The sequence below is a fragment of the Zea mays genome, chromosome 7 (assembly GCF_902167145.1).
Source record: "Zea mays cultivar B73 chromosome 7, Zm-B73-REFERENCE-NAM-5.0, whole genome shotgun sequence".
Classification (NCBI taxonomy): Eukaryota; Viridiplantae; Streptophyta; class Magnoliopsida; order Poales; family Poaceae; genus Zea; species Zea mays.
Genome location: NC_050102.1, coordinates 42,892,022 through 43,036,200, shown reverse-complemented (window position 1 = coordinate 43,036,200; position 144,179 = coordinate 42,892,022). Strand labels below are relative to the sequence as shown.

Sequence of the window (144,179 nt, the reverse complement as noted above, 5' to 3'; positions counted from 1 at the left end):
TACACGTTAGGCGTTCCTTAAATTGTGCTTCACAAATGAGTGTATGCTTGTGTTTATGACTTGAATAGATGTTTTCGAGTAAACTAATAAGTTCCTAAAGCAATTATGTGTAAGGTGTTTATAGTGACACTTTATCCCGAAAGGTGTTAAGTCTGTGCATAAATAAGAGATAAGTGTACTTGTGTAGTGTGGATTGATTTTGAGTACATATGTCGCAAGAAATGGATTAGTGCGCATATAGGAGATGAATGTGTGTGATGAAATGGTGACATGCCTTCGTATTCATCATGTCGTCTGTTTGGTGACTTAGCCGAGAGTCGTGAAGAAATGTCGCTTACCTAGGTGTTAATATTGTCCCTCTGCAACTCTGTATAATTGCCATGTGAAGTATGATTGGATTAGTCTATGTTTGCGATGTGTGGTGTGGTGGTGGTATGAAAAAGGGGTTGGGAATCGACCGGCCAAATGACAAGTTCGGTTAGAGTTGTTTTGTTACTTAGGGGTGTGTGGTGAAGTGATGGCATGACTACGTAGCCGTCACGTCACCTATTGTGTGACTATGTTTAAGTGTGTCTTGATCTAAGTTAGAGTAAGTCAAGTCTCTAAAATGCGGAAATTCTTGAATTGTATAGAAGCTGAATTTTAGTAATTGCTGTTTTGGGCTGCACGCGCTGTTTTTGTTGTGTTATATGTTTTATGAACTAAATTGTGTTTTCTGTAGATATGTGCTATAGAAACGTTGTAGATAACCTTATTATCTTACTTGTGTTAAAATTTGGCAGCCATAAGTCTGATCGTTTAGGAGTTATGCTGTTCACAAATTCAGTAACTGAATCTGTCCAAATTATGTACAGATTTCAGAAACTGTATTGTTTGCTCCATTTAATGTTGCAATCAGTTCATGGTCATTATAAGAAAGTTGTAGATGATTTTCTTATCTTGCTTGTGTTAAAATTTCATAACCATAGGCCTGACAGTTTAAGAGTTATGAATTTTACAAACTGGTTTCTGTATTCTGTCCACTGACAGAACAGATTTCGAAAACTGAATTGTTTGATTCAGTTCAACATAGAATCAATTCTTGGTGGTTATAAAAGTTATGTATTGATTTTGCCAAGCTTTTCAAAAAGTCTTGGATCACTATTTTTGGTGGTCTGAAGATTAAGTTATGGATGCTTAAAGTGTGAAGACTGAATCTGTCCAGTTTTGGACAGCACAGTCTTCATAGTGTATTTTACCCTTAATACATGTTAAACTAGTCAGTGATGTTTATAAATAAATTGTAGAACATTTAATTATCTTTCCAGAAAGTCTAAAATCACTTTGTTTGGATGTCTTAATCTTTAGTTGTGAATTTTTGAAGTTGCGAGCCTGAATCTATCCAAATCTGGACAGAGCTGCTGTGATTGCACTTTTTGACTTTGCTAAGTGATGAATCAGGTTGAGGTGAAAATACCAAAGTTGTAGTTCACTTTTTAAGCTTTCTAGAAAGTCCTAGTTTGCTATGTTTGGATTAATATTTGAAGAGTTATGACTGAAACAAACACCTGCTGTGCTGCTGTCCTGAATTTGTTATGTTTGGTGGATGCTCTACTCTGTTGTGTTTGACTCGAGTCGACTGTTTTCCTCGTTTGATGATTGGTTGAACCCGCAGTACTGATAATATAACTAATACAATTGGGCCTAATTATATAAGTAACAAGTATACATCTCGCTAAGTTAGTGAACCTAATTAGTGCGGGTCTAATAAGTGTTTGCCTAGTGAATAATTTTAAAGCCCAATTAAGTATCTAGTTCCTTTTCAACTAAGTCTATTTATATATAAGTCATAGCGAACTTGTGTACTTAACTAATTTAATGTTAGGTAACTAATGGATGATTAACGTCAACGTTGTAAATACTTGTGCTCATGCTTGTGTGGTCATGTTTGTATTGGTTAAGTAAAGTAAGCGTCGTCATCTTTCCAGTGGTAGTAGCTACGTATGCCCGAGGACATGTAGATAAGTAAAGCTAACATGTGGTTGTCTGCGGTGTCTTCCACTTTAATGTTTAGTTCGCCACTGTGTCTTTGTATAACTTGTGCTATTTTTGTGCTACTTTCATTATATTCATACATATGCATCTTGCACCTCATATAGGACCGAGAGATGATGATCGAGCCAGTGATGTGGTGCCAACCACAAGATGTCGTGGTGGACGACCTGAAGGATGGACATAACCAGTGGATGCTCGCCAAGCGAGTACCCCCAACAAACACTATATAAGTGTTAAATTAAAGGCAAGCCCCGGTTTTATGCATAACCGTTTATATATGCTATTTTACTACACTTAATGTTTGTAGGCTTGTACTGTGCACTTAAGTGTAGGAGTTGCTTGAAACCCTAGTTGCATGAACTCAGGTTTCCTTTGAGATGGATACTAGTATGCTAGGTCGAGTAGCTGCTTTGCTAATTAGGGATCTCGGTAGAAGACGAGTGATTTTTCTAGCACTCGCGCGAGGTCAGGAATTGGTTGTACCCACTTTCATATCATATGGATGATTGGTCTGTGGACACGGATCCATGGGGATGCGTGGTCTACGAAATGAAATTGGAATAAGGATTAACGTGCGGATACCTGTGTCAAGCGTTTGAACGTACTAAACACATGCCGAGAAATATGGTAAATCGGTAAGCCTAGTACCTGAGTGAACCTGCCCGCAGACTTTACCCCTCACGCGACCTGAGACGTGGTCTCCCATTCCGGTTATGGTGGGTACAAGTGTGGTCACTGCACGACGATAGTCGGGGTCAGTGAGGCATTGTACGCCAAGGCGGTGAGCCCTGATCTGTTGCCAGGGAATCGATGGGGACGGTTGATGTGTGTGGGGACGGAGTGCCCCTACATGTCGTGTGTTTAGGTTTACCTTGCAAGGTTTAAAAACTCGATTCGAATCGTCTGCTTCTCACAGCTAATGAGACTGCTTGATCCATTGTACTGCATTGAGTAATAAGTGGAAATGAGATTACTGGAAAAAGATGTTGATTGATAAAATGTTTGATACCATGTATGAATAGCTAGGTACACATCTAGTTTAAAAGGATCATACTAAAACTTGAAAAGCTAAAACTTGATTTTAGACTCAGCTAGTGCTTTTGGCAAACCAAACCCCTCAGCCAAACAGCTGCATGTCTAGAGGTAGAGGAGTAGACTCCTCACACCGGGTAAGTCTAGCTGAGTATTAGTATACTCAGCCTTGCTTGTGGCATAATTTTTGCAGGTACATCCTTGATTACTTGGCCTCCATCCCTGCCACCGGGATAGACGGTCAAGTGGGTTATTGCTTCCGCAGGAGAGGACCAGGAGGAGTAGCGTGGCCAGGCTTCGCCATGTTACTCGGTTTTCTCCGTTAGTTATTTCCGCTGCATTAAAATTTATGGTTATTATTTCTGAAACTCCGATAATGTAATCACTAATGATACTTATTAAATTTGTGGTATTATGGTTTTATTGTATTTCTCTGTTCATCACCTTCATGTGAGCTAGTGGTATTTGATCCTGGTAAGTGGCTTTATCGGACTAGATCCGAGGGGCTGACGGGTTATTCTGATTTAAGTGTGTCGCTGCCTCTTAAGGCGGGACTTGGACACTTAAGCTGGAATAATTCGGGCGGTTCCGCCACATGGTAAGCCCGGTCACTTTATAGCAAAATATTTCTAGTGACAGGGGCGACGACAAGAAGGGGAGAAAGAAGGAGAAGAAGTATTACAAGAAGAAGGGCGGTGATGCCCATGTTTGCCGGGAGTGGGACTCCGATGAGAGCTCCACCTACTCCTCCTCCAACGAGGACGCCACAAACATCGTCGTCAACAAAGGTCTCCTCTTCCCCAACGTCGGCCACAAGTGCCTCATGGCAAGGGACGACAAGAAGAAGGTAAAATCCAGAGCCTCCACTAAATACGCGACATCTAGTGATGAGGAGAACTCTAGTGATGATGAGGATAATTTACTTGCCCTTTTTGCCAACCTCAACATGCAACAAAAAGAAAAACTAAATGAATTGATAGGTGCTATTCATGAGAAGGATGAACTCTTGGATAGCCAAGAGGACTTCCTTATTAAAGAAAACAAGAAGCATGTTAAGGTCAAAAATGCTTATGCTCAGGAAGTTGAAAAATGTGAAAAATTAACTAGTGAGCTAAGTACTTGCCATGATATTGTCTCAAACCTTAGAAATGAAAATGCAAAATTAATTGCTAAGGTTGAGAAGTTAGGTGTTTGTGATGATTCAATTGTTAGTCTTAGAAATGATAATGCTAGTTTGATTACTAAGATTGACAAGTTGAATGCATCACTCTCTAGCCTTAAAATTGAGAATGAAAAATTAATTGCTAAGGCTAAAGGGTTAAATGTTTGCAATGTTTCTGTTTCCAATCTTAGAAATGAAAATGCTACATTACACGCTAAGATTGATGAATTAAATGTTTGCAAACCCTCTACATCTACCATTGAGCATGTTACTATTTGTACTAGATGTAGAGACATTAATGTTGATGCCATTCATGATCACCGAGCTTTAATTAAACAACAAAATGATCACATAGCTCAACTTAGTGCTAAAATTAATGAGCATGACTTAGAAAATGAAAAATTAAATTTGCTAGAAGCATGCTCTATAGTGGGAGACGCCCCGGGATTAAGGATGGCATTGGCTTCCAAAAGGGAGACAATGTCAAGCTTAATGCCCCTAAATTAGGAGAATTCACTCTAGGAAGTCTCACTCTGGCTCTCATCATGTTTTTATGTATAAGAGTGAGGCATCTAGTTCTAGGCAATCCACTCATGCTAAATTGCCTAAGAAGAAAACTCCTATTGCATCAAATGAACCTAATATTTCATTTAAGACTTTTGATGCATCTTATGTGCTCACTAACAAATCAGGCAAAGTAGTTGCCAAATATGTTGGGGGCAAACACAAGGGGTCAAAGACTTGTGTTTGGGTACCCAAGGTGCTTGTTTCTAATGTAAAAGGACCCAAGACCGTTTGGGTACCTAAGAATAAGGCCTAAATTTGTTTTGTAGGTTTATGCATCCGGGGGCTCAAGTTGGATAATTGACAGCGGGTGCACAAACCACATGACACGGGAGAAAAAGATGTTCTCCTCCTATGAGAAAACCCATGATCCCCAAAGAGCTATCACATTCGGGGATGAAAATCAAGGTTTGGTCAAAGGACTTGGTAAAATTGCTATATCTCCTGACCATTCTATTTCCAATGCTTTTCTTATAGATTCTTTAGACTATAACTTGCTTTCTGTTTCTCAATTATGCAAAATGGGCTACAATTGTCCTTTTACGGATATAGGTGTTACTGTCTTTAGAAGATGTGATGATTCAGAAGCATTTAAGGGAGTGTTAGAGGGTCAGCTATACTTAGTTGATTTTAATAGAGCTGAACTCGACACTTGCTTAATTGCTAAGACTAACATGGGTTGGCTCTGGCATCGCCGACTAGCCCATGTTGGGATGAAGAATCTTCATAAGCTTCTAAAGGGAGAGCACATTTTGGGACTAACAAATGTTCATTTTGAGAAAGACAGGGTTTGTAGTGCATGTCAAGCAGGGAAGCAAGTTGGTGTTCATCATCCACACAAGAACATCATGACGACTGACAGGCCACTTGAGCTACTCCACATGGACCTATTCGGCCCGATTGCTTACATAAGCATCGGCAGGAGTAAGTACTGTCTAGTTATTGTAGATGATTATTCTTGCTTCACTTGGGTGTTATTTTTGCAGGATAAATCTCAAACCCAAGATACCTTAAAGAGATTCTTGAGATGGGCTCAAAATGAGTTCGGCTTAAGGATCAAAAAGATTAGAAGCGACAACGGGTCGGAGTTCAAGAACTCACAAATAGAAGGCTTTCTTGAGGAGGAGGGCATCAAGCATGAGTTCTCTTCTCCCTACACGCCACAACAAAATGGTGTAGTGGAGAGGAAGAATAGAACTCTACTTGACATGGCAAGGACCATGCTTGATGAGTACAAGACTTCGGACTGGTTTTGGGCAGAAGCAATCAACACCGCTTGCTACGCCATCAACCGTCTCTACCTTCACCAAATCCTCAAGAAGACATCATACGAACTCCTCACCGGTGAAAATCCCAATGTTTCATATTTTAGAGTCTTTGGTAGCAAATGTTTTATTCTTGTTAAAAGAGGTAGAAAATCTAAATTTGCTTCTAAGGCTATAGAAGGCTTTTTACTTGGTTATGATTCAAACACAAGGGCATATAGAGTCTTTAACAAGTCCACTGGACTAGTTGAAGTTTCTTCTGACATTGTGTTTGATGAGACTAATGGCTCTCAAGTAGAGCAAGTTGATCTTGATGAGCTAGATGATGAAGAGGCTCTGTGCGTCGCGCTAAGGAACATGTCCATTAGGGATGTGTGTCCTAAGGAATTCGAAGAGCCTCCACAAGCACAAGATCAACCATCTTCCTCCATGCAAGCATCTCCACCAACTCAAGATGGGGATCAAGCTCAAGATGATGAAAATGAAGATCAAGACGAGCCACCTCAAGAGGAGGACAATGATCAAGGGGGAGATGACAATGATCAAGACAAGGAAGATGATGAGGATCCAAGACCACCACATCCAAGAGTCCACCAAGCAATACAACGAGATCACCCCGTGAACTCCATCCTCGGCGATATTCATAAGGGGGTAACCACTCGATCTCGTGTTGCTCATTTTTGTGAACATTACTCCTTTGTGTCTTCTATTGAGCCATACAGGATGGAAGACGCATTAAGGGATTCGGATTGGGTGTTGGCGATGCAAGAGGAACTCAACAATTTCACGAGGAATGAGGTATGGCATCTTGTTCCACGTCCTAATCAAAATGTTGTAGGAACCAAGTGGGTCTTCCGCAACAAGCAAGATGAGCATGGTGTGGTGACAAGGAACAAAGCCTGACTTGTGGCCAAGGGATATTCACAAGTCGAAGGTTTGGACTTCGGTGAAACCTATGCACCCGTAGCTAGGCTTGAGTCAATACGCATGTTACTTGCCTATGCTACTTACCATGGCTTTAAGCTTTACCAAATGGATGTGAAAAGTGCCTTCCTCAATGGACCAATCAAGGAGGAGGTCTATATTGAGCAACCTCCTGGCTTTGAAGATAGTGAGTACCCTAACCATGTCTATAAACTCTCTAAGGCGCTTTATGGGCTCAAGCAAGCCCCAAGAGCATGGTATGAATGCCTAAGAGATTTTCTTATCGCTGATGGCTTCAAAGTCGGAAAAGCCGATCCTACTCTCTTTACTAAAACTATTGCAAATGATTTGTTTGTATGCCAAATTTATGTTGATGATATCATATTTGGGTCTACTAACAAATCTACTTGTGAAGAGTTTAGTAGGATTATGGTTCAAAAATTCGAGATGTCTATGATGGGGGAGTTGAAGTATTTCCTAGGATTTCAAGTCAAGCAACTCCAAGAGGGCACCTTCATCAGCCAAACGAAGTACATTCAATACATACTCATCAAGTTTGGGATGAAGGATGCCAAGCCCATCAAGACACCCATGGGAACAAATGGGCATCTCGACCTCGACATGGGAGGTAAATCCGTAGATCAAAAGGTATACCGGACGATGATAGGATCTTTACTCTATTTATGTGCATATCGACCGGATATTATGCTTTCCATATGCATGTGTGCAAGATTCCAAGCCGATCCTAAGGAAGTTCACCTTAGGGCCGTGAAACGAATCTTGAGATATTTAGTTTATACTCCTAAGTTTGGCCTTTGGTACCCCAAGGGATCCACTTTTGATTTGATAGCATATTCAGATGCTGATTGGGCAGGGTGTAAGATTGATAGGAAGAGCACATCAGGGACTTGCCAGTTCTTGGGAAGATCCCTGGTGTCTTGGGCTTCAAAAAAACAAAATTATGTAGCTCTTCCTACCGCCGAAGTCGAATACATTGCCGCAGGCCATTGTTGCGCGCAATTGCTTTGGATGAGGCAAACCCTTAGGGACTATGGTTACAAATTAACCAAAGTCCCTCTGTTGGAACTTGCTCTTAGTTGCAAGGGGATCCAACGGGGGTGAACAGTGACGTCAACAGGGTTCTCGCGCAAGATGGCAAAAGCTCTGTTAATCTAGCCTCTCACAGGCACTGTGCGGGGGTATTTATAGGTATCTGAGTGCCTAGCGTCCTGGACTAAGGACGCATGTGCCCTCAGACACCTAGGTTATCCCCAGAATATTCCCATAAAGCAGGGTTACAGACTGTAATTACAGGGATACCTTTACAAATTAGGCCCGTAACACGCAGCGGCCATGCAGGGCCCGTTACAATGGGCCAGATCACACGTGGGCCTCCATGCTGGACGAGGCCGCACGGTGGGATGACCTCGTCACAGGTCTTCGTCCGATGTCGTATGGGGCGAAGGGTGTCCCTGCTCGTTGTCTTGTCTCCGTTGGACCAACGACCACGGCGAAGGCCTCGAGCGAAGGGTGGCGTCTTCGCCTTCGCCCCAACATTTGCCCTCCGAGGGACCAGTTCGACTAAGTCATCTGGTGCCGAAGACGTCGCTAGATGGCGGAGACGCTGCCCTCGCTCGAAGTGGTTCCGCGGGGGTTTTTGACATGACCGTTGATTGACACCGTACTGTTGGACTGCGGGTTTCCCGAAGCGCCGCGCCCTGTGTATAAAAGGGGGCGGGGGCGGCGCGTTTTGAACTTCACTTTCCGCGCTCCGTGAAAACCCTAGCCGTCTTTTCCACCGTCTTGCTGCTCGTCTGCCCTCCTTGCTCTTGTTCGCCGGAGATCTGGCTCGAGTGAAGCAGACCACCTGCCGCCGCCGACGGTACGTAGCGATGCCGACCTCTTCTTCTTCCGCTGTCGCTACGCCGTCGGCCGACGCGTCATCTGAGGAAACGCTGAGTACTTTGGCGGCGGAGGAGTTGCGCGCCGGTGACACGGTGGATTTTGGTGTGTCGCGGATGTCGTCGGCCCGCGTGCAAGATATGCAGCGGCTGGGTTACTTTGGCGGTGGAGTCGCTCGTGTCCCGGGGACGGAGGAAGTCCCCGAGCCGGAAGGCGAGTTGGTTGTGTTCGAGGCGTTCTTCACCGCCGGTCTCCGCCTGCCTGCGCACCGATTTGTTGGAGAAGTCCTGCGCAGATTTAACGTTCATATCCATCAGCTGACTCCGAATGCCGTGGTGGCTCTGTCGAAGTATGTCTGGGCGACGACTTCATACGGTGGACAGCCATCAGTCGAAGTCTTCGTGAAGTATTATTGCCTGCACTGGCAGAAGAGGATGATTGGAGATGAAGTTGCCCAGTTTGGGTCCTGTACATTTACGCCGAAGACCGGCAAGACCACGATGGAGGTAGTTGAGTTAGTTCCTTGCGCCCGCAACAAGTGGGGCAATTGGCACGAGTTTTGGTTCTACGTTGCGAAGGGTACCGTCGAAGACCATCCGGGGCTCCCCGTGTCCGAGATGTGCTCGCATTTTTACTCAGCATACCGCCTTTTGAAGTGGCAGAGGAGGATGCGGACGAAGGGGCCCTTCGGTGCGCCGCCGGCCTGAGCAGTGGGCGCGATTTGGTTGAGGAGTTTGTGGCGTACGGGGTATGGCCTTTGGCGCATGGCTGGGCGTTGGGCGAAGTGTGCCCTCGCCAGATGCCTTCCCATGGTGGGAAGCTGGTGCGAAGTCCTGTCTTCGCGCTGGATCTGCAGAGCCGCGATCCAGCCGCCTTTGTGCGTGAGGCGGAGGATGGGGCGGTGCGGGTCGTTGGTCGGTACGTGCCGAGGACAGAGGGCCAGCGTAGCTGGGATATCCGCGGGTCGAATGACCGTTTGAACAGGGTTTTTGAATTGAATCGACTGCCATATGGCGGTTATCCCGGCCAAGACGATGTGGATCGTCGCGGGAAGAAACCGGTGGTAAAGTCTGGAGACGACCCCGCGCCGGCGGCCGCCCCGTCCTCTAAGAAGAGGAAACTAGGTACTGCTATGGGAGGACTTGGGGTTTCCGATGGCTTTGCTACATAATTGATGAGGACATGCGCGGCCCCGGGAGGAAGGATGTCTTCGCCCGAGCTCCGGGAGTCTTCGGCGCGAATGCTGAGGGTTACCGGGGGTTGGTGGCCTAGGAATGTTCCTATCCCCCGCGCGGCCGGCGAAGACTTTTTTACATCTCGCATGGTTCGTGAATGGAAAGTGTTTTCTTACGGGCGGAATATTGCTGCTGTTGTGTCAGCAGTGATGGACAAGGATCGCCAAGGAGTTGCACAGAAGCGCCAGGCGGTTGTAAGGCTTCATGAAGCCAGGCCGAAGAGGCAACGGGGGGCTGCGAAGGCTGCTGCCCCCGGTGGAAGCCAGCCGCCGCTGGCGGCGAAGTCGGCCGTCCCTGCATCCAGCAGGGCGCCGGAGGCTGCGGCTGCCGCCGGTGGTTCCAAGTCTGCGAAGGCTGCACCGGCGTCCGGCAGGGTGTCGGAGGCCACGAAGGCGGCCCGAGGGTTGCCGCCACCGGGCAAGCGCGTCGCCGACTTCGCCACCGACATTAGTGTGGAAGACTATCTTGTTGGTAAGCCGTTGGCTCGATTTTTTTTTGTAATTTGTTGATACGTCGCATGGTCGGACGAAGGCCAACTTGTCGTTGTTTCGCTTGCCGCGGCGACCACGGCGGCTGCCATAGTGCCAAAGGCGAAGGTCGGTGCTCTTAGTGCCGGCGGCGAGATGCCGGCACTCACTGCTGTGAGGGACGAGGCGGGTGCTGTGTCCCGCCGGCTGAAGGGGATGAAGGAGGCGCTAAGTCAGGTACGTTGAGCTAGACTTTGTTTTTTTTTTCTTTTTTTTAGCTTCGTTGGGGCTGTGGTCTTATGTGTGTTTTGCAGGCGGCTGACTTCGCAGACCGCGCGGCGTCGGGGGCCCTCACGGCAGTTGTGTCTGCCGAAGTCGAGAGACTTCGGACGCAACATGCTGACGCCGTCCGGGAGAAGTCGGCCGCCGACAGTAAGTGCCTCAAGCTGGCAGACAAGGTGGCCGCGCTGGAGGGGGAAAAGGCTGACCTCCGGCGCCAACTGGCGGAGGAGAGGAGGGAGGCCAATGAGGCCCTCGCCAAGGCGCAGGCTGCGCAGGCGGAGGCCAATTTGGCGCGGGTGGAGGGCAGTCTTGCTAGGGAGCGCGTCGAGTAGTTGGAGGGGCGGCTCAGCGCCCAGCAGAGCCGTGTGGAGAGGGCCGAGGCCGCGACACGCACGGAGGCAGAGCAGACACGCAAACAGCTTATGGATTCGTACCATGAGCTGGGCGTGCAGACCGCTGACTTCGAAGTGCCGGACTGAGAGCCCGGACTTCGCTGTCTGGAGTGGGTACAGGAGGAGCTGCAGGCGCTCCCCACCATCGTGGAGGGGTTCATGTCTTATGCCTCCCTGGTCACCTGCGAGGGGGCGATGAACGCACTCTCTCGCGAAGGGTGCCGGCACTATGAGGTCTTCGACCAAGCTGATGAGGATTTCGAGCGTGATATATACAAGGTTGAGGACCCTATAGTGAAGGAATCCGCCGGAGCCCTCTACGACCGGATGTGGGGCCCGCACGGTCGAGAGGTGGTCAGGGAGCGGGCCGAGACGGCGAGGGGTCAGGTAATATTTGGCTTTTTGTTTGGTGTTTGTTGGATGTGGGCTATGTATGGGTTTGCTGATTTTGTGTGCTGTGTCTCAGGCTGCGCGTGGCGAGAGGGTGGATGACTTTGGGGCCTTGAACAGCGCGCTGCCTGACCCGGAGTCGAACCCGGCGGAGGCTGTGTCCGAGGCCGCCCTGGAGCCGCCCCGGGAAACCGCCGAAGGCGCTCCTGATGCCCCCGCAGCCGCTGCGGCCGGCGGAGGCCCGCCCCTGGAGACCGCCGAAGGCGCTCCTGATGCCCCCGCAGCCGCTGCGCAGAGGGCTGAGGATCCTGTGACGGTGGCGGCGGAGGCGACAGCGGAGGCTCCCGCGACGGCTGGGTCTTCGCAGGTGGCGTAGTGGGTGTGGGTAGTTAGGGAATTTTGGATATGTTGCTAAATTTTGGTTGCTGCGCAGGTTCAAGATTTTGGGCCTGCGCACGCAACCGCCACTACTAATTTTTTGGCGGCTTCGACCGTGGATGATGGTAATAAATCGGATGGGTCTGCATCTAAGTTTTCTGATTTTGATGACTCTGGGAGCTCGGTTGAGTGGACTGAGGAGTCGTCGGATGAGGACTTGGACTACTTTGCGGCCTTGGATGTGGCAGCGGCGGAGGCTTCGCCGCACGCTGCGGATGCTGAAGCTGTGCCTGGTCCGAGTACAGGGCGTAGGCGACGAAGGGCGGTTGCGAAGCGTAGAGTGAGTGGGGCGGACGGCGGTCGGCTTCGTGTGAGTAGGGCTGGCCGGCAGGAACTGTTGACCTTGCCGGCCGCCGTGAGTGCAGGTGAGGGAGAATTGCGAAGTCTTTTTGCAGGTGAGGAGCTTAGGATAATGTTATTTAACTATAGGGAGATGGAAATTATTCCGAAGGTTGAGCCGATGTAGAGTGTGATGCCCTCGCTTGTACATGTGTAATGTCTTGTATGAGGAAGTTGTGTGCCCTCGCACATTCGGCTATGCTCGCGAAGGCGTTACGTACTTGGTCAGGTGTATTTGTTATGCTGGACTGGTGCGCATGTGGTCGGTCTTTGCGCGGGCAGTTTGGTGTAGTCGTTTTCGCTTTTGTTACGCTTCGTCCGGCTGCACCTTTGGGCAACTGTTGCACGGGTAGTCTTCGCGGAGGACTTCGATTTTTCGCACTTGTTATGCTAGTCTGGCTGCACCCTTAGGCGACTTCTGCACGGATAGTCTTCGCGGTAGACTTAAATTTTTCGCACTTGTTGTGCTAGTCCGGCTGCACCCTTAGGCGACTTCTGCACGGATAGTCTTCGCGGAGGACTTAAATTTTTCGCACTTGTTGTGCTAGTCCGGCTGCACCCTTAGGCGACTTCTGCACAGATAGTCTTCGCGGAGGACTTCGATTTTTCGCACTTGTTGTGCTAGTCCGGCTGCACCCTTAGGCGACTTCTGCACGGATAGTCTTCGCGGTAGACTTAAATTTTTTGCACTTTTGTGCTAGTCCGGTTGCACCCTTAGGCGACTTCTGCACGGATAGTCTCCGCGGTAGACTTAAATTTTTCACACTTGTTGTGCTAGTCTGGCTGCACCCTTAGGCGACTTCTGCATGGAGTTGTCGCACGCGAGGGTGGCTAGCGCTAGACCTCGCGGTGACTTTGTATTGGTCGAATGTCGAAGACCATCGTCGCGGTCTTTTTTCGACGCATGTTTTTGCGGGGGATTTTTCATTTGTATATTACACGACTCCGCCTCGTTAAAAACCTCACCCCCGGGAAGAAAAGAGTGCGGGCCAGAATAACATTGTTTTTGCGAATTACAAGGGCGAATCGGCCCTGATGAGTCAAACAAAAAATTTGCGGAGATTGTCGATGTTCCAGGAGTGCTCCAGGTCTTTGCCGTTTGGCGTTGCGAGTCTGTAAGCGCTGGGGGAGGCTTTCGTCTTGACAATGAAAGGGCCCTCCCACCTGGGCTCCAGCTTGCCCCTGGACTCTGTTCGAGCTGTTCGGACGAGTACGAGGTCCCCTTCGCTAAACTCTCTCGGGATGACTGCGTGGTCGCGCCATGCTTTTGTTTGGGCTTGGTATTTGTTCAGAGCCTGTAGAGCGAAGACTCGGTCTCCATCGATGAGATCCTTCGAAGTGGGCTCGTCCACGTCGGGGACGGCTGACGGAACTGTTCGCGGGGACCCATGTTTTATTTCTTGTGGGGTCATGGCCTCCGATCCATATAGAAGGCGAAAAGGGGTGAACCCGGTCGCCCTGCACTCAGTCGTGTTTAGCGCCCAGACCGCCTCAGGTAGCAAATCGGCCCACTTGCCCTTTTTTCGTCAAGGAGCATCTTTTTGACAGCTGTGAAAATTTTTCCATTGGCTCGCTCCACAACTCCGTTGGACTGCGGGTGATATACCGAGGCGAAGGCAAGTTTGGTGCCAATTGAGAAATAAAAAATCCTTGAAGTCTTGGCTGTCGAACTGCTTGCCGTTGTCGACTGTTAGTTCGGACGGTACTCCGAAGCGGCAAACAATGTTTTGTCAAAAGAATTTTTGTGCAGTCTTTGATGTTATTGTGGAAACGGCCCTCGCCTCGATCCATTTGGTAAAGTATTCGACAGCGACGAAGGCGAACTTAAGGTTCCCCTGAGCCGTGGGCAAGGGCCCGACGATGTCCAGGCCCCAGCGCTGGAGAGGCCATGTGTGGGCGATCAGCTTTGTAAATTGCGAAGGGCTGCCTGATCGAGGAGAAAACTTCTGGCAGGCTTCACAGGACCTTGTGACCCGATTTGCAGCGCAGATCATTGCGGGCCAGTAGAAACCTTGGCGGATCACCTTACCAGCTAGGGCCCTTGGCCCTGCGTGAGAGCCGCAGGTACCACTGTGGACTTCGCATAGGATCTGGACACCTTCGGTTTCGGTGACGCATTTAAGCATTGGCTGACTGACCCCCTTCTTGTAGAGTTGGCCCTCAATTAGTGCGAAGTCTCGGCTTCGATGTTTGAGGCGCTTGGCCTCGTTGATGTCGGTTGGGTGATAGTACCCCTGTAGGAACAGGGTTATTGGTGCCCGCCAGTCTTCGGTCATGATAAGGTTGACTATGCGGTGGCCCTCGCTGTCATTGGTTATTTGGAGCCCTTCGGGGCTCCGGACGGCTGGTGTGCCGATGACATGGTAGAACACGTCGGAAGGCAGGGACTCGCCTCTGGCGACAGCCTTGGCCAATGCGTCGGCCTCTTCATTCTTGGCCCGGTCCACATGCTGCAAGGTGAATCCCTTGAATTGTCTCTCGAGACTTCGGATGGCCGTGAGGTATTGCATGAGTGCGGGGTCCTTTGCTGCATAGTCTTTCTCGACCTGGCCGGCAACTACCTTGGAGTCTGTTCTGATGATGCAGGTGGTGACCCCAAGGGCCCTCAGCTTGCGGAGGCCGAGGATGACTGCTTCGTATTCTGCTATGTTATTTGTGCATCTGTCAGATTCCAGAGCGAAGCTGAGGCGTGCTGCATATCTGTGCTTGACCCCGGCTGGTGAGGTGATGACTGCAGCGGCGCCTGCCCCCGCATGGCACCATGCGCCGTCGCAGTGGATCGTCCAAACCTTCTCTGCGGACGGGTCCGGCTGCCTTATTGGCCCAGTCCAGTCGACGACGAAGTCTGCCATGACTTGTGACTTGATGGCTGTCCTGGGCTCGATGTGGTAGCCGGAGAGTTCGGCCGCCCACTTGGCAATCCTCACCGATGCCTCCGGGTTTCTGAACAATTCGCCGAGTCCCCTGTCTGAGGTGACTCGGACCTTGAATGCTTCAAAATAATGGCGCAATTTGCGCGAAGACATAACGACTGCGTAGGCAATCTTCTCTAGTTCTGTCATGTTACATTTGGACGGTGTCAGCACTTCATAGACGTAATAAACTGGGCACTGCCTGATTACGCCCTCAACTGTCTGCTCCTGCACCAGTGCCGCGCTGACCGCATGAGGCGAAGCCGCAACATAGAGCAACAGTGGTAGCGAAGAGTCGGGGCTTGTAAGGACTGCCAACTCCGACAGGTACTGTTTTAATGAGGCGAAGGCCGCTGCCTGCTCTGGTCCCCAAGCGAAGTCTTTTGCACCACGGAGAGTTTTGAGGAAAGGAAGACTTCGCTCAGCGGATCTGGAGATGAATTTGTTGAGGGTGGCCAATTTGCCCGTCAGGCGCTGGACGTCTCTGGCGGACTGTGGAGGCGACATGTTTATGATGGCCTGAATTTTAGTTGGGTTGGCCTCGATGCCGTGGTGTGATACCAGGTAGCCCAATATTTTGCCTTGGCGAACGCCGAAGACGCACTTTTCCGGGTTTAGGCGGAGACGTGCGTCTCGCATGTTTGTGAATGTCTCGGCGAGGTCAGCGAGATGGTCCTCCTTGCTCTTGCTGGCGACGACGATGTCGTCCACATATGTGAATATATGTCTGCCAACTTGCCCTTCGAGCACTGTCTTGGTGAGCCTGGAGAAGGTGGACCCGGCGTTCTTGAGTCCCTCCGGCATTCTGATGAAGCAATATGTGCCGAAGGGGTTATAAAGCTGGTGCTAGCCTTGTCTTCCTCCTTCATGTATATCTGGTGATAACCGGAGAAGCAGTCGAGGAGTGACATGACTTCGCATCCGGCCGCGCTATCGACTATTTTGTCGATCCGCGGCAACGGGAAGTTGTCCTTTGGGCAGGCCTTGTTGAGACTGGTGAAGTCGATGCACATTCGCCACTTCCTGCTCTTTTTCTGCACCATCACAACGTTGGAGAGCCACGTGGGGTAAGCCACCGGCTCGATGAATTTGGCTTCCAGGAGGCGGTGCACCTCTGCCTTAGCGGCCTCTGCCTTCTCGTCGGACATCTTGCGAAGCCGCTATTTTTTCGGTCTCACCGAAGGGTCAATTCCCAAGCTGTGCTCAATTATGGATCGGCTGACCCCGACCAGGTTGAGGGCTGACCAGGCGAAGACATCTTTGTTCTTGGACAGGCAGCAGAGGAGTTTCTCCTCTTCATGCGAAGTGAGGTCTTCGCTGATAGTGACTGTCTGCTTGGGTGTGGCCTGGTCGAGGGGGACAGTCTTGATCCCGTCGTTGCTCTGCAGCTGTGCCTTGTCGTGCTCCATGTCGGTTGGGCTGACGGACGCAGGGACCTCGCGCTGGGCCGTGAGGCAGTGCACGTTTCTTTGTCCGGGGACGAAGTCCCGCTCTATGTTGCACGCGGTCTGTTGATTGCCGTAGACCGCAATGGCGCCTAACGGACCTGGTATCTTCATGCACAGGTACAGTCCGTGAATAGCTGCCTCAAACTTGTTGATGGAGCCCCGGCCCATGATGGTGTTGTACGGATATACCATATCCACAATATCAAAGGTCGCTTGCTCACTTCGGGCATTGGGTGCTACACCGAAGGAGAGAGGCAGCTCTATTTTGCCGACTGGAAAAGTGCCCTTGCCGCCGAAGCCATACAACGGGTTGTCCGAAGGCTTGAGCAGGCTGTGGCTTATGCCCATGCGATCGAAGGCATGGAGGAAAATGATGTCTGCCTGACTGCCATTGTCGACTAGGACTTTGTGCAGATCCCAGCCTGCCACGCTGCAGTTGATAACCATGGCATCGATGTGGGGGCGCTGCGCAGGTCGACGTCTCGTGCGTCGAAGGTTAGCGGTACGTGGGACCACTTCGTCTGCACGACTGGGCCGGTGATGGCGACGTGGTTGATGCTGCGGTAGTGGTCCCGCTTCTACCGCTTTGTGTCGAAGTCGGTGCTGGACCCCCCAGTGATCATGTGAATGACTCCGCGATACGGCTGATCGGCGAAGTCTTCCTACTTTGGGGCGTGGGGATGTTTTGATGTTGCTGGTGTGGTGGTGGGGGTGGGGAGGTACGATTTGTACTTCATGATGGTGTTGGTAAGCGTGGTGCGGTGGATGCGGGGGCGTGGATATATGGTGGAGGGGGTTGCTGGTAAGTGTGCGCGACAACTCTGGGGTTGTTGGCTGGCTGCGCCCGTGCCATCCTGTCTTTGGTGGCCTTCGTTTCTGGGCAGTCTTTGGTTTGGTGGGCGCAGTCTTCGCCATGGAAGAGGCAGTAGAATCGGCGCGGCGGCTGCGCACGCCCCCGCCCCCTACCGCGAGTTCCATTTCCGCGGCCCTGGGGGGATATTCCTAGCGGCGAGGGGCGTCAGCAGCGGGGTGCTGGTTGGCGATGTTGTGCACTTGCTGTTGATTGCGGCCGTCTCGACCGGAGTCTTGCTGCGGAGTCCTCGTCCACGTGCAGCTGGACTGTGGAGCATCTTTGGGCTTCCTTTGAGACTCAACCTTGCGCTGGTGGAGCTCTTCGGATTTGGCGTATTTTTCAAACAGCTGATATAATTCCTGGAGGTTTCTTGGGCGGATCTCTGATGTAGTGGCTATAGAGGACGCCGGCGCGAAGGCCGCTGATGGCGTAGTGTATGGTGATCTGGTCGTCGACCGAGGGCAGCTGTGACTTGAGTGTTAGAAATTTGCGGTAATACTCCCGCAGAGTTTCCTTTTCCAGCTGCTTGCAGAGCGAGAGTTCGGCCAAGGCGTCGGTGTCCGGGCGGTACCCTTGGAAGTTGAGCAGGAACTTGTCGCGGAGGCTTCTCCAGGAATCAATGGACAGCGGAGGCAACCTGGTGAACCAGGTGAGAGCTGGGCCTTCGAGGGCGATGATGAAAGACTTGGCCATTGTGGCGTCGTCCCCTCCGGAAGATGCAACGGCGACCTGATAGCTCATTATGTATTGTGCTGGGTCAGTGCTGCCGTTGTACTTGGGATAGGTTCCTGCCCAGAAGTTGGCGGGCCAAGGCATCACTTGCAGATGTGGCGCCAGGGGACTTCGCTCGTCGAGGTAGTTGACCCCTTGGAATGGCGCGGCGTGCGGGAAGGTGTGGTCGCGCTGGGGGAAACGCGGGTCTTCCGGTTGTGCGCGTTGTTGCAGGGGTGGCCCATGCTGCAGGCCGAGGTGGCCTTCGCGCGCGTCTTCCAGTTGTGCGCGCTGCTGCAGGGGTGGTCCATGCTGCAGGCCGAGGTGGCCTTCGCGCTGCATCAGCGCAATCTCCCGCTCGAGGTCCTGGGCCTTCTGCTCTTCGTCGCGTATCATTTGCCGCACCTTGGCTAGTGCGGACACGCGCTGGCGCTTGGCCTCCAGTATCTCTTTCTGCCTCTGGAGATTGCGGTTCTTGAGGCGCAGGGCGCGCAACTGTAGCTGTTCTTCCGCTGAGACGCCGAGGACTTCACCGTCCTCGGTGAGGTCCGCGCCCTCCGGTGGGGCGAAGCCTGGGGGAGGCTGCGATTGTCCTTCAGGGCCGCAGGTGCGGAGAGTGTCGTCTTCGCAGGTGCGGAGAACGTCGTCTTCAGTGGCCTCTTGGTGGGTGGATTGGGTGAGGGCGAGGGCCTTGCCCTTTCTCGCGGCAAGTAGTGCTGCCTTTGCAGCCTCGTCAGCCTTCGAGTTAGCTTTCTTGGGTGCCATCGCGGGTGGTTTTTTTGTAGCACGAACGGTGGGCGCCAAATGTTGGAAATTGCTCTTAGTTGCAAGGGGATCCAACAGGGGTGAACAGTGACGTCAACAGGGTTCTCGCGCAAGATGGCAAAAGCTCTGTTAATCTAGCCTCTCACGGGCACTGTGCGGGGGTATTTATAGGTATCTGAGTGCCCAGCGTCCTGGGCTAAGGACGCATGTGCCCTCAGACACCTAGGTCATCCCCAGAATATTCCCATAAAGCAGGGTTACAGACTGTAATTATAGGGATGCCTTTACAAATTAGGCTCGTAACACGCAGCGGCCATGCAGGGCCCGTTACAATGGGCCAGATCACACGTGGGCCTCCATGCTAGACGAGGCCGCACGGTGGGATGACCTCGTCACAGGTCTTCGTCCGATGTCGTATGAGGCGAAGGGTGTCCCTGCCCGCTGTCTTGTCTCCGTTGGACCAACGACCACGGCGAAGGCCTCGAGCGAAGGGTGGCGTCTTCGCCTTCGCCCCAACACCCTCTCCTATGTGATAATGAGAGTGTGATCCGCATGGCGGATAATCCCGTTGAGCACAGCCGCACTAAGCACATAGCCATTCGGTGGCACTTTTTAAGGGATCACCAACAACGGGGGGATATCAAGATTGCTTCTATTAACACCAAAGAACAATTAGCCGATATCTTTACTAAGCCACTAGATGAGAAAACTTTTACCAAACTTAGGCATGAGCTAAACATTCTTGATTCTAGGAATTTTGATTGATATTTTGCACACATAGCTCATTTATGTACCTTTGATCATATCTCTTTCATATGCTATGACTAATGTGTTTTCAAGTGCATTTCATGCTAAGTCATAGATTGAAAGGGAAATGGAGTCTTCGGCGAAGACAAGGCTTCCACTCCACTCCATCATGTTATTTACCCTTCGCCGACACTCCGCATCGCTCTCCAATTTGGTATAATCTTCACTCATATATTATTTACCAAAGGGAGAGAAAGTAAAAGGGCTTATATTTTACTCACAAGTATCCATTTTGGCGATTCATGCCAAAGGGACAGAAAGTATTAGCCCAAAGCAAAAGGACCGCACCACCACCAATTTCAAAAATGTTCAAATTTGTATTAAAAGAAGGTTTTTCAATTGGTATATTATTTTTTATATAATTTCAAATTGGTATAACCCTTTGAAAACTAATATCTAAAACCCTATTGAACATTAAGAGGAGAATTTCATTGAGGGGGAGTTTTGTTTAGTCAAAGGAAAAGCATTTAAAATAGGGGGATAAAATTTCAAATCTTGAAAATGCTTCTCAAAATCTTATTCATTTACCTTTGACTATTTGAAAAAAGGCTTTGAAAAGAATTTCCAAAATATTTGCAAAAATAAAACAAGTGGTGCAAGCGTGGACCAAAATGTTAAAATAGAAGAAAGCATCCATGCATATCTTATGAAATGTATATTGCTTTAATTCCAAGTAACCTTTGCACTTACATTATGCAAACTAGTTCAATTCTGCACTTATATATTTGCTTTGGTTTGTGTTGGCATCAATCACCAAAAAGGGGGAGATTGAAAGGGAAATAGGCTTACACCTTTTCCTAAATGATTTTGGTGGTTAAATTGCCCAACACAAATAATTGGACTAACTAGTTTGCTCTAGATTATAAGTTCTACAGGTGCCAAAGGTTCAACACAAACCAACAAAAGTCCAAGAAAGGGTTCAAATAAAAAGAGCAAAAGACAACCGAAGGCTACCTTGGTCTGGCACACCGGACTGCCGGTGTGCCACTGGACAGTGTCCGGTGCGCCAGGGTGATCAACTCCAAACTTGCCACCTTCGGGTTTCTGGGATTGCCTCTCGCTATAATTCACCAGACTGTCCGGTGTGCCAGCGGAGTAATGGCTAACAGCGCCAACAGTCGTCTGCAAAAGGTGAACAGTGAGCTACAGTGCGTGGACTGCGCGCGCAGAAGTCAGAGCAGGCGCAGATGGCGCACCGGACAGTGAACACTGACTGTCCGGTGCACCACCGGACTTTCTGGTGGCCCCACAAGTCAGAGCTCCAACGGTCGAACCCTAACGGTTAGGTGACGTGGCTGGCGTACCGAACAGTGTCCGGTGGCGCACCGGACTGTCCAGTGCTGTAACACCCTAAAATCCTATTTTAGTATTTGAGAAAAATTTACTAAAGATTTACAATTTAAAAGCGTCTTTCTAATAAGCTTATCCATTGAAGTATTTTCCCAAACCTAACTAAAAGGTTAATATAAATTTTGCTATGGATTTGAACTATTTTCTTAACTAAATAATATGATGAGATATTTTACATAAATCATACTTCATTATAATTTTTGTAGCATGGACAAAGGATAAATATAAATAAACATATAATTTATACTTGCATGGTCATGCTGAGAGTTCTGTTTGGTACATCAAATATATGTTTGAAATTCAGAATCAAACTTAGGATTGAAATGGGAAATGAAAATATGAAATGAAAATAGAAAAAAGGGTGAATAAGGAACCAAACTGGGCCTCACTTCTCGGCCCACTCCCTCATTCCCTTTTCTCGTCGGCCCACCACGCCCTGCCTCTGGCTGCGGGACCCACATGGCGGTGGCTCCAACTAGAGTAAGCGCGCGCGCAGTATTGGCTTGTATCACCGACCGGTGGGGGCCCTGGCGTCGGCCACCTATCCTCACATGAGAGCACTGGATTTTAGCCTGTGTCATGGGGGCCCCACTGTCCAGAATCGTCATCTTCTACTTCCTCCCCAGACGCTGACCGAGCCGTGCGCATGGCGGACTCCTGTGATCGGCCGAGCGCCTGCCGACTGTCGAGCACCACAAATGCTAGAGTTATCACGTCTGTTAGGATTTGGCCGATCTCCTCGTGCGCTACACATTAGGGCCCACTGGTCAGATCTGGCTTCTCCGCCTTGTTCGCAAACGCGGACTAAAATATCAACAAACCGCGCTGGATCTTCGCTAGGGTTGCCGCGGCTTTGCTTCACCTGATCGGACTCTGCCATGGCGCTATAAGAACGTGAGCCCGCGACCATCTCGCCATCCTATCGGGGACTGGGCAAACACCCGCCATGGCTAGCCCGTGCTTCCGTCGTTCGTCGGGACTCGATGGGTGGCAGCCTGGTTCGCTGGGGTGGGCTGGTGGATGTTGGTGACGACATCAGGCGCAGTACCACGCAGAACGTGTCGGACTCCTCGCCGGAATACTTTCCATGTTGCCGAGCTGCATGGAATTGCTTGTTGGAGCGATGTTCCGCCATGGAGCTGCTCTTCGTCGTGGACGGGTGCCTGTACGCCGCAGCCTCAGTAAGAGTCTCCTCCCTATTGATTGAACTTCATCCCTGGATCATAATGCGCCTTTTGAATTTGAGTTTGAAACCTTGGGGCCGTGTTGGAGCCGCCGGTAATGACCTCCGCCATGGCTTGTTCTGACGCCGCCGTGTGCAGGGAGAGGAGCGCTGGTCGTAGGATCGTGATCCTGTGATCGGGACTGGGTACCGGTTCGTGGGGGAATCCTGGGCATTGAAGTTTGATCGAGCGGACAGAATGGGTAAGGGAGCTATTTATATCGTGGGCCGTAGGATTAAAATCCGAGGACTCGTAGTTCATACCGGTTCAGGGTAATTCGATCTAATCCAGGGCGTCCATCTCTGATCGCGCGGCCACCATTCACTCGTACCCCTTAGCCTCGGCATTTATTCTAAAGAGCCCCTGCACTTGTGTTAAAACAACCCGCAGTCCAGCTCGGGTAAGGCTGAGTCGAGGATATTTTGCGAGTTAAACCCCGACCTTCTCTGTAATATTGTGCCCAGTCCCGAACCCTTAAGAAATTCAGAATTAATAAAGAAAATAAGTTTTTAGTATAAAAATAAATTCATAAACTTGTTTAATTCATATTTAATTCATTCTAACTCTGAATTGACCCGTTCCAGTTTCTATAATTTTGTAATATTATTGTTTATCATTTAATACCACTATTTTGACATGAAGATCAAAATAAAATTTATATCCTATTTAATCTTGTACAAAACACAAAAAAAACCTTCAGAAATTCATAACTTAAAATCTATAACTCCAAAATTAATAATTCGTGTTCCTGTGATCTTATTTCAATATGTAGATTATTAATATATATTTTGCATATATGTTTGGTGTAATGTTAATTTTGCCTATACACTGCTTGTTTGTATTGCTACGACTAGCGTGAGGTTACCAGTCACCTGAAGATCATCCTGGTACCTGGAATCTCAAGTCCCAGGCAAGTTGTGCCCTTGATCACTTCTTTTACCCACTCCTGTTCTAATTAATCATAATGATCTGCATAGGTTAATTTTGATGGGACCTAATAGGTTACCCTAGTTTGTCTATCTTTATGCCTTGCTTACCACTGAACTTTTTGGGTAGTACTTGCTAGTGCTATATGTGGTTTTAGGCATTGAGATAAACATTATTCATGATTATACTTTTGTTATCAATTGTTATTTACTGTTCATGATAAGATCATTATGTTAATTGGAACATGGAGCGACCACCTGGGAAAACAGTGCTACCACAAGAGTTTAATGGGACGCCCTTGGCTAATTAATTAGGAAAGCTAGTGGAAGACTACCTTACCTGAAATGGGCAAGGGCAGTAGGGGAGTGGTCAGTGTGGGGAGGTCCTTGGTTGATTTTGCTGCGATGGCGGTCAGGCGAGGGATCCCTGCATTGGAGCTTCCTATAAACTGTAGCGGGTTTTCTGAAGCTAGTGGACTTTGTAAAGGCCTCGTAGTGTTACCCTGCCTCGCTTCCTTGGTAGAAGTGTATGGGGCCCGTACAACCCCGTGGCAAATGGGTGACATGACTTGTGGGTAAAGATGTACAACCTCTGTAGAGTGTAAAACTGGTATACTAGCCGTGCTCACGGTCATGAGCAGCTCGGACCCTCACATGATTAATTTATGGAACTAAATTCAATTTGTCATATGCATTGCATCGCAGGTGTTGTTGTTACTTTTGTTCTACTAGTTAATTGGGTTGGTATTTACTTATACTTAGTAATTGCTAATAAAATTTTGACCAACTTTAAAAGCAATGCTCAGCTTCAACCATCCTCTTTGGTAAGCCTTACACTTCACATGAGCTCCCACCTTTGGCGAGTTTATGCACATTATTCCCCACAACTTGTTGAGCTATGAACGTATGTGAGCTCACTCTTGCTGTCTCACACCCCCCACAGGTCAAGAATAGGTACCACAGGATGAGGCGCGTGGAGGATGTTGTGATGAGTTCGTGAGTGGTCTAGGCCGTCGTCTCCCAGTCAACTTTTGGTTCCTAGACCGTTGTCTCCTTATAATGTAATTATTTATTTATTTTGTACAATAACTTCTGTTATGTAGTAAAGATGTGACATTTGATCTTGTGCCATGATTCATCATATGTGTGAGACTTGGTCCCAGCACACCTGGTGATTATGTTCGCGCCTGGGTCTTGGTGCCCCGAAACCCGGGTGTGACAGAAGTGGTATCAGAGGAATGTTGATTGTAGGACGAAACCTAGATAGAACTGGACAACCATTGTCTACTTACCTTTGCTACTCTGATTCTTTCTAAACTTTTCTTAATCTTTTCTCATCTATTTCCGCTTTACTCTGATTACCCTTACCTTTTCCTTCTAAAGACAAATGTGGATTTCACACCTTGAAATCTCATGCCTAAAGTGACCTTTAGGAATAGGAGACCTAATCTTAGGAACAAAAACAAACTATTTTTATAGGAATCTATGTGTTTGAATATTTGTTCTTATGATACTTGTCTGATTTGGTTGAGTGTGATGAGTTGTGGAGCAATGTCCACAATTGCATCTGCATATACATCTAGGAAAAAATGCTTATAAAAATAACTAGACAAACTAAATTATCTCTCATTAAAGTATCTAGCCTAACAATATCCATCTCATCTTAAAAGATTCTATCCTACACTCATAAATCCATCTTATCTTAAAAGATACTCTATTATCTTAGTAGATTCGTCTTATCTTGAAAAGATCTTATGTCATCCTAATAGACCTGACTGGCCTCAAAGATTCTACCTTATCCTTATGGATTCATCTTGCCCTAATAAGCATATTTATCTCACACTAGTGTAACCACCATGATCTAATCCAAAGTAATTAGATATTGTCTAGTCTAATCTAGTGATACCGATCTAATCTAGATCCCATCTAATCTAATATGATCAAATCTAAAGTAAGTTATTTAACATATTAGTTAGTACTAGTGAAATAGATTAGACCTCCCTCCTATAAAAATGTTTTAAGCTAAATTGGTGCCCTAGATTAACTTGACCATATACAACTACCTAATCATATGCAACTACCCTACCCATCCGGTAGTTGCATAATCCCTCTGTGTTAACTTAATAGAGCTTCTAACCTACCTACACCATACACCCCATCCTATCTCAAAAGATTCTAACATACCCTAATAAGATATATCCTACCCTGGTAGAACTATCTAACTTTAACTAGTCCAATCTAGTTATATCCAACCTAATCTAGATTCTATCTAATCTAGTGTGATCTAATCTAATGTGGTCTACTAAAAAAGATTAGTGATAGTGGTAGAAGTGATTATACCATACCAGCCATGTATTAACTTAATTTCGCACGCTAGACCAACTCAACCATGGGAATAAGATCTAACCTAGCCAATAGAGTCATGATGGATTGCATAATTTGTCTATCCCCACCTAACATCAGACAAACTTTTGACCTACATCATATAGTCCATCTCACCCATAACTATTTCAACCATATGCCCCAACTCTGCTGATATACATTAACTCCGAAGCAATGAGACCAATACCGGAGAAGGAAAGGATCAACCTCGTCAAAAAAAGAGAGGAAGACGAACTCGTTCTTCAGATGCATTACCACCCAACAAGGATTCACCATAAACCTTCTTACTCCAGGCTATTCTTGCCCTAACCTACCTATACTTTATCCCACATAATAAGTGGCTAGGTAAAGAAGATACCCATGCATTCCTAATCAATTCCTTATAAAAAAATTATTATGAAAACATGCGTACTTAAAACCACTTGGAAAAAAAGCACTCGAAGCTAAACTACAACCAAAAAATATGGCTTTCTACATCCCTTTTCTTACAAATCTCGAGGATGAGATTTCTGTTAAGGGGGTAGGATTTGTAACACCCTAAAATCCTATTTTAGTATTTGAGAAAAATTTACTAAAGATTTACAATTTAAAAGCGTCTTTCTAATAAGCTTATCCATTGAAGTATTTTCCCAAAGCTAACTAAAAGGTTAATATAAATTTTGCTATGGATTTGAACTATTTTCTTAACTAAATAATATGATGAGATATTTTACATAAATCATACTTCATTATAATTTTTGTGGCATGGACAAAGGATAAATATAAATAAACATATAATTTATACTTGCATGGTCATGCTGAGAGTTCTGTTTGGTACATCAAATATATGTTTGAAATTCAGAATCAAACTTAGGATTGAAATGGGAAATGAAAATATGAAATAAAAATATAAAAAAGGGTGAATAAGGAACCAAACTGGGCCTCACTTCTCGGCCCACTCCCTCGTTCCCTTTTCTCGCCAGCCCACCACGTCCTGCCTCTAGCTGCGGGACCCACATGGCGGTGGCTCCAACTGGAGTAAGCGCACGTGCAGTATTGGCTTGTATCACCGACCGGTGGGGCCCTGGCGTCGGCCACCTATCCTCACATGAGAGCACTGGATTTTAGCCTGTGTCATGGGGGCCCCACTGTCCATAATCGTCATCTTCTACTTCCTCCCCCAGACGCTGACCGAGCCGTGCGCATGGCGGACTCCTATGATCGGTCGAGCGCCTGCCGACTGTCGAGCACCACAAATGCTAGAGTTATCACGTCGGTTAGGATTTGGCCGATCTCCTCGTGCGCTACACATCAGGGCCCACTGGTCAGATCTGGCTTCTCCGCCTTGTTCGCGAACGCGGACTAAAATATCAACAAACCGCGCTAGATCTTTGCCAGGGTTGCCGTGGCTTTGCTTCACCTGATCGGACTCTGCCATGGCGCTATAAGAACGTGAGCCCGCGACCATCTCGCCATCCTATCGGGGACTGGCCAAACACCCGCCATGGCTAGCCCGTGCTTCCGTCGTTCGTCGGGACTCGATGGGCGGCAGCGTGGTTCGCTGGGGTGGGCTGGTGGATGTTGGTGACGACATCAGGCGCAGTACCACGCAGAACGTGTCGGACTCCTCGCCAGAATACTTTCCATGTTGCCCAGCCGCATGGAATTGCTTATTGGAGCGATGTTCCGCCATGGAGCTGCTCTTCGTCATGGACGGGTGCCTGTACACCGCAGCCTCAGTAAGAGTCTCCTCCCTATTGATTGAACTTCATCCCTGGATCGTAATGCGCCTTTTGAATTTGAGTTTGAAGCCTTGGGGCCGTGTTGGAGCAGCCGGTAATGACCTCCGCCATGGCTTGTTCTGACGCCGCCGTGTGCAGGGTTAGGGAAGAGAGAGTTGAGGGTGATGTGGGAGAGGAGCGCTGGCCGTAGGATCGTGATCCTGTGATCGGGACTGGGTACCGGTTCGTGGGGGAATCCTGGGCATTGAAGTTTGATCGAGCGGACAGAATGGGTAAGGGAGCTATTTAGATCGTGGGACGTAGGATTAAAATCCAAGGACTCGTAGTTCGTACCGGTTCAGGGTAATTTGATCTAATCCAGGGCGTCCATCTCTGATCGCACGGCCACCATTCACTCGTACCCCTTAGCCTCGGCATTTATTCTAAAGAGCCCCTGCACTTGTGTTAAAACAACCTATAGTCCAGCTCGGGTAAGGCTGAGTCTGGGATATTTTGCGAGTTAAACCCCGACCTTCTCTGTAATATTGTGCCCAGTCCCGAACCCTTAAGAAATTCAGAATTAATAAAGAAAATAAGTTTTTAGTATAAAAATAAATTCATAAACTTGTTTAATTCATATTTAATTCATTCTAACTCCGAATTGACCCGTTCCAGTTTCTATAATTTTGTAATATTATTGTTTATCATTTAATACCACTGTTTTGACATGAAGATCAAAATAAAATTTATATCCTATTTAATCTTGTACAAAACACAAAAAAAACCTTCAGAAATTCATAACTTATCTATAACTCCAAAATTAATAATTCCTATTCCTGTGATCTTATTTCAATATGTAGATTATTAATATATATTTTGCATATATGTTTGGTGTAATGTTAATTTTGCCTATACACTGCTTGTTTGTATTGCTACGACTAGCGTGAGGTTACGAGTCACCTGAAGATCATCCTGGTACCTGGAATCTCAAGTCCTAGGCAAGTTGTGCCCTTGATCACTTCTTTTACCCACTCATGTTCTAATTAATCATAATGATCTGCATAGGTTAATTTTGATGGGACCTAATAGGTTACCCTAGTTTGTCTATCTTTATGCCTTGCTTACCACTGAACTTTTTGGGTAGTACTTGCTAGTGCTATATGTGGTTTTGGGCATTGAGATAAACATTATTCATGATTATACTTTTGTTATCAGTTGTTATTTACTGTTCATGATGAGATCATTATGTTAATTGGAACATGGAGCGACCACCCGGGAAAACAGTGCTACCACAAGGGTTTAATGGGACACCCTTGGCTGATTAATTAGGAAAGCTAGTGGAAGACTACCTTACCTGAAATGGGCAAGGGCAGTAGGGGAGTGGTCAGTGTGGGGAGGTCCTTGGTTGATTTTGCTGCGATGGCGGTCAGGCGAGGGATCCCTGCATTGGAGCTTCCTATAAACTGTAGCGGGTTTTCTGAAGCTAGTGAAACTTTGTAAAGGCCTTGTGGTGTTACCCTGCCTCGCTTCCTTGGTAGAGGTGTATGGGGCCCGTACAACCCCGTAGCAAATGGGTAACATGACTTGTGGGTAAAGATGCGCAACCTCTGCAGAGTGTAAAACTGGTATACTAGCCGTGCTCACGGTCATGAGCAGCTCACATGATTAATTTATGGAACTAAATTCAATTTGTCATATGCATTGCATCGCATGTGTTGTTGTTACTTTTGTTCTACTAGTTAATTGAGTTGGTATTTACTTATACTTAGTAATTGCTAATAATATTTTGACCAACTTTAAAAGCAATGCTCAGCTTCAACCATCCTCTTTGGTAAGCCTTACACTTCACATGAGCTCCCACCTTTGGCGAGTTCATGTACATTATTCCCCACAACTTGTTGAGCTATGAACGTATGTGAGCTCACTCTTGTTGTTTCACACCCCCCACAGGTCAAGAATAGGTACCACAGGATGAGGCGCATGGAGGATGCTGTGATGAGATCGTGAGTGGTCTAGGTCGTCGTCTCCCAGTCAACTTTGGGTTGCCGGACCGTTGTCTCCTTATAATGTAATTATTTATTTATTTTGTACAAGAATTTCTGTTATGTAGTAAAGATGTGACATTCGATCCTGTGCCATGATTCATCATATGTGTGAGACTTGGTCCCAGCACACCTGGTGATTATGTTCACGCCCGGGTCTTGGTGCCCCGAAACCCGGGTGTGACAGGTGCGCCCTTCGACAGCAGCCTTCCCCAATGGCCACTTTGGTGGTTGGGGCTATAAATACCCCCAACCACCAACACTTCAAGGCATCAAAGTTTTTTAGCCAACACATTCAATACAAGAGCTAGTGCATTCAATACAAGACAAATAGTGTGAATCAAAATCTCTCCAAGTCCCAATTCCACTCAAAGCAATAGTGACTAGAAGAGAGAGTTTTGCCGTGTTCTTTTGAGCTCTTGCGCTTGGATCGCTTTTCTTCTTCCCATTTCTTGTTTCCAAGATCATTGTAATCAAAGCAAGAGACACCAAGTTGTGGTGGTCCTTGTAGTGGACTAAGTGTCCCGTTTGATTGAAGAGAAAAGCTCACTCGGTCTAAGTGACCGTTTGAGAGAGGGAAAGGGTTGAAAGAGAACCTGTCTTTGTGACCACCTCAACGGGGAGTATGTTTGCAAAAACCGAACCTCGGTAAAACAAACCACCGTGTCATCCGCTCTTATTCGTTTGTGATTTGTTTTCGTCCTCTCTTTCGGACTCGATTATATTTCTAACGCTAACCCCGGCTTGTAGTTGTGCTTAAACTTTATAAATTTCAGATTTGCCTATTCACCCCCCCTCTAGGCGACTTTCAATATCATACACAGATGCTTTTAATTGAATATAAATTGTACACATGTATATATGTTTTTTTGTAAAATAAAAAATATAATCGTGTAGGGCCGGTCCAGTACTACGAGCCGAGACTACAGCCCAAGCACGACACGACGCTCGTGCTGGCCTGGCCCAGGCACTATTAAATGGGTCCTGCCTTGGGTTGGCCCATCAGACACAGCCCATTTGGCCATCTATACCTCCGCACGATAATGATGGTCCTCGCCTCAGTTGCCGCTACCTCGTTCACCATCCTGCATGCCTCCGCCTCTGTGCCACCCCATTCTCGGCAGAGGGCGTAGAAGCAGGAACATCCTCCCCGTATTCGTCCAACACTAGCCCGAAACTAACCCGCGCAGTGGCTATTGCACGTCCACGAGGATGTTTCACAGTATACGCGCACCATCGTTTTCGCCGTCGTCGGACGTCCCGTTCGTCTTCCCGACCTTCACCCTGTTCTTCCTCTCCAACCTACTGCCCCCACACACGGTCGCAGCCGTGAGCCGACCGATGCTCTTCGACGCGGGTACAGGGTGAGTCGGTCTTGCTCCTGGCCTTTCTTTATGCGTACCTCCGAGGAGGACACGGTGACGCCTGCGATGCTTAGGTTATATTATCGATGGGGAGTCCAGGTCTGAGATATTGGACAACCAAGGCACGTGGCATGACAGTAGTCGGCATATGCTATGGAGTTGGTGGTGGTGTGTGTCGCCTCGGCGGGTCCAGGGCTGGAAAGGCATTCACATTCTCTTGGCCTTCTCGGACCGACGCCTGGTTCGGGTGTCTCCCAGTTTGGAGCTGCTCCAGCTGGGCTTCTTTCTCCACTTGTGTGCTCTCTCCCTAAATGTATCTAGCGGTATACTACCTATGTCGCCTCTAAATGTCCAGGTCTTCGTCGTGTCCTTCTCCGGCAACGAACAGGCATGCCCGCCTCTTCCCTTGCCTTCCTGCTCTACGAAACCTTGTAAGTGGGGAGATGAGGGATGGGGGTCACTGATTTGCTGCCTATGGTACCCGTTCGATGGCTCGGCATCGCCTGTCTACATGGCATTTTCGTTACCACGGTATCGACTCGGTATGCTTCTACCGTTTCTATGTACCTGTCACTCATCCTTCTGTCGTTGCAAAAATTATTGTGTTGTTCCTCTATTGTTTTCGGTGTTAGTTTTTTTGTTGTGCTAAGGATTGAACATAATTTGGGTGTGTTAATACTTTATTTATTGTCTGCACATGATTTGTGTTCTTCTGATGATGGCTCATGGATCTTGCAAAAATATGTGTTAGGATTTATAGATCCATGCGGGCACTACCATAGGATGCTCGTCCCTTGTGTTCTTGGCTCTTGCATGCATTAGGTCGTTTTGAGACCATATTGGCGCAATAGACTCCATGGTGTTTGAGGTTGCTGAATTGGATGGAGTAGCAATGATTTGTCACACTAATAGTAAAAGGAAAGATTATTTGTTGGTTTTAAACGTTAGTAATTGCTACGAAGTCAAATAATTTGTATGGTGCACATCCAGTTTTTATTGATGCTGACTTTAGCAACCACCCCATATTTTGATCTATCTTTTTTATAAGTTTGAGTTCATGTGACTTATTTTAGAAACTTGAGCTCACAAAATTCCTCTTATTTGGTCTCTATATGGTGGAATTATGTCATTTTATAATTTTGGTTTTTTCAGTTAGTCGTTGTGAACTTTCTTCTAATCGCTCCCTTCATTGGTCGTATTGTAATAAGACATATTGGATGGAGTAAACAACATCATTTAGTAAGATAAAAGATATTATGCGGAGAGCGGAGACAATCAATAAAAAAAACTTGAGATCTTTTTGGTGGATGGTTTACGTGGGTATTGTTGTGAGCCGTCGCAACGCAAGGGCAACGAACTAGTAGTCCTTACTTTAATTCTTCCGTCTAGCAGAAAAGAACTAAACGGAGTTGAAACACATGGACTAAAGTTTAGTCCATATAACCAAACAGAGCCTTAGAGGGTGTTTGGTTTCTAATGACTAATTTTTAATCTCTTTCATTTTATTCTATTTTAGTCACTAAAATAAAAAATACAGAAATTATAATATAGTTTTTAGTTTCTATATTTAACAGTTTAGGGACTAAAATAAAATAAAATAAAATAAAATAGAGAGACTAAAAATTAATCCATATAAACCAAACACCCCTTAGCCATAAAAATTAGTAACCAAACAAGCCAGGAGTGAAAATAGGTCGGTTATACTCGTCGGGTACCAGATACGGATTAGTGCAAATGCCCGTTTTTTCGATACGGATTCAGACATTTTTATATTCGAGACGGATACAGGTAATACCCGGATACTGTAGCTTCGAATTCGGGTCAGATACAGAGCGATTACTACCCGGTAAATACATGGATATTCGGGTCGGATACGGATACCCGGAATTCGGGTACCCGTTTTTTCTTTTTCTGCATAATATAATTATAAAATCATAACTTTTACATATGAAACCGGATGAATATAAAATTTATATGAAAATTGTAGATCTAGATGATATCTATAACTTTGTAGTATATCATTTTTTGTTTAAACACATCTTTAGATCGACGCTACAATATTTTATGGATTTTATTGTATTTTGATGGTTTCTTCGACAAGAAATTAATAATACATAAATATCCTAAAAATGTGAAATTTTACGGAGGCACAACATATATCCATATATAACCATAAAAAATGTTTAGATCATAAGATCTATAAGATGTCCACGTTTCTTTCATTTCACTTTCACTTATTTGTATGAGTTACATGTGAAATCATTGTAAGCATCAAGCTTCAATGTAATCAATACTTTACTTTCATATGCGGACTTGACTTTTTTCGTATGAAATGTTTATTAGTTTTTGTAACTTATTCGTAATTTTTGAGTGAAACTAGAATATTTTATGAATTTTTAACTTATTTGTAACTTGTTCGTTTGTGCCGGATCGATGGGTCGGAACGATTTCTAACCGGATTATTTCTCTAATTTATATAAACTTTTATTAGCCATAATGATTCCGGGTGCAATCGGACACAAACTAACCAGACCTAAACCTAAGTTGCTTGGCGGAGGAATCGCGATTTCACCTATTTTTTTTTACTGTAACATCCTGCCGTCGGAGTCACTATCATCGGCTCCACCTCCTCCGAGGGAAGTACAGATCCCTTCACCGCTGCTCGAATAGATCGTCTGCAGTCGCGTGACTCGACTTTACCCCGCTGCTCCGCTTCCCTCTCTCGTGCTCGCCGCCCCACAGCTCGAAGACGACGAGGTGGCCTCAGCACACGCGCGCGCAACCATGGCAGGTGAGTTCACCGCCACTTCCTCCACCGCCTCCCACTTATTTAATCCGTGCTGCGACGCTGTTGACCTCTTTCGATTTGTCCGGCCGAATCGAATAGTAGGCGAACCGGAACCCATGGATCTAATCTATTCCTATAAGCCTCGGAAGGTTCGGGAGGGTACGAGCATGGGCTTCAGATACCACCGCTACTGAACAATGGGGGGCATACATATGGATGTTCCTGACCAGGGACGGAAGCAGGAAAAAATTTATGAGTGGCTGAACTAAAATGTTACAACGACATAATCTTACTAAACCGCCCACAATAGAAAAATATAATAGTTTAAAGTAGTCTTATATCGAAACATCGATGAACAATGAAAATCATAAAATACATAATGAGAAAAATAGGATTTAATTTTAGGGGATACTTTAGGGAGGCTAATGGGATCGGGAGCGGTAGGGGCTCGAGCCCCACCACTGCATCCGTCCCTGTTCCTGACCTAAGATGTTTGGGAAATTAGGGTAAGTGTTCGAAAGTGAAACTAAAATGTTCTTTTGGTATGATTAGAAGATACCTCACGTGTTGCTGCTGGACTTTCTTAAAAACAGAAATAGAGAATTGTTGCATATATGAATGAAATCTACATCTTACATCTTACATCCATGATCCATTATTATCAAAATTGAGCAAGGCATCGAACGAAAGAATCTGAAAAATAATAATAGAATTAGATCGAAATATAAGAGGATGGAACAACAAAACAAATAGCAATAGATGGGTCCCTTCTATATTTATTATATATTGAAAGGAGTAATTGTGGTTTGTAGAGATGACATGGATACCTTCTATTAAGAGGTCAAAAGTTAGTGGGATGACATAGCTATCAGTAAGAGATGATGTGGATAACTAGTGAGCGATGATGTGGATGGATTATGTTAAGATAGAACTAGTAGTGGGGGTTAGCTTTATAAAATAGATTTGACTAGCAGGAAAAAAACCCTTAGGGGGAATTTATTCATCATTTTTAGGCAATAATATTTATTTGCATATGTTTTAAACATCGCTCTAAAAATTGTAGTATTTAGCCTGAAACTTAAATTTAGTTTGGCTCCCAAACTCTTTCTTAGCATGTTCCTATGTACTCAACAACTTAAATTAGACGAGAACAAAAAAAAGTTTCTGAACTAGGCCGCATTCAGCCTGACCTAGTAACACATGCGTTCTACTTCTACCCTGACCTTAGGTCCGAAAACTTTGGCCGTGGGTGTGAATTTGCTGTGACATGTGGCTTGCAACCGTCGTCATATTTGTTATGGGCTCTTTGAATTAATCTTGACCTTTAGATGATCATAACATCTAATAGTGTTGGTTGAGTCATGGCTAGCCTTGTGAGAGGTGTAGTAATTGTTTGGACCCACCTTTCATTGGGTGGAAGGAATGGCTTATGGAAGAATAAATAATTTCTTTTAATATTGTGTAGGGAGTAGAGATTTGAATACCATGCCTGCGGCCTGCCTGTTCCACCCATAAAATAAATGCTTAAAGGAGAAGTCCAAATAGGCAAATCCTAGCTACAGAAAACTCAACTATATCATGTTCCGAAATTCCTTGTGTTTTCTTTGGTTATAGTGAAGGATAGGATGATATCCACTCCACCCTGTGCCCTTCAAAAGGGGAAAGAGAAGAATGAGGCTGGAGACCTTTTGTTGTCAGTCATTGAGAACAAGGAACATAAACATTGGTGTGCATTCATTATGTTGAGAGAAAATATTCTTTCATCCAATATTTGTATCAACATGTCAAAGAAAAGATTAAGCTAGCAGTTCATTAAGATACATTCAGGCTCTGAATTATTGATAAGTGTACTTAATGCGACTGAAGGTTTAACATATATGAATATGTTATGTTGCTTCTTGTTAACTGTTTGTTTCTGTGGACTGGGTACATGATCCTTGCTTCTGCCAATTAGTTATGCTGGTCTGTTTGACCTAACACCCAAGTTTACTGGTTGTGTTTGAAATTAAAAGGGGAGAAAGTTTGCAACAACCTCTTGAACATCCTTCATTGTTTGTAGTTTTGTTTAAATAAATTACTTCAGAATGACACCTCATTAGAAGACTAGTAACTGTTGATTTGCGATGCTCATTTCTAGCTATATGAGGTGGCTGGGAGCAACATTATCTATAATGTCACATTGTCACTAACTGCCAGAGCATTGTGGGACAAGGGGATCAAAATGAACCTGCTTCACTAAGAGGTGGATGTTTTTGAGCAGAAAATACAGCAGGAGGCCTCCCCGCTGTAAATAAGAGGTGGATGTAGAGAAAGCACAGAATATTTATGCTGGTGCATGTATGGTCCCAACTTGGTTTTGTCCCACATGAGGTCCCTTTTCTTTTTTGAACTTTTGATTAATTAGTCGATTTGTAAATTGAAATCAACACTTCAGCCTTCGTGTGGTGTTGGTTCTATAGGTTGTCAGTATATCTGCCTCTGCCCAAAGATGCTCATAATCATGATGCATATTCAAGTGAACCATTCCATCCTGGTTAAACCACACCCCATGAATCAAAAGCATGTTAGCTCACTTGTGCCTAACTATCCAAGTTCTTGTGCCCAAGTTGAGAAAAAAGATTTTTGAAAGAAAGGAACAGATTTTAGCGATTTGCATTTAGCTGATGAAAATTTATGCATTCATCCATGGTATTTGAGAACAAATGAAAACAAACTAATTATCTTGTACAATATCTTAAATTGACATTAGAGGGAGGTCTGATAGATTTGGCAATTTGTGCAGCATTATCAGCGAAGACCATACAAAATGCATTCTTGGCACAACACACACGGAATAGGCATGGTGCAAGATATCCCAGTGATTTTTGTTCTCTCAATACCCGCAGCATGCATTCCTTCCAGGAATGTAGATTGGCAGTGGCTGATTCTTCAGCCAAATGGTTAAATACCACATCGACGCTATGGACTAGCTTCAACAAACAAGCAGGCATTAGCTGCAATGGTGTGTTCTAGGCTCTCACTGATCAGGTTGATCACTAGTGTTACGTTAGAAATTGTTTTCACTTGTTCATTTTGAAGATTTTATTTCAGATAATATGTAACTATCAATGTCAGATCACAGCTTGGGTGCTTATTTTAGGTTTAGTATATTTAATATGCATGCATGTCCAAGTGTGAGATATTGCTTACAGTAACTTCATTGCAGCTGCTCAAGGTGGCACTGTTGTGTGTTCATCTGAGAAAGTTGAGTTTCTGAAGCTTCAAAATGGCAGGTATGTAGTTCCTTTGATAATCTAATTTATTTACAGTGATATAATCTCATTTTACTTTATAAATATAATATTAGAAAAATTAGGGTTGAATGTTGCATTTTAGATACCATGTAAGTGTTACTTAGTTGCTCAAGTGTTTTGACAAAGGTTCATTTTTTGTATTTTCTGCACAGTGGTATGGGATGGTTAGAGTGGACTTTATGACATTAGTTAAACTAGTAACAGGGAGGGGCTGGGGCTGCGAGTTCATATACTCCCCCAGTCCAATTTACAAGAGCAATTCCATCGCTTACTTGAGCCCTCAAAATCAAATTCGAGGGCCGAAGCCAAAAAAACGAACTCCAGCTGTCAGCAGGGCTTCTACTGTAGCTTTCAAATTTGAGGGCCCCTTCAAATTTGAAGGGAAGTGGTGAGAGCTTTCTCATTGAGTCACCAGGTCACATGTTCGAAATAGTATTTCCGCATTTGCGGGGGGAAGTTTTGTCTAGGTTTCTCCATTCCTCATATACCACTCATGTGGGAGCCTCCGACACTGGGTATACCCTTCAAATCTCCCCCTCGACCCTCATTCTTGAGGTTCTAGAGGTAGCCTCTACTTTACAGTTTCGGCAAATTATCTTTTCGGTTTCGTATAGAAGGGTGCTCGTCCAATGCCTTCTCATCATGCGGACACCCGAAGCTCCACCCTCCCAGTTGGCATGGTTGCCCGGCTCCCATCTCGGCGGCTCCACCTCCCTTGGCACGACTTTCTTGCCCCGAAGGATCCACCTCCCCCGTGTGGCTTTTTGCCCAACAGATCCGCCAACGTGTTGTCCTCTTCCCCCGATTCCTTCCCTGGCGTGGGCCAACAAGCTTGGAGTTGTGAATGTTGTCGACGATGATGGCGTGGAAACCCCTGAGGAGGAGCTGCAGCACCGCATGGCTGCCAACGTACCTTGCTCTGGTCGTGACCAGCATGGCCCTCCCCCCTAGTGCACCCGCATTCGCATTGGGCACCGTCTCTGCCTCCTCAACCAGAGCGCGACAAGGTTATTAAAACGATAAAACGTTGAAACGCTCATGGGTGAAGTTTTGTCTTTTAAACGTTTAAACAAAGTTTAAACGTAGTTTTAAACAACATAGGAAAAATACCAATACATCATAATTTCAGACAATAATATGAAGTTAAATACCAAAACAGATAGGTTAGTGGCTTACCAAAACTTCACCCATGAGCTGGATTGAACCCCAAAAGTAACTAATAGACTGGGCCCAAAAGTAGCTAATGGTCTAAAATGCATAAAACACTGCGTTTACAGTTTAGAACGCCAAAACGCTAAAACGTGGTTTCAACCTCTAATTAGAGTTTTGACGTTTAAACTTAGTTTTAATAACACTGGAGCGCGAGCCAAGAGAGGAGAGGAGGCCCTCTTACCCGTGTGCATGCGGATCTGTCTTGATCTAATTTTTTGGCAGCTTGTACTGGGTCTATTTTAGACCTCTATCTCCTTTTTCTTAATATATAAGATGCGCAGTTCTCCTGCGCGTTCGATAAAAAAAATCAAAAGTAGAGACCCTGATTTGAGGACTCCCACAAGAGTTGCTCTAAGGCATACCCTAATATGGAACAGCCGAACAACCTCCTAAATTATATTTTGATCATTTATTTATTTTATATCATATTGTTTATGATTGTAACGTTATGATTACTGGATAGTACATTTATTATAAATCTTTTTTCCCTCGAACGCTCAGGAGAACCGCGTCTCATTATATTAAGATAGGAAAAAAGGTCCAAAATAGACTAGCCCAGATACAACGATCCCCTTACGGGGGCCAAAAACAGGCATATTAAAAAGAATCCATCTATAGACTATGACCCCAGAACACTATCCTTATGAACACTACCCCAGAACATCAAAAGCACGAAGCATGTCGAGATCGATCTTCACTTCGTTCATGAGCATGTTGTCGTTGGGGACGTCCGCGTCCATCACGTCCTAGCGAGCTTGCAGTTTGCCGATATCTTCACCAATGGTCTTCCCTCCTTGATGTTCTTGGAGTTTTTTTTCTTGAAAAACGCAAGAGGACTGTGTTTCAGATATATATTAAGGAGAGAAACAAGGGTCTAAAGTGACCCAAAAAACAACGCACTCCTTATGGAGGCCAGTAACACCCGGACATGAAAGGAACCATAACACACACACACACACTCCCTACGGCAACCTATGCAGGGGGCAGCCAAAAAGGAGAGCCCATTGGCTCCAGCAATTTCCCAGCTTCTTCTTTCCTTATCTGCTTGCTCCAAAACCAGAGGAAGGCTCGGAGACCCTCCATCAAAGATGGCTCTATTGCGATGCTTCCAAATCATCCAGGATCCTAAAATAACGAGGGAGTCAAGACCTTTCCTGACCAGACCATTTACTGTCTCTGAAACCATCTCCCACCAGTCCATAAAGGAAACTGTATCTGTGTCACACCCGGGTTTTAGGGGTCCAAAGCCCGGGCGCGAACATAAACACCAGGTGTGCTGGGACCAAGTCTCACACATATGATGCATAGTGGCACAGGATCGAATGTCACATCTTTACTATATAACATGAGTTCTATACAAAATAATTAAATAATTACATCATATGAGGAAACGATCCAGCAACCCAAAGTTGACTGGGAGACGACGGCCTAGACCTCTCACGAACACACCATAGCATCCTCCATGCGCCTCATCTTGCGGTACCTGTTCTTGACCTGTGGGGGGGTGTGAGACAGCAAGAGTGAGCTCACATACGTTCATCGCTCAACAAGTTGTGGGGAATAATGTGCATGAACTCGCCAAAGGTGGGAGCTCACGTGAAGTGTAAGGCTTACCAAAGAGGATGGTTAAAGCTGAGCATTGCTTTTAAAGTTATTCAAAATTTTATTAGCAATTACTAAGTATAAGTAAATACCAAACCCAATTAAGTAGTAGAACAAAAGTAACAACATCACCTGCAATGCAATGCATATGACAAATTGAATTTAAGTTCCATAATTTAATCATCAGAGAGTCCTGAGCTGCTCATGACCGTGAGCTCGGCTAGTATACCAGTTTTACACTCTGCAGAGGTGGTACCCTTTACCCACAAGTCATGTTACCCATCTGCCAAGGGATTGCGACTTCCCATACACCTCTACCGAGGAGGCGAGGCAGGGTAACACTACGAGGCCTTTACAAAGTTCCACTAGCTTCAGAAAACCCGCTACAGTTTATATGAAGCTCCAATGCAGGAATCCCTTGCAGGACCGCCATCGCAGCAAAATCCTCCCAAGGGCCTCCCTACACTGACCACTCCCCTACTGCCCTTGCCCCTTTCGGGTAAGGTAGTCCTCCACTAGCTTTCCTAATTAATCAGCCAAGGGCGTCCATAAACCCTTGTAGTGGCACATGTTTCTCAAGTTAAGCTCTATGTTCCAATTAACATTAATGATCTTGACATGAACAGTAAATAACAACGGATAACAAAAGTATAATCATGAATAATGTGTATCTCAATGCCCAAAACCACATATAGCACTAGCAAGTACTACCCAAAAAGTTCAGTGGTAAACAAGGCATAAAGATAGACAAACTAGGGTAACCTATTAGGTCCCATCAAAATTAACCTATGCAGATCATTATGATTAATTAGAACATGAGTGGGTAAAAGAAGTGATCAAGGGCACAACTTGCCTGGGACTTGAGATTCCAGGTACCAACTGCTTTTCAGATGACACGTGTCCTCACTGCTAAACGTAGCAATACATACAAACATGTATAGGCAAAATTAACATCACACCAAACATAAGAATAATCTGTGTAATAATAATCTACGTGTTGCTACGAGATCGCGGGAACAAAACCACTAAATTCGGAGTTACAATTAAGGAGTTATGATTTTATGAAGTTTTAAGTGCGAGACATAAAGAAACTAAGTGTATAATTTTAATCATAGGTTTCATAATAAAATAAGGTTACTATATGAAGAACAATATTAATATGAAACTAATGCGACTGGAATTAATTAATTCGGAGCTAAAACAAAGAAGATAGGGATTTTACAAGATTAGTAGATTTATTTTATACTATATTCATTTATAGATTGATTTTACTGAGTTTATGATCCCCTGTTGATTAATATAGATCATGTGAGAAGAGTATTCTATAAGTAATTAACTCAACTTTAATTTTAATTATAACTTGACTAGAGAGCATATTTTAATCAAATTATAATTATGGACCGGTTATCTTTGATTTTAGAAGAGCTAGTCTAGTAGACATAGGATAAATAAATATCTAATTGTAAAATTATGTAATATGGTATAATTAATAATGTTACTGCATAGACAATTTTATTACGAGACTAACGCAATTTGAACGGGTTGAAACAGACTTAAAATGAGAAAGTTATATATTATACAAATTTGTTTGGATTTATTTGTCTATTGAAAACTATTTTCGAATTAACTTCTAGTTTACTGGCGACCTGAGGACCTTGGGCACAAATCTCTGGACAGACAGGGGTTAAACTGTTAAAAACAGGGCCCATATGTAATGTTCTTAGAACTATAGAGGACGGAGGGTTGGTTCCACAAAACACTAGGGACTCTTTAGCAAACTATCTTGCCCGAAGGGGTATGGCTACTCGTGAGCCGCCCGATCAGATTCTGAAGGTCCAGATCAGATCGCGCGAAGGGGTGAATCCGGACCTAACCTACACCATCGATTTCGTCATCCACGAACACGGTTTCTTGAAGCGAAAGGGTATTGCTGTTTCAATCTCAACCATCCATCTCGATCCAACGACAATGGCATGTTCTTCTTCCTTGCGCCGCCCAGACCAAGGACCGATCGCGCGCCGAACCGGCGGACGCAACCACGGCGCAGGCAATCGCAGGAAACTCGCCCGCGGTGCCAAGACCACAAGCATGCGCCCTACCCTGTCCCGCCGATAAATCCACGCAAAGCTGGAGTCAACGCTAATGCACAGAAGGGAAATCCTTACCGAAGGGTGCAGCGCGGAGGACCCCACCCATGGCACACCATGACGAAACGGCGGAGGAGCTCAGTTCAAGCAATTACCAAAACTCTGGAGATTCCGCCAATGCCGCGAACAGACGCCACAAGCACCGGAGATCATCCCAGGTTGCGTCCCGAAGGCTATGGGGCAGCAGGGCCCTTGTTCCGTGTCGGTGATCCCCTCCTTTCTTCTCTCTCAACGGGACATAACTTCTTCTCTCTCGATGCCCCGATCCCTCTCTCTCTCTTGCTCTCATGGCGATGTGAGGCAGACATCTCTCATCTCTGCTCACGGTGGCAAGCTTGCTTGGCGGACTCTTCCAGCTAGATGTAGATGGCAGTATGGGCGCAGGCCTGGATATATAAATACTCGATGCCGAGAGATTCACGGCTGAATTCTAGCTCCAGGTTGTTGCAACGCCCACGGCGAAGTTGTCGCGTTTGTTACGATCCTGACATGGTTGTTGCTAATCAAATTTGGTTGATGACTATTCTATTCTAACGGCGCGAGGGGAGGACGAGTGGTCCATGCGTCAGCCATCTCGACTCCATGATCGCGCATGAGGCTGTTCCGTGGCCTGCTGTTAGCGACTGAAACTTGCATGCTTATGTCATAGCATATGTCATGATGACCTCATTTGCGGCAAGAGAATAAAATAATAGTAAAAAGACTAGTTAGTGTGGGCGTGGGGAACATGGGCTGGCTCGTGCCTTGCTCCCGGCCCGACCAAGTAAGTGCTTCCTCTTTTTTTTCCTGTTTTTTTTTTCTATTTATATTTTGTTTCAAATTCAATTCTATGTTGAACTTTTAACTAAAGTACAAAAGGTAACACAAAAAAAACCCAGCATGAGATGCAATATATTTATATTATATATTTATTAATTAGTCTTATCTATTTAGGTAAGGGCTTTAAATATGTAGTGCACACACAGAACTTATTTTGAAAACATTGCTTTGATGTTATTTAACATTTCATATTTATTACTTATACTTATTTATTTTATAACAAAATAATGTTCGATCTTTATCAAGAATTACTTTATCTTAAATAAAAAGAGTGTTTCCATTTATCTAGTTCATGAAGGGAATAACTCATTCTAAAAAAAAAATGAAATCCTTTCTATTTTTTGTGTGGAGAGTTTCAAATTGGATCCTAGTTTTAAGGTTTTAGATTTAATTTACTAACATTTTAATATTACATATTTATTTGTTTATTTATTTCATTATTATTATTTTTCTTCTACCAATTTTTGGGCTTTACATATCCTACCCCCTTAACAGAAATCTCGTCCTCGAGATTTATAAGAAAAGGGATATAAGAAGAGTGGTTTGCAATTTAGCTTTCATTTTCTAATTATTTCAAAAATCAAAAGCCTCTTTTTTTCAGTAGTGAGTGATTAGGAGAGCATAGGTATCCAGCTACTTATTATGCGGGCTAAGAGATGGATCGGTTAGGGCAAGAATAGCCTGGGGTAAAAAAAGTTTATAGCGAGAAAGAATTTTTTGTTGGGTAGTAATGCCTCTAAAGATCAAGTTTGACTTCTCTTCTTTCTTGACGAGGTTGAGCTTGTCCTTCTCTGGTCTTGGTCTCATTGAGTGTATATCATCGTAGTTGGGGAATATGTTTAAGATAGATATGGATGAGATAGACTACATGATGTATGTCAAAAGTTTGTTTGATGTTAGGTGGGGATAGACAGATTATGCAATCCATCATGACTCTATTGGTTGGGTGTCAAGGGCCTTAGTGTCTAGAGTAGGAGGCCCTCGGCTACGCAGGTTGTAGCCTCGGTCCGTCTTCTCCGGTGAGGTTTTACCCCTCTTCCGAAGGCTTGGGAATTGGTAGGGAGGAGGAAGAAGATAGCTGTGTTATTTCTTAATATCCTGATCAGCGCCCAGTACAAGGCTTTAATAGCCTGCCGCATGCAACAAACCTCCTAATTTTGTGGATCCTCAACTAATTCTAGTGCCTATCTTATCCACTAGAATTCCCTCCTAATTTTGTGGATCCTCAACTAATTCTATTGCCTATCTTATCCACTAGAATTCCGGCCTTCCTGTTGCAGGGCCGGTGGGCGCGCTGCAGCCCTCTCGGCCGCACGCCTAACATCCCTGGTGCGCCTCCTGCGCGTATAGGAGAGACCCCACATGACATCTCTCCCCCCCTCGACTCGCAGCTCGTCCTCGAGCTGAAACGACGGGTGCCTGGCGATGAAGTCGTCCCAGTCTTCCCAAGTAGCAGCAGAAGCCGGCTGTCCCTTCCAGCGCACCAACACCTCCTTGATGCCTCGAGCTATGCGGGAACGCACCACTCGTTCGGGTTCGGGCACCACCGCCCCATGCAGCAACTCGGGCAGCTCCGGCGTCGAGGTAGGCGGCGCGCCCACCCATTTCTTCAAGAGTCCCACGTGAAACACATCATGAATCTTGGCCTGCGGCGGGAGGGCGAGGCGTACTGCAGCGTCGTTGATGATCTCGGTGACGCGGTAGGGCCCGAAGAAGCGAGGCTGCAGCTTCCCTTTCAGTGCCAGGGATAGGGAGGCCACCGGCCGGTTGCGAAGGCGCAGCAGAACCCAGTCCCCAACGGTATAGGACACCGCCCTGTGCTTGTTGTCGTAAAACTTCTTCTGCACAGCCTGAGCCTGCTCGAGGCGGAGGCGCACATCCTCCAGGAACGCCTCCCGCTCGGCCATCGTCTTGGCCACAGCGGCCACGCGGGTGTCACCCATCTCATAGGAGCGGATGGAGGGGGGATGCTGGCCGTACACCACATGGAACGGTGTGTCGCGGAGCGAAGACTGGTACGCCGTGTTGTACGTGTACTCCGCCCAGGGCAGCCACCTGAGCCACTCGCGCGGCCGGTCTCCTGTGAAGCAGCGGAGGTACATGGCGATGACCTTGTTGGCCGCCTCCGACTGACCATCAGACTGTGGGTGAAATGCCGATGTCATGTGAAGCTTGGCGCCCATGAGCCTCATCAGTTCTTGCCAGAACGTGGAGGTGAAAACAGCATCACGATCGGATACGATCGACTGAGGCACGCCATGGAGGCGTACAATGTCGGAGAAGAACACCTGTGCGACCGTCTCAGCTGAATACGGATGAGCCAGTGGAATGAAATGCGCGTACTTGCTGAAGCGATCCACCACCGTCAATATGACCGACTTGCCGCGCACACGCGGTAGAGCTTCCATGAAGTCGAGGCCGATGTCCGTCCACACGCCTGACGGGACCGGCAGGGGCAGCAGCAACCCAGCCGGCAGGAGATGCTCCGACTTGTTGCGCTGGCAAGTCGAGCATGCGCGGACGAACTCCTGCACCACGCGGCGCATGTCGGGAAAGTGGAAGTCTCGGCGAAGGCGATGGAGGGTGCGCTGCACGCCCTCGTGGCCGTCCTCATGGACAGCAGCCAGGATCTCCTGTAGGAGCGGTGACGCCGGCGGAACGAAGATACGGCTGTCGTAGGTGAGCAGCCCGTCGACAATGCCCCAGGGTGCGCCGCGCGATCCTGCTGACAACTCGTCCTTGAGGGCGACCACAGCCGGATGGCCGGCCTGTTCCAGCCGCAGCCTGGCAATGTAGTCGAAGCGAGGCGCCGATATGGCGAGCACCGCTCCATCCGGCGTGTCTCGACGTGACAGGGCGTCCGCCACCGCGTTCTGGGCGCCCGGCTTGTACTCGACACCGAAATCAAACCCCAGCAGCTTTCCCACCCAATGATGTTGAGGGATGGTAGCTAGCCGCTGGTCGAGGAGGAACTTCAAGCTATAGTGGTCGGTGCGGACGATGAACCGACGCCCCCATAGATACGGTCGCCAGTGACGGACAGCGTGGACAAGTCCGATGAGCTCCCGCTCGTATGCAGCGAGTGAGCGGTGCCTGGGCGCCACGGGCCGGCTGAAGAAAGCGATAGGGTGGCTGTCCTGGATCAGCACCGCCCCAAAGCCATGGGTCGACGCGTCGCACTCGACGATGAACGGCTTGGTGAAGTCCGGCAGCGCGAGGACCGGCGCCGATGTAACCGCTGCCTTTAGCGCTGCAAACGCTGCAGTTGCCTCCTCCGTCCAAGAGAAGCCTTCTTTCTTGAGGAGCGCCGTCAGGGGAGCCGCGATGACGCCGTAGTTGTGGACGAACTTGCGGTAGTACCCCGCAAGGCCCAAGAATCCCCTGACCGCCCGCGCCGAACGGGGCTGTGGCCAGCCCTGGACGGCCTCCACCTTGGCTGGATCCATGGCCACGCCGGACGCCGAGATGACATGGCCCAAGTATGCCACCGATGGCACGACAAATGCGCATTTGGACTGCTTGACGAAGAGTTGGTGCTGCTGCAGCACCGTCAGCACCGCACGAATGTGGCGCAGGTGGTCGGCCCATGAAGAACTGTATATCAGGATGTCGTCAAAAAATACTAGAACAAACCGACGGAGGAAGGGCCGGAGGACGTCGTTCATGAGGGCCTGGAACGTCGCCGGCGCGTTGCAAAGGCCGAACGGCATGACGAGGAACTCGTAGAGGCCGTCGTGGGTTCGAAAGGCCGTCTTGTGAATATCTGCCGTCTTCATGCGCACCTGATGGTACCCTGATCGCAGGTCCAATTTAGTGAAGAAACGGGCGCCGTTGAGCTCGTCCAGCAGCTCGTCGACGACGGGAATTGGAAAGGCGTCCTTGACGGTGAGCGCGTTCAGCGCCCTGTAGTCGACGCAGAACCTCCAGGAGCCGTCTTGCTTCTTGATGAGGATGACTGGCGACGAGAACGCCGAGTCGCTCCGGCGAACGATGCCTTGACCCATCATCTCGGCGCACTGCCGCTCCAGCTCGTCCTTGTGTGCCGCCGGGTATCGGTAGGGACGGACAGCCACCGGCGCTGCACCCGGCTTGAGGACGATGGCGTGGTCGCGACCACGCACCGGTGGTAGCCCCGTCGGAGCGGCGAAGACGTCGGTAAACGTACCGAGCAGCCCGTCGAGGAGGGAGTCGCTGGCCGCAGTCACTGCGAGGCGTGGAGCCCGGACGGTAGCCACGTCGGTCCAGCAGACCGCCCGGCCCTGTCGTGTGAACGACATGGTGCGCGCCGTGAAGTCCCACACCACCCGGCCCAGGGTGACGAGCCACTGCGTCCCCAGGACCAGATCATAGCCGGCGAGAGGCATGACGAAGAGATCGACGAGAAACTTCTCACCGGCGATGATGAGCGGCGCCTGCCGAATGACCCCGGGGCATAGGATGCGCTCCCCGTTGGCCACTGTGGCTGTCAGGCGCGGACGAGGCTGGACGATCAGACCCGAGCGGCGCGCGGCTTCCTCCCCAATGAAATTGTGGGTGGACCCCGTGTCCAGGAGAGCCACCAGCGTCGCGGCACCCAGGTCCACCTTGACTTGCATGGTGTCGCAGATGGGGACGCCTGCCACTGCCTGCAAAGAGAAAACCGGAGCTGCAGCATCTGGGTCTGCCCCGGCCGCGACAGCCGCCTCTTCGTCGTCGGAGATGGTGATGCCGTCGACGAAGAAGATGCGGCGACACACCCGGTTGTGACCCCGGGAATACTTCTCATTGCAATTATAGCAAAGCCCCAGACGACGTCGTTCCGCCTGCTCCTCGGTGGACAGCCGCTTGATTGGCTGGCCCTCGAGACGTGCTGGAGCCGCTCCGATGGGAGGGGCTGGGAAGACAGACCGCCCGACCTGGGACGGTGGCGGCGGCGGTCCTGGAGCAGGAAGGGTACGAGGCACGCCCCTGGTTGGTGCAGCCGCAGGTGTAGACAGCAGGCGCTCCTTCTCCATGACCTCCACCTCCCGCGCCAAACTCATGGCCACCGCGAGGGTTTGAGGGTTGTGGAGGCGGACTTGGTTGCTGATCGGCGGCAGCAGCCCCCCGGTGAAGAGTTGAACGCGCTGGGCCTCTTCCAACGGACCGGCGCGAGGCAGGAGCGCCTGAAAACGGTCTTGGTATTCCTCGACCGTGCCCGTGCGCCGACATTCAGCGAGCTCAAACAGCGGGGCTGATCGCAGCGGCGGCCCATAGCGGAGGTTGAGGAGCTCTTTGAAACGCCTCCACGTCGGAACGCCCTCGTCTCCCTGGACCTGCATGTACCAGAGTTGGGCGTTGTCCTCCAAATTGTAGGATGCCATCCACACCTTTTCCTCCTCCATGATCCGCTGTTGGTGGAAGAACGACTCGCATCGATTGATGAACACGAGCGGGTCGGATTTGCCATCGTAGCGGGGGAAATCCATCTTCTGGAATCGAGGAGGTCGATCGGTGTGGTGTTGCCCATCAGAGCCACCCACCGGCGCTGAGGCGTGTGAGGACGGCGCCTTGTTCTTCTTCATCGTGTCCATATCGGACTGCAGGGTGTTGATCTTGCCGGTGAGGCCTTCAATCAGTTTGGCCAGGTCGGCAATTGTTGGCTCGGCCATGGCGCTGGTTTGGGACGAGGCAGAGGTGGGGGATGAAGTAGGGCTGGCGGCTGTGGTGGGTGCGGCAGATGGAAAAGCAGCAGTGGATGCAGCGGATGAACTGGAAGAGTTGGATCGACGTGACCGTGATACCAGGTTGTCAAGGGCCTTAGTGTCTAGAGTAGGAGGCCCTCGGCTACGCAGGTTGTAGCCTCGGTCCGTCTTCTCCGGTGAGGTTTTACCCCTCTTCCGAAGGCTTGGGAATTGGTAGGGAGGAGGAAGAAGATAGCTGTGTTATTTCTTAATATCCTGATCAGCGCCCAGTACAAGGCTTTAATAGCCTGCCGCATGCAACAAACCTCCTAATTTTGTGGATCCTCAACTAATTCTAGTGCCTATCTTATCCACTAGAATTCCCTCCTAATTTTGTGGATCCTCAACTAATTCTATTGCCTATCTTATCCACTAGAATTCCGGCCTTCCTGTTGCAGGGCCGGTGGGCGCGCTGCAGCCCTCTCGGCCGCACGCCTAACATCCCTGGTGCGCCTCCTGCGCGTATAGGAGAGACCCCACATGACATTGGGTTGGTCTATCATTCTTTATTTAGTGTAGGGTGAACTAGGTTAAAACATGTGGATAGGATCCAATCTATTTCACAAGTATTAACTGCTCCATTAAGTAACTCACTTTATATTGGACCATATTAGATTAGATGGGATCTAGATTAGATTGGTATAACTAGGTTAGACTAGATAATATCTAATGACTTCGGATTAGATCATGGTTTTTATTCTAGAGTGGGATAACTATGCTAATTAGGGCAAGATGACTCCATAAAGATGAGGTAGAATCTTTTGAGGCCCGTTAGATCTGTTAGGATAAGATAGAATTTTTTTTGAGATAAGACAGATCTATTAAGATAAGAGAGAACCCATTAAAATAGGATGGATCTATTAAAATGGATACACTTTAATGGAGGATAATCTAGTTTTTTTATCTTATGAATTTTATTTATTTATATTTATGCCTATATGTATATGCAGATGTAATTGTGGACATTACTCCACAACTCATCACACTCAATCAAAGATCTGAATCAAACAAGTATCATAAGAACAAGCATTCAAGCATATAGATACTTTATATAAATAGTTTTGTTTTTGTTCCTAAGAGTAGATATCCTATTCCTAAAGGTCACTTTAGGCACAAGATTTCAAAGTGTGAAATCCACTTTTGTTTTTAGAAGGAAAAGGTAAGAATAATCAGAGTCAAGCGGAAATAGATGAGAAAAGATTAAGAAAAGTTTAGAAAGAATCAGAGTGGCAGAGGTAAGTAAGTATTGGTTATCCAGTTCTATCTAGGTTTCGTCCTACAGTCAACATTCCTCTGATACCACTTCTGTCACACCCGGGTTTTAGGGGTCCAAAGCCCGGGCGCGAACATAAACACCAGGTGTGCTGGGACCAAGTCTCACACATATGATGCATAGTGGCACAGGATCGAATGTCACATCTTTACTATATAACATGAGTTCTATACAAAATAATTAAATAATTACATCATATGAGGAAACGATCCAGCAACCCAAAGTTGACTGGGAGACGACGGCCTAGACCTCTCACGAACACACCATAGCATCCTCCATGCGCCTCATCTTGCGGTACCTGTTCTTGACCTGTGGGGGGGTGTGAGACAGCAAGAGTGAGCTCACATACGTTCATCGCTCAACAAGTTGTGGGGAATAATGTGCATGAACTCGCCAAAGGTGGGAGCTCACGTGAAGTGTAAGGCTTACCAAAGAGGATGGTTAAAGCTGAGCATTGCTTTTAAAGTTATTCAAAATTTTATTAGCAATTACTAAGTATAAGTAAATACCAAACCCAATTAAGTAGTAGAACAAAAGTAACAACATCACCTGCAATGCAATGCATATGACAAATTGAATTTAAGTTCCATAATTTAATCATCAGAGAGTCCTGAGCTGCTCATGACCGTGAGCTCGGCTAGTATACCAGTTTTACACTCTGCAGAGGTGGTACCCTTTACCCACAAGTCATGTTACCCATCTGCCAAGGGATCGCGACTTCCCATACACCTCTACCGAGGAGGCGAGGCAGGGTAACACTACGAGGCCTTTACAAAGTTCCACTAGCTTCAGAAAACCCGCTACAGTTTATATGAAGCTCCAATGCAGGAATCCCTTGCAGGACCGCCATCGCAGCAAAATCCTCCCGAGGGCCTCCCTACACTGACCACTCCCCTACTGCCCTTGCCCCTTTCGGGTAAGGTAGTCCTCCACTAGCTTTCCTAATTAATCAGCCAAGGGCGTCCATAAACCCTTGTAGTGGCACATGTTTCTCAAGTTAAGCTCTATGTTCCAATTAACATTAATGATCTTGACATGAACAGTAAATAACAACGGATAACAAAAGTATAATCATGAATAATGTGTATCTCAATGCCCAAAACCACATATAGCACTAGCAAGTACTACCCAAAAAGTTCAGTGGTAAACAAGGCATAAAGATAGACAAACTAGGGTAACCTATTAGGTCCCATCAAAATTAACCTATGCAGATCATTATGATTAATTAGAACATGAGTGGGTAAAAGAAGTGATCAAGGGCACAACTTGCCTGGGACTTGAGATTCCAGGTACCAACTGCTTTTCAGATGACACGTGTCCTCACTGCTAAACGTAGCAATACATACAAACATGTATAGGCAAAATTAACATCACACCAAACATAAGAATAATCTGTGTAATAATAATCTACGTGTTGCTACGAGATCGCGGGAACAAAACCACTAAATTCGGAGTTACAATTAAGGAGTTATGATTTTATGAAGTTTTAAGTGCGAGACATAAAGAAACTAAGTGTATAATTTTAATCATAGGTTTCATAATAAAATAAGGTTACTATATGAAGAACAATATTAATATGAAACTAATGCGACTGGAATTAATTAATTCGGAGCTAAAACAAAGAAGATAGGGATTTTACAAGATTAGTAGATTTATTTTATACTATATTCATTTATAGATTGATTTTACTGAGTTTATGATCCCCTGTTGATTAATATAGATCATGTGAGAAGAGTATTCTATAAGTAATTAACTCAACTTTAATTTTAATTATAACTTGACTAGAGAGCATATTTTAATCAAATTATAATTATGGACCGGTTATCTTTGATTTTAGAAGAGCTAGTCTAGTAGACATAGGATAAATAAATATCTAATTGTAAAATTATGTAATATGGTATAATTAATAATGTTACTGCATAGACAATTTTATTACGAGACTAACGCAATTTGAACGGGTTGAAACAGACTTAAAATGAGAAAGTTATATATTATACAAATTTGTTTGGATTTATTTGTCTATTGAAAACTATTTTCGAATTAACTTCTAGTTTACTGGCGACCTGAGGACCTTGGGCACAAATCTCTGGACAGACAGGGGTTAAACTGTTAAAAACAGGGCCCATATGTAATGTTCTTAGAACTATAGAGGACGGAGGGTTGGTTCCACAAAACACTAGGGACTCTTTAGCAAACTATCTTGCCCGAAGGGGTATGGCTACTCGTGAGCCGCCCGATCAGATTCTGAAGGTCCAGATCAGATCGCGCGAAGGGGTGAATCCGGACCTAACCTACACCATCGATTTCGTCATCCACGAACACGGTTTCTTGAAGCGAAAGGGTATTGCTGTTTCAATCTCAACCATCCATCTCGATCCAACGACAATGGCATGTTCTTCTTCCTTGCGCCGCCCAGACCAAGGACCGATCGCGCGCCGAACCGGCGGACGCAACCACGGCGCAGGCAATCGCAGGAAACTCGCCCGCGGTGCCAAGACCACAAGCATGCGCCCTACCCTGTCCCGCCGATAAATCCACGCAAAGCTGGAGTCAACGCTAATGCACAGAAGGGAAATCCTTACCGAAGGGTGCAGCGCGGAGGACCCCACCCATGGCACACCATGACGAAACGGCGGAGGAGCTCAGTTCAAGCAATTACCAAAACTCTGGAGATTCCGCCAATGCCGCGAACAGACGCCACAAGCACCGGAGATCATCCCAGGTTGCGTCCCGAAGGCTATGGGGCAGCAGGGCCCTTGTTCCGTGTCGGTGATCCCCTCCTTTCTTCTCTCTCAACGGGACATAACTTCTTCTCTCTCGATGCCCCGATCCCTCTCTCTCTCTTGCTCTCATGGCGATGTGAGGCAGACATCTCTCATCTCTGCTCACGGTGGCAAGCTTGCTTGGCGGACTCTTCCAGCTAGATGTAGATGGCAGTATGGGCGCAGGCCTGGATATATAAATACTCGATGCCGAGAGATTCACGGCTGAATTCTAGCTCCAGGTTGTTGCAACGCCCACGGCGAAGTTGTCGCGTTTGTTACGATCCTGGCATGGTTGTTGCTAATCAAATTTGGTTGATGACTATTCTATTCTAACGGCGCGAGGGGAGGACGAGTGGTCCATGCGTCAGCCATCTCGACTCGATCGCGCATGAGGCTGTTCCGTGGCCTGCTGTTAGCGACTGAAACTTGCATGCTTATGTCATAGCATATGTCATGATGACCTCATTTGCGGCAAGAGAATAAAATAATAGTAAAAAGACTAGTTAGTGTGGGCGTGGGGAACATGGGCTGGCTCGTGCCTTGCTCCCGGCCCGACCAAGTAAGTGCTTCCTCTTTTTTTTTCCTGTTTTTTTTTCTATTTATATTTTGTTTCAAATTCAATTCTATGTTGAACTTTTAACTAAAGTACAAAAGGTAACACAAAAAAACCCAGCATGAGATGCAATATATTTATATTATATATTTATTAATTAGTCTTATCTATTTAGGTAAGGGCTTTAAATATGTAGTGCACACACAGAACTTATTTTGAAAACATTGCTTTGATGTTATTTAACATTTCATATTTATTACTTATACTTATTTATTTTATAACAAAATAATGTTCGATCTTTATCAAGAATTACTTTATCTTAAATAAAAAGAGTGTTTCCATTTATCTAGTTCATGAAGGGAATAACTCATTCTAAAAAAAATGAAATCCTTTCTATTTTTTGTGTGGAGAGTTTCAAATTGGATCCTAGTTTTAAGGTTTTAGATTTAATTTACTAACATTTTAATATTACATATTTATTTGTTTATTTATTTCATTATTATTATTTTTCTTCTACCAATTTTTGGGCTTTACATATCCTACATGTATCTGGCTGTGGGGCTAAACTATGCAGCGCAAACTTTCTTAGCAGGTTGTACCAGAAAACTCTTGATAAGACACAGCTCACGAGCAAGTGGTTCAGGGTTTCACCTTGCTGGTCACATAAACAGTGGCAAATCTAGGATTTTAGCAAAGGGTATGCCACCTAAAAAAATCTCGAAAAGAACTGTACATCATTATATTAATAAGAAAAAGAGTTCAAATTAAACCGAGTAAAAAATACAATATATTAATAATGTGTTTAGTATATATGCGTTAAGTAACACGATAAAATCTAAATTCATGGATTAAGTTGAAACCATCCACTAAATATATAAATAGTTCAAAAGTCATGTCGATAATTGAAATATAGGCATAAAGGAGTACCAAAGACTTCTTTGATTAGAACTCAGCTAGTTTGTTCAGCTTATGTGCCTCAAAAGAAGCAAATGAATTAGAAGGATTGAAGATCGACATACAAGACAATAAATTCATATCGATCTCTATTGAGTTGCATGCAATTAGTTTAATCAAAAGCTAAACTGATGGAGAGTTTGGCAATTCACTTGTATTATAGTACTCCTTTGCAAACACTCAGATGTCGTTTGTCTATCCAAGAACAATATACATTAAGTATGCAAACAAAACAAATTCAAAGGTCTCAAATGCACTGAGCACAAAATGTATTTTGGTCCAATCATTTGTGTGAAGGAACATTCTCAAAATGGACTAGTACATCATGCCGCGTGGGGCTGATGCTGGTTCAGATTCTATTGCACGTTCGGCTCTCCATTCTCAAGTATTAAGGTAAGGTTTTTTCTTTTGAAAATACATATATACATGCTCGCTTGCCGGAACACAGGGTATGCCGGGGCATACCCAACATACCCTATAGCTCCGCCCCCCTGCACATAAAGGACATCTGGTAGGGTGATTCAATCCCCCTTTTGCCAAGCGATCAGCTGTCCAACATCTATTATGGGCCACCAGCCAAATGAAAAAACAGCACTTCGGAGGAGCCCAAGAATCCAAGATCTCCAAACCCTTTTATAGTGCCCAAAGGTGGTAGACCCTAAGAAAAACCCAGTATAAGCTGACTTTGCAGAGTAGCTGCCATTCGATGATAAGCTGAAATGTGTCTATCCTCAGTGTTAGCCTGTTAGGTTGCAGCACAAAATATGCGAGGATATTCCAAAGGTGTAGATAATCTACAATGGCTTCAACTGTAAGAGCCCCTTTGATGTCTGCAATCCATCGTCTGTTCAATAGAGCCTGCTGCACAGTCCTTCTGTTAGTAATTCTTTTTGGGACAATGCTAAATAATCTGGGAGCAATATCTGGGATCCATTTATCTGTCCAAAACATGGTGTTGATCCCATTCCCCACCTCAGAAATCAGCACCTTGGAGAAGAAGGATCGAGCTTTGCTAGGGACTTGAATGGACAGACTAGACCAAGGACGTCTTGGGTCACTTTTTTGCAACCAAAGCCATCGCATGCGGAGGGCCCAACAGAGCTCAGGAAGGCTAGCAATACCCCCAGACCTCCAAGCTGCAAAGGTCGGCACACTTTTCCCCATGCCACCAAGCAATGTCCCCCTTTCACCTCCTTTCTACCTCGCCAGAGGAAACCTTTTCTTATTTTATCAATTGCTTCTATGGCCCATTGAGGGAAATTGATTGCCATTGCCATATAGTCTGATCTTCGGGAGGGGTCGACGTTCGAGCGTCAACGATCGACAGGGCGACACAGCAAAAGGGCACCAGCAGGCCGACCTTCCTGCTTCGTTGATCGTCCAGGCATCAAGGAGCCCCGCCAGGGAGGCCGACGGCAGCGCACGCGACTGCGCCGGTCAGGGTGTCCGCGCCCGCTGCAGAGTAGAAGGGGTATCGGTGGATCCGGCCGGGAAGGCCACGGCAGCGACGAATCCAGCCATGAAGACGGCGATCCGGCCAAAGGGATGGCGGATCGAGCCGAGAAGGACGCAGCAACGTGGATCCGGCCGGGAAGGCCGCGGCAGCGACGGATCCAGCGAAGGCGAAGAAGGGGGTGGGCGGCGGGGCGTGTCCAGCCGGGCAGGGGTCTGCGTCGGACCTGGCAAAGGGTGTTGACGGCACCGGCGACGGGAGAAGCTTGAAGTGGGAGGCGCTGCTGGGGCGTCAGCGCGAGCAATTAGGAGGTGGCTAGCGCGATGAGGAGGGCGGCACGTGGGAGGGTGCCGACGGAGGACGTAGCGAAGAGGAGGGTGCACGTGCAAGGGACGCAGCGAAGGGGAGGACAGGGAACCGAGCATAGGGGCTGTTCGCGCCCTGCCCCGCGGCTGGAGTAGAGACTTGGCTGGCGACCTGGGAGAGGTAGTAGTAGCGGGAAGCCAGCTGGAGACCGCGGCCGCCATGGGGGCTGGAGGCAGAGCGCCGGGCGCCGGGGAGGCTCAGGCTCGTCGCCGCCGCGCCCTTCTTGCGCGCGTCGGGCTGCGGGTGCTGTGTAGGCGCCTTGCCAGTCAGCGCCTCCAGGACCAGCACGCCGAAGCTGTACGGCGACCATGCGGAAGCTGTCGTGCAGCCGCTTCACGGCGACCATGCGGCCGTCGCTCAGCACCGCGCGGTACACGGTGCCCAGGCTGCCCCTGCCGACCATCTCCGCGGACGCGCGCAACAGCTCCTCCAGCTGGAACCGGGTCCCCCGCCGCCCCTGCAGGTCGCGCCGCCATGCGCCAGCGGGGAGGGGAGGGGCGGGCGCGCCGGCGGCAGACGCGTCCGGCGGGCGCGGATCTGGGCCGCGCCAGATGAGGGCGTAGGGGAGGCGGCGACTGGGAGAAGGAGGCCGCCGGTTGGGAAGTCCGCGCCCGCGCCCTGGGCGAAGCCGGGGAAGGGGGACCTGGCCGCGCCGCCGTGCGCCGGCGAGGAGGGGCGGTGAGCAGAGGAGGGTGCTCGAACAGGGGTGGCCCTCAGGCCTCAGCAAGGCGGCGGAGCTCCATGGGGACATCAGCAGGGGTGCTCGGCTGGGGGAGCTCCGGCGCTGGACGGGGAAGAGAGGTGGGGCTGGCGGCTGCTGGGTGGAAGGGCCGCCCCGGGAGGGATGGATGAGCCTCCCGGGGCGGCGGCGCGGAAGCAGGTGGCTGTGGGGTTTTGGGGCAGCCGGCGGCTGCTAGAAACCCTAACCCTAACCTAGTCCTCTGATACCATGTAGAAGAGTGAACACACTATATTGATAGGAGATGGAGTACATATATAGGGACTCAACCCTAACCCTAATGGGCCGGCAGCCCAACAGTGGTGCCGGCCCACACACTCACACACACACTGTCTAACAAGTCATGCTAGTGAGAACATGCTGCACTAGAATTTTTCTCCCTGCTCTACTCATCAAGTCAGCCTTCCAGTTTGGTAGACGGTCTGCAATTTTTTCCACAAACTGCTAAAACTGATTCCTGGATAATTTATGTAAAGGCAAAGGGAGACCTAGGTATCTGCAAGGAAAGGTTGCAATCTCACAAGGCAACCAACTCTGAACTTCCAAAATCGTCAACTCGGGGCACTTGATAGGGTACACATTTGATTTCTGTGGGTTATTGCAGAGGCCAGACACATCACCAAAAAGCTGGAGGATATCCAGAGAAGTTGAAATATCTGTAGCTGTAGGGTGCAGGAACAACGCCACATCATCTGCATACATCGAGACTCTGTGAAGCCTTTTCCTTCTTGACAATTGCTGGAGGAGATACGGTTTTGGTTGTACTCCTAGTTTGGCTTTGTCCCTTAGGTTAGCTAGGGAGGAGAGACAGTTTTGGGAAGTGGCTGGGGCTAAAGGTCTTTCATACCTTGTTGTCCTCCTTCCTGAAGACTAGAGGCTGTTCCTTGAGTGTGTTTTGATGGATCTTTTTCAGTTTTCTATGTTTTTGGCCTCCTTAAGGAGACCTTTGTATCAGGTCTCTCTGACCTTTTGTTTCTTTTCTTCTTCTTAATATTCTTCTTAATATAATGAGGCGCAGTTCTCCTGCGTTTTTCGAGAAAAGGATAAATAGCATCGGGGAGAGAGTATCTCCCTGCCTAAGCCCTCTTCTATGCTTAATTAACTTACCCGGACACCATTGAGAAACACCTGAGTATCAGAAGAGGCTAATAATCCACAGATAATGTCTCGCCAGATATGTGTAAAACCCATCTGCTGCATTACTTCAATCAGGAAGGGCCAACAGACAGAGTCGAAAGCCTTTGTTATGTCCAACTTGAAAAGCAGTCTAGACATGTTTTTGTTGATTGAACAACCTTGAGGTTTGTTGCACTAACATGAAATTATCCTGGATGAACCTTCCTTTTATGAAAGCGCTTTGATTTGGGGAAACCATCTCATTCAGGGCCTGTTTGGTTCAGCTTTTTTCTGACCAGCTTTTCTGAAAATCTGGCTGTGGGGAGAATCTGGTTGTGGGGAGAATCTGAGTATCATTACGATTACGTGTGGAGGAAGATAAAGTTGTTCATAGGGCTCAGGATCTAGAAAATGACGGATTTCTACTATCACAACGACTCAACCGATTATGTATTTATGTTGATTTTGGATGGTTTTTGCCCCAACGAATTTTATAGAAGCTGGCTGAAAAGCTAAGCGTTTGGCAGTCCGCAGCAGCTTTTGGTGGCTAGAAGCTGCCAGAAGTCGAAACAAACAGGCCCAATCTTTTTGCCAGCCGATTAGCCAGGATCTTAGTAATAAACTTTGCAAAACTGTGCACTAGGATTATTGGATGAAAGTCCTTAACTTGATCAGCTCCATCTGCTTTTGGAACCATTGTAATATATGACGTGTTGCTGAAATGATCAAGCTTCCTGCTCCAAATAGCACCCAAAGCAGCCATAATATCATCTTTAATAGTGCTCCAACAGACCTTATAGAAGCGTCCAGTGAACCCATTTGGACCTGGGGCCTTATTTGAAGGTAGCTCACTGATGGTTCCTTCATGCTCTAAAAAAGGAGAGTCAAGAGCAGATAGCTCATGTTTTGGCAGACCAAGGGCCTCTAGATCAGTTGTCCTTTCGCTGCTCCCACACTGACTAATGAGGGTGGAATAGAAGTCATCCACCACCGATGCTTTTTCGTTATGGTTTATTAGGATACAACCTCCATCCACCAGTTTAGTGACCAGGTTCTTCCTTTTGCGATGCCTTGCATGCATGTGGAAAAACTTAGAGTTAGCATCCCCTTCTTTAAGCCATGTGATCCTTGATCTCAATATTGCCATAGTTTGTTTGAAAGAAGCAAGCAACATGGTCTTTTTTTAGTTTATTCTTGAGCCAGACTTCAGTCGAGGCGAGGGTTCTAATATCCTGTGCCATCTCGAGCCTATGTAACAATTCCTTCGCCAAGGCCAACTGAGATCTAACATGACCCACCCGCTTTTCACTCCAACTTTGCAATCTTTTAGCTGTCACCTTAAGTTTCTTATCAAGGGTCAGGAAAGGAGAACTGTTAGCCTCAACCGAGTCCCATCCAGACATTCCTCGTCTTCCTCCGCGCCACCTACACAACCCACCACCACCACCACCACCCCTGCGCCCCTGAACCGACAACCTCCCCAACCCACCTCAGCTGCTGCACTCGTACCCCGCCCACCAACATCACCACCACCAGCCGACGCCACTTCAGTTCCTTCAGCCATGTCGGCACCAACTATTGCTGATCTGGCCAAGATGATCGAGGCTCTGGCCAACACGGTGATGAACCTACAGACGATCGTGGTCGCGCTGCAGAAGGAGAAGTCATCTTCTTCGTCGACTACCGGCGGGGGCATCAACGGCCAACACCACAACGATCGTCCCCCGCAGTTCTAGAAATTGGATTTCCCCCGCTACGACGGTACGTCCGATCCATTGATCTTCATCAACCGCTGTGAATCGTACTTCCATCAGCAGCGGATCATGGCAGAGGAGAAGGTCTGGATGGTGTCCTACCACTTGGAAGATGGCGCGCATATGTGGTACATCCAGATCCAGTCGGACGAAGGTACCCTGTCGTGGCGTCGATTGAAGGAGCCGCTGAACCTGCGGTATGGGCCGCTGCTGCGTTTTGCGCCGCTGGTCGCATGCCGGCGCACTGGCACGGTCGCCGAATATCAAGATCGGTTCCAGGCACTCCTACCTCGCGCCGGGCCACTCGAGGAGTCGCAACGGGTCCAACTCTTCACCAGAGGCCTTCAGCCGTCGCTCAACATCGACGTCCGCATCCAGAACCCGCAGTCCCTGACAGTCGCCATGAGCCTGGCCAGGCAATTCGAGCTGCGCGAGCAATACGCCGCCCCGATATCCCGGACCCCGCCACGACCTTTGTCGGTGCCGCCAGGTCCTCGAGCAGTAGCACCCGCGACAATCTCCGTCGAGGGCCGCCAGATCAAGCAACTCACTCAGGCGGAGCAAGAGGAGCGGCACCGCAAAGGCCTCTGCTACAATTGCGACGAGAAGTACACCCGAGGCCACAACCGTGTCTGCCAGCGGCTGTTCCTCCTGATGGGCATCGAGGAAGACAGGCTGACGACATCACCAAGGAGCCTGCGGGGGCTGCGGACGAGGACGCCACCGTCTTCTCCCTACAGGCCCTCGTTGGGGTCTCCGTCGCCAACACCATGTAGATCGCCGTCACGCTCAGCTCCGTGGTGCTCGTCGCCCTCCTCGACTCCGGTAGCACGCACAACTTCATCTCCGAGGCGGCTGCCCGACACTAGGGCCTTCCTCTTCATCAGCGCCCACGCCTCACGGCAATGGTCGCCAACGACGAGCGCGTCTCGTGCATCGGTGTCATCCGCGGCGCACCACTGACTATCGACGGTGTCGCCTTCCCCGCCGACCTCTTCGTCATGCCATTGGCGGGCTATGACATGGTCCTGGGCACCAGGTGGCTCGGCGCCTTGAGCCCCATCGTCTGGGACCTAGGCCGGCGCCGGATGACGTTCTAGCACCAGGGGTGCGCCATCTCCTGGACGGGCATGGCGTTCTCTAGAGCGCCAACCCTGGGCGCCACGGTAGCGGGAGAGCCCCTCCTCGACGAGCTCCTGGACTCCTTCGGGGACATCTTCGCCGCACCCACCAGGATGCTCCCCAAGTGTGCGCACGACCACCGCATCACCCTCGAGGCAGGCGCGCAGCCGGTGGTCGTATGCCCGTATCACTATCCAGCGGCTCACAAGGATGAGCTGGAGCGGCAGTGCTCCTCGTCAAGAAGCGCCACTACGACCGGCAACATCGGTCGGTGTCGTACCAGGTCGGCGACTGGGCGTTCTTGCGCCTCTGTCAGCGCGCGGCCATCTCCCTTCCACGCTTGGCCACGGGGAAGCTCAAGCCCCTCTTCGTCGGGCCCTACCGCGTCACTAAATTGATCAACGACGTCGCTGTTCGCCTGGAACTACCGCCGGGCGCGTGTCTTCATGATGTGTTCCATATTGGCGTACTCAAGAAGTTCGTCGGGCTTCGCCCGCCACGCCGCCTGACCTGCCCACAGTCCATGGCGCGGTGGTTCCAGAACCCCTCCGGGTCGAGCGGACTCGCCTGGCGCGAGGAGTTCGCCAAGTGCTCGTGCATTGGCGCCATGAGCAGGCCTCGTCAGCTACATGGGAAGATCTCAACGACTTCTGCTCCTGGTTTCCAGACTTTCAGCTCGAGGATGAGCTGGACCTCGAGGGCTGGGGGGGGGTGTCATGTGCAGATGCACCTACACCAGGCGCAGGCGCACCCGCGACGTGCGCCGGGTAGAAGAGCGCGCGATACCCGCAGGTGGTTAGGCGCGCACGCGCTGGTTTGTTACAGATAGATAGGATTACTATCTATTTCAAGTTCCTAGAATTAAGGAGAAGATTTGGGGGGACCGGTTGTTAGGAAAGATAAGATAGCTATCCCTAGGATTAAGGAGTAATTATCCCCAGTTTGTTGGGGCCGATCGACCATATATATGCGTAACCAGCCGGTTTGAAGGATTAAGCAAAGTTTATTATCTCTAATCTCTCATCTCCACTCAGCAACAAAGCCTGCGGCTGAGGGGCAAAACCTCGCCGGAGAAGACGGGTCGCGACTACGAACTGCGTAGTCGAGGCCCTGCTGTCCGGGGATACTCAGCCCTTGACAGTTTCATGAAAGCCTTCGATTTTGGTCCAAAAGGACTCTAAGTGAAATCTTCGTTTCCCAAACATGTTATCTCTAAGACCCAAGATCAGGGGGCAGTGGTCAGCGTCTTGAGAAGCTGCACTCTGGAGGAGGACATTTGGGAACATTATTTCCCAATCAACTGAGCTGAACACTCTGTCCAGTTTAACTAGGACAGGATTATCCTGTTGATTAGACCATGTGTATTTGCGACCATGTAAAGGGATTTCCTTGAGAGCTAAATCATTAATCATTCTTCTAAAACGGCACATCGTGGCCCTGTTGATATTGGAGTTATTTTTGTCAGATGCCTTATAGATGAGGTTGAAATCTCCAGTCAACATCCAAGGCCCCTCACATGCAGCTCTTACATCTCTGATTTCCTGGAGGAACTGAATCTTTTCACTGTCTCCCTGTGGACCATAGACACAAGTCAACCACCAGGGATGCCCGTCATCTTTGCAAAATTGGACTGAAATACAATGACTGTCAAATCTATGCTGTCCTGTGTAACCTATATGTCGCTTCCAGGCTACAAGCACTCCCCCACTTACCCCAATTGTAAAAACACTTTGTTTTGGACTGATAAATGGATTGATGGCCAGAGTCTCTGTCAGTTGGCCCCTCACCTGGTCAAGACGGTCTCTTCTAGGGCTAAAAGAGGAGTGTCCACAATGCTCTCACAACAAGGGGATGGGTGCAGGACATTCGAGGTGCTATCACCCTAAGTGTTCTATCTGAATTCTTCAAAGTTTGGGACCTAACCGTACACTGGGATTTGCATCAGGACCATGAGGATAAGCACATCTGGCTACTCTCTAGCTCAGGTCTTTATTCCACCAATTCGGCATACGCTGGTTTCTTCTTTGGATCAACAACATTTAAACCTTGGGAGAGGATTTGGAAAGCTTGGGCACCTGGAAAATGCAGATTCTTCATGTGGCTTGTGGCTCATGGTCGCTGCTGGACAGCTGACCGTCTGACAAGAAAGGGGCTGCCTCACCCTCATCTCTGTCCGTTGTGTGATCAGGAGGAGACCCTAAACCATCCGTTAGTTTCCTGCGTCTTCTCTTGTGACGTTTGGTTTCAGATTCTGAAAATTGTCCGTTTGCAGCACCTTGCTCCTAACCGTGCGACCTCTTCCTTTGAAGTTTGGTGGGAAGGAGTTGTTGCGGTCCTGGGTGGTCCAACGTATAATGGGCTGTCAAAGGGCCTCAATTCTTTGATCATTCTTGGGGCTTGGGCCATTTGGAATCACCGCAACCGTTGTGTCTTCAATGGAGAGCAGCCTTGTTTTAGCATGGTCATCAAGTGGGTCAAGGAGGAGTCTCACAACTGGTGCAGGGCTGGAGCCAGTGGATTAGATAGCATCCTTTCTGCTCCAGCGCACTAATCGGCGAGCTTCTTTCATGGTCATGAGTGCAGTTGGTCATAATATTATTGTACTTCTAGCTATCCTAGAGTGTGTGTGGGTGTGTGGTTTTGTTTGGCTTTGTATGAGGTTTTTCTATCCTCACCTTTTTCCTCTTAATATAATGATACGCAGCTCTCCTGCGTTTTCGAAAAAAAAATGGGAGAAAAACATAATCAGTGAATTCTACACCTAGCATAGAAAGGATAGATCCTCTAGTGATAGTTTGCATTTTAGTTTCCTGAATGCAGATCACATCCACCTGGGAGGAAATCACAAAATCTTTCATCGAATCTTGTCTTACAGAAGAGTTCAAACCTCTCATATTCCAGATCAAAAGTTTTGAAGGATCCATAAAAAACACAACAACCGGACTACCAAAGAAGAAAGATAAAGCTCTATTGAGTCTCTAAAACTGCTGGAAAGGACCAGCCAAAAAGAGCCGCCAGGGCCTACACCTGGATTTGGTGATATGGGATGCTTGAAAAGCTTAACATATTCATCAAGGGCTTCATGACTAATACCACAAGAATCTTTGATGATTACCAGGGTTTTCATGGCTTTTTTGATAGATCTGCTACCCCAGTCTTGCATGCTGAATTCCACTCCTACTTCAGCTACTCTCCTGCTTTGACGAGGTGCATCCACCTCTGAGGTTGTCACTTTCCTCCGACTTGGTTTTGGAATCGGCAGAATTTCAGTTGGCCTTTTACTGATTGTGTTGAAGAAGTCCAACTTTCTTGCTTCATAATGCGTAATAAGTCTAGAGGCTGGTCACTTAGGGACATCATCCGAAGCAAGGATCAAAGGTCTAGGACCAGGTTCTGGCAGAGCCAGTATGGGTGTTGCAGCCCCTGGGGCTAACTGGCTAGATTCTAGAGCACCAACGACCCTTGTTGCCGAGCCACTTTGGTTGTCATGCATATGACCTGTCATTGTCTTCCTGCGTGAGTAGACCTTCAGTTTCTGTGAATCAGGAATTGAGACGTCGCCATTTCCTATCTCAGGCGGCTCAGAAGTAAGTTGAGGTGAGACAGGCATAGGCGGAGTCCTTTTCAAGCCACCCAGATTTCAAATGGGGTGAGACAGGCTCTAGGGGCATCGTCTCTGGCGACCCAGGTGTATGCTGGGGCGAGACATATGCCTGCTGGGCCATCTCAGGTGGCCCATCCAAGAATTGGGGCAAGGGCAGATGTTCCTCCGTGCAGGTGAGCCCTGCCACGCCGTTCCCAGCGGCCTAGTAAGCAAAGGCTGGGACGAGAACGGCCTGGGAGGGTCCAGCGGCCCATCGAACTCCCCCATACCCTCTTCAAGAGCCGCCTCGTTTCCTGGTGCAGCTTTAGCCGTAGAGATCGGAGGTACCTTTTGCACCAGATTTAATGCCACTGTATTCAAGATACATGGCAGCGTCAAATCCATCGCTACAGGCGTATGCACGACTCTTGCACTTCCCACTGGCTGCTGCGGACCCAAACGAAGGTGAACAGGTCTCCGCCAGTCTTGAGAGCCACTTGGACGTCGGGCCCGGGATCCTGAGTATCTTGATCGCCACTGCCATCATCGTTCCTAGGATGACTGCCATCTGCGAGCGAGCTAGGAGATGGAGAACCCGTGGCTGCATAATGCGAGTCCACTGGGGAAACGGTCATACTGACTTTGTATGTTAGGCATCTCTTTTCAAGTGTACTCAGCCTAGGTTCAATGATGTGAAGATCCCTAGCAGGCCTCAGTTTTTTCTGGATCAAAACAACAAGTTTTTACGAAGAAAGACAAATTTCTGTTCTGCAATGTATTCGGGTGAACATCAATAATGCAGCAAGAGTCCTTTAGGATTATTTCTGCCGTTGACCTAAACCAGGCATGCTCTGGAATCCCATGAATCTCAATTACCACAATATTAGACATTATTGTCGACGAAGCATGTGGAAATCTTGACCAACATTTGAACAACAAAATGAAGCGAGGCCCTCTGAGAATATTTCCACCATTGAACACTTTAGATGCAGATTCTTCGTTAGGCAGGAAAAGGAGGAAGTCCTCTGGCTTGATGTGATGAATTGTCATGGCTTCAACGTCGACGTTAAAACTATGAGCAACTTCTTCCAGCACCTCAGCGCTCATCACCTCAGGCCGGGTCCTAACAATTGTTACAAGAAGGGCACGTCGAAGCGTTTCTCTTCCTGCGCATCTCAGGGGTGAATTCCATAACACATGAAGGAATCAACACCAGGGTGGAATCTGTCGAGCTGATCATCCTCAGGGACTGAGTGGCGACAACTTCATCAGAAGAAACCGGTAAAACTTGTCTCGAGCTAGGCCAGTCTCCACATGACCTTTTCCTTTCTTAGATCACGTTCTTTTTCTCTTGTTGCAAACGCTTCTCTGAGAGACTATCTCATTCGCCATCAAGGGAAGATTCCCTTTCATCATATCTTCGCTTGGTGGGCTGATCCGCACCCACATCGGCTTCTTGCGCTTGAGGCATGAGCTTGCTCCTGCAGCAGGCAGAGCTTCCTTCTGCAGGACAGGCGTTGCCACACCGGGATCCTCTCACTCTTCTTTCCTAGACGCTGCCAAACGATTGTCTTCTCTTCTTCACGAAAGGTGGAACATCTGACGGCCTGATGGCCGAGCTTGAGACATCTGAAGCACCGAGTAGGGCGGCGGCAGGTCGCGGCGAAGTGAGATGAGGAGAAGCAGTTAAATCATTTTCCTCGGAGGTCAACTGGGGACCCTCGACGAGGAAACAGGGCACCACAAAGCTTCTTCCTGCGCTCGACCACCTGCCAACCGTCGCCGTCCAGCCGCCGGGATGCACCTCGACCTTGCACCTCAGGTTGTGGGTGGCTCACCTCTTTCGCCACCCAGAGGTTTGTTACTTGGAGTCGAAGGAGAAGGCACACTCCAGTCTTAATGTCTGCTGCGGCTAGAGTTTCGACTATGGGGGGAGAGGTGTTAGATGTATGTGTCTCTTATTGTAATCGCCTAATCGGTCTAAGGGTTATGGGCCTTGGCCTAGCCCATGTACTCCCTTTCTAATATATAAACACACAACCCACCCTGATTTGGGTTAGGGTTTCCAACATTATGTACACTTGTAAGATTTTATATATGAAATGCTTTGATTGAGGCTGTTCTTTGGCAGTGATATTCGTGGTGTTGCTGTTGCTGGGGTTGAAGGTGAGCCTGTCAACCTCACGGAAGATGTCACTAAAGCTATAGCTGCAGCTTTTGCTGCATGGCTGTTAAACAAGAAACCAGATGGCTTGAGACGTTTAAGAATCTCTGTTGGACATGATTCACGAATTTCTGCACATAAATTGCAGGTGGATCCTGTTTTTTGTTCATTTAATTAATCTTATGAACCAAATTTGCACATATTTTAATCCTTTATTATTGGATATCAAAATCCTGTTTCAACTAGTGAATTAGTGATAGTTCCATAGTTTGGCCTTTTCCCACACGGTTACAACAAGCATCTATAACTGTGACAATATTTCAGTACTTGTATGTTTGCCTTGTTGCAGCTTTCTTCTCCTGTTGATAATTAATGGAAGTGCTAGTGTTTGTTTCTTGGTGGCAAGTTCTTGTAATATGATTTTTTTGGCAGAATCCCTTCTTACATGAAGGCGCATACATGCTTAAATTGAATTTATGGTTTCATGTTGGCGAAGTATGAGTTAATTACCCACTTTTCCTCATTATCTTAGGCATTTGTGTTGACCTGGTTCAGGACCAGAGTTCTCAAGTCCAACCTTGTCAGGTGCAATTAAATAAAAAAATTGAAGCAGGCTCCTATTTCAGCATCTTCTGCCTAATGGAACATGTATATGTCTGCGTTTGGTGGTGGTGGTGGTGGTGTGTGTGTGTGTGTTGGGGGTGCGGTGGAGTATAAGTGCACCTTTCCACTCAAATAGATACATCACGCCTCAAGGCAAGAGTTGTCTTATTTGCAGTAATAGATTTTTTTTTTCTCGAACCACGCAGGAGAACTGCCCGTCATTTCATTATGAAAGAAAAGAGATAGCCCCTAGGAGATTAGGCTCCCCAGGGGTGTACAGAACCAGGACACACTTTACAGACTTATACCATGCACGACCACGACCTCCAGGGGGCAGCATTCATGACTAAATCCTGTAGCGCTCGCCCCCGTGAGACACCACAAATGCCCATCTGCAGCCACGGATTGCACCACAACATGTGCATCCGGCCTAACCCTCTCAAAGACATGCATCCCTATGCTTCCAAAGCTCACAAGAGACGAGCAGTAATAATAGATACATTATGCCTCAAGGCAAGAGTTGTCTTTGCAGTTTACATGAGTTGTCAGTGATCTGATTTACATTAACCTTGTCAGTATGTTCTAATTCTTTTTCCCCATTTTTTTATAAATGATTTATTATACATGCATCTTTATGGTAAAAACCAAACAAAAAAAATTCAGATCTGACAAGTTCACGATGTTTGAACAGCACACTGCCTTTTGTTTTTTTGTGTAATTAGCTACTAACAAGGTATTATTGTCAGAATGCAGTCACTCATGGAATCACTACTGCTGGACACGATATCCTACAGTTTGGGTGAGTTGAACCTTTATTTTTGTTTACATACATTTATGCAAGATCTATGTTTATAGAGCCATTCAAATTTAGACACCCAAAAGTGTGTTCTTTACTTCTTTGATTCCCTCGTCATGTGGATTCTTTCCCCGATAAATTTCACACATCAATTCTTTTGAACATACAATGCATAATTCTAGCCATATAAAATGTTTTCAATAGCTTCTCTGCTTTGATAGTTTCCTCATAACTCCATTTCCTAATAATCTAACAGCTCAAAAGAAGACAGACATTCAGTTCTGACAATGGATTCTGCATTTATGTAGATTGGCTTCAACGCCTGCAATGTTCAACAGTACACTTACAGAAGATGAGAGAAGTCATTTACCTGTTGATGGAGCCATAATGATAACAGGTAGTTTCTGTAGTTTTATGTGGACCATTGCAAGGCCTTTGCAAAAGCACACTTGCTACTTGCCACATGAGTTATGTCACTAACACTCATGGTTGTTATTTTTTTTTCGTGAACGCGCAGGAGAGCTGCGCGTCATTAAATTAAGAGAAGAAAACAGTCCAAAATGGACCAAAGTATAATACCAAAATAGGCAAAACACAAAACCACCAACTCCTGCTGCGCACAGAACTGCAGCCTCCTTATGCGCATGAAAACAGCAGCACACAAAAGGAGACCAATCAGCAAAAAGTGCCAGCAGACCACTCACCACACACACCTGCTCTTCACTAATCACCCAAAAGTACCCTTGACCTAAAAATTACAATACCAGGACCCAAAGCCTCAAGATGTCTAGCACCGGCAAGCCTCCAGTACTCAACTTCATCCAAAGAATTTGTCTTTATGCCATTAATCGAAGAACTGACACCATCAAAAACCGCCTTATTACGATGAAGCCATAAACACCAAGCCCCCAAGAGGCCAAGATGATGATACTGTTAAAGCCTCTTCTTTTGGATTTGTGCACTTGCTTACTTACTTTCGCCCACCAGTCAGCAAAAGCGGACCCATTAGAGGCAGGAGAAAGATTAGCCATCCCCAACGAAGAAAAAGCGTCACTTAAGCGCTAAGGCGCTGGACAGCGGGCGATTTAGCGGACGCTTTAGAGTTTAGGCGTATGGCGTCCGTAAGGCGTCCAAGTCGTCCTTCGCAATGCCTTAGACCATGAAACATATGCCATATGAAGGTAGGTCTTCAATAACCCTAGCCCATCTCTTCCTCTGCCCGACTTTGCCTCTGTTCGTGAACTCACTCTTTCCCTTCCTCGCTGCTGGCCCCTGCTTGCGCCGTTCGGCCTGCCACCTGCTGCGCACGCTCGGCCGCCTGCACGCCACGCCGCCCCTCTGCTCCCCCGTGCGTGCCGCGCTGCTGCCAGCCGCCGCCTCTGCTCTTCCTGCGCGTGCCACGCCGCTGCCTCTGCTGCCAGCCTGCCACCGCACGCCCATTTCTCTGGTAAGCTTAGAGTCTCCTCTCATCTGTCTCAAACAGACTGCTGACGAGCATTCAATCTGTCTCAACTCTCAAGCTCCTTCCCCTCTCATGTTCTCTCTGCACTCCTCTATGCTATTTTGTAAACAATGCTATGCATTCCCCCTTTTTCTGCCTTTTTTTCTTGAAAAGCGCAGGAGAACTGCACTCCATAATATATTAAGAGTGAATAAAGGTCTATAGAAGACCTAGATACAAGTCCCTCCTTACGGAGGCCAGGAACAAGCATACAAAAATGGATCCTTAAACACACACTACTATCAACCTAACAAATGCCATCAAGCATCAGGTTGGGGGACAACCAAATAGGAAAGACCTTTGGCTCCAACAATCTCCCATTCTTTTCTTTCCTCATCATCCTGCTCAAGGAGAAGAGGAAGTGTTAGCGTGTGCTATTTTAGGCAATCTAGGTGGCATGGCTGCACAGGCTTGTTGCCTTGTGCGCCTGCCCCCTATTTGGTTAATTGGTCTCAATAGGCAAGGATCTCCCTGATAGGATTGTTTTCTATTCCTATGATTGTGTAGGATTGTTTCCTTTTCTGTAGACATCCTTGCCTATATGTACTTGAGCCTTTGCTCCCATTAATCAATCATCATATTCCCTGCCAATTCATTGTCTCTCATGGTATCAAAGCGTTCGAGTTCTACTTCAGTTTTCCTCGCTTTTGCTCAATTAGCGCGTCGGCTCCCTGCCGTGTAGCGCCCGCGCGTCGGCCTTTCTGCCGAGCAGCGCTCATGCACTGACCTCCTTGCCGTGCTACGCCATGTTTGCATCTCCTTCACAGTCGCCCATGGCCAAGTCGGCTGCTGCTGCCGGTGGACTCGCCGACTCCTCTGTCTTGGTCACCCTCACCCGCGCTCAACAGGACGACATCGATGCCCGCCGAGCCAAGGAGAAGGCCAGCGCCGCTGCTATGGAGCGCCAGCAAACCTACGACGCAACCCTTGCCCGTCTCGCCTAGGCGGAGGAGGTCCGCGCTGTTGCCAGCGCCCGTGACGCCGCCTTGGCGCGTGCAGATCAGGATCACGTCCACCGTTGGCGTGACCAGTTCTTACTGACCCTTGGCAAGTTCTCCCTCCAGGATCACGTCCACCTCGACGCCTCGGTTCCCTCCTTGGATTGGGATCGGATGGATTGCGTCGTCAAGTCTTGGATCCTCGACTCCCTCGCCAAGATCGTCTCCTCCCAGGGCGACATTGCCCGAGACACCTGGTTTGCCGTCGAGTCCCAGTTCCTCGGGAACCGAGAAATACGCGCCATCCAGCTTGAAACGAGGTTTTGCAACTTTGTCCAGGGAGACCTCTCCATCGTCGAGTACTGCCGTCGCCTAAAGAAGATGGCCGATTACCTCGACACCCTCGGGGAGGTCGTCTCGGATCGCACCCTCGTCCTCAATGTGATCCACGGCCTCAACGAGCGCTTCACCCACGACAGTGCCGTGCTTCGTCGCGCTCGACCTTCCCCACCTTCCTCGCAGTCCGCGAGGACCTCACCTTGGTGAACCAACAACCTCCTTCGATCGCTGCTCTCATCGCCACCACCAAGTCCCCACAACAGCCCTTCGAGTTTAACTAGGGGGGGGGGTTTCAACGGAGATCACTCCAAGAACAGCAGTCGTCGCAGCAAGCGTGGAGGCGGCCGACAGTCAGCAACAGCAACACGACAACGCTTAGCAACAGCCCAAAGCAACTGTGCCACCGGCCAGTCCTTGGCCATCGGTCTACAACCCATGGACGGATACCATCCATACGTGGCCCGATACACGTCCTCCTTCGGACAGCAGTTGGCCCTCGTCGTCCAGCAGCAGCCACCTGTGGCTCTTGCTCCTGCTACATCGACTGAAGGGACCGGCCAGTGGGCTCCGCTAGGGTTCTACCACCCTATGGTTGGCCTGCTCTCCTGGGACACTCAGTCGTTGGCCTTTGCTTTCAGCATGGAGATGTTGCAACAACCCCCATCCACTGAATGGTACTTTGACTCATGTGCTACTTCCCACATGACATCCTCTTCCAACATTCTTTCACATACTTTTTCCCCGCGGTATCCTACTCCATCAATTGTCATCGGTAATGGTTCCCTGCTTCCTGTGGTCGCCACGGGCTCTACTGAATTACCTCATTCCTTATTTCTTAATAATATTCGTGTCCCCATAAATTATTAAGAATCTTATTTCAGTCCGTCAATTTACTATCGACAACAATTGCTCTTTTGAGTTTGACCCTGTTGGTTGTTCTGTGAAGGATCTGCAAACTCGGAATGTGATCGTCAGGTGCAATAGGGGGCCCTGTATCCCTTGCATCTTCCTCCAGCTCAGTCTTTTGTCGCCAAGACTGCCTCCCCCTTTGGCATCATAGTCTCGGTCATCCTGGTCATGGAGCTCTGTCGAAGCTCGCGTCTAGTGTCACTTTTAATTTAGAGGATTGATCAGCCTTATGTCATGCTTGAAAACTTGGGCATCATGTTTGATTGCCTTTCCATGCTTCCCATTCTCGTGCGGCTAATAAGTTTGATCTTATACATTGTGACCTATGGACCTCTCCAGTGGTTAGTGTGCCTGGTTACAAATATTATTTGGTCATTCTTGACGATTGCACTCATTACCTGTGGACTTCTCTTTGTGTTAAATCTTACACTTTCAGCACGCTTGCGACCTTCATTGCCTACGCCCCTACCTAGTTCGGCGCCACTGTGAAGCCATCCAGTGTGACAACGGGCGCGAGTTTGACAACTCCAGTGCCCGTACCATTCTTCTCAGCCAGGGCATTCACCTTCGCATGTCCTGCCCCTACACCTCACCTCAGAATGTTAAAGCGGAACGCATCATTCAATCAATTAATAATGTTGTTCGCTCCCTACTGTTCTAGGCATCTATGCTCCCCTCGTATTGGGTCGAGGAACTCTCCATAGCGACATGACTCCTTAACATCTTGCCGGCTAAGACCCTTGCCTTCTCTACGCCGCACCTTACCTTGCATGGCACTCCTCCGGCGTATGATCACCTACAGGTGTTTGGCTGCAAATGCTACCCGAACTTGTCTGCCATAACTCCCCACAAACTCGCCCCTAGGTCTGCCCTATGTGTATTCCTTGGCTATTCCGACCATCACAAAGGATACCACTGCCTTGACCTCTCTTCCAATCGCATCATCATCTCGAGGCATGTCATCTTTGATGAAACTGCCTTTCCCTTTGCTGATCGCGATGGGCCACGCCTCCTGTAGCGTTTGAATTTCTTGATGATCTTAACACCGTGCCTGATCATATTGGACCGCAACACATGTTTTTGCCTACAGGAACTCCCGGCGACTCTGGCTCATCGGCAGCCCCCACAGATCCTGTGGTGTCGCTGTCTTCACCCGTGCCACGTGCGGCCCCGACGACGTCCACCGCGACATGTGTGGCTTCGTCGCTCCATCCCGCGCCACGTGTGACCCTGACGACGTCTCCCACTACGCCAGTGCGCGGCCTTGTTGCCCCTTCTCGCATCACGCGCGGCCCCGACAGCGTCTTCCACTACGCCAAGCACAACTGGGTGTCGCCACTTGCGGCCCACCGCCGGGCTTCTTGCCCAGTGTTCTTAAGGCGCCTAGGCGAGCAGGTGGACCAGAAAACCGCCTTAGCGCCTAGGCGACGCCTAGGCGACGCCTAGGCGGGTATGGCGAGCAAGGCGGCCAGTTTTGCCCGGGCGCCTGGATGCCTAGGCGACGCCTTAAGAACACTGTTCTTGCCTCTACAGCCTCAAGCGCGCGTCATCACCAACGTCTACACGTGTCGGGACCTCACGGATGCCGTTTCGGAGCCGGTCGTTCCATCTCCAGCGTCGCTTCCCAAGGGTGCTGTTGCTGTCCAGCCAATGACCAACCAACACCCTATGGCAACGCGCGCGAAACGCGGTTTTCGCGTTCCAGCATTGTTCCATGCTACCCAACTCTCCCCGGTGCCCAAGACCTACCGTGGTGGCCTCACTGACCCGAGTTGGCGTGCTGCCATGGAGGAAGAGCATGCCGCCCTTTTGCAGAATCACACTTGGAATCTCGTGCCTCGACCACCTCATGCCAACATGGTGACAGGCAAATGGGTCTTCAAATACAAGTTCAATGCTAACGGGACACTGGAGCAGTACATGGCGCGTTGGGTTCTTCGAGGATTCACCCAGCGCCCAGGTGTGAATTTTTTTGAGACATTCAGTCTAGCGGTAAAGCCAGCTACGGTTCGCACAGTTCTCTCCCTGGCTCTATCCCGGAAATGGCCTATACACCAGCTTGATGTGAAGAATGCCTTTCTGCATGGAACTCTGTCTGAGACAGTGTACTGCGTTCAGCCGTCCGGATTTGAAGACCCTGCACACCCCGACCTCGTTTGTCGTCTGAACAAGTCCCTCTACGGATTGAAGCAGGCTCCTCGCGCATGGTTCAATCGGTTTGTCACATACTTGCTATCCCTTGGATTTGTTGAGGCCAAGTCTGACACATCACTCTTTGTCTTCCGGCGTGGATCCGACACTGCCTATTTGCCGCTATATGTTGATGACATCGTCCTCACCGCTTCCTCACCTGCCCTTCTACACCGGATCATTTTGGCCCTACAACATGAGTTCTCCATGAAGGATCTCGGTGTGCTACATCACTTCCTTGGTATGCACGTTCAGCCCTCAGGTGATGGTCTTCTCTCTCAGAAGCAGTACATGGTGGAACTACTTGATTGCGTAGGAATGTCAGAGTGCAAGCCTTGTCTCACTCTGGTTGATACAAATCTGAAGGTTGCTTCAACCGATGGTGTGCCTGTAACTGACGCTTCGGATTTCCGTAGTCTTGCTGGTGCTTTGCAGTGGTTGACATTCACTCGGCTTGATATTGCCTATGCTGTTCAGCAAGTTTGCCTTCACATGCACTCTCCTTGGGAAACCAATGTTTACAAGTCGGGCGACCAGCTAGTCGAGTGAGAGGGGCGACCAGACGACTAATCGCGATTAGGGCGACGATTAGTTGACCTAATCGGTCCTGGTCGACCTCTGGTCGTCCGTTAGTCGTCCTATAGATTTAAGGACATATGTATATGCATATAACTATATATTAACTATATAAATACTGCATTTCTGCAATAATTTAGACATAATTAGTAGCAGACTAGCAGTAATTCAGTAAAAGTGTAAAACTGAATCCATCCAGAGTCCAAAGTCCAAACTGAAAGTAATATTGGCATAATTACTTGCAGTAATTCAGTAAAAACTAAAAAGTACTGCATAGTCTGCATTACCTGCTGGCTGCTACCTAGAGCAGATCAGCATCCAAACAAAATTACCTGCTAGCTGCTACCTAGAGCACTGACGCCGCTGGACGGCTAGAGCACTTGGAGGCTGGACCGCTGGAGCAGAGACATCGGCAAGGACAGAGGTGAGGAGAGAGACATCGACAAGGACAAAGGAGAGGAGAGGAGTAGGGTTTTCTGGCGGCTGGGAGGGTTTTTGAAGGGACGACTACTGTAGATGGGCCAAAAACCAGAGGGAAGCCCAGTACCAAAAGTCCAAAACTGCAACGACCAAAAACGACCAGACAGTGCTCGACCAGACGACTAATCGCCCAGGTCGACGACTAGTCGGACGACTAGGACGACTAGAAACCCTAATCGCGTCGTCTTCCTAATCGCCCACTTCCAGGCGACTAGCCCGACTAATCGCGATTAATCGCGATTAGTCGGACGACTTGTAAACACTGTTGGGAACCACATCTTGCCGCGCTGAAACGGATTCTGCGATACATTCGTGGCACCCTTGATCTTGGCCTCCTGCTGCGACCGTCTACAACGACTGATCTTATGGGCAGGTCCACCTCGGGCTATGCTACGTTCCTTGGTGACAACCTCATCTCTTGGTCCTCCAAGCGTCAAAACACTGTCTCCAGGTCTAGTGTTGAAGCCGAGTATCGCGCTGTGGCTAATGGAGTTGCCGAAGCCACATGGTTGCGCCAGCTCCTCCTGGAACTCCACGCTCCTCTTCGCCGAGCAACACTAGTGTATCGTGACAACATCAGTGCCGTCTACATGACCTCCAACCCTGTCCAGCATCACCGCACCAAGCACATTGAGATTGAACTACACTTCGTCAGAGAACAGGTTGCTGCTGGTGCTCTTCGTGTCTTACATGTGCCGATGACATCACATTATGCTGACATCTTCACCAAGGGCCTCCCACCCTCTGTCTTCAATGAATTCAGGACCAGTCTAAACATGCGCAGTGGTTGACGATCTGACTGCGGAGGTGGGGGGGGGGTGGGGGTGTTTATCATGTGCTATTTTAGGCAATCTAGGTGGCACGGCTGCACATGCTTGTTGCCTTGTGCGCTTGCCCCCTGTTTGGTTAATTGGTCACAATAGGCAAGGATCTCCCTGATAGGATTGTGTAGGATTGTTTCCTATTCCTGTGATTGTGTAGGATTGTTTCCTTTTCTGTAGACATCCTTGTCTATATGTACTTGAGTCTTTGCTCCCATTAATCAATCATCATATTCTCTGCCAATTCATTCTCTCATGAAAGTTAGGTGTTCCTCCATAGAAAATCGCTCTATTTCGATGCTTCCAGATCATCTAGGCCCCTAGAATGATAAGAGAGTCCAGACCTTTCCTAACCATTCCATTTACTCCTGCTGAAGCCCTCTCCCACCATTCCAAAAAAGAAGCACTGCCTGGCTGTGGAGCTAAGCCATGCAATCGAAAATTTCTTAGCAAATTATACCAAAAAACTCTTGCAAACACGCAGGACACAAGCATGTGATTTTAGTGTTTCAGGTTCCTGATCACATAGAAGACAACTGGTTGGATGATTCAAACCCCCTTTTGCCAATCTATCAGCAGTCCAACATCTGCTCTGGGCAACCAACCATATGAAGAAACAACACTTTGATGGAGCCCAAGATTTCCAGACGCTTTTATAATGCTCAAAGGAGCTTGACCCAAGGAAGAGGCTTTTGTAAGCAGAATTTGCTGAGTATACGCCATCAGGTGATATGCTAAAGATGTGTCTGTCTTCTGTATTAGGCTGCAACTCAAGCTCAGAAAAGGAGTCCCAGAGATGCAGATAATCTATTAAGGCTCCAATTATAAGTGTCCTTTTAATATCTGCAACCCATCTTCTGTTCAGTACTTCAGTAAGGCTTCTTGCACAGTCCTTCTGCTAGTTATTCTCTTTGGGATTATACTAAACAATCTTGGAGCAATATCTGAGACTCTTCTACCATTTATCCACCTATCTGTCCAAAACATTGTGTTTGATCCATTTCCAACCTCAGTAATCAGAACTCTAGAAAAGAAGGATCTAGCTTTGCTTGGAACCTGTATGGGAAGGCCTGCCCATGGGCGTCCTGGGTCAGTTTTTTGCAGTCATAACCATCTCATGCTGAGTGCCCAAACGAAGTTCTGGGAAACTAGAAATTCCCAGCCCTCCTAGTTGCAAAGGCCGGCACACCTTCCTCCATGCAACCAAGCGGTGTCCTCCTTTTGCTTCTTTTCTACCTCCCCATAAGAAACCTTTTCTTATTTTATCAATGGCATCTATGGCCCATTGGGGAATATCAATTGCCATTACTGCATAGATAGACATTCCAGTGAGGACATGCTGCACTAATATTCTTCTCCCTGCCCTATTCATCAAACCAGCCTTCCAGTTTGGGAGTTGGTCAGCAATTTTCTCCACAATGGCCTAGAATTGTTGCTTAGATAATTTATGCAAGGAAAGAGGAAGACCCAAATATCTACAGGGAAAGGATGCAATCTCACATGGCAGCCTGTTCTGAACCTCCAATAGGGTATACATTGGATTTCTGTGCATTGTTGTGAAGGCCAGAAGCATCCCCAAAAAGCTGAAGAATATCAAGAGCAGTGGAAATACCTACATCAGTAGGGTGCAAAAATAGAGCCACATCATCTGCATATATAGAAATCCTATGGAGCTTCTTTCTTCTTGACAATTCTTGGAGTAATCATGCTTCCCCTGCTTTGGAGAAAAGGAGGGCAAGAACATCCATAGCAAGGATGAATAACATCGGGGAGAGGGGGTCTCCCTGTCTAAAGCCTCTTCTATGTTTAATCTCTTGATCTCTTCACCTGGGCACCCATTGAGAAGCACTTGTGTGGTGGATGAAGCTAATAACCCACAGATAATATCTCTCCAGGTTTGCCCAAAGCCCATTTGCTGCATTACTTCAATTAAGAAAGGCCAAGATACTAAATCAAAAGCCTTTGTTATATCCAGCTTGAGAAGAAGCCGAACCATGTATTTTTTGAAGAGAAATACTGTAGGGGAAGTCCCTACAGTAAAATTTTTATTAAAAAAAGTTAAACAACAGAGTAAAGCAAAGATGATATAGAAAGGGGGGCTGGGAAGGGGTGTGGAGGGAGGAGCAGTCATCTAGAGTTTAGCCATTGAGATACATCAAGCTTAAGAGCAGGGCTAAATCTAAACATCTGCAGTTTCAACGTGTCGTTGAAACAAATCCTCCAGGAAGTGAAAGAGGGGACGACATTTCTGAAGATGCAGCCATTGCGCTTTCCAAATGGTCCAAGCCACCACTGCAACAATTTCCATGAAAAAACGCCTGCCAAAGATATTCTTCGCGTCCTCAAACATGTTGAAGAAGTCAAGATCGAAGTTCCACTGGATGCCCACGTAGTGCCAGCAATCTGAGCTGAATGGGCACTCGAACAGAAGATGAAAGATTGTCTCTTCGCAGGTGGAATCACGGAGGACACATTGAAGGTTGATAGCCATGTTCAGAAGGCCATTTCTCTTGAGCAGATTCTTCGAATTAATTCTGTCTCTAAAAACAAGTCAGATAAAGTTTTTGATCTTCTTGCAGACTTTGGGCTGCCAAATCCATAAAAAAGGTGTGGGAGGGTTGATGGATGCAAAGGTGAGATTGTAGAATTTCGAGGAGCTGAACTTGCTGTTTCCCCAAGGGTAAATCCATTTGGCTTCTAGCATTTGGTCAATGATCTCTGAAAAGATAACATATTCCTGTTGAGCCTGCATGGACGGAGGATTGTGAAAATTATCTTCCAAGGACATGTTGCTGATGAAGGATAACATTGAGGATTCCTTATTTTTTGCAAAGGAATAGAGGCAGGGGAAAGCCAGTCATAAGGGCGTGATTATTCCAAACATCCTGCCATAAGAGAATAGTGTTTCCATCTTCCACACGAGGCATGGTATGACCTCTGAAGTAAGTGAGTAACTTGGTAACATCTCTCCACCAGAAGGAGAAACCATGCCTAGTGCAAATTCCTGTCAGAAACCTAGATGCTTGTGCACCAGAAGGAGAAACCATGCCTAGATGCCGAGCCATGTATTGCTGATGCAACAGCCTAGATGTCCGTTGCACAAGCATAAAATTGTCCTGAATAAACCTTCCTTTTATGAATGCACTTTGGTTAGGGGAAACCATGCCATTCAGTCTTTGTGCCAACCTGTTGGCAAGGATCTTTGTAACCATTTTTTGCAAAACTATGCACTAGGCTGATTGGTCTGAAGTCTTTAACCTGATCAGCTCCACCCTTTTTTGGTATCATTGTGATGTGGGCAGTATTGAGTCTGCTGAAATTTTCAAGTGACACTGCAGATTGAAGCAAGGGGATGAGATTGAAGGCTAGAACAGGTGAGAGGTTTAGGTAATACTTCTTTCTTAATCCACTCATTGCATATATATATATATATATATATATATATATATATATATATATATATATATGAGAGAGCCTCGTGGCTGCTAGACTCCAAGACTCATGTTCAGACCACATAATATAATGATCTAGACTTTCAAACTTCATGCTAGACTCCAAGACTCATGTTCACACCCCATAATGATCTAGACTTTCAAACTTCAGGCCCTTCGGTCACCCCCTGTCCCTTGGCGCCCTGGTCAGCTGTGCCAGCCTCTTTCTAGCGTCTTTGGCGTTGGCTGTACTGCCGGCCCCACATGACATCTTTCCCTCCCTCGACGAGCAGCTCGTCCTCGAGCTGGAAAGATGGGTAGCGCTCCTGGAAATCTTCAAGATCCTTCCAAGTTGCCGAAGTTGCCGGTTCACCCTGCCACTGGATCAGTACTTGACGAACGCCACAGGATAGTCTTGTGCGGGAGGCGCGCTCTGGAGTAGGCTGAGCCGCCCCATGGTGAATGGGCGGTAGTGTCGGTGGCGTCGTGGGTGGGGTGCCCACAAACCTCTTGAGAAGACCAACATGAAAAACGTCTTGCGTCTCGCCCTGTTCATAAGACCGAATGGTTGGAGGGTCTCGACCATAGACGATCCTGAACGGTGTGGTCTTGAGTGTGGATTGATAAGCGGTGCTATAGATAAACTTCGCCCAAGGTAACCAACGAAGCCATTGACGCGGCCTATCACCTATGAAGCATCTGAGGTACATGATGATAACCTTGTTGGCGGCTTCAGTCTGTCCATCAGACTGTGGGTGAAAATGTTGAAGACATATGCAGCTTGATGCTAGCCAATCGCATGAGCTCCTTCCATAACAGAGATGTAAACACTGGGTCGCGATAAAAAACGAGGTATGCCATGCAATCTGACGATCTCAGCGTAGAAGGCTTAGGCCACAGACTTCGTGGAATAAGGGTGGTCCAAAGGTATGAAATGACAATGCTTGCTGAAGCGATCCACGACCGTTAAGATAACAGATTTGCCGCCCACCTTTGGAAGAGCTTCCACAAAATCCACCCCGATGGCTGCCCAGACAGCCGACGACACGGGAAGAGGGAGGAGAAGCCCGGCTAGGTGATGTTCTGACTTGTAGTGTTGGCAGGTAGCGCAGTTCCTGATGAAAGCCTGAACCACTGAACAGAGATTGGGGGAGTGAAAATCACGACGAAGGCGATGGAGGGTGCGCTGGAGCAGAGCGTGGCTGAGTCCATTCAGTCACGACGCGGACCTTCTCTGGATCCATGGCCACCCCATCAGCCGAAATGATATGCCCGAGGTAGGAGATGGATGGAACATCAAAATCACATTTGGACTTCTTAACAAACAGTTGGTGTTGATGAAGAAGAGTGAGCACTGCACGAAGATGATGCAAGTGCTCAGTGATGGAGCTGCTGTAGATCAGGATATCATCAAAGAAAATCGGGACGAAATGGCGCAGAAATGGTCGCAGGATGTCATTCATTAGAGCCTGAAATGTTGTTGGGGCATTACAGAGGCCGAAGGGCATGACGAGAAATTCATAGAGGCTGTCATGCGTTCTGAAAGCCGTTTTCTCCACATCACCCGGACGCATGCTGACTTGATGATATCCTGAGCGCAAATCCAGCTTGGTGAAATACTGAGCATGGTGTAGTTCATCAAGAAGCTCGTCAACGACTGGAATTGGATAAGCATCTTTGATTGTAATGGCATTCAACGTCCGGTAATTAATACAGAAGCGCCATGATCCATCTGCCTTCTTCACAAGGAGAACTGGGGAAGAGAATGCTGAGGAGCTGTGCTGAATAATGCCTTGGCCCAACATGGTGGCACACTGATGCTCTAATTCATCTTTGTGGGCTGCTGGATAGCGATATGGTCGCACAGACATCGGTGCCGAACCTGCCAGAAGGTTGATGCAATGATTGCGATGGCGCGGTGGTGGGCATACCTGAAGGCTCCGAGAACACCAGCGTGAATTCCTCCAGTAAGGCCAGTAAAAGGTCACCAGAGCTGCACACCCGAATTGATGGTGCCCGCGATCCGGCTACGCCGGTCCAGCAAACACGATGGTTGTGATGCCAGAACGACATGGTGAGTGTGCCGAAATCTCAGAGGATGGGTCCAAGAGAGGCGAACTATTCTGTCTTGAGGGCCACATCATATCCGGTGAGAGACAGCGCAAAGAAATTGGTGGTGAAGGAGTCGTCGTTAATGGTGAAAGGGACATTTCGGTAGATGCCTGGACAGGGGACCTTCTCACCATTTGCCATCGTGACTTTCATGTTGCCGCGCGGATTCAATTTGAGCGAGGTACGGCTTGTTGCTTCCGCCGAAACGAAATTGTGGGTAGACCCTAAATCCAGCAGGGCAAGGAGGCGATTGCCGCCCAACTGGATATGCACTTGCATCGTCTCTTTAGTCCGGACTCTAGCCATGGCGCGCAGAGAGATGAGTGGGGATTGGTGCGGCTCATGATCTGGAGCCACCTCTTCATCATCGTCCGCCAAGTCCAGGAGAAAGATGCGCTGGCAGACACGATTGTGGCTGCGTGCAAATTTCTCGTTGCAATTGAAACAGAGCCCCAGTCGACGACGTTCTTCCATCTCCGATTGGGACAAACGGCGAATCTGCCGACCATCAGTTGCTGGTGGGGATGAACGAATTGGTGGTGCGAGTAGAGCCAGCGGTGGGGCGGGTCCCGACAGAAGGCCCCGACCCCCCACGAGGGGCCGCCGGCGTTTGCACAGCCTGCGTGACGTACTGCTCGCGCAACTCCAGTTTGCGGGCCATGCTCATGGCGATGACGAGAGACTGAAAATTATGCATCTCAACGTCGAGGCTGAGCGGCGGCTGAAGACCCACGGTGAACGCCTGCACCTTCTGTGCCTCCGTGAGCGCGCCGACACGGGACAGTAAGGCCTCGAAACGATCCTAGTACTCAGTGACAGTCCCGGTCCGTTTGCAGGCCATGAGCTCGCCGAGAGGGTTGGAGTGGATGGGTGGCCCAAAACGAAGGTTGAGGAGTTCTGAAAACTGGCGCCATGATGGCGTTCCTTCCTCGTTCTAGACCTGGATGTACCACATCTGGGCGCCGCCTTCTAGATTGTATGAAGCCATCCAGACCTGTTCCTCGGTGGCAATCCGTTGTTGATGAAAATAGGATTCACACCGGTTGAGGAAGGCCAGCGGATCAGACTTGCCGTCGAATTTCGGGAAATCCAACTTCTGAAAACGTGGAGGTCATTCACCCTGATGTTCAGTGAATGTCGAGCCAGACGGAATGGTACCACGCTCACGGCGCAGCTCCCCCACTTCAGCCTGGAGGGTGGTCAGGCTGGTGGTCAGCTGCGCGATGAGATTGGCCAGGCCGGCGTTGGTGGGGTTAGCCATGGGTGCCGCTGATGATGAACTTGGAGATGAAGGAGTGCTAGCAGTGGAGTTGTGGTCGGAGGTGGAAGAGGATTGCCGAGATCATGATACCAAGTTGTCCAGGGCCTCGCCCCCTAGGCTGGGGAGGTCCCTGACTACGTAGTTCGTAAATGGGAAGAGGTGGTGCCAGGGCTGTTACCTGGACACCGAAGCAAGGGGATGAGATTGAAGGCTAGAACAGGTGAGAGGTTTAGGGAATACTTCTTTCTTAATCCACTCATTGCATACTGCTTATATATATATATACATATATATATGTATATATGTACATATATATATATATATATATATATGTATATATGTATATATATATATATGTACATATATATATATATATACATATATACATATATATATATATATATATATATATGTACATATATATATGTATATATATATACATATATATGTATATGTATATATAGGAGAGAGCCTGCTGGCTGCTAGACTCCAAGACTCATGTTCAGACCACATAATGATCTAGACTTTCAAACTTCATGCTAGACTCCAAGACTCATGTTCACACCCCATAATGATCTAGACTTTCAAACTTCATGCTAGAATCCAAGACTCATGTTCACACCCCATAATGATCTAGACTTTCAAACTTCAGGCCCTTCGGTCCCCCCCTGTCCCTTGGCGCCCTGGCCAGCTGTGCCAGCCTCTTTCTGGCGTCTTTGACACCGGCTGTACTGCCGGCCCCACATGATAATTCACTGCTGAACATTGGTGCTGGTCTCTGCCAGACTGCTTGGATTGCTCCAGTTTTAGTTTGTGCTTGGATGTTTGATTTGGGGACCCTTCAGGATGCAGAAATCCAACTTAGCATATTCAAAATAAAAAAACTGGCTGTTTTACTCTATTCTTAATACAATTCTTTTGGTTTTCATTTGTTATCCAATCCTCAATTCTGCACCTGCTTAGTTTTCCTTTATTTCGATCTAAACATTCTTTAAATGCTATGGATGCTAGGAGATGTTTTAGGTTCAAAAAGAAGATAAATAAGGGCAATCCCAGTGCTGGAGGCTCCCACATGATTGGGGTCTAGGAAGGGATAAACCGAGATAAGCCTCCCCTCAGTAAGTGCTGAGAGGCTGCTTGGAACTCGCAACCTAGTGACTTAGCGAGACAGCTCTCACCACTGCATCAGGCTTGTCCTTTAAAAGGAAGATAAACAAATGCAACTTAATTGATAATCATCATGTGTAGTTTCATGATTGTTGAGTATGATTATTCTAATTCTTATCTATAATCTATATGATATTGTGATTATATGGAGTTATGGGCACATGTTACTATAAAATGTGCATATACTTGTGAATTTTGTTGCATACAGGTGTGCTAATTTTGGCAGTTCTCTGTTTCAAGCCAGAAGTTTATACCATTTTCAGTTTTCACAAAGTGTTTGGAATTATATAGGGGAGCTAACCTTTTGGGATTGTTCTACTTTACAGCAAGCCATCTCCCCTACAATCGGAATGGTCTCAAGTTTTTTACAAGTGATGGTGGGCTAAATAAAGCTGATATCAAAGATATCCTGGAGCGTGCTTCCAAAATATATGAGGAATCTGCACATAATAACCTGAAAGAACAGGGGGAAGCTTCGAAGGGAGTTGTCACTAATGTGGACTACATGTCAATTTATGCTTCTGATCTTGTACAAGCAGTTCGTAAATCTGCTGGAGACAAAGGTGCTTCCATGTGCTATATTTTAAAACTCATTTTTGACTTACTAGACTACTACACTGTTGGATTTCTTGTCTGAAACTCGCATTAAATTTTCATATCCAGTTATCCACTGATGATTTTTTTCTCGAATCACGCAGGAGAACTGCGCGTCATTTCATTAAGAAAGAAAAAGACAGATAGCCCCTATGAGATTAGGCTCCCCAAGGGGTGTACAGAAACAGGACACAGACTTAAACCACACACGACCACGACCTCTAGGGGGCAGCACTCACGACTAAATCCTGTAGCGCTCTCGCCTCCGCGAGACACCACAAATGCCTATCTGCAGCCACGGATTGCACCACAACATGTGCATCCGTCCTAACCCTCTCAAAGACACATGCATTCCTATGCTTCCAAAGCTCCTATGACACAAGCACCAGCAGGGAGTTAAATCCCTTCCACAGCTCCTTAGGCAGCGATCCTACTGACCGACACCACCACTGATAATTTCTGCAATCTATTTAAATTATTATGACCACATTACTTTTGTGTGCTCAATCAAATTCAATTATGCCTTTCGTCCTCCAGTTGCACAGTTTAGCTCCATAGGGCCTGTTTGTTGCAATACCAACTCATTGTTTGAGTTTCTCTTTATCTTATAATTATGATTTTGTGGGCGTTATTCTATTTTGCATATGCACCATGTCAATTTCAACATTTTATATTCTTAGTTGTTTATTTTCTGCACTTCTTTACACATAGCAGAAATTATCTGTTTGTTTCTGTGTAATCAATTTCTACATGTTTTCAAACAAATCTATTGTCCATGGGGCTAATAGATATGGTGAGATTTTCTGAAATGATTGAATGTCAAACATATGACACAACTTATAGGCTTTAGAAAAGAAGCAAATGAAATAACTTATGATGGTTATGTTTTTTTTCTTTGGCCTAGAAAAACCATTGGAGGAACTGCATATAGTCGTTGATGCAGGGAATGGTGCTGGTGGTTTTTTTGTGGTAATGTGTTACACTTTCAAAGTCCTCTAGCAATGTACATTTTTAGCGTTGGTTTCATTTGTTATGTTGTCTATCATTACCTTCGATCAAATGGTTGATCAGTCTATTGAAATTCTTCACACACTCCTCTCTGCAGTTTAATAGGTTGATAATGCTCTGTTTGGCATTGAGATGGATTGTTGATAATCTTGTTTGGTGGAACTGCTTTTAAAAATTCTAATCTAATCTAGATTGCATATTAATATATTTCATCTTACACAAAAACTGTGAAAAAAAAAACAACTACTCAACAGTTAAAAAGGGCAGACCCTGTGCCGGAGGCTCCCACATGAGTGGGGTCTGAGGAAAGGATAAACCATGGCAAGCCTTCTCTTATAAATGCGACCTGTTGACTCAGTGATAGAACTCTCACCACTGCACTAGATAATTAACTACTCAACAGTTGTGTAACACATTTTATTTAATTGGATTTCCCTAACAATCTATGACATCTCCAGTTATTTGCTTCCTATATAGCAGCCTCAAAAAAAAAAAAAGCAGCACGGCACAGTAACCACAAACAGACCCTTAATGTAACAGATAGAGAAATCAAATTGTTTAAGTTTGATTTTTTCAACCATTTTCCCCTGAAGCCATTTCCAACCATATATGATAGCAGATAACATTAACATTTAATTTTGTTCAAATGTTCAATTGAGAATTTCAATCTGCTCTATATAAAGCAAGTCAGTATCGATCCATTTCTAAAACTCCATCTTATCCAAGATTGATTTGCCAATTCGAAGTTCCACCATTTTCTTTGCTTGACTTTCCTTTTACAGTACCAAACTCACCACTGAATACATAGGAGTGATACTCCTGAAACAACTTTTTTTTTTTCGAAAAACGCAGGAGAGCTGTGCATCTTTATCTTTATATTAAGAAGAGGGGAATTTAAGGTCCAAGAGGACCAGTACAAAAACCACCCTATGGTGGCTAGCAACAAGCATAAATAAAAGAATGGTTTTATGTTTGTTTCTGTTTTTTGTTTCAGGATAAGGTACTCAAACCATTAGGAGCTGTTACCACTGGAAGTCAATTCCTTGAGCCTGATGGTAATAGCTTGTTGTTTTCTTCATGCAATTATAATACCTTTTGCTTTTCTCCCATTTCTTATACACCACATATTTAGGTTTGTTTCCCAATCACATTCCCAACCCTGAGGACAAAACCGCAATGAAGTTTATTACACAAGCAGTTCTTGATAACAAGGCAGACTTAGGCATCATATTTGATACTGATGTTGACAGGTACATATAGCTACTCTTTGAGGTTCTGCTCATGTCTAATAGGTCGTAGTCTAAACCATACAGTTTGCAGGTCTGCGGCTGTTGATTCCAGGGGTCGTGAGTTGAATCGTAACCGATTGATTGCTTTGATGGCTGCCATAGTTCTTGAGGAAGTAAGATTCTTTTCTGAGTTGCAGTTTTAATGTTCTATTTTGTACTATTTTATTGATTGCCACTAACTAATCCATTGCGCTGGTGCTAGCATCCAGGAACTACAGTTGTGACAGATAGTGTGACTTCAGATGGATTGACTGTATTTATTGAAAATAAACTTGGTATGTACTGTTCACATTGTCGTGCTTTGTTTGAGTAAATAATCATTTACTTATCTATTTTTTTTTCTTAAGGAGGGAAGCATCACCGTTTCAAACGAGGGTACAAGAATGTAATAGACGAGGCTATTCGTCTGGTTAGTTTACACTTTCTATGTAATTTAGTCCCTGGATTTCCCTCCTTAATTTTTCCAGACGAATATGGGAATATTTTTCCATATTCGTCTGGTTCGTCTGGATTTCCATATTTCAATCCAGGGACTAACTCAATATGGAAAAATTAGTTTACACTTTCTATGTAATTGAGTTAGTCCCTGAATTTCCATATTTTAAAATTTCCGTCCCTAAAATTTTTCAAGCAGTAGGATGAGATTTAGAATATGGAAAATTTTCAGAACTCTATTGGTGAGGAGTCACATTTGGCCATGGAAACAAGTGGGCATGGAGCGCTGAAAGAGAACCACTGGCTTGATGATGGAGCATACCTTATGGTAAGGACTATTGTTCTACTAATTGAACTTTGTGAACCATGCAAGGTGGAATAATATGGAAAATGGATAATCACATCGTCATTTCATGCATGAGGAAAATTATCTTTTGTATTACCCGGTAAAGAAGTTTGTCTATGAAGTTATGTTCTTCACACATTCAATCTATAAATGATATATGATCTGTGGATGTATGAGGCTAGTCCTCCTTGTTAGAGTAACTCATAGTACTTTTAAAATTTGTTGCGTGCTATTTTTCATGGTTTCTTCGAATGCTAGGACTGCATCTTCTTTTGCAAATATGGGACTTAAGTTTCTTCTTTCCCTCAGGTCAAACTTTTGAATAAACTTGCTGCTGCTAGAACACTGGGTTCAAGTATTGGTAGTAAAGTTTTGACTGATTTGGTTGAGGGCCTTGAGGAAGCTGATGTGACAGTTGAGATAAGGTTAAAGATTGATCAGAATCATGCAGATTTGAAAGGAGGGTATGCTAACTCTGAAATGTTCTTTGGTTATTTCACAAGGAGATAGCATCTTTTGCAGAAGTTTTCTAGTATTGTGCACTTAAACAGAAACGATGTATGTGAATGAATGGTAAGTTAGCTCAGATAACATGAAACGTTTTTGTTGACTGTAGTCGGTTGCTTTTTTCTGGAAACTGAAAAAAATATCAGGTATCATTTTTGAATTTTCTATAAGCAAACGGATAATCCTTGATATTGAGAACTCAAGTTCACATATCCCCCTCATTGGTGATAATTGTATACCTGTTAATTTTGCGATTTCATCTAAGGAAACCAATACTACAATTCTCTAACTGCGAATGCATCCTTTCTGGCTTATGGAAACATCAAAGTTTAGTTAGGGAAATGACAAATGAGCTGTAATGTGAAAATAGGATTGGGGGGCATTAGTTTACTTCTGGTAACATAGATTCCTTTTTGTATGTTGGAGGTGGCTATTGTAAAACAATGTTTTGCTTTATTATAAGACAAACAAGTGCAAGATGAGTGGTAGAAATTTGAATGTGAAGTAAAATACAAGCATAGTGGGTGATACAGTAAAATAGAATTGGGGGTGATAGTACCTTAGTTAAATGCTTTACCCCGTATGTTTAACATGTTATCACAGTGGGTCATATAAGATTGTGTTATTTGTGATTTTATACTGTTGTTGGCGCCGATCTAGGCGCCAAACACTATAACGAACCACCTGACGAAAGGCGCAGATGGTCCGCGGCCTAGGCGCAGAAGTGGCTCCTCCTCTGCGTACGTCCAGATGGTCCGCACCTGGGGCTCGGACGGTCCGCGATGGCGCAGAGAGTCGTCTTCTTAACAACAGACTTAGATCTTGCCTCCTGGGAGGGACCCCGTCGGGGAGGAGAGATTCTAGGGTGTGTCTTGGCGTCGGCAGGCCACCCAAGACCCCTCTCATTGACGTAGAGCCGAAGAGAGGTGAAGATTTAAGGTAGAGGGAGGCTAAACTAGAGTTACTCCTAATGCATAAGGTAAAAACGATAAGTAAAGTTGATTGAATCGATTGTGGGGGGTTCAATCGACCGTAGTCCTTCATCTATATAAAGGGGGAGGTCTGGACCCGTTACAAGTCGTTTTTTGAGTTAATCCCACAGGTTTAGCTAACAAATCTAGCAAGAAATACGGAACCCTAACTGATTCTGCACATGCGCGGACCGTCCAGCCTACAGGGCCGGACCGTTCGCATGACCATTTTGGAACTCAACAACTGTAATGGGGTTTCCTATGTAATGGGCTTAGGCCCAACAACTCTATTATAAATATATCTCTCCCAACCCTTGTTAGGGTTTCTAGCCCACTAAGGGCTCCTTTGGCAGCCAGGGCAGGGAAACCCAGGGGAGTCTGCACCCAGGGGGACAAATACCTCGCACCCAGATTCCCTGGGCAGGAGTGCTCGTCCGGGGCTGCCCTGTCCTGATTCCATTTGGCAGACAAGGGCCCAGAGTCCCTAGTTGGAGTGTCTGACGCAGACAGCGCAGACAGAGTGTCCTTTGGCAGAGGATACCCATACTGCTACATCATATATAAAAATAGATAAAATGTAATAGGAAATGCACTGTCCACATGATCTTTCTAAACATAAAGTTCCATCAATTTGATAAAAAAAATAGCAGCAAACTTCAACAAACAAATGATCAGGTGTGTCAATAATTATGAGATAATAGAGTAAACCACCAACATGTGTTCTTGTTATCACACAATATTAATAGAGTACTCAACACAGTTTCTGAGTACTGCAATAGGAAGGATAAAATAAATTGCTTCCTGGCATGACAATAAAAAGGACAGACCCAAAGTGCCAAAGGAGTGCACCTCCAAATAAACTACCAAAAACTAGAATAAGTGCTGAGTTTTCTGCAACTTTATGAAGCAAGAATACTGGATGCCATGCAAAATGTTGTTGTAAGTGGCACTCGGGGTGCTTCCACCAGGCAGATTTCACAGCTCCATTTCAATGAAGAAGTCGTTGTTGTCTTCTTGGGCCACATAGTCTGTTAATTTAACATTCAATTCAGTTAAATGTTGAGAGCATTGCTTGTACCGACTGAATCATGCAGTTTCATTACACGAGATGAGGAAGTGTTCTAAGCAATTTGATATAACAATAAATGCAATAAGTCTTTGTACTAGATTTAGAACTGAGGTCACAGGTTGTACACAATGTAAAAATCATGGACTAATGCCTAGCCTTGGTGGTCGTCCTACAGGAATATCTTAACTAAAGAAGTGAATTCAGGAGACTAGCTATACACAACGTGAAAGGCCATGACTGAATCCACATGTATCCTAGACCGAGCTGACCATGAAAGGCTCACCTGGAACTTTGGATCTGTACACAAGCTGTAAAAATGCTCTCAACAGATTCTTGGTGCTTGCAATATCGCAAACTGGTTCTTGATTCTTGCTAACTGATCCTATTTTCTGACTAAAATTGGTCCGATTTGCATAGAGATCGATCAGCTGACCGAAATGTATCCTAGACCAAAACTGTTTCAGGACATGTAAATACTAAATAGTGACTACAATAAAGGAAATGAACATGAAAGAATAATAAATATATAGTCAAGACATTTGACAGAAATGAGTCTTAGTCATCAGTCTGTAGGTGAGAAGAAAAACAGCATAGTTGAGGAAGTGATGAGCTCACTCACTCTCGGAGTGAGAAGAGAAGAAAAAAAAACATCGTTGAATTGAATCTATGGCAACGACTGACTCCTAAACTAGATCGTTGAACTAAGCATTGTTGAATTGAAAAATAATTGATGAAAAAGAAAAATATCTGTGACAAGGCCAAGGCGCTCACCTTTCTCGGCCTTCAACAGCCGCATTGTGGAGGTCGCCGTGCCGCTTGCCTTTCTCCAGCCGCCGGCTTGCAGGATCCTCGCGCCCAGGCTCCAGAGAAGCTCTCCAGAGAAGTGGGAGATCTGGTGCCTTGCGTGAAGAAGAGGAGGGAGATCCGGTGCTTGCGCGACGAAGAAGAGTCTACCATGCACGAGAAAATTCCGGTGTTTCGCCGAGCGCGCGGTGCCAGGGAGTGCCCGTGCTCAGCGAAATCACCGAGCGACGACGGATCCAGTGCAAGGGAGTGCGAGGCAGTGAGCGGCGACGGCTTCGAGAGGGAGACCGGGAGGCGGCAGCTTTGCGAGGGAGATAGGGAGGAGGAGGCTTCGCAAGAGCGGACAGGGAAGCTCTTCCCGACCTGTTGTGGTGGGGAGCGAAATCGCCGAGCTCCCCCGCGGTGAGGGCCGGGAAGCGTGGTCACCAAAGAGCGAGAAAAAAATTCGCAGGGGCAATTTTGCCCGGGGTTTCCGTGGCCAGGGATTGGGCTAGGATCCTCCCGGGATCCTGTGCTGCCAAAGGTGCCCTAAGGCTTTGTTTGGGTACTCTAGTATTGGTCCCAATCCACATGTGTTGAGGTGGATTGGGGTGTAAATTAGTTTAAGTTACACCCCAATCCACCTCAATACAAGTGGATTGAGGTCAATACTAGAGTACCCAAACTAGACCTAACATGGTATCGGAGCCAAGTTGCGATCTTGGGACACTCGTCATTTTGGATGACTTCTCTCACTACTTGTGAACCTTTCCCCTCCATTGTAAGTTTGACATCTTCCCCCACCTTTCTCATTTCTTTGCATGGATGTTGACTCAGTTCGGTCGTACCATCCAGGCCATTCGGTGCGATAATGGACGAGAGTTTGATAACTCCACGTCTCACACATTCTTTCTCTCCCACGTCGTGCAGCTTTGGATGTCGTGCCCTTACACCTCCCCTTAGAATGGCTGAGTCGAGCGCATGATTCGCACCACCAACAACATGTTGCGTTGCCTCCTCTTTCAGGCGTCTCTCCCCGCCCCACCTTCCTCTGCCCATGTTGCCACACCCTACGCCCTTGCCTCCACTTGGCACCGTCGTCTTGACCACTCTGGCCACGACGTTCTTTCTCGACTCTCGGCCACCTCGGCCATTCCTTGTCCTCGCGGCGACGCCACATCGCTTTGTCATGCGCTTGGGCGTCACACTTGCTTACCTTTTTCCTATTCCACGCCCCGCGCTACTCGCCCCTTCGACCTCATCCACTATGACCTCTGGACATCCCCAGCATCTCTGGTATCTAGCTAGGTATAGTTGTTTTTCTCCCCTTTCCTCCCACCTAGCCACTGCCCCTGCCTGTACCCGTGCTACAGTAGCCAGCTGACCTCCTCCCCCTTCCCCTCCTCCGGCGACCCTCCCTGATAGTTCGTCTCCGCGCGCGTGGATCCGTGCCCTCGCCGCAAGTTCGCAGTCGCGCCTGCTTGAGATCCTTTGTACAGGCTGATGCAACCGCTATCCTCTGGTCGGCGCGGCTGCCCTGCTTTTGGTCAGCGTGTCCATCCTCCTAGCCATCGCTGCGACGCCCAGCGCTCCTGTAGGCCGGCGAGGCCGCCCTCCATTCGACTGACGCGACTGCCCTCCATCTAGGGGTGGTAATGGATCGCGATCCAAATACCTCTTCACAATTTGGTAAGGCCCTAAATTATTTCTAGTTCAAAAATGAATAAAAACAAAGCCCGATCCTAATCCGATTTGATCCTTAAGTTTTATAGTGTAAAATTTGAGGCCCATTGTCAGCCCTACCTCCATCTGGCCGGCGCGACCGTCCTCCACCAGGCCGGCGCGACCGCTTTGCCCCCTGCCGTCCTCTCCACGGCTCCCGTCGGTGCCCCCCTGTACACAGTGAGCTACGCGCGCCCTCTCTGGCTCGACGCCTCTCGTACTCTTGGATGTCTCCCCATCTTCCTCTAGCGTCGGTAGGGATGATAATGGGCTATACATTTTGCACTATAAGATTTAAGGATCGAATCGGGTTAGGATCGGGCTCTATTTCTAGTCATTTTTGAACTATAATTTATTTAGGGCCTTGACATTTTGTGAAGAACCATTTGGATCACGATCCATTACCACCCATAGGCGTCGGCAAGGTCCTGCTTGCGCCGTCGCCCAGCAGCACCAACGCACAACCCTTGCTACCTCCTCCGACGGTGGGATCTTTATCGCTTTCCTCCCCGCGCTTCCCAGCCCCGCCATACACACGCATCTCGTGACGCCCGAGGCCACGCCGATGCCGTCTAGCTTCACCTCCGCCATGGCGGAGCTCCCGACGCTCCCTAAAGCCATGGCGCGGCTGTCCCGGCCCCAAGTGCTAGCTGGCCTCTCCTTTCGCCGCTGGTCCCTTGCGGCCCTGACGCGTCCCCTTCGACTCCCTGCAACCATGGCGCTCTCGCCTCCGCCCACAGTGGCCCTGACGCACCTCTACCGGCTGTGGGCAGCCCCATCGCCCCTGCTCTGCCCCCCTCCGGCCTCACGCCGGCCGGTCGTGTCTTCACCCCCTTGCCGACGGTTAGCTCTCCTCCCCTTGGGTGCATCCCCTGCTCCTGCGCCTTCAGTGCGCCACAACTGATCACAGTTGTCGCACACTGCCCGCGATTGCGTAGCCCCCTCCCCATCTCGCGCCCGGCGCCGCTTGGTGGTGGCAGCGGTGGTGTCCATGGCAGCCAACATAGCCGCAGTGGTGGCGGCGGTGGACGTGTCCATCGGGGCGACGACGGGAGGGCGCCGCAGCAGGGGCTCCGCTGGACGGGGTGGGACGCGGCTCTGCTGGCTTCCAGGGGGCGTCGATGGCCGGAGACGTACAGGTGTCGGGTGCTGCAGGGCCGGGCGCGGTCGGCCTGGCGGCTGCGGCCTGGTTCGATCGGAGAGGCGAGGGGCGGCGTCGGGGCGCCGGATCGGCAGGCGGCGCGACGGCCTGGGCCGGTCGCGGGCGCCTGGGCAGGAGCGGTGGCGCTGCTCGGTCGCGGGCCGCTGGGCGTCGGGGAGGCGAGGCGGGCGCGACTCTGGGCGCGGGGCTGCGCGGCCCTGAACGGGCGGCTCGGCAGGGCGCCGGGGCGTGCGGCCGGATGAGCAGGGGCGGGTGTACGGACCGGGCGGGGTGCAGAGCTCGGCGCGCGGGCGTCGGGTCCTCGGCGGCAGTCGGCGACGAGCGGCGGCTACGGGAGCGCGGCTCCGGAGGCAGCGGGCGGCCTGGAGCAGGCGGGCGCGCGAGCGCAGGCGGCGGGCGGCCTGGCGCAGGCGCGGCCAAGCGCACGGCGTCGCGGGAGTGCGACGGATGCGCGGGTACGGGAGGGCTCTGGGCGCGACGGGAAACGGGAGGGCGGCGCGCCGGGGAGGGAGGCTGGCGGCCGGAGGTGGGAGGGAAAGGAGACGGTGGCTGGAGCCGGCGGCGGGGAGGAGGCCGGTCGTTTGGGACCGACGGCTGAAAAAAAAACCTAAACCTAAACCTAGCTCTTTGATACCATGTTGGAATAGGAACCCATACCCTAAACAGGGGTTGGGAGTGATATTAATAGAGTGAGTAACTGGGCCAGGCCCATTACACAGGGGGTATAACGGTCATTACAATGGGAATAACACAAACCCTAGACGGGTAGTCTAACAGCGACGAACCTTACCTCCACCGTGGTTCTCGAGCATCCCTACTATGTGCGCGTCTTCCTTTACACTGACCATCTTCTCCGGGGCACCTTCGTGACCTTTGATCGTGTCATGAATCGTATTCTCCGTTACTGCATCGAGCTCCACCCTCAGACGGGCCGCCACACTACTGGGTTGTTTGTGTTTCCCAGCACCACAATTGTCTTCATGACGACCGAGGCCTTGTCCTCTTCCCCATTCACGCTTGCCGTCAGCATGCTCATCACTGCCGACCCCAGCACCCCTTCCGGTGGCTCTGTGGGTGTGTCACCGCTGGCTCTCTCATCCTTCATATCATCGCCACCGCCTCCTCCCACCGACTAGGTTGCCAACTCTGGCGTCTCGTTCCATACCATTCCTGACCCTAGAGTTGTCTCTTTACCTCATTCTCTTAGCCCCACATTCCATTCATCATTGTCGGTAATGGGTTGACTCTACCTGTCACCTTAGTAGGTGACAGTTCTTCCTGGTCCTTTCTACCTCAGCGACATTTTTGTTGTCCCAACATCATCTAGAACCTTCTCTTGGTCCGTCGCTTCACCACTGATAACCGTTGTTCTATGGAGTTCGATCCCTGGGGACTTACCATACGAGATCTTACTGTTGCTGTGGTTGCTCGATGCGACAGCTCCATCCCCTTATATTCCATTCGTTTCTCCCCTCCAGCGCCGAGGCCGAGTACCTCACTGTGGCTAATGGCGTCGCTGAGGCGGCATGGCTTCGTCAGCTGCTCCAGGAGCTGCACAGTCCGTTGACATGGAGCACACTTGTCTACTGTGATAACGTCAGTGCCATGTATCTCTCCACCAATCCTGTTCAGCACCAGCGCACAAATCATGTTGAGCTCGACCTCTACTTCGTCCGCGAGCGTGTCGCCGTCGGGGATGTGCGAGTTCTCTATGTCCCGACCACTTCTCAGTTTGTCGACATCTTCACCAAGGGCCTAACTACATCGTTATTTGAGGAGGTTTGGTCCAGTCTTAACATCTGTCGTGGCTAGAATTTCGACCACGAGAGTGTTAGAGTTATTTGTGGCTTTGTATTGTAATGGGGTGTTTTCTATGTAATGGGCTTAGGGCCAACAACTCTATTATAAATATAGCTCCCCCAACCCTGGTTAGGGTTAGGGTTTCCAGCCCACTAACAGATTGAACTATGACTAGATTAGTCATGCGAAGATTTTAAATATTTGTGGATTGATATGTCTACAGGTCCTTCCGTGACTATGGAGAATCCGTCTTGAGACATTTAGAGAATGCAATCAGCAAAGACCCAAATCTCCGTAAAGCCCCGGTGAACCATGAGGGCGTATGTACATATTCTTTGCTTTGTTCTTTCGAAACTTGAATATAGATCTTGATGCATAATTTTTCTTCTGCGAGAAAGCTGGATTTCTGCTTATTTTATGGCATACCATACACAGGTAAGGGTTTCAGGATATGGTGGGTGGTTCTTGCTGAGGCTCTCTCTGCATGATCCTGTTCTTCCCCTAAACATTGAGGTAGTTCTCTTCACTTCCTCTCTCAATCCTAATGAAGGCATTTCGGAGTCATGTGATGTGCGCATGCTACAGGCACAGAGTAACGATGATGCGATTAAGCTGGGGCTTGCGGTTCTTGCTGCTGTGAATGAATTTCCAGCACTGGATGTGACGGCACTGAACAAATTCGTGCATCAGTGAATATAAGGGACGGACATTGGCATCATAATGTGATCAGCTTCGCATGGTGTCGTGTTCGCCCCGGTCGAACATGTTCTACATGTGGCACGAGTATCATACAGAAATATACCAGTTTATTACTTGCACAGGCTTTTTAGTTTGGAAAGACAAGGGAGATTTCAGTGTTGAGATGATTCTTGTGTGTGTTTATACCAGCTATCAGAGTAAGAATATGCGTGCGTACTGTTGAGGCTGATCTTTACTTGAGAATAAGGTTTGAGTTACCTGAGTATTTTTTTAAAAGGATCAGGAGGCTTGCTGTGATGTGAGGCCACGAATTTGCCAATAAGTACCTCGATTTTTCTTTAGCGATTTCACATTGGTTTGAATTACCCATTCGCTGTTCTTTGTCGGCATCTTAACATTTTGGTAGATGGTAGGATACAATTGCAGCAGACCTGTAGAGTGTTCACCGTATTCTCGCATATTTGCTACGTTTCGCTCATAAAAGAAGAGCCCGGACGTAGTACAAATTTGTCGTTTGGTGTAAACATGAATGGTGGCATCTGACGTGGACACCACGCAAGGCTTGTGCTGTACCATTTTGGTGCCCACACGTCCACCACCTCGCCGCTGTGAGCTGTAGATGGTAGAGGATCATAATCCAAATGGTTATTCATAAAATATAAAATGATAAGATCTTAAATAAATTTTAGTTTAAAAATGAATAGAAAAAATATCTGATCCTAATCTAATTCTTAAATCTTATAGTGTAAAATTTATAGTCCATTGTCATTCATAGCTATAGCGTTTCTCTTTATATAGAAGAGCTTGAAAAAGGTACTATGTTAGTTTTGATAATTGATAAAAATATAAAATTATTGTAACTAATATATATTTTTGCAGAAACAAAATAATTTATATCGTAACAATAGATGATTAGGCTTAAGTTAGATCAAAAGATGATTAGGTTAACATTGTATTAGTGCCTTTATCGATGAAAACTAATGGCCGTTTTTTAAATGATGACCAAAAAGGTTAATGATATGTTAGTTCTAAGCATTAATAATCGTTGGACACTTAGACTATCTCCAGCAGTTTTGAAAGTTCCATTTGTCCGGAGACAGGATCTAGATGTCGCCTAGAGGGGGTGAATAGGCGAATAAAAATTAACACTTAAAAACTGGAAATTCTTACTCTACTTGAAGACTGGATCGCAGTGGAATGAAAGACCCGTCGAGTAGGTTGCAGCGGAATTGAAGTTCCTGTCTTAAAATACCCTGCACTTTGAAGACAACTTATACCACATATAAGTATTGAAGTGCAAGTATAAAAAGCAAATAAGACAAAGACATTACACAACACAGAGCAGAGCACACAGGCACAAGGATTTATCCCAAGGTTCGGCCAAGCCTGAAATGCTTGCCTAGTTCTTGTTAGAGTTAGCCACATCTTGGCTTAGAGTCTATTTTAACTCCTTCCTCCGTTTGCTCAGATCTATCAGTGCAACAGATAGAGCCTTCCACTATGTTGATATCAGTTACAACGATACCGTGGCTGCTTACAATATTCTCGACAACACTCCAGCAGAGTAATAATGCGATCAAGATTTTGCTCTAGCTCTCAGCAGCACTTCCCCTCTCTCTAAAGGTTTATAACTTCGCCTCTACACACACTAGAGAGATATACAAGAGAGGGAGAGAAAGAATTGATCCAAATGATGTATGGACTTGTTGGCTGCTCTTGTACACTTGTTTGAGGCGCCTAGGGGTCCCTTTTATAGTCCTAAAGGGCCTAGGAGCCGTTGGAGCTTCATTTGGAAGCTCCCAGCCTTCCCTGTCTGCGGGTGCACCGGACTGTCCGATGCGCCACTGGACACTGCACAGTAACTGATCTAATTGATAGTTTTCTTCTCTGAAAGGGCTAGCCATTGGTGCACCGGACATGTTACTATTCACTGTGCTATGCACCGGACAGGTTACTATTCACTGTCCTATATGCACCGAACATGTTACTATTCACTGGTTTGTGCACCGGACATGTTACTATTCGCTGTCCTGTGCACCAGACATGTTACTATTCACTGTCCTGTGCACCAGCCAACAACACACTAAGTGCTTTTTTCCTCCATTCTTTCTCCATTTGACTTCAACTTTTGGGAGGATTTTCCTGAGACTTAAACAAACACATTTAGAGTATAATCTAATTTACTTAGTGGTAGAAACTTACCTCTTTCTTGTTCTTCTCCTAGCTTTTCTGTTTCTCCTCAAGTAGAGCTTAGAATGGCACTTTCTCTACAGAAAGAGTTAGAGAGCAAACCAAAGCACCAAACTTGTAGTAAGAGGCGCATGCAACATAGTTGAACACTCAAACCTTACATACTTAACCTTTTTCATCATTTTACCCATTTTGGCCTGTTTGAGGTCGATGTTGGACTCTAAACCATCAAGTCGACTTGACTTGACCTAGATTGACATATCTGAGCTCCAACACCCTGCAAAGGTCACATAGAATATATCCAAACATAGTAACAACCCCAACTATATATCAAAGTGAACTAAGCTCTTTCGGGCTGCTTCCAGGTTCTTGCTTTGACACTGCTCTTCCTTTTAGTGACCTTGTTCAATTCTTGAGCTTCATCTTGAGCCTTGTGACTTACACCACATAACCACAGTAATACCTCATTAGTTATAAGTCACATTCTTAAGTCATGATCCTCGATGCACCATATCTCTTCTCAACTCGATCAACCTTGTCTTTGCAAGTCTTCTTCTTCACCCCTGGCTTTGGGTTCCTCGGCCTCTTTGACCTTCTCCCGTGCACTCGATACCTCGAAGCTCTTCTTGCCTTCATCCTTGGCTTGATCAATTGTCTCCGAGTTACGCACACCGAGTCTCACTTAAGCAATGTCCATCTTACATGTGATGTCCATTATCTATAGATATTCCAGTATTTGGACCATCACACTTGTTCACTTATGTTGAACCCTATAAGTTTTGCATTAAGCACCTATTCAACACTTAGCACACCTGTTAGTCCTTTAATTGGGTTGTCATCCAAACCACCAAAACCCACAAGAGAGCTTTCAAGTTTACCCATACTTATACACATATTCAAACTCCACTCTACGAACAGTGCAGTCTACAGTGCAAAACATTGCTTATGGGTAAACTTTGGCTGAACTGCTGGAGTCAACCTTAGGGTAGTGATAAGATCTTTTTTGACCATATTATAAAGAAGGCAAGAAATGGGATCACTTGACCTAGACAACTCTAGTTAGGTATGATGATGCACACTTATAAAAACTAGTGCTGGTAAACCCATGAGAATCCATGAGAAATTTAAAACAAAATCCAACTCAAAGGCCATAAAAAAGTGAGTTGGTGGTGTCACAGTAGCAACCCACGTGTCAGATGCGCACCGGGTATGGGCTATTATGATTAGGTGTAGCATTGGCATTTTAGGTGTGTACTGGATATGGTGCACCAGACAGGGCATCTAAAGAGCTTGCAAAGAACCATCTATAGAATTAATAGAGTACTCATACCACCAAGGTGCATCTTCTTTTTTGGAAGCCTATCTTGAAAGAACCTCTAGGTTAAGCGTGCTTGGCCTAGAGCAATCTTGGTATGTGTGACCGACCGAGAAAAGTCCATTTCTAACACCCATTTTCACTCCCAGACCGGCGGTACTTACTCCTGGCAGTACTCTAGGATCATAGATCGTCCCTAAAGACCCACACAGGTCGTTTGTGCAAACTTTGTCCTCACTCATGCGCACCTGAAAAGACTTCCCGGACGATCACCCATCCCAAAATTGCTCTGGGCCAAGCACGCTTAACCCAAAGTTCTTTTTAGGTAGACTTCCAAAAAAGAAGATGCACCTTGTTATATGAGTACTCTATTAGTTATATTAAGCATTGGGCCAGGATATCACAATCCACCCCCATTGGAAGACCGACGTCCTCGTCGGTCAGCCCTAGGCCAAAAACCTTCCTTCTTGGCCACGTCTGTGTGTCTAGTGTCGTCATATGCATGCCATGTGACCACTCCGGTCCTACATGCGCCATGCGCCATATGCCTGAACCTCTAGCCCACATAAGCCCGTGAAAACGCGAGGGTCGGCTTTGATACCATTTGTAACACCCCATCCACTCCCAGACCGGTGATACTTACTCCTGGCAGCCTTCTAGGATCATAAATCGTCCCCATAGACAGACCAACACGAGCCTTTTATGCACACTTTGTCCTCACTCATGCACACCCAAGAAGACTTCCCGGTCGGTCACCCATGCCAAGATTGCTTTGGGCCAAGCACACTTAACCTAGAGGTTCTTTCAAGACAAGCTTCCGAAAAAGAAGATGCACCTTCTTGGTATGAGTACTCTTTTAATTCTATTAAGCCTTGGGCTAGGATATCACAATCCAACGGGGCCAGGATATCACACGAGTGCTCCAACTAGGACTAGTGGGAAGTACAAACTCTTTCCAATAACTCAGCAAAACATTGAGGCATCCATAATCCTTTATTTATATTAAGCATTTACATCTGAGCTATTTATTTAAGGTATTTACTTTACTAGAATTGTCATGCTAGTATAGAATTGGAACTTAGTATACTAAACTTTTGAGCACATAAATAGGCACAAGGAATGGAATTGGCTTGGTTATAGGTTAAAATGTGTTGCAAGAAAAACTAGAAAAGCCCAATTCACTCTTCCCCTCTTAGTCATCTTGATCTTTTTAGTTTGTATCAAAGCCACGTGCTCATTAGATTAGAGTTCACCACCTAGAGTTAAGATGTATGATGGGGATGGACTACCTCCCATGTTCGAGGGAGCTGATTTTCCATATTAAAGAAATTTGTATGAAAGCATACCTTGAGGCAATCGATATAATGGTTTTTAGAGTCGTCACTCAAGGTCTCCAAAAACTTAAGGATCAAACCAATTTAATTTGAAGAGTTACACTATGACAAATAAAACACAAAGGACAAAAACAATATTTTTATATGCCTTTACAAAGATGTGGAATAGTGAGAGCACCTAGAGGGGGGGGGGGTGAATAGGTGATCCTGTAAAATCAAACACTAAATAGCCACAAAACTTAGTTATAGAAGTGTTAGTGCGACTAAGTAGCTTTGAAGCGAATTCTTGTGAACAATAATCACAGAGAAAGCAACACAAGAGATACACGATTTTATCCCGTGGTTCGGCCAAGTGACACTTGCCTACTTCCACGTTGTGGTGTCCCAATGGACGAGGGTTGCACTCAACCCCTTTCAAGTGATCCAATGATCAACTTGAATACCACAGCTTTCTTCCTTATAGTCTTTATCCTGTTTGCGAGGAATCTCCACAAGTTGGAGTCTCTCGCCCTTACAATAAAGATCACAAAGAAGGCACAAGAGTAAGGCTAGGAGAGCAATACACACAACACACAAATCCGCAGCACACACACTCACACAAGCCAAGACTTGATGTAACGCCCAGAATTTGGGGGGCAGAATTTTTTCTTCTTTTCTCTCACCAAATTCGGGCGTTACTCTCTTTTCTCTTTCCTCGTTTGCTCCTTCTTTCCAATTTCAAACCAGTATAGCGGCAGGTGTCCGTGTCATGTATAAACCAAAACCTAAGTGTCATGGGTGTTGCATCATGCCGAAGCGCATTTCTTTGTCTGATGTTGAATGTTCGTCTCGTTCCGTTCCGGATTTCGGTTCGCGATTTAATTCCGTTTAGTGGTCGCGCTCGTCGTGGGTTTTCGATCCGCGAAGTGGCCCGGCCCAGCCCAATCTAGCCCAGCCCAGCCGGCCCGGCCCGCCCCGGCCTGCGCGCCCCTGGCGCCCAAAACCCCCCCATGCGCCCCCCTCTCTCTCTCTCATTTGGATCTCCCGCGCAACAGCCTCTCCTCTCCCTCTTCCACCTCTCTCTCCCCGTGGTGCCCTAGGATTTGGAGACGGCGATCACCGGATTTTGGACCCCGAGGTGAGCTCCCCTCCCCTCCCCTTCTCCTCTCTCTCTCCCTCTCCCTCCTCTTCTTCTCCCCCCCGCGCGCGCCCCCTTTCTCCCCCTGCCCCCGCGCGACCCCACCCCGGCGGCGCTCGCCCGCGGCGGCGCTCGGCCTCGCCCGCCCGGTCTCCCTCCCCGCGGCGGCGTTCGGCCCCCGCTCGGCCCCTCGGCGCGGCGGCGCGGCCCCCGCCCGGCCCCCTCGGCGCGGCGGCGCGGCCCCCGCCCGGCCTCCTCGCGCGGCGCTCCCCCGCCCGGCCTCCCCGGCGGCGCTCGCCCGCCCGCCCCCTCGCGGCGGCGCTCGGCCCGCCCGCTCGGCCCCTCGCGGCGGCGCTCGGCCCCCCGCCCGGCCTCCCCTCGCGGCGGCGCCCGCCCCTGCCCCGGCCCCTGCGCGTGGCGCTCGCCCGCCCCGCCCCTCGGCCCGGCCGGCCATGGTGGCTCGGCGCCCTCCCGCGGCGCGGCGAGCCCCGCTCGCCCGCGCGCCCCCCACCCCCGGCTCGGCCGCCCCTGGCCGGTTCAACCGCCCCCCTGGCCGGTTCAACCGCCCTGGCCCCAGCTTGGCCGCCCGTTCCCCGTCCCGGCCTCGCCCGACCGTGTCCCCGCTCGCCCGCGCTCGCGGTGATTATTTGTTAATTAGCGTGTTGCGTCGCGCGCTTCGCCGCGCGACGGATTGGTCTAAAATTCAGATTCTATCCTGTGTTGCGTCGTGCGCTTCGTCGCGCGACGATCCATTTTGTTTCAGGTTGTTTAAGGTGTAACGTCGCGTGTGTATTCGCGCGACGTTCCACTTTGGACTCAGTTTAGTCGACGTATGCCGTCGTGCGCTTCGTCGTGCGACGCTTAGTGTCTCCTCTTAACTAAGGCGAAGTATCTCGCTGCGTGCTCAGTCGCGCGACGAGTCGTTAACTTCTTAATTTGTTTTAGAGAGCTTTGTCGCGCGTCTCGCCGCGCGACCATCCTTTTATTTATCTCCACCTGCTTATAATAATTAGACATGAAACATGACTTTACTTTACGCTAAACATAGTGTCTACATTAAATTTCCTTCCATTAAGCGAGTGGTTAATTTATAATCATGTAACATGATCGTTTCTCGACTGTCTTTTTCTCTTTCTCTCTTAACCGTACTCGCGAGCCCGCGTGGAACGTCTGTTTACTTATTGCATTCTATTGTATGGTGTACTGTTCTTTGGTATTAAATATGTGGATGTATGTATGTTTGCGCTCGTATAGAGAACGATCCGGTTGAAGAGCCCGATGAACTCGCAGGAGAAGCCCCTGAGCAGCAGTCGGTTGGTGGAGGCAAGTGTCCTTTGACCTATCTATGTCCTATTCATTATTTAATTCACCTCCCGCTTTACACATTTATGCCTAAGGATTGACTAGCTTTTGTTATCCATGTCCTTGTTTACCTATTTGGGTTGGATTATTACTGTTTAGCTTTATGCTATTGCTCAAACTCTAATCAATGAACATGATGAGAATATCTATGATACGCTGTTTTCCCTTCTCTTATTATGATGTTATGCTTGTGGTCATCAAGGGGGCTCGAGCGGTTTCTCGAGTGCCTCTCCGTAAGGACCTATTCTATGGATGACCGCCCGGGAAAACAGTGCAACCATGAGGGTGGAATGGGGTGCCCTTAGCTGAATAATTAGAGGATCCGGGGTGTAGTTCACTTAGCCGTCGTGCCGTCAATGGGGCTCGGTGTATGCGGCTCGCTCTGCCAAGTTTGGGTTCGCCCCTTGGGGAGGAGTGCGGTGCATTTAGGAAACCTAACGGGTGGCTACAGTCCCGGGGAATCTTTGTAAAGGCTACGTAGTGATGCCCTGCTGGGTCACCTTGGTAGTGATCAATGGAGAGTCATGATCTCCGGGCAGAATGGGAATCACGGCTCGTGGGTAAAGTGCACAACCTCTGCAGAGTGTTTGAAAACTGATATATCAACCGTGCTCGCGGTTATGAGCGGCCAAGGGAGCTCCAGTGATTAGTGGTACTTGATCAGAGATACTTTGGTACAGGTGGTTATGAGATCGATGATTCTGGTTATGACTATGATGCTGGTAAGTGGTACTCTTTCCGTTTGGAAAGGAGTACGTTTGGGTTAATAACTTGGGTTAATGCTAAAACTTGGCTTTCTACTAGTAAGTAATAATCTGACCAACTAAAAGCAACTGCTTGACTTATCCCCACATACAGCTAGTCCACTACAGCCAAACAGGATACTTGCTGAGTATGTTGATGTGTACTCACCCTTGCTCTACACACCAAACCCCCCATCCCCAGGTTGTCAGCATTGCAACCACTGCTCAGTCGAAGATGAAGCTGTGGAAGGAGACTTCCAGGAGTTCCAAGATTACGACGAGTTCTAGGTGTGGGTTAGCGGCAACCCCCAGTCGGCTGCCTGTGAAGGCCGCGGTTATCTACGTTTCTTTTCCGCACTTTGATTTATTGTAAGGACTATATGGACGTCTCAGACGTATGATGTAATCGACTATTTCCCTTATTAATGCTATTTTGAGCACTGTGTGATGATGTCCATGTTATGTAACTGCTGTGTACGTGAATAACTGATCCTGGCACGTACATGGTTCGCATTCGGTTTGCCTTCTAAAACCGGATGTGACATAAGTGGTATCAGAGTCGTGCTGACTGTAGGACCGCTAACCTAGAGTAGAATGGTCGTTCTAAGGACTATAGACCTCTGTCTCTGCCTTGACTTTGATATCCCTTCAAAAGTTGGTCATACCGACCAAACCTATGTTCTACTATATATTATACCTTGCTGAAAATCATGTTTTATTCTGGTCATATTAATTCTGTTCTCACCCCTTTTGCTTGCGATGTCTTTTGTAGATGGCTCGACTTAGACACACTGCACGAAAGTCAGTCATCCCCTTCTTACCCTCCCGCCTTGCTGAGCGTCCGCTTCGCCGTCCCGTGGCCGGACAGTCCAGCCACTTGGAGAGACTACACCACCGCCTGCGTGAGGAGCAGGAACGTCGACGACAGGAGCAGCGGGGCTCTTCTTTCTCGCTCCACCAGGAGATAGAGTCTGTGAGGAGCTGCTCCCCTGTGCTTCCTCTGGAGCCGCCCCCTGCATCACCACTGGGCGCCCCAGCTTCTGGAGTAGCTGCTGGAGGAGACCCAGACGACGGAGATGGCGACGACAGCTCAAGCCACGACACCGACTTCTCCGCTAACCCTGAGCCGGAAGGATGGGTTGCTCGACCCATCACTCGCGACGCTGCTCGCGGGTGTCACTTCCACGATGCGCTCGACACCCTGCTACGTCGGGCATTTAACCGGCATACTTGGACCGTCGAGTATCGCTGTGTGGTCTACCAGCACAGTCGCGGGGTCTACCCGGACCGCTGGGAGGCGACTTGCTTGGTGCGCTGCCTGGAGAACAGTCTCCAGGGTGCAGAGGCCTGCTCAGAGCACTATTCTATCTCTGAGCGGGACTCAGCTGAGGCAGCCATGCAAGATGCTGCACGGCGTGCGCTTTCGCACTACTGCTCGGTTTTCGGTGGGGCAGCTGACGGTCTTGACCTGAAGTATTACCCCCGCCGTCCATCTGGCAGCACAGGAGGCGTGATTGTCTCACCTGTCGGTGAGGGCAATCCTAGGTTGAGCAGCACAGTCAACCTAGCCACCGTGCTAAACACGGAGCTGGACCATGCATTAGATGAGCTGAGTAGGGCTCGTGCTGAGATCGCCCTGCTGCGGGCTGAGCGCGCGGAACGTCGTCACCTGGATGGTGGTTCCCCCGCTCCCGTTGGGACTCAGCACCCGTACCGCTCACCTCAGCGTGGACACCAGTCTTATGGCAATCCCGACTGCAAGACCCAGATAACTCTAGAACCATAGATCGTTAGAGTTAGATCTTGTAATTAATACAAAATATATACATAGAAGCTACAGTCTTAGCGTTAGTCTCGGTCTTAGTTAGTCTTAGTTAGATAGGGTGGTTTGCTATATCCTGTGCATCTATGTTTGTTATGATGAACTATGTTTGGTTTGGATCTTTGTAATGACTGTCACCAGAATGTGGGTATCCCCTGCATCTTGGTTTATCTATTATGTTAATGGAGTTAGCTATATAGTTGGGAAACCTTTTTATTCCACTTTCCTCTTTATCTGAGAAGCTGTGTGGTCTGTGTTGGAGATCAGTGAAGATGCTCATCTGTTCAGTGCTGTTGAAGAATTCTATTCTCTTTCCTTATGCTGCAAGATTTGCCAGATCAGTTCTGATGTGTGGTTGCATTCTGTAGATGTCAGAGAACAGGCGCAGAGGAGGAAGGCGTGCTCAGCAGGAGCGAGCCGCTCAACAGGATGAGGTGCCCCAGCAGCAGCACCTGCCGCCCCCGCCCCCGATGTCGATCGAGGAGATGTTTCTGATGCAGACTCAGACAGTTCAAGCCATCGGTCAGACTTTGGCCGCCATTCAGCAGCAGCAGCAGCAACAGCAGCAGGCTCCACCTCAGCCTCAGATGCCTCAGATGCCCAGAGACAAGCGTGCTGAATTCATGAGAGGTCATCCACCAACGTTCGCTCACTCTTCTGACCCCATGGATGCTGAAGATTGGCTGCACACTGTGGAGCAGGAGTTGCATACCGCTCAGTGCGATGACAGGGAGAAAGTTCTGTATGGTCCCCGTCTGTTGAGAGGAGCAGCCCAATCATGGTGGGAGTCTTACCTCGCCACCCATGCCCACCCTGACGCCATCACCTAGGAAGAGTTCAGAAGTAGCTTTCGTCAGTACCATGTCCCTGCAGGTCTGGTGACAGTGAAGAATGATGAGTTCCTGGCCCTCAAGCAAGGGCCATTGTCTGTCAGTGAGTACCGAGACAGGTTTCTGCAATTGTCTCGCTATGCTCCTGAAGATGTCAACACCGACGCCAAGCGGCAGTACCGTTTCCTGAGAGGCTTGGTTGACCCTCTTCAGTACCAACTGATGAATCACACCTTCCCGACATTCCAGCACCTGATTGACAGAGCAATCATGACAGAAAGAAAGCGTAAGGAGATGGAAGATCGTAAGCGCAAGATCAGTGGACCTCAGCCTGTAAGCAGCAATCGTCCTCGTTTCTCAAGCAATCAACCTCAGCAGTTCAGGCAGAACCAGCGTCCACCTCAGCAGCATCAGCAGTTTCAAAGGCAGTATCCTCAGCACCAGTACCAGAACCGTCAGAGCAATCAGTCAGGAGGTCAGTTTCCGAGGCAGAATCAGCAGGCACCTCGCCTTCCTGCCCCAGCGAACCAGCAGAACAGTCAGGCAGCACCAGCTCAGGTTGGAAACAGAGCATGTTTCCACTGTGGAGAGCAAGGCCACTGGGTGATGCAATGTCCGAAGAAGGCAGCCCAGCAGCAGTCAGGCCCCAATGCCCCAGCAAAGCAGAATGTGTCTCAGCCTGGAGCAGGCAATCGCTCTCAGCCGCGCTATAATCATGGAAGGCTGAACCACTTGGAGGCTGAAGCAGTTCAGGAGACCCCCGGCATGATAGTAGGTATGTTCCCAGTCGACTCCCATATTGCAGAAGTGTTATTTGATACTGGAGCAACACATTCTTTCATTGCTGCATCATGGGTAGAAGCACATAATCTTCCAATTACTACCATGTCAACCCCCATTCAAATTGACTCAGCCGGTGGTAGAATTCGAGCCGATAGCATTTGTTTGAATATAAGTGTGGAAATAAGGGGGATAGCGTTTCCCGCCAACCTTATAGTAATGGGTACTCAGGGAATAGATGTCATCCTAGGGATGAATTGGCTAGATAAGTATCAGGCAGTTATCAGTTGTGATAAAAGGACAATCAAGTTGGTGTCCCCACTAGGAGAGGAAGTGGTGACCGGGTTAGTCCCGCCTGAGCCAAAGAAAGGAAGTTGTTATCAGCTAGCTGTTGATAGCAGTGAAGCAGACCCAATTGAGAGTATCAAGGTTGTGTCCGAGTTCCCGGATGTGTTTCCAAAGGACTTACCGGGTATGCCGCCAGAGCAGAAAGTTGAGTTTGCTATAGAGCTTCTTCCTGGAACCGCCCCTATCTTCAAGAGAGCTTACAGAATATCTGGACCAGAGTTGGATGAACTTAAGAAGCAAATTGACGAGCTGTCAGAGAAAGGTTACATTCGGCCAAGTACCTCGCCTTGGGCCGCCCCTGTCTTGTTCGTGGAAAAGAAAGATGGCACCAAGAGGATGTGTATTGATTATCGAGCTTTGAATGAGGTCACGATCAAGAACAAGTATCCTTTGCCCAGAATAGAAGATCTGTTCGACCAGTTGAGAGGAGCCAGTGTGTTCTCCAAGATTGATCTGAGGTCAGGTTATCATCAGCTCAGGATCCGACCTTCGGACATTCCGAAGACGGCATTCGTTACCAAGTATGGGTTGTACGAGTTCACAGTGATGTCTTTTGGTTTGACCAATGCGCCAGCATTCTTCATGAACTTGATGAATAGTGTATTCATGGATTATCTTGATAAGTTTGTGGTCGTATTCATTGATGACATTCTGGTTTATTCTCAAAGCGAAGAAGAGCACGCAGATCATTTGAGGATGGTATTGCAGAGATTGCGAGAGCACCAGTTGTATGCAAAGTTGAGCAAGTGTGAGTTCTGGATCAATGAGGTCCTGTTCTTGGGTCACGTAATCAACAAAGAAGGATTGGCTGTGGATCCGAAGAAAGTGGCAGACATTTTGAACTGGAAAGCGCCAACAGATGCTAGAGGAATCAAGAGTTTCATCGGAATGGCCGGATATTATCGGCGATTCATTGAAGGGTTTTCGAAGATTGCGAAACCAATGACAGCGTTGCTAGGCAACAAAGTTGAGTTCAAGTGGACCCAGAAATGTCAAGAGGCCTTTGAAGCGCTGAAAGAAAAATTGACTACAGCGCTTGTCCTAGTCTTGCCTGATGTGCACAAGCCCTTCTCGGTGTATTGCGATGCTTGTTACACAGGTTTGGGATGTGTGTTGATGCAAGAGGGAAGAGTTGTGGCTTACTCGTCCCGACAGTTGAAGGTTCATGAGAAGAATTACCCAATCCATGATCTAGAGTTGGCAGCAGTGGTTCATGCACTGAAGACGTGGAGGCACTACCTGTATGGACAGAAATGCGATGTTTACACAGACCACAAGAGTCTGAAGTACATATTCACTCAGTCAGAGTTGAATATGAGGCAACGAAGATGGTTAGAATTGATCAAAGATTATGAGTTGGAGATTCATTACCATCCAGGCAAAGCAAACGTAGTGGCAGATGCTTTGAGCAGAAAGAGTCAAGTCAATCTGATGGTCGCTCGTCCGATGCCTTATGAGTTGGCCAAGGAGTTTGACAAGTTGAGTCTCGGATTTCTGAATAATTCGCGAGGAGTCACAGTTGAGTTGGAACCTACCTTGGAGCGCGAAATCAAAGAAGCGCAGAAGAATGATGAGAAGATCAGTGAGATCCGGCGACTGATTCTAGATGGCAAAGGCAAAGAGTTTCGAAAGGATGCAGAAGGCGTGATATGGTTCAAAGACCGCTTGTGTGTTCCCAATGTCCAGTCCATTCGGGAGTTGATTCTCAAGGAAGCCCATGAGACAGCCTATTCGATTCACCCTGGCAGTGAGAAGATGTATCAGGATCTGAAGAAGAAATTCTGGTGGTATGGAATGAAGAGGGAAATCGCAGAGCATGTGGCTATGTGTGATAATTGTCGAAGAATTAAGGCAGAACACCAGAGACCTGCTGGATTGTTGCAACCGTTGCAGATCCCTCAGTGGAAATGGGATGAAATTGGTATGGATTTCATAGTCGGATTGCCTCGCACTCGAGCCGGCTACGATTCCATTTGGGTAGTAGTGGACCGCTTGACCAAGTCAGCCCACTTCATACCTGTCAAGACCAACTACAACAGTGCAGTATTGGCAGAATTGTATATGTCTCGGATCGTTTGTCTTCATGGTGTGCCAAAGAAGATAGTGTCAGATAGAGGAACGCAGTTCACCTCTCATTTCTGGCAGCAGTTGCATGAAGCTTTGGGCACGCATCTGAATTTCAGCTCAGCTTATCACCCGCAGACAGATGGCCAGACCGAAAGGACCAATCAAATTCTTGAAGATATGTTGAGAGCCTGTGCGTTGCAAGATCAGTCCGGATGGGATAAGAGATTGCCTTATGCAGAGTTTTCCTATAACAACAGTTACCAGGCCAGTTTGAAGATGTCACCATTTCAGGCGCTCTATGGAAGGAGTTGTAGAACTCCGTTGCAATGGGATCAGCCTGGAGAAAAGCAAGTGTTTGGGCCAGACATTTTGCTTGAAGCCGAAGAGAACATCAAGATGGTCCGAGAGAATCTGAAGATAGCGCAATCGAGGCAGCGAAGCTATGCAGACACAAGAAGAAGAGAGCTGAGTTTCGAAGTCGGAGACTTTGTCTATCTGAAAGTGTCACCGATCAGAGGAGTCAGAAGATTTGGAGTGAAAGGCAAGCTAGCACCCCGCTACATTGGTCCGTATCAGATTCTTGCAAGACGTGGAGAAGTGGCCTATCAGCTCAGTTTGCCAGAGAATTTGTCAGCTGTGCATGATGTCTTTCATGTGTCTCAGTTGAAGAAGTGCTTGCGTGTGCCAGAAGAGCAGTTGCCAGTGGAAGGTCTTGAAGTCCAGGAGGACTTGACCTACGTTGAGAAGCCAGTGCAAATCCTTGAGGTTGCAGACAGAGTCACCCGAAGGAAGACCATCAGAATGTGCAAAGTCAGATGGGATCATCACTCTGAGGAAGAAGCAACCTGGGAGCGTGAAGATGATCTGATGGCTAAATACCCTGAGCTCTTTGCTAGCCAACCCTGAATCTCGAGGGCGAGATTCTTTTAAGGGGGATAGGTTTGTAACGCCCTGAATTTGGGGGGCAGAATTTTTTCTTCTTTTCTCTCACCAAATTCGGGCGTTACTCTCTTTTCTCTTTCCTCGTTTGCTCCTTCTTTCCAATTTCAAACCAGTATAGCGGCAGGTGTCCGTGTCATGTATAACCCAAAACCTAAGTGTCATGGGTGTTGCATCATGCCGAAGCGCATTTCTTTGTCTGATGTTGAATGTTCGTCTCGTTCCGTTCCGGATTTCGGTTCGCGATTTAATTCCGTTTAGTGGTCGCGCTCGTCGTGGGTTTTCGATCCGCGAAGTGGCCCGGCCCAGCCCAATCTAGCCCAGCCCAGCCGGCCCGGCCCGCCCCGGCCTGCGCGCCCCTGGCGCCCAAAACCCCCCCATGCGCCCCCCCTCTCTCTCTCTCATTTGGATCTCCCGCGCAACAGCCTCTCCTCTCCCTCTTCCACCTCTCTCTCCCCGTGGTGCCCTAGGATTTGGAGACGGCGATCACCGGATTTTGGACCCCGAGGTGAGCTCCCCTCCCCTCCCCTTCTCCTCTCTCTCTCTCCCTCTCCCTCCTCTTCTTCTCCCCCCCGCGCGCGCCCCCTTTCTCCCCCTGCCCGCGCGCGACCCCACTCCGGCGGCGCTCGGCCTCGCCCGCCCGGTCTCCCTCCCCGCGGCGGCGTTCGGCCCCCGCTCGGCCCCTCGGCGCGGCGGCGCGGCCCCCGCCCGGCCTCCTCGCGCGGCGCTCCCCCGCCCGGCCTCCCCGGCAGCGCTCGCCCGCCCGCCCCCTCGCGGCGGCGCTCGGCCCGCCCGCTCGGCCCCTCGCGGAGGCGCTCGGCCCCCCGCCCGGCCTCCCCTCGCGGCGGCGCCCGCCCCTGCCCCGGCCCCTGCGCGTGGCGCTCGCCCGCCCCGCCCCTCGGCCCGGCCGGCCATGGTGGCTCGGCGCCCTCCCGCGGCGCGGCGAGCCCCGCTCGCCCGCGCGCCCCCCGCCCCCGGCTCGGCCGCCCCTGGCCGGTTCAACCGCCCCCCTGGCCGGTTCAACCGCCCTGGCCCCAGCTCGGCCGCCCGTTCCCCGTCCCGGCCTCGCCCGACCGTGTCCCCGCTCGCCCGCGCTCGCGGTGATTATTTGTTAATTAGCGTGTTGCGTCGCGCGCTTCGCCGCGCGACGGATTGGTCTAAAATTCAGATTCTATCCTGTGTTGCGTCGTGCGCTTCGTCGCGCGACGATCCATTTTGTTTCAGGTTGTTTAAGGTGTAACGTCGCGTGTGTATTCGCGCGACGTTCCACTTTGGACTCAGTTTAGTCGACGTATGCCGTCGTGCGCTTCGTCGTGCGACGCTTAGCGTCTCCTCTTAACTAAGGCGAAGTATCTCGCTGAGTGCTGAGTCGCGCGACGAGTCGTTAACTTCTTAATTTGTTTTAGAGAGCTTTGTCGCGCGTCTCGCCGCGCGACCATCCTTTTATTTATCTCCACCTGCTTATAATAATTAGACATGAAACATGACTTTACTTTACGCTAAACATAGTGTCTACATTAAATTTCCTTCCATTAAGCGAGTGGTTAATTTATAATCATGTAACGTGATCGTTTCTCGACTGTCTTTTTCTCTTTCTCTCTTAACCGTACTCGCGAGCCCGCGTGGAACGTCTGTTTACTTATTGCATTCTATTGTATGGTGTACTGTTCTTTGGTATTAAATATGTGGATGTATGTATGTTTGCGCTCGTATAGAGAACGATCCGGTTGAAGAGCCCGAGGAACTCGCAGGAGAAGCCCCTGAGCAGCAGTCGGTTGGTGGAGGCAAGTGTCCTTTGACCTATCTATGTCCTATTCATTATTTAATTCACCTCCCGCTTTACACATTTATGCCTAAGGATTGACTAGCTTTTGTTATCCATGTCCTTGTTTACCTATTTGGGTTGGATTATTACTGTTTAGCTTTATGCTATTGCTCAAACTCTAATCAATGAACATGATGAGAATATCTATGATACGCTGTTTTCCCTTCTCTTATTATGATGTTATGCTTGTGGTCATCAAGGGGGCTCGAGCGGTTTCTCGAGTGCCTCTCCGTAAGGACCTGTTCTATGGATGACCGCCCGGGAAAACAGTGCAACCATGAGGGTGGAATGGGGTGCCCTTAGCTGAATAATTAGAGGATCCGGGGTGTAGTTCACTTAGCCGTCGTGCCGTCAATGGGGCTCGGTGTATGCGGCTCGCTCTGCCAAGTTTGGGTTCGCCCCTTGGGGAGGAGTGCGGTGCATTTAGGAAACCTAACGGGTGGCTACAGTCCCGGGGAATCTTTGTAAAGGCTACGTAGTGATGCCCTGCTGGGTCACCTTGGTAGTGATCAATGGAGAGTCATGATCTCCGGGCAGAATGGGAATCACGGCTCGTGGGTAAAGTGCACAACCTCTGCAGAGTGTTTGAAAACTGATATATCAGCCGTGCTCGCGGTTATGAGCGGCCAAGGGAGCTCCAGTGATTAGTGGTACTTGATCAGAGATACTTTGGTACAGGTGGTTATGAGATCGATGATTCTGGTTATGACTATGATGCTGGTAAGTGGTACTCTTTCCGTTTGGAAAGGAGTACGTTTGGGTTAATAACTTGGGTTAATGCTAAAACTTGGCTTTCTACTAGTAAGTAATAATCTGACCAACTAAAAGCAACTGCTTGACTTATCCCCACATACAACTAGTCCACTACAGCCAAACAGGATACTTGCTGAGTATGTTGATGTGTACTCACCCTTGCTCTACACACCAAACCCCCCCATCCCCAGGTTGTCAGCATTGCAACCACTGCTCAGTCGAAGATGAAGCTATGGAAGGAGACTTCCAGGAGTTCCAAGATTACGACGAGTTCTAGGTGTGGGTTAGCGGCAACCCCCAGTCGGCTGCCTGTGAAGGCCGCGGTTATCTACGTTTCTTTTCCGCACTTTGATTTATTGTAAGGACTATATGGACGTCTCAGACGTATGATGTAATCGACTATTTCCCTTATTAATGCTATTTTGAGCACTGTGTGATGATGTCCATGTTATGTAACTGCTGTGTACGTGAATAACTGATCCTGGCACGTACATGGTTCGCATTCGGTTTGCCTTCTAAAACCGGGTGTGACACTTGAGCTCGAAACGTAGCACAGAGAGTTCACAACTAGAACGAAGTTCAAATCACTAACACAATCGATCAAATGCGTGGAGGCGGAGTGTGGGAGTCTTAGAATGCTTAGTGAATGCTTGGGTTCACTCCTCCATGTGCCTAGGGGTCCCTTTTATAGCCCCAAGGCAGCTAGGAGCCGTTGGAGGCAAACTTGGAAGGCCATCCTTGCCTTCTATTGAGTGGCGCACCGGACAGTCCGGTGCGCCACCGGATAACTACTGTAGCCTGTCCGGTGTGTGATTGCCTTCCAAATCTGTCGGGGACCATAATTAGGGGTACCTCCAAGACTCCTAATCTCAGCTGGTAACCCCCATCAGCACAAAGCTGCAAAGGCCTAATGGGCGCGATTCAGGTCAAGGCTCCGTCCACTCAAGGGACACAGTCTCGCCTCGTCCAAGCCCAGCCTCGGGCAAAGGCAGTCGACCCAGGAGGATTCACGTCTCGCCCGAGGGTCCCCTCAAGCAACGGACGCACCTTCGGCTCGCCCGAGGCCCAGGCTTCACGGAGAAGCAACCTTGGCCAGATCGCCACGCCGACTGACCGATCGCAGGAGCATTTAATGCAAGGATCGACTGACACCTTATCCAGACGCGCGCTCCTCAGTCGACAGGGCCGAAGTGACCGCAGTCACTTCGCCGCTCCACTGACCGACCTGACAGGAAAACAGCGCCGCCTGCCCTGCTCCGACTGCTGTGCCACTCGACAGAGTGAGGCTGACAGCCGCCAAGACCGGCCTCAGGCGCCATAGGAAGCTCCACCTCGCCCGACCCCAGGGCTCGGACTCAACCTCGACCTCGGACGATGGACTCCGCCTCGCCCGACCCCAGGGCTCGGACTCAACCTCGACCTCGGACGATGGACCTCGGAAGACGAACTCCGCCTCGCCCGACCCTAGGGCTCGGACTCAGCCTCGACTCCGAACGACGGACTCCGCCTCGCCCGACCCCAGGGCTCGGACTCTACCTCGACCTTGGATGACGATCTCCGCCTCGCCCGACCCTAGGGTCCGGACTCTACCTCGACCTTGGACGACGATCTCTGCCTCGCCCGACCTAGGGCTCGGACTCAGCCTCGACCTCGGAGGAGTCACTGCCTCGCTCGACCCCGGGCTCGGACCGACCACGTCACAGGGGAGCCATCTTTACCCTACTCCCAGCTAGCTCAGGCTACGGGGAACAAGACCAGCGTCCCATCTGGCTCGCCCCGGTAAACAAATAATGATGGCACCCCGCGTGCTCCATGACGACGACGGCTCTCAGCCCCTTACGAAAGCAAGGAGACGTCAGCAAGGATCCGACAGCCCCGACAACTGTACTTCCACGGGGCTCAAGCGTTCCTCCGACGGCCACGACATCACATGAACAGGGCGCCAAAACCTCTCCGTCAGCCACGACGGCATGTACTTAGGGCTCTGGCTCCTCTGTGCTAGACACGTTACCACATTGCTACACCCCCCATTGTACACCTGGGCCCTCTCCTTACGCCTATAAAAGGAAGGTCCAGGGCTCTCGTACGAGAAGGTTGGCCGCGCGGGAGAACGGGCCGACGCACAAGGCTCTCGCTCTCTCTCCCACGCGAACGCTTGTAACCCCCTACTGCAAGCGCATCCGCCCTGGGCGCAAGACAACACGAAGGCCACGGGTTCCCCTTTGCTGTTTCTCCCCCCTTTATGTTCCGTCTCGCGCCGACCCATCTGGACTGGGACACGCAGCGACATTTTACTCGTCGGTCCAGGGATCCCCCGGGGTCGAAACGCCGACAGTTGGCACGCCAGGTAGGGGCCTGCTGCGTGTTGATGAATAGGTTCCCGTCAAGCTCCAGATGGGTAGTCTCCAGCAACCACTTCAACTCGGGATGGTGCTCCGTTTCGGGAGTCTCGAGTTCATGTCCCTCGACGGCAGCTACGACATGATACTCCTCCTTCGCCACGCGACAACGACAATGGCGGCCGTCAGCCCGCCCGCCGGCGGCGGAATCGACGACGTCTTCCCCCGTGGCGGAAGAGCAACATCCGGGTCTGTCCCGTCACCTTCCCCGTCGACGGAGGAGGAGGCGGGGCAGGCATGGCCAAGCAAGAGGCGGCACCTCGTCGGCTGTCGAGCGAGTCGACGGCGCCGGCGCCCCAACGAGGGACATGTCGGGCGTTGACCTCTCGTCTGAGACGAAGACGGGCGTCGTCTCCCCGCAACACGCCAACCCCAAGCTGATGGACGACGCCAGCACGCTCGCGAAGGACTTGCTGGGCGTTAGCCTCGTACCTAAGACAACGGTGCAGTCCGTCCCTGACGCGACTTCGTCACCACCCGTCGGTCAAGAGGTACCGTCCGTTTCCCATCCCATGCCTTTTAAATTCAGCTGCGACCCACCAAGCGACCCCGCTTCGGTGGACGCTTTCACAAAGGCATGTCCAAACCCTCTGGGGGATCATATGCGGTCACCCTGGGACCGACTGACGGCCGTCTCGACCTACGGACCCCTGGGTTCCGAGGACGATGACGAGCCCGACTCTGGTTAGGATTTCTCCAGGCTCGGTGACCCTAGTGCCATGCAGGACTTCATGACCGCATGTGACTACTGCCTCTCCGATTGCTCTGATAGTAGCCACAACCTCGGCGACGAGGACTGTGGCCCAAGTCGCGAATGCTTCCACGTCGATCTAGGGGGTCTTGACGAAGGCAACCATCTTGGTATGCCGGAGGACGGTGATCCCCCTAGGCCTGCGCCTCGCGTTGACATCCTTCGGGAGCTAGCTGTGGTCCCAGTCCCTGCGGGGGGTCAGGACGCACAGCTCGAGCAAATCCGCGAGATGCAGGCCAGGCTCAACGGGGAAGCAGGACAACTTGTGCAGCTTCGGCAAAATATCGGGCAGGAGTGGGCAGGCCGGGCACCGACCGGAGAAGCGCGTCATTTGGCCCAGGACGTCCAGCACCGCATTGCAGACGATGCCAGGGCGAGGCTACCCCCAGCTTCCAGTGGGGTCGGCCAGAACCTGGCCGCAGCAGCAATACTACTCCGAGCGATGCCGAAACCATCCACCACCGAGGGGCGGCGTATCCAGGGAAAGCTCAAGAATCTCCAGGAAGATGCCACGGTCCGACGGGCCGAGAGCTCTGCCTCCCGAAGGCAGGGGTACCCCTCGGAGCATTGCGCCGTGACTTCCCGATTCATGTAGGAAGCCTCGGTCCACACCGGGCGAACACAGAACTCAGCGCCTGCGGCCCCGGGTCGCCTCGGCAACGAGCACCACCGCCGCGACCGTCGAGCCCACCTCGACGAGAAGGTGCGCCTTGGCTACCACCCCAGGCATGGGGGACGCTACGACAGCGGGGAGGATCGGAGCCCCTCGCCCGAACCATCCGGTCCGCGAGCTTTCAGCCGGGCCATACGATGGGCACCGTTCCCGACCCGGTTCCGAACCCCGACTACCATCACCAAGTACTCGGGGTAGTCAAAGCCGGAACTGTGGCTCCCAGACTACCGGCTGGCCTGCCAGCTGGGTGGGACGGACGATGACAACCTCATCATCCGCAACCTTCCCCTGTTCCTCTCCGCCGCCACCCGAGCCTGGCTAGAGCATCTGCCTCCTACGCAGATCTCCAACTGGGACGACCTGGTCAAAGCTTTCGCTGGCAACTTCCAGGGCACATACGTGCGCCCTGGGAACTCCTGGGATCTCCGAAGCTGCCGCCAGCAGCCGGGAGAGTCCCTCCGGGACTACATCCGGCGATTTTCGAAGCAGCGCACCGAGCTGCCCAACATCACCGACTCGGATGTCATCGGCGTGTTCCTCGCCGGCACCACTTGCCGCGACCTGGTGAGCAAGCTGGGTCGCAAGACTCCCACCAGGGCGAGCGAGCTGATGGACATCGCAACCAAGTTCGCCTCTAGTCAGGAGGCGGTCGAGGCCATCTTCCGAAAGGACAAGCAGCCTCAGGGGCGTCAGCCGGAAGACGTCCCCGAGGCGTCCGCTCAGCGCGGCACCAAGAAGAAGGGCAAGAAGAAGTCGCAAGCGAAACGCGGCGCGGTCGACACAGACCTTGTCGCCGCCGCCGAGCACAGGAACCCTCAGAAGCCTCCCGGAGGCGCCAACCTGTTCGACAAGATGCTCAAGAGTCGTGCCCCTATCATCAGGGTCCCGTCAAGCACACCCTTGAGGAATGCGTCATGCTTCGGCGCTACTTCCACAAGGCCGGGCCACCGGCGGAAGGTGGCAGAGCCCACAACAGCGACAAGAAGGAGGATCACAAGGCAGAGGAGTTCCCCGAGGTCCATGACTGCTTCATGATCTACGGTGGGCATGTGGCGAACGCCTCGGCTCGGCACCGCAAGCAAGAGCGCTGGGAGGTCTGCTCGGTAAAGGTGGCGGCGCCAGTCTACCTAGACTGGTCCGACAAGCCCATCACCTTTGACCAGGGCAACCACCCCGACCGCGTGCCGAGCCCGGGGAAGTACCCGCTCGTTGTCGATCCCCTCATCAGCAACATCAGGCTTACCAAGGTCCTCATGGACAGAGGCAGCAGCCTCAACATCATCTATGCCGAGACCCTCAGGCTCCTGCAGATCGATCTGTCCTCGATCCGGGTCGGTGCGGCGCCCTTTCACGGGATCATTCCCGGGAAACGCGTCCAACCCCTTGGGCAACTCGATCTGTCCGTCTGCTTCGGGACTCCCTCCAACTTCCGAAAGGAAACCCTCACATTCGAGGTGGTCGGGTTCCGAGGGACCTACCACGCAGTGCTGGGGAGACCATGCTACGCCAAGTTCATGGCCGTCCCCAACTACACCTACCTCAAGCTCAAGATGTCGGGCCCCAACGGGGTCATCACCGTCGACTCCACGTACCGACACGCGTACGAATGCGACGTGGAGTGCGTGGAGTACGCCGAGGCCCTCGCCGAATCCGAGGCCCTCATCGCCGACCTGGAGAGCCTCTCCAAGGAGGCGCCAGACGCGAAGCGCCACGCCGGCAACTTCGAGCCAGCTGAGACGGTCAAGCCCGTCCCTCTCGACCCCAGCAACGACGCCTTCAAGCAGATCCGGATCGGCTCTGAGCTCGACCCCAAATAGGAAGCAGTGCTCGTCGAGCCTAGTTATTATGCTTTGCCTGCTTCTTGAACTTCTTAGAGTTCTTGCTCTGTTTGGGGATATTGCCTTTGACAAAGTTGATAGTCTCCTTTCTGCTTCAACCTTTCTTCCTCCTAGACACACTGTGTCATGAGTTGGTCTATGTTTTGCTTGTCGGTGTTGTACTGGATATGAAAGGTCTCATACTCAGTTGGCAAATACTTCATTATCATGGACACTACAAATTCCTCGTGCATGGGAGACCTAAAATATTTGTTTATCTTAGTAATGACGAAGATCATTTTCTGTATGAATGGTCTGACACATCGTACTTTGCATTGACAAACTTAGTCATCGGAGAGCATGCATATGCCTTGGTGGACCCCTTAAAATGAGAAGCTATCTTCTCAAGGTACTCCTTAGCAATCTCACATTCTGGAATAGAACTCTTATGAAGATACTCGATGCTTCTCTTAATGATGATCATGCACTTTTCATTTGATCTATCCCACTTAACCTTGACGATGATGTATTGCATCAATTTATGTTCATAGTTGGGAGTGCCCACTGTGGGCTCTGTTGGTATGTCAAACCGCGGTGTGAAATCTATTTCACTTACTGTGGTTATCATGTCAATATCCTCCCGCCAAGAATGGTAATTACTACCATATATAGCGGTTTGATCTGAGCAATCTGGCCAATCAGCATGGCAGTGTGTGAACCTTTGCAAAATTAAACATAAAAATATTTAGGACAACTGAAATAAAATATTGAACCATAGAACTTGCATGAATTAAATATTCAATGTTGGTCAAATAATAATCATGTATGATCAACAAAAATTCTAGTCACAAATTCTAAACCATCGTTGGATGATGCAGAAAACATAAACCTGTATAAAATGTGGTACAATATCCAACATTAGTTAAAATATTCAATTACCACAAATTTTCTGAATTCTATGCAATTTAAACAATAAATAATCCATGTTGGTTTCATAATTAACTGAAAATTGCATAAAATATAAACAAAGTACTAAAGTACGCATCCGAATAAAATTAGTCATAAATACATCTACAATTTTCGACATTTGGAAAACTATTTCTATGTTTTTTTTCTGAATTTTCTATACTATTTTTCTTTATTGTTTCTCTTTTTTAGGAAATAGGAAAAGAATTTCAATTTGCTAAAAAGTTAGAAAGCTAAAATGGCCTGGCTCGCCATATTGGTCCGGCCCGGTTCGACCTTTGGCCGGTGGCATGACGAGGCGTGCGTGTCACATCCGATTTTGGAAGGCAAACCGAATGTGAACCATGTACATGCTAGGATAAAAAACTCATGTACATAGTGATTACATAATTGGACATCATCACACATTGCTCAAAGTAAGTAGCGGAAAAGTACTTTATTACAACAAGATGTCTAAGACATCCACTGAGTCTATAACATAGTCATTAACATCAAAGTGCGGAAATACGAAACGTAGAAGATAAGGCCTTCACAGGCAGCTGACTGGGGGTTTGCCACTAAGATAAACTAGAACTCATCGTAGTCCTGAAAGTCCTCAAAATCCTCCTGAGCGCTGAGTACAGTGGGGACAACCTGGGGTGGGGTGGTTTGTAAAGCACTGGTGAGTACACATCAACGTACTCAGTAAATGTCCCGTTTGGCTAAAGTGGACTAGCTGTGTGTAGAGTTAAGGTTAAGCAGTTGCTTTTAGTTGGTCAAGTATTTATTACTATAATTAGAGCCAAGTTTTAGTAATAAACTCAGTTATTACCCAGAAGCACTCCCTCCAAGAGGAAATACTAGAGATCATAATTATACCATCATCATTAATCATCATCACAAAAGTAACCAAAGTTCTTCTAATCGAAGAGGATCCCAAGGCCGCTCTTAACCGTGAGCACGACTGATATACCAGTTTCTAACACTCTGCAGAGGTTGCACACTTTACCCACAAGCCGTGATTCCCATTCTGCTCGGAAAGAGCCAATCTCCATTGACCACTACCTAGGTGGCCTAGCGGGGTATCACTACGTAGCCTTTACAAAGATTTCCCATAGGTCATAGCCACTCGTTAGGTTTCTTCGGTTTGATAAACACAGTACATCTCCCCAAAGGAAGGGTGACTAACAAAACCAAATCAAGAACCTCTGCAACCAGCCTCGGCAGAGCAAGTACTGTGCCCGAACCCCAGTGACGGCCCTACGGCGAAGCCAACTACCCCTTTGGTTCCTCTAATTAATCAGCTAAGGGCCTCCCATTCCACCCTCGTGGTTGCACTGTTATCCCAAGTTGTCACTCCCTAAACAGGTCCTTACGGAGAGGAACTCAGGAAAATGGCCTGAGTCCCCTAAAGTATCATGAAGCGTCCCGATCCTCTGGGACTCAAATGTGATACAATTACTAGTCCCAGGAAGCTAGTAACCACATTCCTTACTTCAAATAGTACAGAGTTCGATTAAAAGTTATTACAATACCAGAGTACAAGCTCTAGCGAGCCTGAAATACAAAGCACAGTGGAAGTTCAACTAGCCCAAGCCACAGGTAGACTGGGTGCAGACACAGCCCCCTTCTAGTCGAGCATAGCAGAAAAGAAGTCTTCAGCTACTGAAAAACATAAATAAATCTGGGTGAATACATTAGGTAATCCGCAAGCCCATCCCGCCCGTAAAGAGAGAGGGACCTATATAATACATGCTTTATATGGTGGAGCTGAAGTCACTCTTTTTTTTCAGAAAAAAGCAATACTTTGATGGTTTTCCCCAAAGGAAGAAGTAGCACATTTTCACACTCAACCACCATTGAGCTTCCTGCTCTCGTGGCATTGTTTTCATTTCCAAAAACACCCACTCACACATTTCCCTGTTCGCGGAGGCCATAAACACTAATTGTCATACCACACTAGACTTGTCCATACCAGTGGACACGGACTATTCGAATAGGTTTGAACTCTGCGCAGAGGGGTACACTTTACCCACTAGTCCGGCTCTGCAGTCTCATGGCCAATGAGACCCGAATCCAAATCTCTTTCTTTACTTGCATGTCCTTACCTTAACGGTTATACCGGAAGGAGTCAGGCCACCACCATGTCCAAACTGGACAAAACATTCCCCCTCCTTATCCTCCCGGTGCTCCCCAGCCATCATAACCCTGGGGTTTGGACCATACGAGTTTAGATTGAGTGACTGCCTATACAGTCTCGAGTGGTTGTACTTGTCATGAGTACAGGTAGTGAAGGATGACAAACTGGTCCTTATATGAGGGGACAATCCTTTTGCTCACACCTAACCCGGCTGAGCCAATCACCTAAGGCCCTCCCTAAACCAGGGAGTCCCTGATTATCCCACTCAAAAGGTGATAAGGGTGAATACCCTTCATCATACACATTTTGAAAACATCGTTTAGTAAAAACACCACCCTTTCTCATGCCACATTTTGTACTCAAAAGATATTCTTTAATGCGGGCTATCTCTCTTCTCACAATGCAAAGGACCCAACCCTTATTCCTGGCTTAGGTAGTGGTAGAAAGAGTAGGTAATTTATGCATCAAGGGAAGAATGGACTTGCCTTTGTCGAAGTTCTCCTAGCACGAAAGATCTATTTCGAAGAGGTCGTGTTCCTGCCCTTCTTCCAGAGCTACAAATTCCAGAGGATCGGATCCCTCTTCTCCTAGCAAAAATAGATAATGAACAATACATCAACCATGGTAGCTTGGTGGAGTGTGCCAAGTTTTAAATATTATTATTTTGTGCCCTATAATTTATTTAGACTATTTTTGGTGCATAAAATATCAATATATGCATTTTTATATGAAAATAGGAAAAGAAAAAGGGGAAAAGAAAAAGGATTCTGGATAGTTGGGTCCGGGGGGGGGGGGGTGGATTTCGGCCCAGCCGAGTGCGAGCGCGTGGCGCCGCGATAGAATGGGCCCATACGGCCCACGAGGAGAGGGGATGGCACGGTGGACGCCGTCGGCGCGGGACCACGCGCCAGAGAGAGGAGGGGGTAACGGCGTCAGGGGGAGGAGGAGGGTGGTCCGCGGCGGTGAGAACCGGTCGCCGGTGAACCCAATGGCGGTTCCTTACCGGTGGTCCGGGTTTGTGTTGACGGAATGGTGGCAAAGCACGCGCGGAGGTAGGGGGCCACAGAGGTGGAGTCAATTTGGCCGGTGGACGCTCGGGATGGCCGGTCCACGGCGGGTGGCGGGCTCCACGGCGGTGAGATCGCCGGCGAGGCCAACGGGTGTAATAGGCGAGGTGAAAAAGGTGTGTCGTGCTCGTGGTGAAGTGGCGGAGCTCAAGAGCTACACTAATTTGACTAGAACCCAACAGAGAGGGGAAGGGGGGGAGCTCACCGGAGATGAAGATGACGGTGGCGCTGGCTCAATCGAGCTCAGGGAAGGGGGAAGAGGTGGCCAAGGCCGGAGTGAGGAGTTGGGGAGCTTGGGGCGGTCCTTTTATAGAAGGTCGGGGAGGGGGAGGAAGGGGGGTGGCGAGCACCGGCGACGCTTGCCGCGACGGCGATGATGGCGCACAGTGGTGGCGACAGGATGGCTTGGGCAGATGGGGTGATGGGATGGCTCGGGCAGGCACAAGGAGACAGGGACGCAAGGCGCCAAACCTTGCTGGAGAGCGCGTTAATGGCGAGGCGATGAGGCGGGTGGTGGCCGACGGCGATCGCGTCGATAGCTTGATCACGGGCGTGAGGGAGGGGCTGACAAGCGGGGTCGGGTTGATAGAGGGAGAGCGGATGCGGGGGAGAGGGCAGGAGCGGCCGACGTGCGGGGTCGGGCTGTAAGGCGGGTGTGGGCACGCGGGAGGTGGGCCGAGTGGGTCGCGAGGGAGAGCACGGGCGCGCGGAAGAGAGAGAGAGAGAGAGGGGAGAACTTGGGCCAGAAACCGGCCCAGCCGGGGGGAGAGAAATTTCCTTTTCTTTTTTTCTTTTCCTATTTCCAAATCTATTTTACTTTCTTCTTTTCTATAATCTACTTTTTCCTTTAAACAATTATTTATCTATATTTCTTGGTGTCAAAATATTCTATGTGAGGTGCTACTAACAACCATAGTGTATGCATATGATGAATGAAATGTCTCATGAGGTGGGAGTCTTAGGAGATAATTAAGGGGGGGGGGGGGTTAGGAGTTTTAGGGTTTCTAAATTGGGATCAAAATTGGGATGTTACAAACCAACCCCACTTAAGAAAATCTTGCCCTTGAGATTCAGACTGGGTTAGAGAAAAGGTAAGGGTATTCCCACCTCAAAGAGTCCTCACTCTCCCAGGTAGCTTCCTCTTCTCCTTCTCTGCTCCACTGAACTTTACACAATTTTACTTCTGAGTTTCAGGTCTTTCGGATGGCTGAATCAAGAATCTTCACTGGCTTCTCTCGGTACTGCAGATCCCTTTGAATCTGAATTGTCTCTTCTTCGATGTGACTTTCTGGCACTTTCAGGCATTTGCGGAGCTGGGATACATGAAACACATTGTGGATATCTGACATGGATTCTGGCAATTTAAGGCGGTAGGCTGCGGGCCCTATTCTGCCAATGATTGGATAGGGGCCGATGAATCGCGGAGCTAGCTTCCCTTTTACTTGAAATCTTTTGACACCGCGCATTGGGGAGACCTTGAGGTAGATGAAGTATCCTTCGAAACTGAGTTCTCTCCTTCAGTTGTCTGCGTAACTCTTCTGCCAACTCTGAGCTTTGAGTAGTCTTTTTCAGATCAGGGCAACTTTTCTTTTGCCTTCTTAATGAAAGCAGGCCCTTCCAGTGTCTTTTCCCCTACGTTGGACCACATCAGAGGGGTCTGGCACTTTCGTCCATACAAGGCTTCAAACGGTGACATCTTGATACTGGCCTGGTAGCTGTTGTTATAAGAAAACTCTGCATACGGTAAACTGGACTCCCAACTCTTGTCAAAGGTCAACACACAAGCTCTCAATAAATCCTCGAGGACTTTGTTGACTCTTTCTGTCTGACCATCTGACTGGGGGTGATAGGCGGTGCTAAAGTCTAGCTTGGTGCCCAAAGCTTGCTGAAGACTCATCCAGAATTTTGAGGTGAACTGTGTTCCCCTGTCTGACACTATCTTTCGTGGGATACCATGGAGTCTGACTATTTCCTTAAGATATTTCCGGGCAAGGGTGGCTCCTCCGAAGGTAGTTTTTACTGGAATGAAGTGAGCTACCTTGGTGAGACGGTTGATTATAATCCAGATAGAATCATTCCCTTTTTGGGTCCGAGGCAGTCCGATTACGAAATCCATGCCTATTTCTTCCCACTTCCATTTGGGCACTGGGAGGGGTTGCAGTAGACCTGTAGGCTTCTGATGCTCTGCCTTAGTTTGCTGCCAAGTGTCACACCGGGCCACATACTGAGCTATCTCCTTTTTCATTCCTCTCCACCAGTATCTGGTCTTGAGGTCTAGGTACATCTTGGTGGTCCCTGGGTGGATAGAGTAGGCCGAGTTGTGGGCTTCATCGAGCAGGATTCTTCGTGCCTCTCCCTTGGGTATACACAAACGGTCCCTGAACCAAAGGGTTCCTTCTTCATCTATTTTGAGGTCCGAGAGTTGTTCTTTGCGAGCTCTCTCTGCAAGGCTTGCCATCTCGGTGTCTAGGCGCTAAGCCTTGCGTATGAGGTCTTCTAGTATTGGCTTGACTTCTAGGCTGCCACTGTCTCGCAAACAAGCATTCAGTTGAGCTGATTCTCTCTTCCAGTCTTCCAAGAAGTTGGTTGCTTTCTCCCCGAAAGGTTTTCGGCTGAGGGAGTCTAATACAACATTGGCCTTTCTGGGGTGGTAGTGGATCTCAATGTCATAATCTTTAATCAATTCCAGCCATCTTTGCTGACGGAGATTGAGGTCTGGCTGAGTGAAAATGTATTTTAGGCTCTTGTGATCTGTGAAGATGTGATATTTGTTCCCAATCAGGTAGTGCCTCCATATTTTTAGGGCATGCACTATGGCTGCCAATTCCAAATCATGTGTTGGATAATTCTGCTCATGTGGCTTGAGTAGGCGTGATGCATAGGCAATGATTTTCTCATTTTGCATAAGCACACATCCTAAACCTTGACTTGAAGCATCACAGAAGATGACAAAATTCTGGTGGATGTCTGGTAGTGTCAATACTGGCGCGGTCGTGAGTTTCTTCTTTATGATTTGGAAGCTTTCCTCACACTTTGGGGTCCACACAAATTTATTATCTTTCTTGAGGAGCTCGGTCATAGGTCTTGCTATGCTGGAGAACCCTTTGATAAAACGGTGGTAATATCCTGCCATTCCCAAAAAGCTTCGAACTTCACTAACGTTGGATGGATGCTTCCATTTGGATACTACTTCTACTTTGGATGGGTCCACGTCTATTCCTTCTGCAGTTAAGATATGCCTGAGGAAGGCTATCTTCTCTAACCAGAATTCACATTTGCTGAGCTTACCATAGAGTTGATGTGTTCTGAGTCTTCTGAGGACAATCCGATGGTGATGCTCATGATCCTTGCGACTTTTGGAGTAGATAAGGATGTCGTCAATGAAGACTACGACAAACTTATCCAACTTTTCCATGAATACCTTATTCATAAGATTCATGAAAAAGGCAGGTGGTTGGTTAGTCCAAAGGGCATTACTATGAACTCATATTATCCGTACCAAGTGACGAAAGCCGTCTTCTGAACGTCTGTTTCCTTGATTCTTAGCTGGTGATATCCTGACCTTAGGTCTATCTTGGAGAAATACTTGGCCCCTTGAAGCTGGTCGAAGAGGTCATCGATCCGAGGTAGTGGGTACTTGTTTTTGATTGTAACTTCATTCAAGGATCGGTAATCAATACACATCCTCATACTTCCATCCTTTTTGGTGACGAACAGGACTGGTGCTCCCCAAGGAGATGAGCTGGGACGAATATACCCTTTCTGTTGAAGTTCTGCTATCTGGAGTTTTAGTTCTGCCAATTCGGTGGGAGCCATGCAGTATGGTCTTTTTGCGATTGGTGCGGTGTCGGGAATTAGATCAATGTAGAACTCTACTTCTCTTTCTGGCGGCATTCCTGGCAATTCTTCTGGAAACACATCCATGAATTCTTCTACTACAGAAATGCTTTCTGCTGTTAGGTTAAATACCATTGGATCTTGGGCGGGTGGCTGAGCCTGACATGAAACTGACTTTCCTTGGTGGTCAGTGGGAAGAACAGTCTTATCTGCACAACTTATGACACCATTGTGCTTGGTTAACCAATCCATTCCTAAGATCACGTCAATTCCGTGGGATGGCAAGACAGCTAAGTCTGCCAAGAACACTACCCCACTTAAAAGAATCCTGACTTGGGAGCATTTGAGGTGGCATAGAAGGTCTGACCCTGGGGTTCGGGTGACCAAGGGAATTTCTAGATGTGTAGTGGGAATGCCATGCTTTTCCACAAAACTAGTGGCTATGAATGAATGAGATGCTCCTGAATCAAAAAGTACAGCAGCGGGAGTAAATTCAACTAGGAACTCACCGAGCACTACTTCCGGGGCTTGTTGAGCCTCTTGAGCGTCGATGTGGTTCACTCGTGCCCTGCCATGATACTGGGTCTTGCTTAGCTGGCTGTTGGAGGAGGGTGCCTTGGAGGTGGGTGCTGGGGAACTCTTGGGGCCATTCACCGAGTTGGAGTAGGTAGGTACGAATGTCTTCAACTGAGGACAATTATTCTTGTAGTGACTGGGGTCTCCGTAGTGCCAACATGCATTGACTGGAGGTTGGTTGCTTGCAACGGAGGGGGCCTGAAGGGAACTTTGACCCTGCTGACTGAAACATGACGGAGTGGGTCCAGCTGGCTTGTTGAAGCTTGGTCCCTTGGGTGGAAACCCAAAGGACCGAATTCTCTGGTGCCTGTCCTGCTACTGATCTCGGAGGACTTGGAACTTCCTCTTGAGGTGACCCTTTTCTTCTTCCCTAGCCCTTTCCACTTGTATGGCCTTGTTTGAGAGGTGCGAGAAGCTGATGAAATCTTGACTGGCAAGGATAGTCTTGAGTTCTGGTCTTAGCCCCTTCAAGAAATGGGCCATCTTCTTGGCTTCTGTGCTGACATCGTCAGGCGCATAGCGAGCCAATTCTGTGAATTTGTGCACGTACTCACTGACAGATCTCCCTCCTTGAGTTAATTCCCGAAATTCATCTTCTTTGAGCTGGACGATCCCTAGGGGCACATGATGTTCTCGGAAGGCGGCTTCAAATTCTGCCCAGGTAGCATTTCTGATAGCAGCGCTAAGGTATCCCACCAGGATAGGGCCATCCCAGAAAGTTGATGAGTAGCCAGATGAACACGCTGGTTCTCAGGGCATCCGATGGCCTCTAACTTCCTTTTTATTGTGCACAGCCAGTCATCAGAGTCGAGCGGATTGCTGGATCCAGCGAATGTGGGAGGCTTGAGCCTTAGAAAATCTCCCATTCTGTCTTGAGGCCTTCCACCATTCGGGCGCTGGTTCTCAAGGCTTCTGGTGAGGACCTCAATGAGTCGGGTTTGGTTGGCCAGAACTTGGGCTAAGTCTAATGGCAGCTCCGAAGGTGCGGGGAGGTGGGTTTCATTCCCTTCTTTACCGACTTCTCCTTCATCACCTAGGAGAGACCTTGCTCCAATCCTTGAGGCGGTAGGCGTGGTTTTATCCGAAGCCATCTGCCAGGGGGAAAGGATTACTACTATGCACATGCCATTTTTTTTCAAACATGTTATTTTATTCATCACACAAGTTCATTACAAGCATACAGTTACCACAGATCACACTACGCGCGAGCGTTTTCTAAGGTGCTTCCGAACTCCCTTTCTAAGGTGTCCCCAAATTCCCTGAGAAGATCGTTAAGGCTAGCCAGGGACATCTCCTCAACGTCTGACAAGCTTTCTATCCTGGAGGGAGGCAGTGTTGGCGGGGCTTCCTCTTTTCGTTCAGTCTGGCATCCTTGGCTCTTGGTCTGCTTCCGGATCTTCTTAGTGGGGGCGAGCTTCTTTAGCTTCTTATCATAGTCCATTTTCAGGGTTCAGTAGGCTTCACGAGTGTTGGCCTCTTCACCTTCTGATATTTCGAGACTTTCTTGGAGGGATGCCTTTTCCTTTTTTAATTCCTTGATTTATTGCTATAGGCTTTCTACCCAGGAATTTAGGTCGGTGCAGTGGGAGAAAAGGTCGTCATAATGGTTGTCAAGGGTGTGGAGATATCTGGCCATGTAGACTATGGTGGGGTCATCCTCAGTAGGATCTCTTCCTGACAAGGTCTGAAGTCTTTTCCTCCAGGTAGGGGTATTTTTGTTGCTGGGTGGAAAGTAACGAAGGGGTGTCTCGGAGACTTCCCTGCTGTAGTTTTGGCATAGCTGGCGGAGGGCTTTTTGGGCAACATTTTGGCAAGTGTCTCGGAAGCGGTGTCCAGTGGCGGTGACTTGGAAGGGAGGGTGATTTGGGTAGTTTCGGCTTTCTCCCAGGTATTCTGCCATAGAGAATTTCTCAATTCCATTCTCGCGGTATTCCTTCCAGACATACTCCGGCTTCTTGCGGATCCCCATGCGAAGCGCGTAACTCCGTAAAAGATGAGCGAATCCTTCCACCTCTGAGTAGTAGGATGGCCTAATGACAAAAGAGCCTTCCATCTGGTAGAAGAAAAGAAGGGTTTGTTAATATCGGGGAAAGGAGAGAAGATTCTTTTTAGGGGTTAAGAGGTCTTTTCTTTTTAAGGGAAACTTTTAAGGTCGGGGCTGCGATCTATAGCCAGTCCTATGGCTTCGATACCACCTGAAGCATGTCGATCCTCTGGGACTCAAATGTGATACAATTACTAGTCGCAGGAGGCTAGTAACCACATTCCTTACTTCAAATAGCAGAGAGTTCGAATAAAAGTTATTACAATACCAGAGTACAAGCTCTAGCGAGCCTGAAATACAAAGCACAATGGAAGTTCAACTAGCCTATAACACCCCTGGTGTTACTGTCACTAAAACTTGAGCATAACATCATAAGCATTGGCATATCATGTGTTTGTCACACCTAGAGTGCATTCACTACGCAAAAATTTCAAATAAGTTGTATTGATGTGACATTTCATGGGTGAAACCCTAGGGTACAGTACTTAACCCTAAACTAGGCTTAGAAGAGTAAACAAAGCCTAAACAAAAGAAAACTTCAAAACTTATTAGTAATGATCATAAAATATCACCATTAATGAACATAAGTGATATCCAAACCCTAGAAGTACCAAAAATCCTAAATAGACCCCTGGAAAACCCTGGACTGAAACCCTAGGGGGTTATCTGTAAAAGTGTGCACATTTTGGACCTAAGTGCAAAAATCATGGAAATAGGTTACCTTAAGTCATATGGTTCACATATTTGGAGATTTGCAAATGAAACCATAAGTTTTGGGCTTATTTGCAAAAAAGGCCACATTTGTGCTCCAATGGCTAAGTCTGAATTTCTGTAAATAAGATCAAGTTTGAAGCCTTGTAATTTCAAAACTATAAGGATTTTGCCCTAGGTCAGCACATCAAACTTGTAGAGCTATGTAATGAGAACAACTTTGCTATAGGGATTAAACCATGGTCACATGAAGAATTTGGAGTAAAATGAGCCCAAAGTTGAGCTGTCAGACTGCCCTAAGTCTGAATTCAGACTAACAGTGAGATTGGGCAATCTTAGAGCTTGGATTCGATCGTGATCCAGTCATTATTTGGCTATGATTGCTATAGCAAGATTGTAGCTGATCATCGGACAACAACTTTGCTACTTGTAGATTAACAAGTTGTCATGTAAAAACCTAAGATCTAAGCCATGCGAAGTGGTCTGTCAGGCGCTCTGTCGAACGTTTCCAATGGTACAGTAAACAAATAGGATCAGGTTTAGATCCCTTCGCCGTTGACGAGCCGTGAGCTCGGATTCGCGCTCGCCGTGGTGATTCGCGCTCGGATCAGTTAGATAACACCGAGGGTAAGTAAATATCACGCCGTGGATACACTCCAGCCACTATTTTACTCCGGCCACCGTACCCGAGCAGATCACGGTTGCTTCGGATGGGTTCGCCGGAGATAGACACTTCGTGGCCTTGTGCCACGTGCCTTGGCACATTAACCACACCGCCATGACTCACGTTAGCCCGTCCGGTGGTCGCCGGGGAGCTTGCCACGGTAATTGCCACCAATCGCGCGCGTCAGTGACCCCCTCTTTCTTCGGCCGCTGCGCGTCTCCCTCAAATTCACTGGCCACCGCTCAAGCCTGCGATAAGTTGTGCATACCCACGGCTCCGTTAAGTAGTCAAGCCCCTCATCTAGCAACCCGTGCCTCAAATCATCCACTAGAGCTCCCCAATTTGGGATTTCCCCCAAATCAACCAAGAACACCGAGCGGTGTGACCTCGCCGTGGCCAACGAGTTTTAGGTCCGTTCATGTTCGCTGTCCTCTTGTTTCAGCACCCTTACTTGCTCCTGATACTCGCTGACCCATCCGATTAAGCTAGGAGGCCCTAGATCACCGGGAACGCGTTCACTCATCCGATTGTTCACACTGTCTCCGTGAACCAGTTGATGTAGAGCCTCATTGGTGAAATTGAGGGAGGGGAAATGATTAAGAGGGGTCCAATTTGGTGTCTGCCGCATGGTAGCACCGGTCGTTGCGGGATAAGGCCGGTACAAGCTCACCGGAGCTCGGCCCAGCGCTGTTCGTCGTCGTGGACTGCAAGCTGTGAAGAGATAGAAGTGCAAGGGCTTATTCGCAAATGTCAGTGACCCAGTTAAATAGTGCACAGGATTCTTCCTTAGATATTCAAACCCCTGAGGGCTTCGGCGTAAAACAGCCCCGCGAGCGCGGGCGAGCGTGGGTCCTCCCCTTCTGTAGGCTGGTTGGGCCTAATTCAGCCCAACACTGTTCATTGTTTTTCCTTTTCTTTTTCTACCAGGGTTAAAGAATTTCTAGAAAACTGTAGAAAAATGCTAAAAATACCAGACCAATTTTGCTAGGCTTCTAATTTTTGATAGTATTTAATAAAAATAGTTTCATGATTTTTAGTTCCAATTGGGAATTTTGGGACATTTAAAATAGCCAAAATCCATACTTCTGGAATTTTAGAGAGTAATTAATAATCCCAAAATTCACCAAACTTTTTAGATAAGCTTTAAATATTATTTATAAGTCTTGGGAAAAATTTGGTATGATTTGAACCATGTTTGGTACTTAAAACCCAAAACCCTAACCCCTGCCCTATGAACTTCACTATAGACTCCGAAAACCCTAGTTTCCCGGAGAACTGTGAAGGAAAGTTATATTCAAGATATTAGATAATAAACTTTTATTATCTTTGCATCTTCATGAGCATTACATGAGCATTCATGATTATATGTTGCTATATCTAGAGAACGAGGAGGAAGTAGAAGTTGAAGAAGCAAGGACTACACCACCACCACCACCTGAAGAACCTCAGGCAGGAAACTGCTTTTACTTTGATATCTGTGGAGGAGAGCCTGATTCACCTATCACTCAAGGCAAGCCCCGGTGCATTTGCCACCTCCTTGCTATTTTAAAATCTTTCCCACTTACTTGATGCATTAGGTGATAGGAGTTGTGTGCTAAACCAGTTGCTACATTTCCTTCCTTGGATTTGACTACTTCTCCTTAAATCCCTGTTTTACAAAAAGGTTTTTCTTATGCTTAGCTTTGCTCTAGAAAAACAAAATGTTTTGTTTTTGACAAAGATGATGCTTCAAGTGGGTGGGATGTTTTTGAAAATAAAACTTGATGGTGGATCCATCATGGCCATGATGGGTTCAACATCGGAAAAGATGTACCTCTGCCAGGTACCAAACTTTGGGTTTGAAATGATAAAGCTGAGACCGAGCGGGTGACTTGCACGAGAAAAGAGTCTCGGTGTAGTGTCTCTGTCTTAGTCGATTAAGGACCTTGTCGATGTAGGCTTGATGATCGAGGACCCTTTAACTGGTCACATGCCTCATCATGGGTAAGCTTTGCCTCGGGCAGACTAATACCAGAATAAGATAACACGCAATGGGAGTGGAGAGATGGCGAGAGTAGCGTGTACCCTTCGTGGCAAGAGGCTGCATAGTGGTGTATCTGTGCTCTCGGTTGGCGTGAACCTGATCTTGTTTTAAGAACCCTGGTGGCGAGTTGACATATGCAAGGGTTAAGTGCTACTACATATGTCGTGTGATTGGAGATCATCAGCTAGCTGAGTATAATCGATTCGGATCACCGTAACTTCGCGGACAAGAAGACTTGGTCACTGACCTACATGTAGCATTCCGGTGAATAAGAAGGGTTGATAAGAAATTGGCTAGTACAGGTCAAGTGTTTGAACTAGGGTAGCAAGAACTCTAGAGCTCAGGTAATGACTTAACTTGCTAATAAAACTGGACTTTTAATGATCCATTATTAGCATTTCTGTAAACAGAGTCATTGATTAATGAAAAGCCATACCTTGATCCCAAAGGCTAGCATATCCTTGAGAGTCTTTTATTTTGACGGGTAAGACTTGCGAAAGTACATTTCATACTCAGGGCTTTGTCCCATGTTGTTTTAGGTGATGAAGCAGCAAACTTTTGTTGCTTCTGTTCCAAGGTGGTACCTAAAGAAGAAAATAAAGACTGAAGCTGCGAGAGGAAGGGTCCTCCATTAAGAAAAACTTTTTACTGTTTATCGGGAGGGGGTTTTGCCTCCCAGGTTATGTAATAATAATACTCAGCACTCTTATATTTTGTTCCGGTCTGTAATAATACAACTCTTTCTTACTTAAATATAAGGTAAGTTATTGTAATTGCTTCTGCATTTTCGTACCTCCGATGTATTGTAATGTCTGCGTGACAGGTGAAACGCTCTTGGGCTAGGTAAGGAATTCAGATACCAAACTTGTCAAGTGATCAGGTGCACCTGCAGGGTTGTCTGAGGTCCGTTGGACAAGGACAACTATAGGTGGGCCTAATAACTTGGGAGGTTCTGTCACAGCTGGTATCAGAGCGAAGCCCATCTCTGCAGATGTTGAGACATTTTCAAAAAGAATTTTTAAAGACTTACCGAGAAAATTTCTTTCCTTCTTATCTAACTACCTTTTGTACTTATTTTAAAGACCAGATAGTAGAGTGAAATGTATAGAAGGTTGTGAATCAACTAAGGTTGATTCTGTAATTATGCATGCATCATACTAAAAACTATGCTAATAAGATTTTCCCCCTCATGGAGATATGCCGCCGTGCACAAGGAAAACCGCGCGCAAGTCTACCGGACCAATTGGCGTACCACGCCATCAACTAGCTCCAAGGCATGAGGACAATAGTAGTGGTAGCAATGATCCAATCGGAGATCTGGAAGCTCAAGTAGAACAACTTCGAATAGAGCTTCGTCACAGGAACGATGTATGGGTCGAGGATGGTTAGCGAATAAACGAGTTAAGAACTGACATCCGCCACCTGCAAGACCAACTTGCTGAACGTGATTTAGCGCTCGATTGAGCTGTTAACTCACGTTCACTTGCTTGGGCCAAGGAAGCCAAAGCTCAAGCCCGCGTGGAGGAGCTTAGCACAGCCGTGGACAACTTGCAGGTGTACTGTAATACACTACATGAGGAGGTTCATGTATTGTATTCACAACTGCACCCTAACGTACATGCGGATCCTGTCGGAATGGGAGCCGGACCTTCTGGAGCAGCGGTTGAAGCCCTTGGTGGGGAACTAGACCTTTTCAGGCCCCCTCCTTCAATGAATCTGGTGGATGAATGGTCTCCTACGCCCGACAGTGAAGCTACCAAAAGTGATAAGAAGCTAGAGTAGTGTAGTATAGAAATAGTGATAATGTGTAATAGGTAATGTGATCCTGTTGTAAATTCGAGTCTGTAATATTACCCTTTTAAGTAATGTAAAATGGATGGTTTGCTTTGGCATATTATATTTTCCAAATGTTCTTTGCCTCAGATGCCGTCCATGACTCATGGACAGGATGGTGTGGGAACCTCTCGTGGGAGGGAAGCTACTCCTAACCCACCACCAGTACCCCCAACCTTGGCTGAGGCTATCGCTGCCTTAGTCAATGCAACAGCCGATAACACCCGCTTTCTTCAGGAAATGGCGGGACAACAAATGCAACAGCAAGGCGGGCGAGCGTACCCGCAAGGACCCCATGAAACTTCATATTTGGACTTCTCGGAGACACGTCCCCCATTATTTGTCAAGGCTGAAGATCCTCTTGAAGCAGATGAGTGCATCCGGGTTATCGAGCAAAAGTTTGGGCTTCTCCGATGCACAAAGACTCAAAGGCCCTTATTTGTGGCACAACAGTTGCGAGGCCCTGCCAGCACTTGCTAGGGAAATTATGTGGCTATCCAGCCTGCTGGTCATCAAATTACCTGGGACAAATTCAAACTAGCATTTCGGGAGCACTATATTCCTGAAGGAGTGCTCCATATGAAACAGGAAGAATTTATGAAGCTCAAACAAGGTGGAGATACTGTCACACATTATCTCAACAAATTCAACCACTTGTCCCAGTATGCCATCGATCAGGTCAACACTGATCTGAAGAAGAGAAATTGTTTTATGAGAGGCCTCAATGACCGGTTGCAGCGGAAAATGGCCACCTTCCTTGACCTCACTTATAGCAGGGTTGTCAGCACGACACTGGCAGTGGAAGCCAAATATGCTGGCCCAGAAAAATCGAAGGGCTATGGAGGCGACATGCCCAACCAGGGCCTGAGAAGAGACAAAGGTTGGTGATCTGACCTTTTATTCAGAATCGTTCTTCACCACGTCCACCCTCCTACCCTTTCAAACAACTTGTCTTTATCCGTCCTGCCACTGCCCCCACCTCAACAAATCAGCCGAGTGCCCCTGGTACTCGTTTCCCCGCCCTCCCAAGCTCCTCAATAGGCTGCTTTAATTGTGGAAAGTCTAGACATTTTATCAAGGACTGTCCATACCCGAAGCATAATAGATCAAATAATCAGAAGAGTTCAGGGAGTTCCACTCAAGGCAGGGGAAATGCGGCGAATAATACAGCGGGCAAAAATATGAAGAAAACTGGGCGGATTTATTATACGCAAGTGGCCACAACACCGAAAGAAGAACCAGTTATGATGGGTACGTTTCTCGTGGCCAATCACCCTGCAGTTATTCTTTTTGATTCTGGCGCTTCACATACATTCATAAGCAAGAGGTTTGTGGAGCAACATTGCATTCCATACAATGAATCAAGGGAAGGTTTTATAATTCATTCGCCCGGGGGTCAAATATTCACTAAGGAAGTGGCTTTCCATGTGCCCGTAACATTGGCTGAACGGGACTTTCCTACAAACATGATTGTTCTTAAAGGCCAAGATATAGATGTAATTATGGGCATGAATTGGTTAGCCCAACATAAAGCTATCCTCAACACTGATCTGAGAACCATCAGGTTGAGTTATGGCCAAGAAGAGGTTCTCTTGTCCATCCCTGTAGCTAGTCCAGCTAAACCAATTGGCAGAGTATATGAAGCCATCATACCGGAGATCCAAGATATTATGGTAGTATGTGAATTCCCGGACGTCTTCCCGGAAGATCTGTCTGGATTGCCTCCAGAAAGAGATGTAGAATTTGTGATTGAGTTGAAGCCCGGTACGACTCCTATTTCTAGAAGGTCGTACCGAATGCCTCCGAATGAGTTGGTAGAACTCAAGACCCAATTACAAGATCTACTAGAAAAGGGATTATTCCGACCAAGCTCATCACCTTGGGGTTGTCCAGCCATCTTTGTCAAGAAGAAGGACCAAACACTTCGGATGTGCGTGGATTATAGACCCCTTAATGAGGTCACAATCAAGAATAAGTACCCTCTTCCTCGGATTGACATCCTATTTGATCAACTTACCAGAGCTCGGGTATTTTCCAAGATTGACCTCATGTCGGGTTACCATCAGATCCGTATCCGACCCAAAGATATACCCAAGACCACATTCACTACGCGGTATGGATTATTTTGAATATCTGGTTATGTCTTTCGGACTAACAAATGCTCCTGCCCACTTCACATACCTTATGAACTCGGTATTCATGCCCGAGTTGGATAAATTCATGGTGGTATTCATTGATGATATCTTGATATATTCTAAGAATGAAGAGGAGCATGCTCGGCATTTGCGGATCGTATTAACACGCTTAAGGGAGCACCAATTATATGCTAAGTTCAGTAAGTGCGTGTTTTGGTTGGAGGATATCCAATTTTTGGGACACGTATTATCTGCTAACGGGATTGCGGTGGATCCCAACAAGGTCAAGGATATTTTGGAGTGGAAACCCCAACCACTGTACATCAAGTCCGAAGTTTCCTTGGACTGGCTGGTTATTATCGCCGATTTATTCCAGATTTTTCCAAGCTTGTGAAACCAATCACAAGTTTATTGAAGAATGATACTAAATTTAATTGGTCTTCAAGATGTAGTGAAGCTTTTGAGCAGCTGAAAAGTATTATTGACCACTGCTCCGGTATTAGCTCAACCGGACATTGAAAAGCCCTTTGATGTGTATTGTGACTCATCAGGCAGTGGTCTAGGCTGTGTTCTAATGCAAGAAGGTCGAGTGATAGCCTACGCTTCAAGGCAGTTGCGCCGGCATGAATAACATTATCCAACTCATAACCTGGAGTTAGCTGCTGTGGTTCATGCCCTAAAAATATGGCATCATTACCTGCTGGGGAATATCTGTCATATTTATACAGATCATAAAAGCTTGAAGTATATCTTTACCCAGTCAGAACTTAATATGAGGCAGAGAAGATGGCTGGAGCTGATTAAGGATTATGAATTGGAGATTCACTATCACCCAGGCAAAGCTAATGTAGTGGCAGATGCATTAAGTCACAAGGCTTTCTGTCATTGTCTTACAATGAAGATTTCTGACATTACGTTATGCCAAGAAATGGAGAAGTTGAACCTGGGAATGATTCAACATGGAACTTCAAATCACTTGAAGCTTGAGTCAGTTCTCCTGCAAAGGATAATTGATGCACAAAGAAATGATGTGAGTATGAAACACATTCATGAGAAAATAGAGGCCGGTAAAGCCAACTGCTTCAGAAGAGATGATCGAGGTGTTGTATGGTTCAACAACCGCATAGTTGTGCCTAAGAATGATAAGATCCGCCAGCAAATTTTAGATGAAGCACATCTTAGTCGCTATTCTATTCATCTCGGAAGCACTAAGATGTATCATGATCTAAAACAACATTATTGGTGGACGAAGATGAAGATTGAAATTGCACGCTATGTGGCAAGATGTGACACATGCAGACGTGTCAAAGCCATACATATGAAAACTGCTGGTCCATTACAATCTTTACCTATCCCTACATGGAAATGGGAGGATATAAGCATGGACTTTATTATGGGATTGCCCAGGACAGCAAAAGGATATGATTCTATTTGGGTTATAGTTGATCGGCTTACGAAGATTGCTCATTTTCTGCCAGTCAAGACATATTACCCAGTCCTCACTTATGCCCAGATGTATATTGCTCGCATCCTCAGTTTGCACGATGTTCTGAAGACAATAGTGTCGGATCATGGGCCTCAATTTGTATCCAAATTCTAGGAAGAACTTCACAAATCCTTGGGAACTAAATTACTCCACAGTTCAGCCTATCATCCTCAAACTAGTGGGCAAACTAAGAGGGTAAATCAGATACTTGAAGATATGTTGTGAGCATGTGTTCTGGAATTCCCACAGAAATGGGATGATTTTTTACCATTAGCGGAGTTCTCGTATAATAATAGCTATCAAGAGAGCATAAAAATGGCACCCTTTGAAGCTTTGTATGGCCGACGGTGTCGTACTCTGTTAAACTGGTCTGAACCAGGAGAGCGATGGTTTTTCAGGCCTGATATGGTAAAAGAAACAGAAGAGAGGATTCAACGAATAATACATAATTTGAAAGAAGCTCAAGCTCGTCAGAAGAGTTATGCAGACAAGCGACGAAAACCCTTGTACTTTCAAGTTGAGGATTATGTCTACCTGAAAGTCTCACCAATGAAGAGTGTATCACATTTCGGGGTAAAAGGAAAGCTTGCACCTCGGTACATTGGTCCTTTCCCTGTTCTTGAACAATGTGGACCAGTGGCGTACCGACTCCAGTTACCCAAAACCTTGTCTACTGTGCATAATGTGTTCCACGTGTCTAAGTTGAAGAAGTGTCTTCGGGTTCCCAATCGAACCATTGAAGTAATAGATGTTGCCTTAGAACCAGACTTGACATATTCAGAACATCCTATTCGAGTCTTGGATCAAAAGGACAGAATTACCCGAAGGAAAACTCTCAAGTTTTACAAAATACAGTGGAACCAACACACGGAAGATGAAGCTACTTGGGAAACTCAAGACTTTTTAGATAAGAAATTCCCAAACTTTTAGCTTCATGTAAATTGTAAGATATGTACATTTGTTGTAATAGAGGAATGAACCCCATATCACCCCTGCCTTGTACCAAAAATAAGGAAATAAAAGTATGACACGTTTCCTTTTCCGTTACTTGCCCTAGACTTTTAATCATAAGCATTGGCATATCATGTGTTTGTCACACCTAGAGTGCATTCACTAGGCAAAAATTTCAAATAAGTTGTATTGATGTGACATTTCATGGGTGAAACCCTAAGGTACAATACTTAACCCTAAACTAGGCTTAGAAGAGTAAACAAAGCCTAAACAAAAGAAAACTTCAAAACTTATTAGTAATGATCATAAAATATCACCATTAATGAACATAAGTGATATCCAAACCCTAGAAGTACCAAAAATCCTAAATATACCCCTGGAAAACTCTGGACTGAAACCCTAGGGGTTACCTGTAAAAGTGTGCACATTTTGGACCTAAGTGCAAAAATCATGGAAATAGGTTACCTTAAGTCATATGGTTCACATATTTGGAGATTTGCAAATGAAACCATAAGTTTTGGGCTTATTTGCAAAAAGGCCACATTTGTGCTCTAATGGCTAAGTCTGAATTTCAGTAAATAAGATCAAGTTTGAAGCCCTGTAATTTCAAAACTATAAGGATTTTGCCCTAGGTTAGCACATCAAACTTGTAGAGCTATGTAATGAGAACAACTTTGCTATAGGGATTAAACCATGGTCACATGAAGAATTTGGAGTAAAATGAGCCCAAAGTTGAGTTGTCAGACTGCCCTAAGTCTGAATTCAGGCAATCTTTGAGCTTGGATTCGATCATGATCCAGTCATTATTTGTGTCGGGGACCATAATTAGGGGTACCCCCAAGACTCCTAATCTCAGCTGGTAACCCCCATCAGCACAAAGCTGCAAAGGCCTGATGGGCGCGATTAAGGTCAAGGCTCAATCCACTCAAGGGACACGATCTCGCCTCGCCCGAGCCCAGCCTCGGGCAAAGGCAGCCGACCCCGGAGGATTCACGTCTCGCCCGAGGGGCCCCTCAAGCAACAGACACACCTTCGGCTCGCCCGAGGCCCAGTCTTCACAGAGAAGCAACCTTGGCCAGATCGCCATGCCAACCGACCGTATCGCTGGAGCATTTAATGCAAGGATCGCCTGACATCTTATCCTGACGCGCGCTCTTCAGTCGACAGAGCTGAAGTGACCGCAGTCACTTCACCGCTCCACTGACCGACCTGACAAGAAAATAGCGCCGCCTGCGTCGCTCCGACTGCTGTGCCACTTGATAAAGTGAGGCTGACAGCAGCTAAGTCCAGCCTCGGGCGCCATAGGAAGCTCTGCCTCGCCCGACCCCAGGGCTCGGGCTCAACCTCGACGCTGGACGACGGACTCCGCCTCGCCCTACCCTAGGGCTCGGACACAGCCTCGGCCTCGGAAGACGGTCTCCGCCTCGCCCGACCCAGGGCTCGGACTCAACCTCGACCTCGGAAGACGGACTCCGCCTCGCCCGACCCTAGGGCTCGGACTCAGCCTCGACCTCGGAAGACGGACTCGACCTCAACCTCGGAGGAGCCTCCGCCTCGCCCGACCTAGGGCTCGGACCGACCACGTCACAGGGGGGGCCATCATTACCCTACCCCTAGCTAGCTCAGGCTACGGGGAACAAGACCGGCGTCCCATCTGGCTTGCCCCGGTAAACAAATAATGATGGCGCCCCGCGTGCTCCATGACGACGGCGGCTCTCAGCCCCTTACGGAAGCAAGGAGACATCAGCAAGGATTCGACAGCCCCGACAGCTGTCCTTCCACAGGGCCCAAGCGCTCCTCCGACGGCCACGGCATCACATGAACAGGGTGCCAAAACCTCTCCGACTGCCACGACGGCATGTACTTAGGGCTCTAGCTCCTCTCTGCTAGACACGTTAGCACACTGCTACACCCCCCATTGTACACCCGGACCCTCTCCTTACGCCTATAAAAGGAAGGTCCAGGGCTCTCGTACGAGGAGGTTGGCCGCGTGGGAGAACGGGCCGATGTATAAGGCTCTCTCTCTCTCTCTCTCTCTCCCACGCGAACGCTTGTAACCCCCTACTGCAAGCGCATCCATCCGCCCTGGGCGTACGACAACATGAAGGCCGCGGGTTCCCCTTACTGTTCTCCCCCCTTTGTGTCCCGTCTCGTGCCAACCCATCTGGGCTGGGACACGCAGTGACAATTTACTCGTCGGTCCAGGGACCCCCCGGGGTCGAAACGCCGACAGTTGACGCGCCAGGTAGGGGCCTGCTGCGTGTTGACGAACAGCTTCCCGTCAAGCTCCAGATGGGTAGTCTCCAGCAACCTTTCCAACCCGGGACGATGCTACGTTTCGGGAGTCTTGAGTTCATGTCCCTCGACGGCAGCTACGACATGATACTCCTTCCTCCGCCGCGCGACAGCGACAATGGCGGCCGTCAGCCCGCCCGCCAGAGGCGGAATCAACGACGTCTTCCCCACATGGCGGAAGAACAACATCCGGGTTTGTCCCGTCACCTCCCCCACCGACGGAGGAGGAGGCGGGGCAACCATGGCCAAGTAGGAGGCGACACCTCGTCGGCTGTCGAGCAATTCGACGACGTCGGCGCCCCAGCGGGGGACACGTCGGGCTTCGACCTTGTGTCTGAGACGAAGACGAGCGCCGTTTCCCCGCAACACGCCAACCCGAAGCAGACGAATGACGCCAGCACGCTCGCGAAGGACTTGCTGGGTGTCGCCCTCGTACCTGAGACAACGGTGCAGTCCGCCCCTGACGCGACTTCGTCGCCGCCTGTCGACCAAGAGGTACCGACCGATTCCCACCTCGTGCCTTTTGGATTCAGCTTCGACCCACCAAGCGACCTCGCTTTGGTGGAAGCTTTCATAGAGGCATGTACCAACCCTCCGGGGTACCATATGCGGTCGCCCAGGGATAGACTGACGGCTGTCTCGACCTACGGACCCTCGGGTTCCGAGGAAGATGACGAGCCCGACTTTTGTTGGGATTTCTCCAGGCTCGGTAACCCCAGTGCCATGCGGGACTTCATGACCGCATGCGACTACTGCCTCTCCGATTGTTCCGATGGTAGCCGCAGCTTCGGCGACGAGGACTGCGGCCCAAGTCGTGAATGTTTCCATGTCGATCTAGGGGGTTCCGGCGAAGGCAACCATCTTGGTATGCCGGAAAACGGCGATCCCCCTAGGCCTGCGCCTCGCGTTGACATCCTTCGGGAGCTATCTGTGGTCCCAGTCCCTGCGGGGGGTCAGGACGCACAGCTCGAGCAAATCCGCGAGATGCAGGCCAGGCTCGACGAGGGAGCAGGAACACTTGAGCAGTTCCGGCGGAACATCGGGCAGGAATGGGCAGACCAAGCTCCGGCCGGAGAAGCGCGTCATCTACCCCAGGGCATCCAGCACCGCATTGCCGACGACGTCAGGGTAAGGCCGCCACCGGCTTCTAGTGGGGTCGGCCAGAACCTGGCTGCAGCAGCAATACTACTCCGCGCGATGTCGGAACCATCGACCACTGAAGGGCGGCGTATCCAGGGAGAGCTCAAGAATCTCCTAGAGGATGCCGCGGTCCGACGGGCCGAAAGCTCTGCCTCCCGAAGGCAGGGGTACCCCTCGGAGCATCGCGCCGCGACTTCTCGATTCGTGCGGGAAGCCTCGGTCCACACCGGGCGCACGCGCAACACGGCGCCTGCGGCCCCGGGCCGCCTCGGCAACGAGCACCACCACCGCAACCGTCGAGCCCACCTCGACGAGAGGGTGCGCCGAGGCTACCACCCCAGGCGTGGGGGATGCTACGACAGCGGGGAGGATCGGAGCCCCTCGCCCGAACCACCCGGTTCACAGGCTTTCAGCTGGGCCATACGATGGGCGCCGTTCCCGACCCGGTTTCGAACCCCGACTACCATCACAAAGTACTCGGGGGAGACGAGGCCGGAACTGTGGCTCGTGGACTACCGACTGGCCTGCCAGCTGGGTGGAACGGACGATGACAACCTCATCATCCGCAACCTCCCCCTGTTCCTCTCCGACACCGCTCGAGCCTGGCTGGAGCATCTGGCTCCGGGGCAGATCTCCAACTGGGACGACCTGGCCCAAGCCTTCGCCAGTAACTTCCAAGGCACGTACGTGCGCCCTGGGAACTCCTGGGATCTCAGAGGCTGCCGCCAGCAGCCAGGAGAGTCTCTCTTGGACTACATCCGGTGATTCTCGAAGCAGCGCACCGAGCTACCCAACGTCACCGACTCGGACGTCATCGGCGCATTCCTCGCCGGCACCACCTGCCGCGACCTGGTGAGCAAGCTGGGTCGCAAGACCCCCACCAGGGCGAACGAGCTGATGGACATCGCCACCAAGTTCGCCTCTGGCCAGGAGGCGGTTGAGGCCATCTTCTGAAAGGACAAGCAGCCCCAGGGCCGCCAGCCGGAAGACGTCCCCGAGGCGTCCGCTCAGCGCGGTGCGAGGGAGAAGGGCAAGAAGAAGTCGCAAGCGAAACGCGATGCCACCGACGCGGACCTTGTCGCCGCCGCTGAGTACAAGAACCCTTGGAAACCTCCTGGAGGTGCCAATCTCTTCGATAAGATGCTCAAGGAGCCGTGCCCCTATCATCTGGGGCCCGTCAAGCACACCCTTGAGGAGTGCGTCATGCTTCGGCGCCACTTTCACAAGGCCGGGCCACCGGCGGAAGGTGGCAGGGCCCACAACAACGACAAGAAGGAGGATCACAAGGCAGAGGAGTTCCCCGAGGTCCACGACTGCTTCATGATCTACGGTGGGCAAGTGGCGAACGCCTCGGCTCGGCACCGCAAGCAAGAGCGTCGGGAGGTCTGCTCGATAAAGGTGGCGGCGCCAGTCTACCTAGACTGGTCCGACAAGCCCATCACCT

At 48.4% G+C, this 144,179-nt stretch overlaps 1 protein-coding gene across 3 annotated transcripts; it reads left to right on the top strand.

Moving 5' to 3' along the window:
• The first annotated feature begins 33,413 nt into the window (after window positions 1-33,413).
• LOC103632291 (phosphomannomutase/phosphoglucomutase) lies at window positions 33,414-96,173 on the top strand. 3 transcript variants are annotated; one of them, XR_004851385.1, is made up of 18 exons: window positions 33,465-33,700; window positions 36,480-36,698; window positions 36,903-36,969; window positions 66,282-66,462; window positions 67,664-67,716; window positions 68,022-68,110; window positions 83,765-84,001; window positions 84,937-85,001; window positions 86,035-86,095; window positions 86,173-86,290; window positions 86,361-86,442; window positions 86,532-86,604; window positions 86,677-86,738; window positions 86,997-87,092; window positions 87,420-87,683; window positions 95,348-95,444; window positions 95,560-95,637; window positions 95,710-96,164. XR_004851385.1 is itself a non-coding variant. In XM_008654103.3 (18 exons), exons 1-18 carry the CDS (start codon window positions 33,694-33,696, stop codon window positions 95,815-95,817), a joined length of 1,848 nt encoding a protein of 615 aa, XP_008652325.1. In that variant the 5' UTR covers window positions 33,465-33,693; the 3' UTR covers window positions 95,818-96,173. The 3 variants fall into 3 exon arrangements, 2 of the variants coding, with proteins under 2 accessions (XP_008652327.1, XP_008652325.1); XM_008654103.3 differs by having other exon boundaries at window positions 87,420-87,574; window positions 95,710-96,173; XM_008654105.4 differs by lacking the exon at window positions 36,480-36,698 and having other exon boundaries at window positions 33,414-33,700; window positions 87,420-87,574; window positions 95,710-96,173.
• Window positions 96,174-144,179: the final 48,006 nt, after the last annotated feature.

Coding starts and splice junctions, on each gene's coding strand:
- LOC103632291 (XM_008654103.3), top strand. Junction 84,002..84,936: donor TAAATCTGCTGGAGACAAAG/GTGCTTCCATGT, acceptor TCTTTGGCCTAG/AAAAACCATTGGAGGAACTG. Junction 86,096..86,172: donor TCAATTCCTTGAGCCTGATG/GTAATAGCTTGT, acceptor CCACATATTTAG/GTTTGTTTCCCAATCACATT.